This window comes from Oncorhynchus kisutch, linkage group LG21, assembly GCF_002021735.2.
Source record: "Oncorhynchus kisutch isolate 150728-3 linkage group LG21, Okis_V2, whole genome shotgun sequence".
NCBI lineage: Eukaryota > Metazoa > Chordata > Actinopteri > Salmoniformes > Salmonidae > Oncorhynchus > Oncorhynchus kisutch.
The window spans coordinates 22,771,799-22,895,572 of NC_034194.2; the positions used below are offsets into that span (position 1 = coordinate 22,771,799).

The following is a 123,774-nucleotide window of genomic DNA, read 5'->3' on the forward strand; positions in this document are numbered from 1 at the left end:
TGAAACTCGTCAGTCTATTCTTGTTCTGAGAAATTAAGGCTATTGAGATATTGCCAAGAAACTGAAGATGTCGTACAACGTTGTGTACTACTCCCTTCACAGAACAGCGCAAACTGGCTCTAACCAGAATAGAAATAGGAGTGGGAGGTGCACAACCCCGGTGCACAACTGAGCAGTTAGCCTTTTAATATTTTTTTTTAACCTTTATTTAACCAGGCAAGTCAGTTAAGAACAAATTCTTATTTTCAATGACAGCCTAGGAACAGTGGGTTAACTGCCTGTTCAGGGGCAGAACAACAGATTTGTACCTTGTCAGCTCGGGGGTTTGAACTTGCAGCCTTCCGGTTACTAGTCCAACGCGCTAACCACTAGGCTACCCTGCCGCCCCAAAATGCTAAACTTGGATTAGCTAACACAACAATCCATTGGAACACAGGAGTGATGGTTGCTGATAATGGGCCTCTGTACGCCTATGTTGATATTCCATAAAAAATCTGAAGTTTCCAGCTACAATAGTCATTTACAACATTAACAATGTCTACACAGTATTTCTGATCAATTTGATGTTATTTTAACATTTTTAAAATTTGTTTTTCTTTCAAAAACAAGGACATTTATAAGTGACCCCAAACATTTGAACGGTAATGTAGGTTCCGAGACAGCGGATGACAGGATGATTTTTGGTCAATCTGATCATGTATAAGCAATATCTTCTTGGGAAAGACCACCACCTATGAAATCCCTATTTATGACCTGGTTACTACATGTGAACAACTCACTTTGACTAAACACTGAGTCAGTGCACAGTTATTTTTTTATTATTATTTTACCTTTAACTATTTTATTTAACATACATTCTGGGCTAGATTTACTAACCGTTTGCACCATAAGTCATTGTTTTGCATCAGTGCAAAGTGTCTCAACACTTTACCATATGATATCTACATATGGTAGTGAATGCTCAGTAAATAAGTGCCCGTGGCCATAATAATAGGGTTTATATTGTAGGATAGTGTCTCACTCTTTCCAACCCTGTTACCAGGCAGACTAACATAGACTGGGGTTGCGTGAGAAGACTGTTGGGGGTCTATATTAGATGTGTTTTCATGCCCTGAGGTACTCTCCTCATAAAACTGCATGAACAACCAAGAGGCGGTTTGCCAACTTGTCTGCTGCCACTTTGTCTGCCATTCAAGACACACAGCAGGTGGGTCCTCTCTAACACACTTACAATTTCACATACACACACTCTCTCTCTCCCTCTGGCAGAGCTGCCATATCTGTTGGTGCCATCTTACTACCTGTGTCTCTCTCTCTCTTTCTAACACACACACACACACACACACACACACACACACACACACACACACACACACACACACACACACACACACACACACACACACACACACACACACACACACACACACACACACACACACACACACACACACACACACACACACACACACACACAGAGCAAGTGAGAGGTTCTCTCTCACACACACAAAGCAAGGGGCGGTAGCTACAGTGTGAAATGTCAGGGCTGTGAAATGTTAGGGCTGTAGGGGTACGGAAGTCCCTTGGCCCTGCGACGCCTCAACCTCGTCACCCAACCCCTCTCTGAAATGTTGCCCCTCTGACTGAAATAGCAATCGTGACGTTGTTTTGGTGCCAGAAATCTTAGCCTGCTGCTGATGAAGGTATAAATAAAGAAGAGGGGTGTGTGCTGCTGGTTCTCTCTCTCTCTTTTTGTCTCCCTTTTTCTTCCTTTCTCAGCACTTTCATCTCTATCTCATCACTCTCTTTTCCCTCCCTCTCTATTGTACAGTCGTGGCCAAAAGTTTTGAGAATGACACAAATATACATTTTCAAAGTCTGCTGCCTCAGTTTGTATGATGGCAATTTGCATATACTCCAGAATGTTATGAAGAGTGATCAGATGAATTGCAATTAATTGCAAAGTCCCTCTTTGCCATGCAAATGCACTGAATCCCCCAAAAAACAGTTCCACTGCATTTCATCCCTGCCACAAAAGGACCAGCTGACATCATGTCAGTGATTCTCTCATGAACACAGGTGTGAGTGTTGACGAGGACAAGGCTGGAGATCACTCTGTCATTCTGATTGAGTTTGAATAACAGTCTGGAAGCTTCAAAAGGAGGGTGGTGCTTGGAATCGTTGTTCTTCCTCTGTCAGCCATGGTTACCTGCAAGGAAACACGTGCCGTCATCATTGCTTTGCACGAAAGGGCTTCACAGGAAAGGATATTGCTGCCAGTACGATTGCACCTAAATCAACCATTTATCGAATCATCAAGAACTTCAAGGAGAGCGGTTCAATTGTTGTGAAGAAGGCTTCAGGGCACCCAAGAAAGTCCAGAAAGCGCCAGGACCGTCTCCTAAAGTTGATTCAGCTGCGGGATTGGGGCACCACCAGTACAGAGCTTGCTCAGGAATGGCAGCAGGCAGGTGTGAGTGCATCTGCACGCACAGTGAGGCAAAGACTTTTGGAGGATGGCCTGGTGTCAAGAAGGGCAGCAAAACAGCACTTCTCTCCAGGAAAAACATCAGGGACAGACTGATATTCTGCAAAAGGACTGCTGAGGACTGGGGTAAAGTCATTTTCTCTGATGAATCCCCTTTCCGATTGTTTGGGGCATCTGGAAGAAAAGGCTTGTACGGAGAAGACAAGGTGAGCGCTACCATCCGTCCTGTGTCATGCCAACAGTAAAGCATCCTGAGACCATTCATGTCTGGGGTTGCTTCTCAGCCAAGGGAGTGGGCTCACTCACAATTTTGCCTAAGAACACAGCCATGAATAAAGAATGGTACCAACACATCCTCTGAGAGCAACTTCTCCCAACCATCCAGGAACAGTTTGGTGACGAACAATGCCTTTTCCAGCATGATGGAGCACCTTTCCATAAGGCAAAAGTGATAACTAAGTGGCTCGTGAAACAAAACATTGATATTTTGGGTCCATGGCCAGGAAACTCCCCAGACCTTAATCCCAATGAGAACTTGTGGTCAATCCTCAAGAGGCGGGTGGACAAACAAAAAAACACAAATTCTGACCAACTCCAAGCATTGATTATGCAAGAATGGGCTGCCATCATTTTTGTTTGTCCACCCGCCTCTTGAGGATTGACCACAAGTTCTCATTGGGATGTGGGCCAGAAATTAATTGACATCATGCCAGGGAGGATTACAGAGGTCTTGAAAAAGAAGGGTCAACACTGCAAATATTAACTCTTTGCATCAACTTAATTTAATTGTCAATAAAAGCCTTTGACACTTATGAAATGCTTGTAATTATACTTCAGTATTCCATAGTAACATCTGACAAAAAATATCTAAAGACACTGAAGCAGTAAACTTTGTGAAAATTAATATTTGTGTCATTCTCAAAACTTTTGGCCACGACTGTATGTGTACACTTCCCAGTCCCTTTTTAACCCCTCTCTCACATCTCTGTACCAATTCTCCCAGCTTGTTTCTTTTTCTTCGTGTTCACGTAGACCTTTTTTCTCTCTCATCTCTCCATTTTCATTTTCTTTATCTCCTCATGCTAACTCTCTCTCTTATCCCAGCTAGGTATTTATTTATCTCTCTCTCTCTCTCTGCCCCACATTGCCTGTGTGTCTGACTGTGTGTAAATGAGAGGGAAGCTCACAGGTTGGCACCTCCCTGGGTCCACACTGGGATATCTTAACAAGGCATCCCGCCAGCCATCAATCCTGGGTCCTGTTTAGGCCCCCCACCTTTATTTCTTATCTCTACACCTTTCTCTTTCCCTCACTACCTTTCCCTCACAATTCCTCCCTTTTGTCTCCCCCTCACTTCCTAATTCTCTCTATTTCATCTCCCTCTTCCTCTCTGTCTGTCTTTCTCTTCCTTCCTTCCTTTCTTCCTGCCTCTCTCTCTCCCTTTCTGACTACCTCTCTCGCCCTCTTTCCTGGCCCATGGCCTAATGAAGGACAGAAACAGACAGGCTGAGGGCACACTGTGTTCCCTGCTGGGTATTTGTGTGGACGAGCGGGACAAGTAGCGGTGGGCACATGACTAACCCAGAGAAGGAAAAGCTCAGTAAAGGCCTATGGTAGCCATGGTCAGATTGACCTCACCACAGGCCTTTTGGCCACACCAAGTTATCACACTGTAACCCCTGGGTACGTATACCCCATCATAAAAGCCTTTTACATAACCCTGCAAAAGAGCAAGGGTATGCAGATATGCAGGCACACACACACACACACACACACACACACACACACACACACACACACACACACACACACACACACACACACACACACACACACACACACACACACACACACACACACACACACACACAGAGAGAGAGAGAGAGAGACACACACACACACACACACTTACACACACACATTACAGTGAGCTCCAAAAGTATTGGGACAGTGAGTTTTTGTTTTGGCTCTGTACTCCAGCACTTTGGATTTGAAATAATACAATTTCTATAAGATTTAACTGCAGACAGTGAGCTTTAATTGGAGGGTATTTCTATCCATGTCGGGTGAACCGTTATAAATTACAGCACTTTTTGTAAATAGTCCCCCCATTTTAGGGAACCAAATGTACTGTGTCGTGTATTAAAGGAGTATGAAGTTTAGTATTTGTTCCCATATTCATAGCACGCAATGACTACAACAAACTTGTGATTCTACAAATTTGGTGGATGCATTTGCTGTTTGATTTGGTTGTTTTAGATTATTTTGTGCCCAATAGAAATGAAATGTAAATAATGTAGTGTGTCATTTTGGAGTCACTTTTATTATAAATAAGAATATAATATGTTTCTAAACACTTCTACATTAATGTGGATGTTACCATTATTAAGGATATAAAGTTATAGATGCACAAATATCATACCCCCAAGACATGCTAACCGCTCACCATTACAATAACAGGGGAGTTTAGCATTTTTGGGGGGGTATGACATTTGTGCGTCTGTAAATTAAATGAAATGAAATTAAAATTGACAGTCTGCAGTTTAACCTCATAGTCATTGTAAAGTGCTGGAATACAGAGCCAAAACAACAAAAAATGCATCTATATCACTGGGTAGAGGGAAGGGGCAGATGAACACTGATCCATCTATACTCCTCACGTAGGCCGTAGCCAAACACTTGATTTGTCTTAGTACACCAGGGGTTAAGGTTAAAGTTCATAATGATTTGTCTTAGTACACCAGGGGTTAAGGATAAAGTTCATAATGATTTGTCTTCGTACACCAGGGGTTAGTGTAAAGTTCATAATGATTTGTCTTAGTACACCAGGGGTTAAGGTTCAAGTTCATAATGATTTGTCTTAGTACACCAGGGGTTAAGGTTAAAGTTCATAATGATTTGTCTTAGTACACCAGGGGTTAGTGTAAAGTTCATAATGATTTGTCTTTGTACACCAGGGGTTAAGGTTAAAGTTCATAATGATTTGTCTTTGTACACAAGGGGTTAGTGTTAAAGTTCATAATGATTTGTCTTAGTACACCAGGGGTTAGTGTTAAAGTTCATAATGATTTGTCTTTGTACACCGGGGGTTAAGGTTCAAGTTCATAATGATTTGTCTTTGTACACCAGGGGTTAAGGTTCAAGTTCATAATGATTTGTCTTAGTACACCAGGGGTTAAGGTTCAAGTTCATAATGATTTGTCTTAGTACACAAGGGGTTAGTGTTAAAGTTCATAATGATTTGTCTTTGTACACCAGGGGTTAAGGTTCAAGTTCATAATGATTTGTCTTAGTACACCAGGGGTTAGTGTAAAGTTCATAATGATTTGTCTTTGTACACAAGGGGTTAAGGTTCAAGTTCATAATGATTTGTCTTAGTACACCAGGGGTTAGTGTAAAGTTCATAATGATTTGTCTTAGTACACCAGGGGTTAAGGTTAAAGTTCATAATGATTTGTCTTTGTACACAAGGGGTTAGTGTAAAGTTCATAATGATTTGTCTTCGTACACCAGGGGTTAAGGTTAAAGTTCATAATGATTTGTCTTAGTACACCAGGGGTTAGTGTTAAAGTTCATAATGATTTGTCTTAGTACACCAGGGGTTAGTGTTAAAGTTCATAATGATTTGTCTTAGTACACCAGGGGTTAAGGTTCAAGTTCATAATGATTCATTATACAGTATATATACCTTCTGTCCTTTCCTTCCTGAGTTATAGTTAAAGTTGGAAAGTGCGTGTGTGTCTGTTGCTGTTTTGGGAACAGTAATGATATATGAGCACACACAGATTTACTGTGCTGGTAACTGTTCTACTCCTCAAAGTCATAAGAGAAGCTAAACAACAGGAGTGTCTTTATCAAGCTCTTCGGCCGATTTCAAACCAAAACCCATACAACACATTTGCCAATGCTGGGGTGCGGTCAAGTGGGGAGAAATAAGGTGGGTGGGAGAAATATTACACTTTGTTTTCAATTGGTTGACCTTTCCGTGTTAAACCAGCATGCATTGCATCACAAGTTAAAACATCCCCAATTTTCTAACAGACAGTACAACACAAACCAGGGCATCCCAAGAGGAATTACTAAACCATCACGTTCTTGTGAGAACGAGTGTGGACTCCCACTAGCACTCCCCCTACTGTATTATTACCTCATGCTTCACCCCCCCCCCAGCCAGGACAATGGCAACAATAGACAAAACAAGATATACACAAAGCAAACGTTTTACTTCATAACTATCAGCTAGATACAGTGGGGAGAACAAGTATTTGACACACTGCCGATTTTGCAGGTTTTCCTACTTATAAAGCATGTAGAGTTCTGTAATTTTTATCATAGGTACACTTCAACTGTGAGAGACGGAATCTAAAACAAAAATCCAGAAAATCACATTGTATGATATTTAAGTAATTAATTTGCATTTTATTGCATGACATAAGTATTTGATCACCTACCAACCAGTTAGAATTCCGGCTCTCACAGACCTGTTAGTTTTTCTTTAAGTATCCCTCCTGTTCTCCACTCATTACCTGTATTAATTGCACCTGTTTGAACTCGTTACCTGTATAAAAGACACCTGTTGTCACGCCTTGGTCTTAGTGTTTTGTGTTTTCGTTATATATTTGGTCAGGCCAGGGTGTGACAGGGGTTTACGTGTTGTATTTCGTATTGGGGTTTGTTGTATTTGGGATCGCGGCTGATTAGGGGTGTTGTATAGGCTTGGCTGCCTGAGGCGGTTCTCAATCAGCTGTCAGGTGATTCTCGTTGCCTCTGATTGGGAACCGTATTTAGGTAGCCTGAGTTTCGCTTTGTCTTTTGTGGGTGATTGTTCCTGTCTCTGTGTAGTTTCACCAGATAGGCTGTAATTAGGTTTCACGTTCCGTTTGTTGTTTTTGGTATTTATTATAAGTTATTTCATGTATCGTCACTTTTCTTCATTAAAGACATGAGTAACCACCACGCTGCATTTCGGTCCGACTCTCTTTCGACAAACGAAGAACACCGTTACACCTGTCCACACACTCAATCAAACAGACTCCAACCTCTCCACAATGGCCAAGACCAGGGAGCTGTGTAAGGACATCAGGGATAAAATTGTAGACCTGCACAAGGCTCGGATGGGCTACAGGACAATAGGCAAGCAGCTTGGTGAGAAGGCAACAACTATTGGCGCAATTATTAAAAAATTGAAGAAGTTCAAGATGACAGTCAATCACCCTCGGTCTGGGGCTCCATGCAAGATCTCACCTCGTGGGGCATCAATGATCATGAGGAAGGTGAGGGATCAGCCCAGAACTACATGGCAGGACTTGGTCAATGACCTGAAGAGAGCTGGGACGACAGTCTCAAAGAAAACTATTTGTAACACACTACGCCGTCATGGATTAAAATCCTGCAGCGCACGCAAGGTCCCCCTGCTCAAGCCAGCGCATGTCCAGACCCGTCTGAAGTTTGCCAATGACCATCTGGATGATCCAGAGGAGGAATGGGATAAGGTCATGTGGTCTGATGAGACAAAAATAGAGCTTTTTGGTCTAAACTCCACTCGCCGTGTTTGGAGGAAAAAGAAGGATGAGTACCACCCCAAAAACACCATCCCAATCGTGAAGCATGGAGGTGGAAACATCATTATTTGGGGATGCTTTTCTGCAAAGGGGACAGGACAACTGCACCGTATTGAGGATGGATGGATGGGGCCATGTATCGTGAGATCTTGGCCAACAACCTCATTCCCTCAGTAAGAGCATTGAAGATGGGTCGTGGCTGGGTCTTCCAGCATGACAATGACCCGAAACACACAGCCAGGGCAACTAAGGATTGGCTCCGTAAGAAGCATCTCAAGGTCCTGGAGTGGCCCAGTCTCCAGACCTGAACCCAATAGAAAATCTTTGGAGGAATTGAAAGTCCGTATTGCCCAGCGACAGCCCCGAAACCTGAAGGATCTGGAGAAGCTCTGTATGGAGGAGTGGGCCAAAATCCCTGCTGCAGTGTGTGCAAACCTGGTCAAAAACTACAGGAAACGTATGATCTCTGTAATTGCAAACAAACGTTTCTGTATCAAATATTAAGTTCTGCTTTTCTGATGTATCAAATACTTATGGCATGCAATAAAATGCTAATTAATTACTTAAAAATCATACAAAGTGATTTTCTGGATTTTTGTTTTAGATTCCGTCTCTCTCTCTATGATAAATATTACAGAACTCTACATGCTTTATAAGTAGGAAAACCTGCAAAATCGGCAGCGTATCAAATACTTGTTCTCCCCACTGTATGTGAATCGTAATGATGTAGCTAACCAGATAATATAACAGTCAAAAATGACCTAAAACAAATTCTATGCAAGATAGATGTCAATTCTTCGAGGATAGCTAGCTCACAATTCTTTGTGGCTATCTGGCTAGCTTACAGTACTAGTAGCTAGCCAGTTAGCCCTAATGACTTATTACGGGCTTGCTGTCTACAGTACGTAGGCAGGTAAACATGCCAAAATTAACACAGCATGTATTTATTAAAGTATGAAGATTAAATATTGTAGTCAGGCAACATATAAGATGTGAATAGGCAACATTTCATTCCAAAGTTGGAGTGTATTTTCTCTGGCTTCAGCTGAAATAATGCTACCATTGATTTCCAGACATTTTGCGTAGTTTTTTACGTGGTTGCATCATATTTTTTTACATACTTTCTGTCGAAGTTTGCATTGATCCATGCTTCAAAATATACACAAATGGATTATGCATTTGAGAAGTGCCCTCCATCCTCCATTTAACATACTCCTACACTCCCATGCTCCAATTTGCGGTTGAATGCATTTTGACACCCTGTGTTTTTGGCACATCAGAGATAAGCCCTGGGGGAACAGAGGTGACAATGAAGGTACTGGTGGTGTCTGAGGGGCATGTGTGTAATGCTCCAGCCCTGTCCTCTCTCCCTCCCTCCCTCCCTAGCTCTCTCTGTAACTCTCCCCCACTCTCTCCCTCCTTCGCTCCTTAGCTCTCTCTCACTCCCTAGCGCTCTGTCCCCTCTCCCACTCTCTCTCCCTTCCTCCCTCCCTCGCTCCCTAGCTCTCTCTGTCCCCTCTCCCTCTCTCTCTCTCTCTCTCCTTCCCTCCCTACCTCTCTCTCCTCACTCATAGGACCTCTGCAGAAGCCCGTGGTGACAGCCACAGCATGTCAGTCCGCTACTGTGAAAGCCTTGAAATAGACATTTAACTGCCACTTAAACATTTGTGTGTATGTATGTGTGTGTGTGTGCCCATGCGTGTGTGCGTTCACATGTGAATAGGAGAGTGATAGGACCACCCTGGTAATAGGTTAACAGTAAAGACTAAAGTACTGAACTTGAGAACTCATACCGGTTCGCGGTATTCACAGGTGCAGGCCTTACTGGGAATGTTTTCATTTGTAAAAGTTTAACAGTCTGCGGGTGTTTGCATGTTGAAGACATCAGGCATGTCAGGGACACTTTCAGTTATACAGTGTTTGCAATTCTCGGTAAGATGTCCCTTTTTGGCATCCATACTTATGCAGGACACGTACTGTCATTGAATTACATTATGCTTGAAGTTGATCAACATGTCATAAGGGTTGAAGGCAGACCACATTAGGTTATTACTGCAACTGTGATACTACGAATGTGATGTGGTTGTCTCACCTTGCGATCTTAAGATGAACGCACTAATTGTAAGTCACCCTGGATAAAATGTCAATGTAAAGGGGTCATTCCATGAAAATAGTCCCTTTTTTGGAAATAGAAATTGTGCACCAATATTGACTTTTAAAAACCTGTTACATAAAATAAGGTGACCTTTAACATAGAGCACATAGAGAATTCAACAAATCAGGTTCATTTGTATGAATAAAGACTTGCTAAAGTTCCAAAATACAGCATTTTGACATGTCCTTCCTTGCACCCTTTGTGACTTCTAGGAAGATTTTAACCCACTTAAGCACAAAAACCTCAGTCTTCGTCATCATTGTAAAGCCCTCGTTATTTTGTTGCTTTGACAAAGTAATTTCTGAAGATTATTATGTATTTTATGTGATCAGTGATTCATTTACATCTGTCCTTCATTTTAAGGTCAACCCTGTTACGTGAACTCTCATTTTAATATGGTGAAACTATTCCTTTTCAAATATTATCTTCAAAAGAAAATTGAACATCTAATAGCTAATCACAATGTCACGAACAGGCTCGTAGCCCGTAACAAAAAGGGAGACAACATGGAGATCAAGGAATAACAAAAATATATTTATTAACTAAAGTAAACTATAAACACTGGTGTGTGTAGTCAGTAGTGTAAGTAAGTGGTTGCATGCAAGATGTGATAGTGAGGGGTGTTGAAAGGTGCAAAGCAAACAAACAAAACAGACACAAAAATGCCACAACCAAAATCCAACAGTGTGTCTGTGTAACAGTATAGCTTACGTCCCTCTCCTCACCCCTACCTGGGCTCGAACCAGGGACCCTCTGCACACATAGACAACAGCCACACTCGAAGCATCGTTACCCATCGCTCCACAAAAGCCGCAGCCCTTGTAGAACAAGGGGAACAACTACTTCAAGGTCTCAGAGGGAGTGAAGTCACAGATTGAAACGCTATTAGCGCGCACCCCGCTAACTAGCTAGCCATTTCACATCAGTTACATCTGCATGCAGAGTCTCCCCAATAAATGGGAGAAAGGCGTATTTATCTCCAGGACACACCCAGGCTCAGGTGTGTCCCATTTCGCTGACGACCCTCCTGGCTCCACCCACCGACATCCTAATAAGGAAAACAAGAGTGTAGTTGCAATTCAACGGCTGTATGTGGCAGAGTCTACACACAATCACGGATTACAAAAAGAAAACCATCGTGGACATCAACGTCTTGAACCCCGTTCCGCTAGCGGAACCCCTCGCCAACAGCCAATGAAATTGCAGGGCGCCAAATACAAATCAACAGAAATCTCATAAATCTAATTTCTCAAACATACAAGTATTACAAAATACAAGCTCACGAGAGCGCGCATTTTGGAGAGACGTTCCTTTGTTCCAGATTGCCTGAGAAGAGGCATGTTTCTCCAATAGATTAGATAATTGTTTTGTACGTTTAGAACATCCTAAAGCTTGATTCTGCACTTAGTTTGACCAGTTTAGTCGTCATATAATATGTAATTTTGAAGTTTTGATGCGCAACTGTTCGGGACCAGAAATAATTTTGGACACATTTCAGCTGGAACTCATAGCATATGCTACTATAAAGGCACACGAACTGAAACCAAACGTTATATTAGGTAAGTATGACTCCTTCCACTACATTCTGATCGAAGACCATCAAAGGTAAGGGAATATTTATGTTGTAATTTTGTATTTCTGTTGACTCCAACATAGCGGAGAAATATTGCTTACGTCTGAGCGCCGTCTCAGATTATTAGATAGTGAACTAATTCTGTAACGTTAAAAATAAATGTAACACAGCGGTTGCATTAAGAAGCAGTGTATCTTTCTAACTATATGTAGAACATGTATATTTAGTCAAAGTTTATGATGTCTATTTATGTTATCTGGCCGCACTATGTATAATTTCTCCGGACATTTTTGAGTATTTTCTGAACATGTAGTCAATATAAATGGAGATTTATGGATATAAATGGCATATTATTGAAAAAAACATAAATGTACTGTGTAACATGTCCTATTACTGTCATCTGATGAAGATTTTCAAAAGGTTAGTGAATGATTTATTTTTTAATCCTGCTTTTATAATTTTATATTTTCTGGGACAAAATGGCTGCTTCTTGTCTTTGTTTCGGTGGTGGTCTAATATAAATATGTGGTGTGTTTTCGCCGTAAAACATTTTAGAAATCTGGCTCGCTGGGTAGATGAACAAGGTGTTTATCTTCCATTTGAGCTATTGGACTTGTTAATGTGTGGAGGTTAAATATTTCTAAGAATATTTTTGCATTCTGTGGGCCATCTTTTGAGTTGAGCGTGGGGGGGAGGGTGCCCTTGGGGAACGTTTAGCGTGAACACGATAAAATGAATCACTAACCTTTGATGATCTTCATCAGATGACACTCATAGGACTTCATGTTACACAATACATGTATGTTTTGTTCGATAAAGTGCATATTTATATCAAAAAATCTTATTTTACATTGGCGTATTACGTTCAGTAGTTCTAAAACATGCGATGATTATGCCGAGAGCCACATGAATTCACAGAAATACTCATTCTAAATGTTGATGAAAATTCTAGTGTTATGCATGGAACTTTAGATACACTTCTCCTTAATGCAACCGCTGTGTCAGATTTTAAAAAACATTACGTAAATGCATAATCTGAGAACGGCGCTCAGACCCCAAACCAGCCAGAGAAATATCCACCATGTTGGGTAGTCAACATTATTCATAAATAGCCTTATAAATATTCACTTACCTTTGATGATCTTCATCAGAATGCTCTCCCAGGAATCGCAATTCCACAATAAATGCTTGTTTTGTTCGATAATGTCCATCATTTATGTTCATTTATGTCCAATAGGTTCTTTTGTTAGGGCGTTTGGTAAACAAATCCAAAAGCGCGATCTGGTCCAGTCGGACGAAAAGTTCAAAAGGTCATATTACAGGTCGAAGAAAATATCTTTAGGATGTTTTTATCATAAATGTTCAATAACGTTCCAACCGGAGGATTCCATTGTCTGTAGAAAAGCAATGGAACGAGAGATACCTCTCATGTGAAAGCGCGTGACTGAGATTGAGGCTGCAGGCAGACCCCTTAGTCAAACAGCTCCCATCCGGCCCCACTTCACGAGAAGCCTGAAACAAAGTTCTAAAGACGGTTGACATCTAGTGGAAGCCGTAGGAATTGCAAAATAACCCATATCCCACTGTGTATTCGATAGGGGGGAGTTCAAAAATGACAAACCTCAGATTTCCCACTTCCTGTTTGGATATTTTCTCAGGTTTTTGCCTGCCATATGGTTCTGTTATACTCACAGACATCATTCAAACAGTTTTAGAAACTTCAGAATGTTTTCTATCCAATACTTATAATGATATGCATATATTAGCATCTGGGACTGAGTAGGAGGCAGTTCACCCTGGGCACGCTATTCATCCAAAAGTGAAAATGCTGCACCCTATCCCAAAGATTAACCATCGCAAGGCTGCCGGCCCAGACGGCATACCTAGCCGCATGCTGAGAGCATACGCAGACCAGCTGACTGTGTGTTTACGGACATATTCAATCAATCCCTATCCCAGTCTGCTGTCCCAACATGCTTCAAGATGGCCACCACTGTTCCTGTAACCAAGAAAGTAAAGGTAAGTGAACTAAATGACTATCGCCCCGTTTCACTCACTTCTGTCATAATGAAGTGCTTTGAGAGACTAGTCAAGGATCATATCACCTCCACTCTACCTGTTACCCTAGACGCACTTTTTTGCTTTTGCTTACCGCCCCAATAGGTCCACAGACGATGCAATCGCCATCACACTGCACACTGCCCTATCTCACCTGGACTAAAAGGAACACCTATGTGAGAATGCTATTCATTGACTACAGCTCAGCGTTCAACACCATAGTGCCCTAAAAGCTCATCAATGAGCTAAGGACCCTGGGACTAAACACCTCCCTCTGCAACTGGATCCTGGACTTCCTGACGGGCCACCCCCAGATGATAAGGGTAGGTAACAACACATCCGCCACGCTGATCCTCAACACAGGGGCCCCTCAGGGGTGCGTGCTCAGTCCCCTCCTGTACTCCCTTTTTACTCATGACTACACGGCCATGCACGACTCCAACACCATCATTAAGTTTGCCGATGACACAACAGTGGTAGGCCTGATCACCAACAACGACGAAACAGCCTATAGGGAGGAGATCAGAGACTTGGCCTTGTGGTGTCAGGACAACAACCACTCCGCAACGTGATCAAGACAAAGGAGATGATTGTAGACTACAGGAAAAAGAGGACCGAGCACACCCCCATTCTCATCGACGGGGCTGTAGTGGAGCAGGTTGATAGCTACTTGGTGTCCACATCACCAACAAACTAACATGGTCCAAGCACACCAAGGCAGTCGTGAAGAGGGCACGACAAAGCCTATTCCCCCTCAGGAGACTGAAAAGATTTGTCATGGGTCCTCAGATCCTCAAAAGGTTCTACAGCTGCAACATCGAGAGCACTGGTTGCATCACTGCCTGGTATGGCAACTGCTCGGCCTCCGACCACAGGTCACTACAGAGGGTAGTGCATACGGCCCAGTACATCACTGGGGCCAAGCTTCCTGCCATCCAGGACCTCTATACCAGGCAGTGTCAGAGGAAGGCCCTAAAAATTGTCAAAGACTCCAGGCACCCTAACCATAGACTGTTTTCTCTGCTACCGCATGGCAAGAGGTACTGGAGCGCCAAGTCTAGGTCCAAGAGGCTTCTAAACAGCTTCTACCCCCAAGCCATAAAACTCCTAAACATTTAATCAAACGGCCACCCAGACTATTTGCATTGCCCCCTCCCCCTTTATACCGCTGCTACTCTCTGTTGTTATCATCTATGCATAGTCACTTTAAAAACTCTACCTACATGTACATATTACCTCAACTAACTGGTGACCCCGCACATTGACTGTGTACCGGTACCCCCCTGTATATAGTCTCGCTATTGTTATTTTACTGCTCCTCTTTAATTACTTGTTACTTTTATTTCTTCTTCTTTTTTTTAACTGCATTGTTGGTTAAGGGCTCGCAAGTAAAGCATTTCACTGTAAGGTTGTATTCGACGCATGTGACTAATAAAATTAGATATCAAGGCACAAGGCGAGACCCAAATGCAGACACAGGAGGAAGATGGATGGAGTCCTACAATGTTTATTAATCCAAAGGGGTAGGCAAGAGAATGGCCGAGGAAAGTCAAAAAGGTCAAAACCAGATCAAAGTCCAGGAGATAAAGAGTGGCAGACAGGCTCGTGGTCACGGCAGGCAGAATGGTCAGGCAGGCAGGTACAAAGTACAGAAACTGGCAAGGGTCAAAACCGGGAGGACGAGAAAAAGGAGATTGCAAAAAGCAGGAGAACGGGGAAAACACTGGTTGACTTGGAAACATACAAGACGAACTGGCATATAGAGACAGTAAACACAGGGATAAATACATTGGGGCAAATAAGAGACACCTGGAAGGGGTGGAGACAATCACAAGGACAGGTGAAACAGATCAGGGCGTGACATTAGATTTGATTTGATCACATCGAGAGCAAAAAGCCATTGACATAAAAAACATGCATCTCGTTGTGTTGTTGTCCTCCGGTGGCTAGCTAGCTAGCTAGCAAAAAATGGCCCTTTTCTAAATTAGCCATGGATGGAGATAGGGATTTGGACTTGTGGTTTTACTTAATTCTCGGTACCGGTCAATGATTATAATGGCGATTCTATGTAGCTAGATGTAGTAGGCTAATGTTAACTAGCTGGCTCAGTGTTGCCCATGAAAGAAAGTTGGGTTAGAGTGCAAGCATTTTAGCCAGGTAGCTTAGAACAACAAAAACTAAAAGTGTGTACTGTATGACAGAGTTATAGACCGTTTCGTCAACATGAAATAGAGGAGGATGGCATTGGCGTTTCTCTACAAGTACGGTGAGTCAACATGTTTTTTCTACTTGCACAAAACACACACACACACAGACAGACACAGACACAGACACACACACACACAGATATCAGAACCATGGACAGCCACATCATATTTAGCTTGCGTTGATTGGACTAAATTGTTGTCATTGTATTAGACTAAGCATTGGTGATTTGATGATGTTGGAATGTTGAAATTGAAGTGGTGCTGGAATAGTGGAGGCAGCCCATTTTTTTTCTTTGTGACTTGCGGTAACTCTGTGATTCTATATCAATAGTTGTTTAGTAGTCCGAAAATGGCGGAAACGTTAACTTGCTTGACCATGTAACTGTTTGTTACAAGCAATATTCTTTGTGGACTTCACTGGACAGAGGCAGCTCTCCAGTTTTGTGATGAAACAAAGGTGTGGTTTAATTTATTCTGCCACTGTGTCTTCTTTTTTGTCTCTGCCTTAGGCCTATATATCATGGTCGCAAGGCATATGAACTAACAAGTTATAGAGCAAACAATGTATAGGTATGCAATATGGCTTTGTTTGTGATTTTACCCACGCACCGCTACAGAATGTTCAAATTAAGTGAAATCAAAAGTTTTATTGAGCAAGTTACACTTCCCCAAAGGCACCAAAATGGTGGAACGACCCAAAATGTATTTTGTCCAATCCCACAAACACTATTCCCTCCTGCAGGACGTCTACAGTATCTTAGAAATTTAAAAAAATGAACATTTTCAAATCTACTCTGACTTAGGCATAATAAACTACAGTGTACGAAGCCACCACTCCAAACCTCCTTGTTTAACCCACTTTCTGTCGTTGACACCTGGTCCCAGCCGCCAAAGAAGACCAATATCACGGTCTAACTCTTTCTTATCACCGTCGGTCTGTCCAAGTTGTCAGTGCCCACGTCGGCCCAATTGAGGTGTCCAGCTCAAATACCCGATCAAGGAAAACTGGGAGGACCACTAAGGGTCTTTCAGAATCTCAGCCACCCCATGAAAATAGAACGGGGCCCAAAAACATCCCTTTGAAAGGAGATCCGGGCTAGGGGCTCGGCTTTCAAAACAAGCAATGGGAGCTCTCGTGGGATTAGTGAGTGTGTTGCCTGGCAGAGGGGACTATAATCGACCACTTTACGCGTGATGAATGACGATCCAATTTGGTTTCTGTGGAGGGGGTCTGGGTGTGTCATCGTGCCCGGTTGTCCAAAGTGGAGCGGGTACTCTGTCTGGACACACACGCACACCACAGGCAGCCGGTGGCAACTTAACTGGGGAGGACGGCTCATAGTAATGGCTGAATCAGACACCAAATCTCCATGTGTTTGATAACATTCCATTCACTACATTACAGACATTATTATGAGCCACACACACACACACACACACACACACACACACAGACAGACACACGCACCGACTCACCCATACACACACACACACACACATACACACACAAGCACCCTGCTGTGACTGGCTCATCTTGTCGTGTCCATTACGAGTGAGTGATGGAGGGATGAAGAGGGGGGTAGCTAGAATGAGGGAGAGCTGGAGTACAGAAAGAGTTGGATTCTCTAGGCAATGGGATAAAGGCAGATATGATGTCAGCGCTTCAGTCTTTTAGGGAGACTGACAGGTTGGAATGAGACAAGAATAACGGGTTCAAAACTGAATCAACTCATCCTTTCACTGAATCTGGGCTCTTAGTATGTATAATGTACTAAATGGGCTTTTACTATGAGATAAACTTGCTCTAAATTCTAAATCTTAGAAACAAACTTCTCTAATCCTGTCAGTATATCTATAGATTAAAACATTCTAACTTCATGGCACTTGATTCATAGTAGACTACAGAGTACTGTATAAATGACAATTGGAGGTGTTTATCTGTCGAAGTCAAAGGCCTTTGATACACTAAATATTTTATTTATTTTGCAAATATGGAACAGTCTGACCCTTGAATACAAAACAAAGTGGACACAGAATAGAAGTACACTGAGTGTACTAAACATTAGGAACACTTTCCTAATATTGAGCTGCAACATCAAGTGGTAAATACTTAAATACTTATAAATACTTATTTTCCACCATAATTTGCAAATAAATTCATAAAAAATCCTACAATGTGATTTTCTGGATTTTTTTTACTTCTCATTTTGTCTGTCATAGTTGAAGTGTACCTATGATGAAAATGACTGGCCTCTCTCATCTTTTTAAGTGGAAGAACTTGCACAATTGGTGGCTGACTAAATACTTTTTTACCCCACTGTACATACTACTTCAATCAGCCTGACTAACCGGTGTCTGTATGTAGCCTCGCTACTTTTAAAGCCTCACTACTGTATATAGCCTGTCTTTTTACTGATGTTTTTTTTCTTTACCTACCTATTGGTCACCTAATACCTTTTTTGCACTATTGGTTAGAGCCTGTAAGTAAGCATTTTACTGTAAGGTCTACTACACCTGTTGTATTCAGCGCATGTGACAAACTTTTATTTTGAGTTGCACCCCTTTCACCCTCAGAACAGACTCAATTCGGCGGGGCATGGACTCTTCAAGGATTTGAAAGCGTTCCACAGGGATATTGGCCCATGTTGATTCTAACAGTTGTGTCAACTTGGCTGGATGTCCTTTGGGTGGTGGACCATTCTTTATACACACGGGAAACTGTTGAGCATGAAAATCCAACCACCATTGCAGTTCTTGACACCCTCCAAACGGTGCACCTGGCACCTACTACCAAACCCCGTTCAAAGGCACTTAAATCTTCTGTCTTGCCCATTCACCCTCTAAATGGCACAGATACACAATCCATGTCTCAATTGTCCCCAGGCTTAAAAATCCTTCTTTAACATGTCTCCTTCCCTTCATCTACACTGATTGAAGTGGTTTTAACAGGTGACATCAATAAGGGATCAGCTGTCAGCTGGATTCACCTGGTCAGACGATGTCATGGAAAGAGCAGGTGTTCCTAATGTTTTCTACACTCAGTGTATATAATATCAGCATAGTTTTGTGACCACCACATGCTGTATAATATCCCAATTTGTAGTAGAGGCTTACTATGGTAGAACCAGGGAGAACACCAGATCTGCCATTGGCTCAGAGCCAGAGATCAATCTGAATGTTCCCCAGAGACAGGTCAACCTGAGAAGGCTTAGCAGAGGTTAGCTGAGGTGGCAAAATCATTCACTACTGTCTGACTATACACATCTGACACATATCAACACATCTAGAATACATCACACCTCTGAGATATATCATTTACACATCTAACATATACAGTTGAAGTCGGAAGTTTACATACACCTTCGCCAAATACATTTAACTCAATTTTTCACAATTCCAGACATTTAATCCTAGTAAAAATTCGCTGTCTTAGGTCATTTAGGATCACCACTTTATTTTAAGAAGGTGAAATGTCAGAATAATAGTAGAGAGAATGATTTATTCAGCTTTGATTTCTTTCATCACATTCCCAGTGGGTCAGAAGTTTACATACACTCAATTAGTATTTGGTAGCATTGCCTTTAAATTGTTTAACTTGGGTCAAATGTTTCGGGTAGCCTTCCACAAGCTTCCAACAATAAGTTGGGTGAATTTTGGCCCATTCCTCCTGACAGAGCTGGTGTTACTGAGTCAGGTTTGTAGACCTCCTTGCTCGCACACGCTTTTTCAGTTCTGCCCACAAATGTTCTATGAGATTGAGGTCAGGGCTTTGTGATGGCTCTCCAATACCTTGACTTTGTTTTTGTATTTCTGGGGTCTTGGCTGATTTCTTTTGATATTCCCATGATGTCAAGCAAAGAGGCACTGCGTTTGAAGGTAGGCCTTGAAATACATCCACAAGTACACTTCCAATTGACTCAAATGATGTCAATTAGCCTATCAGAAGCTTCTAAAGCCATGACATAATTTTCTGGAATTTTCCAAGCTGTTTAAAGGCACAGTCAACATAGTGTATGTAAACTTCTGACCAACTGGAATTGTGATACAGGGAATTATAAGTGAAATAATCTGTCTGTAAACAATTGTTGGAAAAATGACTTGTCATGCACAAAGTAGATGTCCTAACCGACTTGCCAAAACTATAGTTTGTTAACAAGAAATTTGTGGAGTGGTTGAAAAACTAGTTTTAATGACTTCAACCTAAGTGTATGTAAACTTCCAATTTCAACTGTATCACATAATAAAACCTATATGGAAATAGCAGCCATAGCAACAGTAAGCTAATGGTTTTTGCACAGACAACTACTGAGCTTTGGTGACACCCCTGCCCAGGGCAAAGTCCATTTAAACTATACAGTATGTACCATTAGGGAATATTCATAGTACTGTATCTGGTGGCTCTTAAAAAAATGACTTAGAGTTGAGAGAAGTGAACATGCAACTATTTAAATGTAAAAAAAACAAGTGAACTTGACTTTGGCCAAGCGAGAAGCTAACTCTCTCACAGTGAGCTAGCAACAGTCCCAATGCAGCATGTGCGGTGTACAGTATGATGCTATGTGAGTTATGAGGGAATGTGTTCAGACAGGCTGTCTTGTTGGCTTCCTGACCTGTAGGATTCTAAGTAGAGCTGCAGGGTTTGAATCTGACCCTGTCAGTCTGTGTGCAACAGGCTGAAGGGACAGCTGACCCTGTTCAGGCAATTACCACGTAGGAAGATGAGACCCCTACAACCAGCAGGAGGCCTGACAACAGATTGGTCATGGTGGCCCAACACCTTATTAAGACACTTTATGTTGGTGTTTCCTTTCTTTTGGCCAGTTACCTGTTTCTCCCTCACACTTTCTCTCTGTCCTCTCTTCTATCCTTCATCAGACTAGCTCCATTTATTTCTGTCATACTCAATCACACACTCAAATCTCTATTAATCCATTCTGTCATTGTTTTCTCTGTTTATGCTTCCATGTTACCACTGCTACAGTGCCTTGGTTAATGTCACATGCATGGTGGACGATAAACTAGAAATAATTATATGATGTACGAGTCCAGAACTGTGTCATAGGTCGAGATATTTATGAGCATGGGAAAGTGATAATTTAAAAAATAAATAAAAAATTAACCTTTTAATTTAACCAGGAAGAGCTCATTTAGGTTTGAAATCACTTTTTCAAGAGCATCCTGGATAGGCAGCACCAACTCATTACACAACTACAGACAGACAACATGAAAAACTACTCTAGTAATCTAGTAAAAATCATAAAATTCACAAGAGTATAACAAAATCATAAGAGCAAATTAAAAACATTGACAGGTCAGGGAATCAGGTCAGGGAATCAGGTCAGGGAATCAGGTCAGGGAATCAGGTCAGGGAATCAGGTCAGGGAATCAGGTCAGGGAATCAGCCTCAAAATCCTTCATCAGTGATTTAAAATCACCAATCGGGACAAGTTCTTCCAGTTTTAAAGTATTTTGTAAGGCGTTCCAAGCCGATGGCACAGAGTACATAAAAGCCTTTTTACCAAATTCAGTTCGGACATTTGGAACAGTTAGCAGGATAAAGTCCTGCGAACGAAGAGAGTACCCACCACATTTCTGAACAATAAAAATGCCAAAATAAAATGGTAGTAAACCCAAAATGGCTTTGTAAATAAAAGTATATCAATTGACACCCTGGTATACAAAGTGCAGTGGTGCGTAAGGGTTTTGCAGTTTAAAATGAATCTCAATGTGCCATGGTAAAGGGTGTCAATTGATCTCAAACACTGAGTGGAAGCATAAAAATTAAATATCCCCATAGTCTAGTAAAGGCATAAATGTAGCTGATACGAGCCTCCTGGCTTCAAAAGAAAAACAGGCCTTATTCCTAAAATAAAATCATAGCCGGGGTTTGACATCTGAGAGGTATTAATGTTCGTGGTGGCACTGTTTTCACAGTGGGATGCCATCGGAGTATTAATGGTTTAAAGCAGATGATGGTTACAGTAGAATGAGGTCATGCTGGTTCCTATTGGGCCGAGACTACAGACACGTCTGTGAATCTGACCGCATCCATGTCTGTTCTACCACTGGAAATAGGCTACCAACAACCACACACATGCACACACACAAACGAATGCATGCATGCACACACACGTACGCAAACTTACAGGCACGCAAACTTAACTCTTACCTAATGGAAATTTGGTTTTAATAGATGGAATAGATAAATCGACCAACATAGAATGGATTAGTTCAAACATGTCTCAACGTATCAACAGAACATAACTCACAATATAAGGAATACACAGCCCCTAAGCATTAAACAAGAAATAACAGTCCCATCCCAAGCAAAACAAGGTTGCAAAGAATAACACACACAAAAACAATTGTGCTCTTGAATTACAGGGTGGTGGGAGTCAGACAAGAACAATCCAACTATTCCCGTAGGACTGGGGGTTTTATCCCAGTGTATTGCATGCAGAGAGAGGGGGGACATGATAGGGTGTAGACTACATGGGTTATGGGAGAGTTAAATTACTTTTGCCTGTCTTCCCTCTCTCTCTGTCTCCCATCTGTCTCTCCGTCTGTCCGTCTGTCCGTCTGTCTGTCTGTATTCAGGGCTATGTCTGGCCTAGTGCATTACGTACCTAAGATTAACTCTTTTACCATGTTCTCTTTCATCATCCCTATTTTTTTCCATCCCTTCCTCTCTCCCACTGATTGTTCACTCACATTCTTATTCCATCATCCTTCTTTCACTCTACCTCTTTCTCCACCCCCCCTCTCATCTTCCTGTCTCCTTCTCTCACTCCCTCCCACCCCAACCACCTCCCTTTCTCCCTCTATCGGTCTTCCTCTTTCCTCCTCCATCATCACTCTCTCTTTTTCTCTCCCCATGTATCTTTCACATTGGCATCATAAGACCCCAAGTGTGTTGAATTTCTATATTTATCACCCGGTGACCATAATAACATCTATATACAGTATGTCTTTCACATAGCTCTCATCTAAAATGTCTAATTGTATTACATACCACGGCTGGAAATGCATTGTTTTTTTATAAAATCTTGAAAAAATTGTTTTATATGTTCATCCATTAGAGGTCAGAGTTGCCTCTTACTTGCCCTAAAAAACAATTGTTGGCATATGAGAACAACAATAACTACAACAATGACAGTGTCTATCATAAATGAAAGCTAAATAAATACAAGTACAAACTGAATGTCTGAGAACACACTATGTGAGAATGCTATTCATTGACTACAGCTCAGCGTTCAACACCATAGTACCCTCAAAGCTCATCACTAAGCTAAGGAACCTGGGACTAAACACCTCCCTCTGCAACTGGATCCTGGACTTCCTGACGGGCCGCCCCCAGGTGGTGAGGGTAGGTAGCAACACATCTGCCACGCTGATCCTCAACACTGGAGCTCCCCAGGAGTGCGTGCTCAGTGCCCTCCTGTACTCCCTGTTCACCCACGACTGCATGGCCAGGCACGACTCCAACACCATCATTAAGTTTGCTGACGACACAACAGTGGTAGGCCTGATCACCGACAACGATGAATCAGCCTATAGGGAGGAGGTCAGAGACCTGGCCGGGTGGTGCCAGAATAACAACCTATCCCTCAACGTAACCAAGACCAAGGAGATGATTGTGGACTACAGGAAAAGGACCACCGAGCACGTCCCCATTCTCATCGACGGGGCTGTAGTGGAGCAGGTTGAGAGCTTCAAATTCCATGGTGTCCACATCAACAACAAACTAGAATGGTCCAAACACACCAAGACAGTCGTGAAGACGGCAATACAAAGCCTATTCCCCCTCAGGAAACTAAAAAGATTTGGCATGGGTCCTGAGATCCTCAAAAGGTTCTGCAGCTGCAACATCGAGAGCATCCTGGCCTGGTACGGCAGTGATGCAACCTCGAACGGCAAGGCACTTCAGAGGGTAGTGCGTACGGCCCAGTACATCACTGGGGCAAAGCTGCCTGCCATCCAGGACCTCTACACCAGGCTGTGTCAGAGGAAGGTCCTGAAAATTGTCAAAGACCCCAGCCACCCCAGTCATACACTGTTCTCTCTACTACCGCATTGCAAGCGGTATCGGAGTGCCAAGTCTAGGACAAAAAGGCTTCTCAACAGTTTTTGCCCCCAAGCCATAAGACTCCTGAACAGGTAACCAATGGTTACCCGGACTATTTGCATTGTGTGCCCCCCCCAAACACTCTTTTACGCTGCTGCTACTCTCTGTTAATCATATATGCATTGTCACTTTAACTATACATTCATGTACATACTACATCAATTGGCCCGACCAACCAGTGCTCCCACACATTGGCTAACCAGGCTATCTGCATTGTGTCCCACCACCCGCCAACCCCTCTTTTTACGCTACTGCTACTCTCTGTTCATCATATGTGCATAGTCACTTTAACCATACCCACATGTACATACCACCTCAATAAGCCTGACTAACTGGTGTCTGTATAAAGTCTTGCTGCTCTTATTTTCAAATGTATTTTAACTGTTGTTTTATTTCTTTACTTACCTACACACACACCTTTTTCCCCTCCACACTATTGGTTAGAACCTGTAAGTAAGAATACACCTGTTGTATTCGGCACACGTGACAAATAAACTTTGATTTGAACACAAAGTACATCATGGTGTGTGATTTATACAGGTGTACTGGGGATTTATGGCATATACAGTGCACACGGAAACTATTCAGACCACTTGACTTTTTCCACATTTTGTTACATTACAGCATTATTCAGACCGTTTACTCAGTACTTTGTTGAAGCACCTTTGGCAGCGATTACAGCCTTTAGTCATCTTGGGTATGACGCTACAAGCTTGGCACACCAGTATTTGGAGAGATTCTTCTATTCTTCTCTGCAGATCCTCTCAAGCTCTGTCAGGTTGGATGTGGAGCGTCGCAGCACAGCTATTTTCAGGTCTCCAGAGATGTTCGATTGGGTTCAAGTCCAGGCTCTGGCTGGGTCACTCAAAGACATTCAGAGACTTGTCCTGAAGCCACTCCTGCGTTGTCTTGGCTCTGTGCTCAGGGTCGTTTTCCTGTTGGATGGTGAACCTTTGCCAAAGTCCGAGGTCCTGGGCGCTCTGGAGCATGTTTTCATCAAGGATCTCTCTGTACTTTGCTCTGTTCATCTTTCCCTCGATCCTGACAAGTCTCATTGTCCCTGCTCCTGAAAAACATCCCCACAGCATGATGCTGCCACCACCATGCTTCACTGTAGGAATGGTGCCAGGTTTCTTTCAGACGTGACGCTTGGCATTCAGGCCAAAGGGTTCAATCTTGGTTTCATCAGACCAGAGATTCTGAGAGTCTTTAGGTGCCTTTTGTGAAACTCCAAGCGGGCTGTCATGTGCCTTTTACTGAGAAGTGGCTTCCGTCTGGCCACTCTACCATAAAGGCCTGATTGGTGGTGTGCTGCAGAGATGGTTGTCCTTCTGGAAGATTCTCCCATCTCCACGGAGGTATTTTGGAGCTCTGTCAGAGGGACCATCGGGCTCTTGGTCACCTCCCTGACCAAGGTCCTTCTCCCCCGATTGCTCAGTTTGGCCGAGCAGCCAGCTCTAGGAAGAGACTTGGTGGTTCCAAACTTCTTCCATTTAAGAATGATGGAGGCCACTGTGTTTTTTGGGACCTTCAATGCTGCAAACATTTTTGGGTACCCTTCCCCAGATCTGTGACTCAACACAATCCTATGTCTGAACTTAACAGACTATTCCTTCGAACTCATGGCTTTGCTTTTGCTCTGACATGCACTGTTAACTGTGGGACCTTATATAGACAGGTGTGCCTTTCCAAATCATGTCCAATCAATTGCATTTACCACAGCTGGAAACATCCCAAGGATGATCAATGGAAACAGGAGGCACCTGAGCTCAATTTCAAGTTTCATAGCAAAAAGTCTGAATACTTATGCAAATAAGGTATTTGTTTTTTTTATATACATTTGAAAAAAATGATGGGGTATTTTGTGTAGATTGATGAGGAACAGGTTAAATTTAATTAATTTTAGAACAAGGTTGTAACATAACAGAATGTGGAAAAAGGCAAGGGGTCTGAATACTTTCCGAAATTACTGTATGTTCTGTTGCTGGAGGCGTCTATCATTACGCAGCTGTCACAAATAGCGATTTGACCACACAGGCCATAGCCACGGAAGCACCCACCTACATCACCACAGACTCTGGTGGTTATCTTTGAGCAGGGCAAAGCTGCTGAGATGACTGCAGGAGAACACCGTGTGGGTGGAGTTAGACATCACATACACAGATTTGCAGATGTTATTGCAGGTGCAGCGAAATGCTTGTGTTTCTAGCCCCAACAGTGCAGTAATACCAAGCAATAAAATAAAAAACAATACACACATAATCCATAAATAAATATTAAATAAATTATATAGGATTAGACATGACTGGAACACAGTATATACATAAAACACTATTAAAGTGACCAGTGTTCAATGACTATGTACAGTTGAAATCAGAAGTTTACATACACTTAGGTTGGAGTCATTAAAACTAGTTTTTCAACCACTCCACAGATTTCTTGTTAACAAATTATTGTTTTGGCAAGTCGGTTAGGACATCTACTTTGTGCATGACACAAGTCATTTTTCCAACAATTGTTTAGACAGATTATTTCACTTATAATTCACTGTATCACAATTCCAGTGGATCAGAAGTTTACATACACTAATTTGACATTGCCTTTAAACAGCTTGGAAAATTCCAGAAAAGGATGTTCTGGTAGGCTAATTTACATCATTTGAGTCAATTGGAGGTGTACTTGTGGATGTATTTCAAGGCCTACCTTCAAACCCAGTGCCTCTTTGCTTGACATCATGGGAATATCAAAAGAAACCAGCCAAGACCTCAGAAAAAAAAATTGTAGACCTCCACAAGTCTGTTTCATCCTTGGGAGCAATTTCCAAACGCCTGAAGGTACCACTTTCACCAGTACAAACAATAATATGCAAGTATTAACACCATGGGACCACGCAGCCATCATACCGCTCAGGAAGGAGACGCGTTCCTAATTTTCCTGCTGCTTAGTCATTCTGTATGGTCAGAGGCAGGAGGAATAGAGTAACTCACATGTTTCAATCCAAACTAGTGTCTTTGTCATGCAAAGGTTTCTGCTTTATACTTGATGAAAAGACGAGTCATTGACTTTGTCTCATGCCTCCAAGTCACCACAGGTTAACCATCTTTTTCCATCAACATCCGTTTCATTTTGTCATTTTTCATCTGAGTGAGGAAGTTTCCTGATATAGCATTTCCCATCAATTACACCTACTGAGCTGATGTTAGAATTTGGTCTTAATTGACCTGCCTGGTCAAAAATGTTTCATAAAAAAACCTTGCGGGTGTAAATTCACAATGCTGAGTCACAACACTCATGCACACTGAGCATATTGTATCACCCAAAGTCATGTGCATATGTAATAGCTATCACCTTCCAATAATTGTCATATTCCCATTAAGTTACCAATAAAATTGAACTCATGACTTTTCAATTAATGTCAAAGACAAACTTTATTGTTTTTGAGAAGACACAGTTAAAGAGACCACACACATGTTAAATCATATTAAATAAGTCAAAAATACTTTGTTGACAGAAGAGTTCAAATAATAGGTTCAAACTTCAAAACAGACTCATTAACACTCACAATACATCTCCCATCCAAACTGTTTCCATAAAATACTAGAACAAGTAATAGAAATCGTCACTCGTCTCTACACTCAAGACCTCTCTACCAGTAGGCTCTCATCACCTTTCACACACAACACAAGCACACACTTTTTATATTAAGTTGGAATATGACCTCAATACACAGACAAAAGAGCACGCACACATACACACACTCAATAGAGATGAGAAAATACATTTCTTACAACAAAACAATAATTATTTTTTGCCTCCAGTTAGAGATGGGATGCTACATTTAAAAGGTTAAGTCCCCTCCAAATCTCAAACCGTTATCAGTTCACCATTTCTCTTCAAATATTTAGTACCAACGCATGGTTAACATGGGCTCAAATGGCTACAGTGGCAGACAGTGGAGCAGTATGGGCTATTTCATTGTGTGCAATGTTGCATAATCTTGCTGGCTGACATATTATTATAAACTATTGATTAGCATATGTGCGTGACTGAACTGTATATGTAATGGAAATGGCTGATCTGCTATCTTCCCCTGGGTTCTTCATTACCACCATGGGCATGAAGTGAACACGTTTTTTTGCTGAGCCGGGATGAGTGCAGAGACAGTGGTCCAGTTGTGGTCACACCTCAGTGACACTGCACTGACCGTCAGGGCTGCGTGAGCGCACAGTAAGGCCTCCGCTAGAGGACCCACCACCAGGTGGCAGTCTGTCAGGCTGGACCTCCCTGAGCCACCGCTGTAGGAGTCTGTATCTGGTCCTCCGTTGAACTCCTACTTCTCGTCCCCTCCTCTCCCTGTCCCACCCCTGGCCTACCTCATCACCACCACCATCCTCATCCTCACTGCTACCAGATGCTGACTCGTACGCCTGGCTCATGCTTGAAGCTACCTCTTCATCCTCCTCTTCTTCCCCCTCTGGTTGGCTGATGAGGAGCTGGGACAGAGAGTCTTCCAGGGAGATGAAGGCTGGGGTGGCAGGGTGGGCCCCCAGGACTGTAGGGGGTCTGACAGGAGGAGCTGGGATGAGAACCCCTGAGCGACCTGCCTGTGACCGTCCAGTCACATCCTCCCCGTCAGCAGTGCTTGACCGCTCCACTGTCGCTGTTGTGACCAGAACAGCTGCCATGGCAACTACTGGCGGGGCGGGGTCAGGGTCCAGTCTGAGTCCGGCTACACCCTTTTTGGGAATGTCCACCATGTCACGCTTCATGCGGCGGCGGCGACCGTGCTCGTTGCGGCGGTACTGCACCATGTTCTCCAGGTCAGCCACGTACAGGAAGCCAGCAATCAGCATCTCGGCACGCTTCCTGCCCTTGGCCAAGGCGTCCTCCAGCTCACGGCTGGTCCTCTCATCATACTGCCACCATCCATTCCTCCCCTCGTAGTACCAGGCATTGTCTCCCCCAGCGTTCCTCGGCCCGGCTCCTCCTCGCCCACCTGCAGCTGCTGCCTTCAGCTCCTCTGGGGACAGCAGGGTGGGATGCTCCAGGAAGTCCTCAGGTACTTCCTGTCTGCAGAGAGCACAGCGCTTGCTGTGCCAGGAGGCTCCTTTAACGCACAGGAAGCAGAAGACGTGGCAGCAGGGCAGGCGAACCGGGTAGACACAGGTCTGGAGGCAGATGGCACACTCCGGCAAGGGGTTGGCCGAAGGTTTAGGGGAGGTGGGGGAGTCACCAGTACAGGCGTCCCCTCCATCTTCCACCTTAGAGGACACAGAGTCCACAGTGTGGTCTACCTCACCACAGCTCGCCATGCTGAGGGGGGAGACAGATCATTAAGCTAATGCTGAGACACAGAAAAAGACAGATCATTAAGCTAATGCTGAGACACAGAAAAAGACAGATCGTTAAGCTAATGCTGAGACACAGAAAAAGACAGATTGTTAAGCTAATGCTGAGACACAGAAAAAGACAGATTGTTAAGCTAATGCTGAGACACAGAAAAAGACAGATTGTTAAGCTAATGCTGAGACACAGAAAAAGACAGATTGTTAAGCTAATGCTGAGACACAGAAAAAGACAGATCGTTAAGCTAATGCTGAGACACAGAAAAAGACAGATCGTTAAGCTAATGCTGAGACACAGAAAAAGACAGATCGTTAAGCTAATGCTGAGACACAGAAAAAGACAGATCGTTAAGCTAATGCTGAGACACAGAAAAAGACAGATCATTAAGCTAATGCTGAGACACAGAAAAAGACAGATCGTTAAGCTAATGCTGAGACACAGAAAAATACAGATCGTTAAGCTAATGCTGAGACACAGAAAAATACATTGTTAAACTAATGCTGAGACACAGAAAAAGACAGATCGTTAAGTTAATGCTGAGAGACAGAAAAAGACACAGTCCTGCGGACTAATTTTAAGCAATATTCTCAGCTCACAGTTGAACAAAATCACATACAAGCTGTCACGAGAGACTCAATTAGCAATATGCCTAAATATCTAAAATGTGAATTTCAGATGATTTAGCTGGCTAGAATATTTTGTGTCAATCATATTGCCCTAATTACTATGATGGAAAAAATGAACTACTTACTCTCTCAAGCGCAGTTACTGGGATGACATCAGGGTCAATTCTGTATTCTCTCAAAGTTCCTCTCTATGGAAAAAAATATTGTTGAAAAGAGACAAGACTCAGGAGTCGGTTTAATCCCACCTTTCCCAGAGAGATAAAAACACGAGTTAGCTATAATTAGAGAGGGTATGTTGCTATAACGTTAGCCATCTTGCTAATCTAAAGCGAACAGGACAATCACCATAAAGAACATAGCTAGCTACTAAATACAGACATCAATAGTATGATGTCGCCATCAAACTAGTTAGCTTCTGTACAGTAGCCATTTCTTGTTGACAAGTTTTGCTTTCAAATTACTGTTAGCTTCGGAGGCCACAGTTGTCAGTGACACACCGCTTGACTGTCTTCTACCTCGAGCGTATTTCCTCCACACTCACCTGTCATGAATAGCGTTTGACCATCGCTGTTTTTAGATCATTCGCAAATTATTGATCGCTTTCGACCTATAAACGCTAGCTAATCACTAAAATATCTTCTACCAAAACAAAGCAAAATACTGACGTTCCTCCTCCTTCCGTGTATTCATACACGTACCGGGATGACGTTGCGTGGTCTGTCTGCCACCTCAAGCGTCGGAGGAGGTTGATCATACAGAATAACGTGTGGGTGGTTTTATTTGTCAGCTTCTCCTCGTGGCTGTGACCACATCACAACCATGATAAAATTGGCATTAACACATGGCCTCATGTATTATTGCTTGCGTATAACATGTGGGTGCTTATATTTGTCCTGTTTCACACATGTACAAGTGTGTCAGCTATTATATGCATGCGTGAAATGGAAATGTGTTTTTTGATATCCCAACTCCCTGAGACACCCTCGGAGAATAGGGTCTCGGCCAGCCATTATCAGAAACGAACTTGGAGCAATCAAGTTTAAGTGCCTTGCTCAAGGGCACATCGAGCTATTGAAAACTATAGGCAGCATTATGCGTTCTCCTTACAGTTCTCAGGCATTAGCTTTGCCCACAACTGCCTCATGTGAACTACAATCCCGACACTGTTTTAACGTTTTCATCGCTTGCAGTACCGCTTTTGAAACATATGGCCCTTATCTTTCATCAGCGAGAAAGTATCCTTCAACTAAAAAAGTTACACTTACAGTAGCAGTTTTGCACAGATCCATACAGCTATGGGTGTCTCCAACCGAAAAAAACTACACTTCCCGAGTTGCACATGTACATTACACACAGGTGTTCGGAGCATGCTAGATAGCTGTCTGTTTTCCATAAACAAGCGCTGTAACATGGAGATATGGTGGTATGAGAACACTAACCCTAACTCTACCAATGTGTGTATCAATTTAACCTTGTATTTTTTTCTGCTATGGAAGATAAGGTCCTTATGCTGCCAATAACGTACAGCAAGCGACGCTTGTTACTGTTCAAATTGAGCATCCCCGTACAGAACACGCCTTCATCAAATTACTCTTATGTGTAATGTAACGGAACTGAGTCATGATCAAGGGCTAGGGCACATCGACAGATTTTTCACTTTTGTCGGTTTAGGGATTTGAACGCTCCAACCGCTAGGCTACCTGCCGCCTTAATGTAGGAGAAATTGTATAGAACATATTGTATAGAATTTGTTTTATTTAGCTAGCTATAGACATCTTTGGAGTAGGCTTTCCACCTAACAACGTTTTTTGGTTAATTCTTTAAATTCAGTCATGTTTGTGAAGACAATATACTGTAATTTACTATAAAATCTCCTACACAAACATTTTATGTAGGTCTATAACAATGATTGCAATCATGAAAAGGAATCAATAGTTTCAATTTGACTTGCTATACAGAGAAATGCTACACATGTAGAACAAGTGGGCAAGCCACCATCATGATAGAAACAAAAAAAACTCATTAGAATAACACACTTTGCTTTTTGAACACTGCTCAATTCAGTCCATATCAAGTTAGTGACCTTTTCCTGGAATGGATCGTGAGGGTGACAAAATTCTAGAGCTGATGATAATGTTATCTTCTCCAAGGTCTCTCAACCAACGCAGGTCAACAGCTGGTCACAAACATAGAGGAATACATTGTTGCTTACTGTTCCTGACTACAGAAACGACTGATGTTCAGGCAGTGAAGGTCTCTCTTTCAAACCAGTTAATCCAGTCCTCCTGTCCTTCCATCCTGTTTTGGATCACATCTGCCACTTGCTATTACTTTGCTCCCACCAATGATCTTGCATCAATGTTCTGTTGGCCTAATGCCTTTGCCATCTGATCTTCCTGTGGAAAGGGAGAGGACAATGCAAGATGTGTGAAAACTGAAATAAGTCAAACATTTCACTTTGATCACCAGTATACCTGGACTCGGTCTCCTTTCGATGACACATTTCCTCCACTCTTTGACTTTGGGGCAGGGGTCGCCGTACAGGGTGGGGTGCCGTAGGACCTCTCGTCTTCGTACCTCCACAAAATTCCTGTAGTCCCTCCCTCTCCGAAAGCAGAGGCCCCAGTCTCCCCATTCTCCCACCTGACAGTGTACTGAGAGAGAGATGGGGGGCATGACATTGTAGGGTAGATAGATACACAAAATGTACACTCAAATTTGCATTGTAGAGTGATCGATCAATGATCTATTGGGATGGCTGGAATGGCATGTACAGAGATGGGGGAACACAGAGAGTCACTAACCTTGAGAAATGCACTCCATGAGCTGTCTATCAGGCTCAAACCCCCCTGGGCAGGTATGATGGCACTGGCCATGCAGGAGGTACAGTCCTGCTCTACACCTGGTGCAGGTGTTCCTCGTCACACACACCTCACAGCCCACTAGACAATCTGGGACGGAGGGACATAGACGTTAGAGACACATTTCTAAATAGATCTCTCTCCCTACTGTAAATATGTACTTTATATGTCTTCTTCCACAATGTGTGATTTTGATGCATCCAAACCCAGATTATTGGCCGACCAATACGGGATCTTATTAGTTTTAACCAGACTTTGAACACATTATGACTATGAAGGAAGATCACAGTTCAGCTGTAGTGTAATAGATTTACCATTGCACTCTCTTAGTGCAGCGTTTGGGGTCAGGCCCTCGGGGCAGCTGTTCTCACACCTCCCTCTGTACAGGTAGTGGCCCTGGTGACAGTGAGTGCAGAAGTTCCTGTTGAAGCAGGAAACACAGTCCTCCCTGCACTCTGAGACACAGACAGGGACCATGGTTAGAGTGGATACATGATCAGGGCATTACACTGTGTATGACATTATTATCACAGCACTCCATAAGAGTGTCGGTGTTGTTCATCCATCACATGACTCACTGGTGCAGGTGTTGACATGTGGGGAGCGTGTCCCATAGTGACCTCTGGGGCAGGATAGCAGACAGGTCCCCCTCTCCCGCATCCCATCATGCTTCAAGTGGAAGAAGAGGCGGGGCTTACAGGACAGGCAGCCGTTTAACGCTGAGCATGTCAGGCAGCCAGCATGACACAACCTGCTCACCACTAAGCTACCTGGAGAGAAGAGCTGGTGTTATGGCTGTGTGTGTCTGTCTCTCTCGCTCTTTCACTCACACACGTGTGTATGTGTTCCGGCATAAGAGAGGATGCAGTTACATGTCTTGAGCATGTGCATGTGAAATTTGGTCAAACTTGAATCCCATACAACTTCAGTCTTTTTTTGGAAGAACTACATTATCACAAATCATTATGCTCTCTACTCAATGTATACAGCCAATCTCATAAACCTGAGTAGTGACTTATTATACCTGGCACATTAATGTTCCAAGAATAGGAACAGGAGGTTTATCAAACCCTCAGCCAAACTTTACAATGTGTTGTATCGTTCACATAGTAAGCCAACGCGTATAAACCATGAAAATATATGACCGCATTGTTCCCCGAAAGTCAAATTTACTGCACCCACATAGTAATGTCCATGCTTTTACACATGTATGAAGAGGAGTTGAATGTGCGTATAATTACGCAGAACAGGTGTCCGCATTTCAATCAGGTCACATCAAAATGTGTCGGTTGACTACTTACGTCTGTGTCGTGGATGTCTTGAGAAATATTGTCCGTTAATAAGATCCATGAAGTGCAGAATCCAAATCAGAAATGGTAACCAAATTAGCATTTTTACCCTCTTTGTCCAACAGCTAAGTCACCTTTTGATGTAAATAAAATACCAGAAAAATATTTTTCCCCCAGAATTGTGTTAAAATAACATCATCCACAATGGTCCCAACCCCAGTATGCACGCTAGAGAACAAATCTGTTTTCCAGAAGAAAAATCAAAGAAAAATTCCATGAAATCACCCATGCCGTCAGAATCCATAAGGAATGAAAACATCTCAGAACATCATGATAGTCGCACCTCAAACCTAATGCAAGGTTTTGGGTTAGCAGCGAGTTTGCTTTCTCCCCCTCTCTCGGTCTCACTCACAAACTCATTTTCTCACACACATACACCTGTTCTCAATGCAAAAGTTGTCATATTCAAGTAAGCACTTCAAGTAGACCTATTAACTTGTATTGTCCTGTTGAGTCTGCTTCACCTACTTGGGATTCTCCTCATCTGCATAGATACCTTCATCATTCCACAGCCACATGTCTTCCCCCATTCTAATGAAAAGAGGATGACTGGGTGACTATGTGTAAGAAATATGTCAGTGCATTTGGTTTCATTTAAAACAGAGGAGCATAAGTGCACTTGTGAGTCACCTCACAGATTTTACACCGGGCACTCTGTCAATGTCACCCTGGCAGCTTGGATTGAGTGAAAAAATATAAACTTCAAAAAGAAGCCGGATTCCCCTTGTATCTACATTTCCGACAATACATTGCTGACTGAAAGCTTGACGACTTTTCCCTGAAGTTTATGTCCCAAAACTATGCTGTGACTGTGTGTTTCAGATTAACTCAGAAGTGAATGTTACCAGAAAACTAAAACCAAACTCTCAAATACAGAGCGACTTTCTAACGTCCGACAAGAAAACAAAACAAAGCTGAAGAACAGATAGGACAGGAAGGTGTCAGAAAGCATCAACCATTGCCACTTCTGTTCGCTATGGATAACAGGCAAAAGCCACACACACTTCCAAAGGGATAATTGTTTGGAATCCCAGTTTACATTATGGCCTGGGAACCACAAACCGATGCAAAAACCACCGACAGACTTTCCTTTGTCTTTTACATAGAAGTGTTCTCTCGCTCAGAAACTCTGAATTTTTTTTATGACTATCAGCTAATATCCTGTTTACTTCACCTAGAGCTCATCTGACCAACACAATGTATTTATTGTCTGTTGTTAGCTAGATGGACACCATAGTGCTTTTTTTGAATGTGCATTTCAGCAGGGGAGGGGGAGATTAATAACATCTCATCTAAAGTTCTACTTCTGGTTTCTGGGAAAATGTAAAAAATGGTATCAGAGGGAGCATTCATGGGGTTGACGTTGCAGCGGATTTATCTGTTGAGACAAAAGCCAAAGACGCTGCTAGACTGGAGCTGGATGAGTCTAAGACCAAATTGAAAACAGGTTCTCCTATACACACACACATTTTTACATTAAAGAAAATTACTACTTTATTTCGCCAGTGAAATTACAGAAATGTTCACATGTTGTTCCCTCAAGGACAAGATAACACTGATATTAAGACAAAACAGAACAGAGCTCCCTCTTCTAGCTGTATAAATATGCTTTCATGCAGTGTTGGGAAAATCATGTTTTTGCCTTTCCAGTTCCCACTGAATATCACATTTTTTGTTTTTTTTTACCCTACATCTGCATCTGGACCCTGAACATGAGCTGCTCTGCTGTAAGTGTCTTACTGGAGCAGCGTGCAGGAGCTGATGACAGTAAGGGGAGCCATGTGAATCTGTGGGTCAGTGACTAAGGCTAGGTAGCCCACGGGTGGGTGGGCTGTCACAGGCAGACAATGTGACTGTCGGGGTCAGAGGGGTGGGGTTCCACACCCAGAAACCCCCCTACATCACTGGAACGCCAGATCAGATTCAGAGGAAAACAAATCGCTAGAGAGGGAGGCAAATCAACCCAGCTGTGGGGGGGGGGGACATTTTGAAAACGATGTTATGAAAATGTTTTGGTCACATTTTTTTATTTTTTTATAGCTACTTTTAAATTACACCATGGCATATCCCTTTCTGGGGGGGGGGGGGGGGGGGTGTCTGTGTGCTTGGTGAGAGAGAGGGCTGCAGCATGCAGCAAGCTGAGTCACAAGTGAGAGGAGAGCAGCACGTGCACACACATCATGGCAAGTAAGAAAGACAGTACTAGCTAGATAATATGGAGCCACATATTGGATAAATGTGGCAACTCTTGCTGGAGCAACATCTTTTGGGCCTAGTTTTCAGTTGTCATTGGGCTAGACATTTTAACTAAACCTGGCAACAGTCACTATGGAAAGCTCTTAGACCTCATTCTTATTGGTATATTGGCGATCACACAATTGAATGTGGATCCCGTCACCTACTATGCAGGATGGAAACAGGATTCCACCAAAAAACTGAACTGCCAGATAATAAATACATCAGCCAACTTTGTTAAAAATAAATCAAACAGATCCCTACATAGGCTCAAGGGGAACCTGGGAGGGCGTGTCTTCCGGCGCCAGTACCCCTTGCAAGTCTTTCGATGTAAAATCTTTCCTGCTGCAGCCACAATGTCTAGTTTCTTCAACTTCTTTGAGACTTGTGCAGTACAGATTATAACTGTGGCAATGAATGCAACAAAATCCACCTTTCGTCTGGCAGTAAACATTTACTACAGGCTGTGTTGTATCCAATACCATCTCTTCACTAGCACCACTTGTTTTCTCAATTCTTTGAAAAATCGCCGCCACATAGGAGTTTCGATTGACCGCTAACTTTTGCCGCCTCAATTTCTTCACCCTTACAGGGCACTCAGGATCCCACCACAATTGCAACACCATCATCCTTTTACACCTTTCTTCACTATACTCTGTTTGTCTGCACACACTTGAAACATGGCCCAATCCTTTACAATTCTTACACTACAATACAAAAGATCTTACAGTATAACTTACATAACCAAGCTTCACATGCGCTTTGCCGCGATTTACTTGTATATGGTGGACATGTACAAATGAATGTGATATGAGGCGCTCCTCCCAGATTGATAGGATAATGTACACACATATTTAAAGTTTGTGAGTGTGTGATATGGGACTTGGAGACATGTTTATTTCGAAAAACTTTAATAAACAATGGCAACGTTACCATGTTTTGCCAGCAGCAGAAGCAAGCCAGCAGTGGGATGCAGGGTGGTATGAAGTTAAGCAGTGTTGGTCCTGGTCAGTCCCTGGATGGGAGACCAGATGCTGCTGGAATTGGTGTTGGAGGGCAAGTAGAAGGCATCCTTTCCTCTGTTCTAAAAAAATATCCCATTGCCCCAGGGCAGTGATTGGGGACATTGCCCTGTGTAGGGTGCCGTCTTTTGGATGGGACTGACTCTGTGGTCACTAAAGATTCCATGGCACTTGTGAGAGTAGGGGTGTTAACCCTGGTGTCCTGGCTAAATTCCCAATCTGGCTTTCATACCATCATGGCCACCTAATCATCCCCAGTTCACAATGGGCTCATTCATCCCCCCTCCCCTCCCCTGTAACTATTCCCCAGGAATATATCCTTAAAAACACATGGAAAGAGGGTGATAGCGTGGCAGGCACAGCTTGTCCCATTAATTAATCACAAAAATGTAGGATTAGCTGATAATAAAACAAACAAACATTATGGAAAATAAAGAGAATCTGTACCAATTTATTGATCAGCATTTTGATATGTTCGGAAAAGAAACTGATACATCGAAGCAAACGAGAATACCTTTCCTCGAGTTCTGCGAGCGAAACAGGAGGAAAGCCACCTTCTAAAATTCATCATTTAACATTGGAGTGGGATGTTTTTATGACTATGTCTCCAGAAGACAGAGCATTTCTTACAAGCATGAGCGAGCAGATAAAAAAAACTGGATATACAGTGGGGAGAACAATTATTTGATACACTGCCGATTTTGCAGGTTTCCTTACTTACAAAGCATGTAGAGGTCTGTAATTTTTATCATAGGTACACTTCATCTGTGAGAGACGGAATCTAAAACAAAGATCCAGAAAATCACATTGTATGATTTTTAAGTAATTAAGTTGCATTTTATTGCATGACATAAGTATTTGATACATCAGAAAAGCAAAACTTTATATTTGGTACAGAAACGTTTGTTTGCAATTACAGAGATCATACGTTTCCTGTAGTTCTTGACCAGGTTTGCACACACTGCAGCAGGGATTTTGGCCCACTCCTCCATACAGACCTTCTCCAGATCCTTCAGGTTTCGGGGCTGTCGCTGGGCAATACGGACTTTCAGCTCCCTCCAAAGATTTTCTATTGGGTTCAGGTCTGGAGACTGTCTAGGCCACTCCAGGACCTTGAGATGCTTCTTATGGAGCCACTCCTTAGTTGCCCTGGCTGTGTGTTTCGGGTCGTTGTCATGCTGGATGACCCAGCCACGACCCATCTTCAATGCTCTCACTGAGGGAAGGAGGTTGTCAAGATCTTGGAATACATGGCCCCATCCATCCTCCCCTCTATTGAGGGTGCAGTCGTCCTGTCCCCTTTGCAGAAAAACATCCCCAAAGAATGATGTTAATGGTGGTGTTAATTATACCGTTAACTTTAATCCCTTTATCCCAGTGTTAACCAGCCCGCCACACACTAGAGACAGCAAACCTGTTGACATGGATTAGGTATTGATTAGGTATTGTCAACAGGTATGTTGTCTCTAGTGCCATGTGTCCTCCGAAACACAACCCAACCAAGCCACACTTCTTAAAACAGCGCGCATCCAACCCGGAAGCCAGCCGCACCAATGTGTCAGAGGAAACACCGTGCACCTGGCGACCTTGGTTAGTGTCCACTGCGCCCGGCCCGCCACAGGAGTCGGCGCGATGAGACAAGGATATCCCTACCGGCCAAACCCTCCCTAACCCGGACGACGCTAGGCCAATTGTGCGTCGCCCCACGGACGTCCCGGGCGCGGCCGGCTGCAACAGAGCCTGGTCGCGAACCCAGAGTCTCTGGTGGCACTGCGATGCAGTGCCCTAGACCACTGCGCCACCCGGGAGGCCCCGAAACAGACCCTTTACAATGAACATCTGTGAAGTTATTTGGATTTTAACTAATTATCTTTGAAAGACAAGGTCCTGAAAAAGGGATGTTTCTTTTTTTGCTGAGTTTATATGGACACTTAACCATCATGGTGCTTTTTAATGGTAAGTTTACAAACATTGGTTGTGGTAAGTATAACTGAAACTTGGTAAGTGTAGAAATAAGTATAGCAAGTTATAATTGTAATGGCTTAGCAGATCATAAAAAAAGACGATACATTTTTACACAACTAAAAGAGAAAGAATATAAAATCTATTGTTTATAGGAAACTCTTTCTACAAATATAGATGAAGTTGGGTGGAAAAAGGACTGGGAGGGAGAAATATATTTTTTTGTCATGGGCAAAGAAACTCAAAAGGGGTGATTATACTAATTAATACAAATTTTGATCCAATTGTGCAAACAGATCTGCAAGGAAGATGGAAAATTTCAAATATGCTATTGGACCAAAAACAGATTTTGCCTATTAAATCTATATGGGCCAAATAATGATGATCCACACTTTTTTGAATATATATATATACAGTGGGGCAAAAAAGTATTTAGTCAGCCACCAATTGTGCAAGTACTCCCACTTAAAAAGATGAGAGAGGCCTGTAATTTTCATCACAGGTACACTTCAACTATTACAGACAAAATCAATATAATCACTGTACTATAGAGGCACAACATAGGAAATAGAGGAAGTAACAGCAGGGAGATGGTATTGGAAACTGTACTATAGAGGCACAACATAGGAAATAGAGGAAGTAACAGCAGGGAGGTGGTATTGGAAACTGTACTATAGAGGCACAACATAGGAAATAGAGGAAGTAACAGCAGGGAGATGGTATTGGAAACTGTACTATAGAGGCACAACATAGGAAATAGAGGAAGTAACAGCGCAGGGAGATGGTATTGGAAACTGTACTATAGAGGCACAACATAGGAAATAGAGGAAGCAACAGCAGGGAGATGGTATTGGAAACTGTACTATAGAGGCACAACATAGGTTAGAGGAAAACAAGAAGAAATGGAGGTACTTATTCAAGAATGATCAGGTGTAATTTATTACCAAAATAATGTGAATTGACGGAAAATTGTGAAAAATGCAACAAAAAATCTTGAATCTTCAACAGAAATTCTGCCAAAAATAATTTACAGAAACTCGTTACAAATGATGCATCAAATTATATTTTGAACGAGGAAGCTAAATATTTTAAGCATATGTTGTTTTCTTTTGTCTCCTCCATTTCCACTGAATGATGTTAAAACTGTAAGGATTTCTTTCCTAATAATAATGTAAAATAACAAATTTATCGAAAGATCTGCGTGAAGGCCAATTTACAGCAGAGGATCTTTTTGAGGGAATAAAGTACTATCAGTGTGAAAAAACACCAGGGCTTGACGGTATATCAGACCTTTTTTTGATGTACTCAAATATCCATTATTAGCATGTTTTAATTACTCTAATACAAATGGTGCGATTTCATTACTACTAAAACAGGACCCAGGTGGTAAGTATAAAGATCCAGTCCATTAAAAAACTGGAGGCCTCTAACACTTCAATGTTGCAATGTGAAAATGCTGGTGAAATGCATAGCACATTGAATAAAAAAGGTTTTACCAGATGTTGTTCATCCTGATCAGACAGGTTTTTTTACATGGACGATATATTGGAGATATGAAAATTACTTGAAACAATTGAATATTATGAAACAAAGATACCAGGCCTGGTCTTCATAGCAGATTTTGAAAAGGCGTTTGATGAAGTATGACTATAATTGATATAAATGCCTGGATTACTTACATTTTGGTGAATCTCTTATACAATGGGTTAAAGTTATGTACAGCAACCCAAAATGTAAAATAATAAATAATGGTTACTTCTCAGAAAGTATTGAGATTAAGAGGAGTCAAACAAGGCTGTCCGTTGTCTCCATATCTACTTATTATTGCTAGCAATTAATATTAGATCGAACAAGAACATCAAGGGGTTAGAAATCCAGGGGATAAAAACAAAAGTGTCATTGTATGCCGATGATTCTAGTTTTTTCTTAAATCTGCAATCTGGATCCCGGTCTCATTGAAGATCTTGGTCACTTTTCTAGCCTCTCTGGATTAAAACCGAATTATGACAAGTGTACCATATTACATATTGGATTGTTAACAAATACAGTGTTTACATTACCGTGTAGTTTACCAATAAAATGGGCGGATGGTGAAGTAGACATACTTGGTATTTACATCTAAAAAAAAATTAACAATTAATTTCAATAGAAAGTTAGCAAAAATAGATAAGATTCTGCAACCATGATGAGGTAAATACTTGTCTATTTATGGAAAAATCACATTGATTAACTCTTTGGTCCTATCACAGTTTACTTACTTACTAATGGCACTGCCTACACCAGATGACTCGTTTTTTAAATCATATGAGCAAAAAACTATTTCATTTTATTTGAAATAGTAAGCCAGACAACTAAACATACCTATTTATATAATTAATATGAGTTTGGGGGGCTAAAATTATTCAATATTGAAGCTCTAAACCTCTCATTAAAAGCTTCCCTCATATATAAAGTATACTTAACCCCAAAATGGTTCTCTAGTAGATTCTTAAGGCTCATCCTTTGTTCAAAAATTGCCATTTTGTTTCAAGTATCGCCCTTTCTTAAACAAGTCATACAAAGCTGGTTACAATTTCAGCTTTATCCTCCAGAAAAGATAGAACAAATGTTCTGGTTAAATTCAAGTATACTGATTAATTAAAAAAACATTCTTTATGGAAAAAGTTAAATTTTTTAATTATATTTGTTACTGATATTATGAATAGAAACGGAGTAGTTATCGAATATATTTGGGAATATCTGCTCAATCCAAATGTACAACCAATTGATTGCAGCACTACCACAAAAATGGAGGGGGCAAGTGGAAAAGGGAGAAGGCAGGGAATTGTTTGATATTAAAGATACAAATAGAAAAATATACCAGTTTCATCTGAGGACAAAATGTTGACAGCTGTGCCATACAAGGTGCAAAATAAATGGGAGGAGCTTTTTGATGTACCAATTCCATGGCAAATGGTTTATGAACTGGTGCAAAAAAACTACACTTGATTCAACACTTAGAGTTTTTCAATTTAAATTATATAAAATTCTTGCCAACAACAGAATGCTATATATATGGGGCATACAACAATCTCAGCTCTGTAGATTTTGCTGCGAAGAGACAGAATCAATAGATAATTTATTCTGGTATTGCCCCGATGTAGCTTGTTTCTGGTCACAGGTTCAGGAATGGTTACAAAATCACAACCTGCAATTAAAATTAACCTTACAAGTAACAGTGTTGGGCGATTTGGAAAGCATTGGTCAGTCAATACATAACCTTTCCTATGAGTATTATCTTAACTCACAATCTGTGGATAAAATACGATTAGAAAGGTTAAAACATTTTGTAAAACAGCACAATTTATAAAATATATGGCACATGAAAACCAAACCAGGGTGATCTATGGTGATAGGTGGGATGGGCTGAGAGTGGCTGAGGGTTGGGTTTAAAGAGTTTGTTTGGTAATGTATTGTTATGGGATTGCTTTATATAAAAGTACCATGTATGTAACATATGTAACGTGTATGTATATGTAGCAAAAAAGCTGTAAAAAAACCAAAACAAAGATATTTGTCCTCTGAAACGGGGTGGTGGAGGGGTTAATAAAAACAAATCTTCCCCAGGTCGTTGCTGTAAATGAGAATGTGTTCAGTCAATTTACCTGGTAAAAATTTAAAATAAAAACATTAAAATTAAATAAATGTTGCACTGAGCCATGCATTCGGAAAACCACATCAGTGTTCGACTTTTGGCTGTAGCAGATGCACCTCCCCCGACTTCACACCTCGACTTTCGCCTTTAGTCGGTTGGTTCAGATATAGCAGTCAAACAAATCCAGACACGTCACAGGGGCTATAAAACTGAAGCACCCGTTTAGAACGTTTGCTCACCACCATATATGGTAGTGAGATGAAGTCCTGTCGTGGGTATTGGAAAAGGATGGAACTCGGTGAAACTGGGCCGACATCCTGCTCATTTTGTAAATCGATGAAACATCTGATCTCAATACATTTCTGTTCCCAAAACTAGAATCTGTTGGAACACAGTGTATTAAGTTGTATAAACTTGACTTTTTCTTAAGTGGTTTATAAGAAGTGCAAGACCAAATTGAGTTTGTGCACACGCGCACTTCAGAGGGTTTCCTAACGGAAATATGCAAATACATGCTATTGGATCTGCTTAGGTCGTACTTGGCTTCCCTACCTCGTTGCTTGTTCTGCCTCATTTGCTCCCACTGTAAACGACAGAGATTAACTATCTTGGCTTAGTTATAAATATCTTTGGCATAATCAATGCCATATTGACTTCTTGATGGGGCACAATGTATTATGCATTTCCAATGTTCTGACATCTACAAGGCCATTCTTTGGTAATCATAGGGCTATGACGCCCCCATGTGGCCAAAATAATTGGAGTCAACGCACAAGGACGGCAGACACTGGCTTACTTACCGTGTACATGATAATGAAAAAAAAGTAAGAGCAAAATGCCGAGGATTAGCGTGTTATATAATTCGTCTTTATCATCAAAACTATTGTTCATCATTAGACTGTCTGCAATTATACCCACATTGGTAATAATATGTAACAAGGCATAGAAATAACCCCAAAGTAATATATAGCACAACATACCTACTAGTGCAGGGATAGGGAACAAGATGTTTTCTCCACCTAGAAAAACGATCAAATCTGAGCACAAAAGGCCCTTTAATGTTATTTCCTTTGTTGCTCTCTGAAAGAAGAGAGAAAGTTTTGTTCCACATTAAAGAGTGAGTGTGTGTCAGTGGGCCACACACATTTCTCTTAAATTTGGTGCACACATTTCTTTACTTCCCTGTAGTGAGCATTTCTCCTTTGCCAAGATAATCCAGCAACCTGAAAGGCGTGGCATATCAAGAAGCTGATTAAACAACAGGTGCACCTTGTACTGGGGACAATAAAAGGCCACTCTAAAATGTGCAGTTTTGTCACAACCCAATGCCATAGATGTCTCTAGTTTTGAGGGAGCGTGCAATTGGCATGCTGTCTGCACTAATGCCCACCAAAGCTGTTGCCTGAGAATTTAATGTTAATTTCTTTACCATAAGCCACTTCCGTTGTTTTAGAGAATTAGGCAGTACATCCAACCGGCCTCACAACTGCACACCACATGTAGCCATGCCAGTCCAGGACCAGTGCATTTTAAAATAGCAATAATTTCATCAAAAAGAAAGGAGGACCAAGGCACTCTTCATATAATTGATTAAAATGCCTTTATTAGTATGGCATGTTCAATAGAAACGTGTTTTTTTATTTTTATTTTTTACCGACGCGTTTCGGCTGCATGGCCTTTGTCAGGGAGTACAACAAAAGGAATACAAGGTCCCCTTTTTAACAGCTTTACAATTAGCCCAAATTGGAAAAAGTGGTTACACAATTGATTGGACACACCTAGTAAGCAATACTATACACATTAAAAGGTGAAATACTGTAGCAATGTTATCATAAAAAGACAACTCCAAACTAGAAGTATCAGAACACTAAAAGGTAGTTCTAACCTGAAATGTGACTGGGAGAAGTGTCAAGAATAAGAAAGCTATATATTCCATAGTACACTAGAACACAGCAAAACCTGAACAACAGTCTAACCATAGCTGAGGGCAATAGAGCAAAATGTCCACTAGATGACAGCAAATGGACCCATGACGACCCTACAGGAAGGGTGAGAAATCCATATATTCATTTAAACCAGGGTATTTAGTGGCCTGTAGTTTGCAAATCCAAAAACGTTCCCTTTGGTTTAACTGTTTAAGACGGTCCCCTTTTCTAATAGAGGCCGGAATATGATCAATACCCATAGCTTGTAGGGAGGCAGGGTTGCCATGGTGTAAGGACTTGTAGTGCCTTGCCATGGGGTAGTCTTCATTGCCTACCCGTATGGCGTACTTGTGTTCCGCTAAGCGGTCTTGAAGGCGTCTCTTTGTCCGTCCAATGTAGAACACCTTGCACTGTGGACATTCCGATCTATAGATGACATGAGTGGTTTTGCCGTTAATGAAATGCTTGACGTAATACTCCATTTAGGAAGCTGTGTCAACAAAATACTTCTGTGCAATATTACTGCAATGGTTGCAATGGTTACATTTAAAAGAGCCCTTGGGTTTGTGGTCAAGCCAAGTGTTTTGAGTCACCCGGAAGATAACTGTGGACTAATTTGTCATTTAGGGGAGGACATTTCTTAAAGCTTATGACTGGTGGCTCAGGAAAGACTTGGCGTAGTAGCGTATCACTTTGAATGATTCTGGTGGCGTATCACTTTGGATGATTATTTTAATGCTCTCTGCTTCAGTGCTGTATTTTGTGACAAAATATACTCTCTCCGATGTATCACGAGGCACTCCCCTTCGCAACAAGTTCTCTCTGTCAAGTAATCCAGCCCTTATACCGGAATCTTTCAGGACCTGAATGCTGTAGCCCCGATTCAAGAAGCGATTCTCCAATTCAGCAGATTTGACACTGTAGTCTGTTTCCTGATCGCAAATTCTGCGGACTCTTTGGAATTGGCCATATGGAATGTTTTCTTTTAGCCTTTTGGGGTGAAAGCTGTCTGCCCTTCAGAATGGTATTCCCATCTGTAGGCTTCCTAAAGATTGATGTGTGCAAACAACTTTTGTCATTTTTACCAATTTCGAGGTCCAAAAAAATTAACGTTATCCTTGCTGTACTCCATAGTTAGTTTGATGTTAGGTTTAATGTTGTTAAGGTATTGGTGGAAGGAAATAAGTTCATCTTCTGAGCCGGACCAAAACAGACAAGCATCATCAATATAGCGTCCCCATCATATAATCCGGTCAAAGAAATGGTTATTAGAAGGATCCAAAATGAAGTCATTTTCCCATTTACCCAAGTACAAGCCAGCGTAGGAAGGGCTGTAGCTCCCATGGCACACCCTTAACCTGTTTAAAGATACGGTCCTGAAAGATAAAGATGCCATGATTAAGAGTCTATTCAGTCAGTGAGACAATTAATTCTGTAGGAGGCATCTTAGTTTCAGGTCTGGTACTCAAGAAATGGTGCATAGCTGCCAAACCTTGTTCATGCTCAATGGTGGTGTATAGAGACCCCACATCCATGGTGACTAAAAAGGAAGCTGTACCTATATTGTTAAATCCCTTAATGTTGTTCAACACATCTGTGTTGGGGGATTTTCAAGATGTTTGTGGACCTTTGGAAGAAGGTTAAAAGAAGCCATACTGCCATTGAAAATACATTTGAACTCATTGTCTGAAATGTAGCCATTCTCCTTAGCTTCTGTGAGGATCCCTTTCAATTCAGTTTAGGTCCTCTGTTGGGTTGAAGGTAAGAGATTGGTAGAATTCATCATTGTCTAATTGACGGTAGGCTTCTGTCACATATTTGTCTTTACTCCACACTACTGTAGCGCCACCTTTGTCTGCTTTTTTAACCACAATCTGTTCATTTTTGGACAATGATTCAACTGCATCTTGCTCTGTCTTAGAAAGATTATGTCATGTTTGGTTGGAGTCAATTTTACCCTTAAACAGATTCTCCACATCAAAGTGAACTTTCTTAGCAAATTTATTTAGTGTGGCATTCTGGACGATGGGACAAAAAGTGGACTTGGGCTTAAAAGGTGTTTTAGAGGGAACAGAAACTGCCTGACCTGAGACACTGGCATCTGTAGTTGGAGAGATGTTTTGCTTGTACCAGGCCTTCAGATGTAGATTCCTGTAGAAACTAAATAGGTCAAACTTTGTATTAAATTCATTAGTTGAATATGTGGGGGCAAAGGACAGTCCTTTAGACAATACCCTTATGTGATCATTAGAAAGGGGTTCTCCAGAAATGTTGATCACAGCCTTGTTCTGGTCCTGCTCTGTGTGGTTGGATAGTCTTGATTTCTTCCTCCCCCTCCATGTTGGCCTCTTCCGCGTCCTCTCCTGTTGTGGAACCTGTGTGACGACTACCTGATCTAAAAAATCTTGGGAGGAGCTGGCCTCTGAGCGTCTGGGGTGATCCTCGTCATCACTGCTTATAAAGTTGAAAGAAACAGATCTAGGCTTCCTTCTCTGCAGATGTGAGTCTGAATTTTTGCGTGTTGATTTTCTCCAGGCAAAGACCTTGCCATCTATATAGTCTGCTTCACCTCTTCTAAATCTTCTTAGCTTGTCTTGTTTCAATATCAGAGTGAATGTGTCTACTTTCTCTTTCAAGATCTCATCACATTGTGCTTTGTGAGAATTGTCACGGTGCTCTGATTTTCCTTTTTACTTCTTCAATTTCTGTTTGGACTTGTCTGTCCTCTTTAGATTCTTCTATTAGAAGTACCATTAGGTCAAAAGAACACTTGTTGAGAATTGCCTCCCATTTATCTCTAAGCAATAATTTCATACCTTAAATTACATTGAGACACGATCACATCTTTTATTTTTTGCAGAATTCCTGGTGATTTTACTGTGTTTTTTAACCAAAAACAAAACAAATATTTTTGCAAGCCAGTCCTTCAGGTTAGTGGATGTTAAGTATAGGGAGGGAATGCAGTCAACCATGTAAGAGTTGTTGACCAGTGCTGTTGTTTCCTGCTAAACCAGGTGTATTCTTATTTGACCTGGTTCTGGGTCCTTAACTGCTGGAGCACTTTGTCTACCTACAATAGAGCACAAACAAATTATTTCACACACAGAGATCTGAATATTGTAAACATGAAACAAACATGAAGGACCACCCATAGTGAAATGGTATAGGTTGCTGCTCCACTCACAGTGATGAACCAATAGGATTGTGGCCCATAGTTCCTGAGTGACCTGATGCTCATCTGACTGGCAGGAGCAATGACGTGGAGATGGAGGTGAGGGATAGAGGAGAAAGGGGGCATGTGGAACCCCATCCTATGGAAGACAAAAACAAGGGAACAAGTTAGGATCCTCAGAAATTGCAACACAGATAGCCTTAATAATACATTAGAGTACAGGCCCGAGGTCAATGTGATCTGTCTCAATGACATGGCTAATCATAATGTAGACCTTTACCTTATGTCATCCAGGTCAGTCACCTTTTTCTTCTGCAGTACACTCCTTCCCATCTCCTCCATCTTCTCCACTGCAAAAATTAAAGAGCCTATCAATACTCTCCATTCAGACACCATGTGATTATGTACACAACATTTCAGAGGATAATATATGGGCTAGGCCTGTCTATTTCCAATTCATTTGTGCTGCTCTATTTGTATTTTATACATTTGTCAATTTTTTAAAATACAAAAATAACAATATAATAAGTAGAAAACATTTTCAATACAAATATAAAACTAATGTAAGTGTCCAAAACCAGCTTACTTATTGGTCTAACACAGGAAGCTACAATTTGACAGACAGCACGACTCCTTATACATACAATCAAATGTATTTATAAAGCCCTTTTTACATCAGCCGAAGTGCTATACAGAAACCCAGCCTTACAACCCCAAACAGCAAGCAATGCAGATGTCTCAGCCTCCAGTATTTATGCTGCAGTAATTTGTGTTTCGGGGGGCTAGGGTCAGTTTGTTATATCTGGAGTACTTCTCCTGTCCTAGTCGGTGTCCTGTGTGAATTTAAGTGTGCTCTCTCTAATTCTCTCTCGGAGGACCTGAGCCCTAGGACCATGCCTCAGGACTACCTGACATGATGACTCCTTGCTGTCCCCAGTCCACCTGGCCGTGCTGCTGCTCCAGTTTCAACTGTTCTGCCTTATTGGACCATGCTGGTCATTTATGAACATTTGAACATCTTGGCCATGTTCTGTTATAATCTCCACCCGGCACAGTCAGAAGAGGACTGGCCACCCCACATAGCCTGGTTCCTCTCTAGGTTTCTTCCTAGGTTTTGGCCTTTCTAGGGAGTTTTTCCTAGCCACCGTGCTTCTACACCTGCATTGCTTGCTGTTTGGGGTTTTAGGCTGGGTTTCTGTACAGCACTTTGAGATATCAGCTGATGTACGAAGGGCTATATAAATAAATTTGATTTGATGTAGTAGCACAGGGGCAAGGGAAAACCTAGATGAACCAGGCTCTGAGGGGTGGCCAGTCATCTTCTGGCTATACCGGGTTGAGATAACAGTACATGGCCAAGATGTTCAAGCGTTCATAGATGACCAACAGGGTCAAGTAGTAGTAAAAAAAAAAGTGGTTGTAGAGGGTGCAACAGGTCAGCACCCCAGAAGTAAATACTTTACCTTACCCAAAGGTATGTGCTCCTTCCGGAGTGATTTGCAGTTCCCGACGTGTGTCCTAGGTACAACCAGGTAATGATGCCGTGCCCCGGGTTTCAGGTCACGAAAGCAGACCAGTTCATCATCCTTACGCATTTGAGAATAAAACAGTTGGTTTCTTATGTTGGCATGATGTAAGACACACAATATCAGTAGCTAGTAGTAGTAGCCTACTATCTAGCACATTTTATGCTGCGTTTGCGTGCTAGTTGAAACAAGGAAACACTGAAATGTTCGACTTGCTAACCGGTTGAACGCGGCACGTGTATAATGTGGAAGGACCACCAGAGGGCAGGCTGGGCTCATGGATAGTAGCCCAACAAGGCATGGGAGACAAGGTAACCAGAGGCAATTAAGCACAGCTGACGGTACTAATGACATACTCTCCTTCCCCTATAAGAGAGAGAATGGAACCAGCAGAGTGGAGGGGGAAACTATCTCTGGAAGATGGCCACCGAGAGAGAGGAGCTATCCATGAAGAACCACTAAGACGGTGACAATCCCGTGACTTTTTGTTGTAGTTTAAAGATAATCCTATTGTGTTCCCGTTTCATCTGGAGAAGAAGATGTATGTTTTTTTCCTTAGAAGATTTTCATTGATTATGTTGGAGTGTTTGTGTTGACCAAATGCCCTCAATAGAGAACTGTGTTCAATCAAGAAAACCTACTCCTGACTCGTTTATTCCACCTTCCCGCTTTAGAGTGACACCCAATTACTTGGTCCGCTCACATTGGTGGAGGATGCGGGCATTAGGTGGACGAGTGACACAAGGATAAGTGAGTAAATCAAGATTCTTCCAGTAGACCCGGAGGAACCATTCAAGAACGATGGATAACGCCCTACTACAACAGTTGATCACGGCACAGCAGACAACCATAGAACTCCTGCAACAACAGCTGAGCCGACGAGAAGAACCTAGAGTTAAGCCAAGAGCGGCTGCTCACGCCATCTTACCTCGTCTCTCCAAGGAGGATGATATTGAGGCCTTCCTCATGACCTTCGAAAGGACGGCCACCTTGGAAGAGTGGTCGCCCACAGAATGGGCGAGCGCATTAGCCCCTCTTTTGACCGGGGTGGCTCAGGAAGCCTATTTTGACCTGGATTCCAGCGAAGCTGAGGACTATGGGCGACTAAAAACCGAGATCCTGTCCCGGTACCAGCTGACTGCCAGAGATAGGGCTGTAAAGTTCCATCAATGGACCTATACAGCTGATCAACCCGTCCGTGCCCAGATCTTCGCATTAATACGACTGACGAAACAGTGGCTAGAACCTGGAAAGGGAGTAGGACATGTGATAGAGACTCTCGTAGTGGACAAGATATTGAGAGAATTGCCCAGTGACTTAAAAAGGGTTGTGGGGCAAGCCAACCCGTTGTCAGCCGACGACATAGCCCAGGCGGTGGAAACATATCGGTCTACAGGGGAGTTGTTAAAAAGTGACAAGGAGGAACGGAAGGAGTCTTCCAATCCCGTACCACGACTCACCCCGGCGCGCCCGCCACCGAAACGTCCAAGCCCCCCCCGGAGGTGGGAGAAGTCAGCCACCACACAGCAGGGTCGGTGTTATAAATGTCAGTCTCCCAACCATTATGCCCCACAATGTCCTAGCAAGGATGAGCCCATGGTCACGGAGTCATCACTGCCTACCCCCACACATCCCGTTTTGAGGGGGCAGGATCAACACTGTTGGTTATCAGAGATAGCCCCAGCCTCAGAGATTCCGGTGCGAGTCGAAGGACAAGATGTGGTAGCTATTCTCGACTCGGGAAGCATGGTTACGTTAGTAGAGGAGCGGATGGTGACCTCCGCAACACTGTTACCAGACAAAGTAGCCGTATCCTGTATCCATGGAGACACCCACTATTACCCCACTGTGAATCTGCCTATTCTCACTCCAAAAGGAAGGTGTACAGTCAGGGCAGGGAAAGTGCCCCAGCTGAAGGTGCCATTATTGATCGGGAGAGACTGTCCCCTATATAAGGAGCTTCGGCAGATGACGTTATGCACGGGAAGAAGGGGAACAGGAAAGAAGAGAAAATCCAAGCCCGAGGTAGTAGTCCTACAAGGAGACGTAGCCGCGTCCTCGTCCTCTGCAGCAGAGGAAGAAATAGCGACCCAGCGTTTACGACAGATATTCCAGGAAACCACTGATGAAGACACATGTGAAGGGTTATACACAACGCAGGAAGGAAGGAGCAACCAGGCGCTAAGGGATATATTTGAAGCTCCATCCGAGGAGGGAACCTGGAAGGGATTCTCCTCGGTCACCCCTGATGGGGATATGGAACATCCTCCACATCCCTCTACCGAGGTCGACCTGCACCAGGAATTAAAGGGACAGTTCGGCACCTCGCAGCATAGAGACCCAGACCTAAAGGAGGCCATGAGGAAGGTGAAGGTGATCGACAGGAGGAACGTCGACGGATCAGGTGAGCCCCCTCTTCCTTACTATGCAATCAGGCGGGGTCTCTTATACTGGGTCGTACGACGAAGGGGGGAAAACCAGGAATTACTAATGGTGCCTAGGCCATACAGGGATACAGTTCTACAGTTAGCCCATTCCCACGTCCTAGGAGGACACCTGGCACGAGACAAGACTATTGACAGAATCATGCAGAGATTCTATTGGCCCCGGGTCACCCGGGATGTGGCCAGGTATTGTAGGACGTGTGATCAATGTCAACGTACAGCCCCACGGCCACACCTGCGTAACCCTTTGATTCCTCTCCCCATCATAGAGACTCCCTTTGAACGCATAGCTATGGACCTCGTAGGGCCCCTCCCAAAATCCGCCAGAGGACACGAGTACATCCTAGTGGTTATAGATTACGCTACCAAGTTCCCGGAGGCCATACCCCTGCGTAACATGTCGTCAAAGGGAATTGCCAAGGAGCTATTCCTGATGTTCTCTCGTGTGGGCCTCCCCAAGACTATCTTAACCGATCAAGGAACCCCGTTCATGTCCCGGTTGATGAAGGACTTGTGTCGGTTATATCAGGTTCAACAGATACGTACAAGCATATTCCACCCTCAAACAGACGGGTTGTGTGAACGCTTGAACAAAACGATTAAAAGCATGTTGAGAAGAGTGGTGTCCCGAGACGGGAAAAACTGGGACATGCTTCTCCCACACTTAATGTTTGCCCTGCGAGAAGTACCCCAGGCATCCACTGGATTCTCTCCGTTTGAATTGCTCTATGGCAGACCCTGTCGAGGAATCCTCGACTTAGCCAAGGAGACCTGGGAGACCCAACCATGTCCCTTTCGATCCACAATAGAACACGTTACCCTGATGAGAGACCGCCTGTCAGCAGTGTGGCCCATAGTCAAGGAGCATATGGAGAAGGCCCAAAGGACCCAAGGCCAGGCCTATGATAAGTCCGCGACCCCCCGTGAGTTCACCGTGGGAGAGAAAGTGATGGTGCTTGTGCCCACGGCCGAACATCGCTTGCTGGCGCAGTGGAGGGGGCCCTACGAGGTAATGAAAAGGGTCTCACCGGTCAATTACCTCATCAAGCAACCTGACAGGAGGAAGAAGGTCCAACTCTATCACATAAACCTGCTGAAGACGTACCATGGACGAGAGGAGGAGGTGGCTTTGATGGCCCTGGAGGGCAAAGGAAAAGAGGAGACTCTACCACAGGTGCGCCGTGGCCAAACTCTCCTACCGGAGCAGTCAAGACAGCTAGACAAGCTGATTATGAACTTCGGTCGAATATTCTCTCCATTCCCAGGACAAACAGATGTCCTGTTCCACCATATCCACACGGAACCCGGCAAGAAGGTGCATATCCGCCCTTACAGGATTCCTGAGGCTCGCCGAGTCATCGCTAAGAAAGAGGTGAGGGAGATGTTGAGGATGGGCGTGATCGAGCCCTCGACGAGTGAGTGGTCCAGTCCCATAGTCCTGGTCCCCAAGTCCGATGGTAGTATGAGACTCTGCAACGACTTTAGGGGCGTGAATGCCATCTCTACATTCGATGCGTATCCCATGCCCCGTGTGGATGAACTCTTGGAGCGCTTAGGAAAGGCCAAGTTCATCACTACCCTGGATTTGACAAAGGGATATTGGCAAGTGCCGGTGGCTCCGGAGGATCGCCCAAAGACTGCCTTCGCCACCCCAGAGGGGCTTTTCCAGTATGTGAGGATGCCCTTCGGACTGCACGGTGCCGCTGCAACTTTCCAACGCCTCATGGATGCCATTCTACGGCCCCATCAAGAGTATGCAGCGGCGTACATAGACGATGTGGTCATCCACAGCGAGGACTGGGATAGTCACCTCCTGCGATTACGGGCGGTGCTCGTGAGTTTGGAAGCCACCGGGTTGACAGCCAATCCAAATAAATGCTGCCTGGGCCTGTCCGAAGCGGAATACCTGGGGTACACCGTGGGGAATGGGAAAATACGCCCACAGGCAGAGAAGACCAGGGCAATTCGTGACTGGCCTCGACCCCGGACCAAGCGAGACGTTCGGGCCTTCTTAGGGATAACAGGATATTATCGCCGTTTTATCCCGGGATATGCAACCATTGCCAACCCCCTCACAAACCTCATCAGGAAAAACCTGCCAAACCAGGTAGAGTGGAAAGACGAGACGGAAGAGGCCTTTCAATTGCTAAAAGATGGCCTGTGTTCTGATCCCGTTCTACAGGCTCCGGACTTCTCACAAGAGTTCATTGTGCAGGTCGACGCCTCGGATACAGGGCTCGGGGCCGTACTAGCTCAGGGTAAAGGTGAAGCAGAGAAGCCGATTCTCTTCATTAGTAGGAAGCTCAGCGATCGGGAACAGAGGTATGCGACCGTAGAGAAAGAGGCCTTAGCCATCAAGTGGGCCCTCGATTATCTCCGGTACTACCTACTGGGTCGGAGGTTTGCATTAGTTACTGACCATGCGCCCCTCACGTGGATGGCTGGTAAGAGAAACAATAACAACAGAATAGCCAGATGGTTTGTCTTTACAACCGTTCTCTTTCCATGTCATCCACAGGGCCGGATCGAGGAACGGGAATGCAGACGCGCTGTCCCGACGCGACCAAGACGGTGCGTCTGGCGCCCGACCCTCCGGTTCGGTCCTGGGGGGGAAGGTATGTGGAAGGACCACCAGAGGGCAGGCTGGGCTCATGGATAGTAGCCCAACAAGGCATGGGAGACAAGGTAACCAGAGGCAATTAAGCACAGCTGACGGTACTAATGACATACTCTCCTTCCCCTATAAGAGAGAGAATGGAACCAGCAGAGTGGAGGGGGAAACTATCTCTGGAAGATGGCCACCGAGAGAGAGGAGCTATCCATGAAGAACCACTAAGACGGTGACAATCCCGTGACTTTTTGTTGTAGTTTAAAGATAATCCTATTGTGTTCCCGTTTCATCTGGAGAAGAAGATGTATGTTTTTTTCCTTAGAAGATTTTCATTGATTATGTTGGAGTGTTTGTGTTGACCAAATGCCCTCAATAGAGAACTGTGTTCAATCAAGAAAACCTACTCCTGACTCGTTTATTCCACCTTCCCGCTTTAGAGTGACACCCAATTACTTGGTCCGCTCACAATAACTACAAGTTAGTAAATTGGACATTTGAGTTTCCAAGTTCCAGCTAGCACTTGAACGCAGCATTAGACTTTCACCTCATTGGCTAGCTATTTTGTTCGATTCTGTCAAATGACGAAACTTACAAAAAGCTGCATTTCTGTGTCCGACCCCGACTGTTCCTTGGCAATATTACAGAAACAGCAAGTTTTGTCATTCTTGTTTGGAGATGTGGTGTCCTTTGCTTCATTAGTGCTTTCATAAGTTGCCATTTCACTGTGATGGGTCGTTTGTGACCTAGCTGCTCTTTTTTTTAATGAACCGAATCGCATGAGTGAAAGAGCCATTCATTAGGCTCCCTGATTTACATACAAGTACACGGTTTGTTGTTGTTTTTTTTGTCTCAAAACAATGATTACCTGCAGATACGTTACAAAATAGTCTAAAGAGGGTGAATCCTCACTGCAGAAACAAGAAAGCTGTCATTCTGGTCCACGCTCATTTTTGCAGTGTTTAAAGAGGTGTAGGTGAATAATTCATCCAGGTAAATGTATTTAAACGTGCATTTTACGATCTGACAAAGGTAGTGTCGTGGAAGATTCAGAATTTGTTGGTAACATTTGTACTATGTTTTATATTCATCAAATGTGTGTAAGTTACTTCTCATCAGAATGGTATTTTTGTATAATACTGTGGCGGGGTTGCAGTTATCTGTTCTATGTCGAGACTAAGTTGCATGGGCCGCAGAGAGGGGAGAGGTCAAAGTGTCATCATGTGTAAACATATCTTTTACTCCCTACCTTTTTCTAGTGGGGAAAGGAGGGTGGCAGTGTCTGGAATCATTTTCATGCTCCCTTTTATCTTAACCTATAGCCTCACTCTCCTCTCTGTGAGCTTGTCCAGGTTTGGTTGTATTTAGAGTTGGTTGTATCTAAATGACAATTTGATATATGCCTGTTGATTTGGAGGATTGGTTTATGGTTCTGAGTTTGAGAGAGGAGACAAAGCTGAACAATGAATTATGCTGTTTTATCCTGTGTATCTTTGCTATAAAGGATCCCATTTTGCCGTTGTGGGGGGACTCAACGTTTCATTAGATATACTGAACTGTTGAAAGTCAAAATGCTATAGAGCTTATATAATTAAAGATGGACTTTGATAACTAACTCTGGTGTGTGGTTTGCTCCCATGATTTGGTAAATAGAGGAAATTTCCACGACATTAGCTAATTAGTAGTTAATTCCTGGGCTTTACAACGGCGATTTGCAATTTTCCCTTGGTTCTTGATCGAGTTTTAAAGTATTTTGAACGAGGATCCAGTTGGGAGCTCACTGAAATGACTCAGAATGACCTTCACTACATTGCCAAAGATTTGTATAGATAGAACATTGTTCTATATGTGACTGTACACCTGAGATATAACTTGCTAAAACACCAGCCTCTCTACTTCCTCGTCGTGTTGACACGTGGGTCGCGCGTCAGCAAGGCTAGCGCGAAGCCAGAGATGTTTGAAAAAAATGAACACACATACCGGGAGGCCTCGCATCTCATTCATTCCCATCTGCTGCAGGTCGGTCGCAAGATATTCTATTTTATCGGAGTGGTGAAAAGGAGGTCTGACGAAGGGAAGCTTTTTGTGGGTGGCCTCAGCTTTGACACTAACGAACAGTCATTAGAAAATGTATTCTCCAAATATGGGCAAATATCTGAAGTTGATTTTTTATTTATTTCACCTTTATTTAACCAGGTAGGCTAGTTGAGAACAAGTTCTCATTTGCAACTGCGACCTGGCCAAGATAAAGGATAGCAGTGTGAGCATACAACAAAGAGTTACACATGGAGTAAACAATTAACAAGTCAATAACACAGTAGAAAACAAAGGGGGGGTCTATATACAATGTGTGCAAAAGGCATGAGGAGGTAGGCAAATAATTACAATTTTGCAGATTAACACTGGAGTGATAAAAGATCAGATGGTCATGTACAGGTAGAGATATTGGTGTGCAGAAGAGCAGAAAAGTAAATAAATAAAAACAGTATGGGGATGAGGTAGGTGAAAAGGGTGGGCTATTTACCAATAGACTATGTACAGCTGCAGCGATCAGTTAGCTGCTCAGATAGCTGATGTTTGAAGTTGGTGAGGGAGATAAAAGTCTCCAACTTCAGCGATTTTTGCAATTCGTTCCAGTCACAGGCAGCAGAGTACTGGAACGAAAGGCGGCCAAATGAGGTGTTGGCTTTAGGGATGATCAGTGAGATACACCTGCTGGAGCGCGTGCTACGGATGGGTGTTGCCATCGTGACCAGTGAGCTGAGATAAGGCGGAGCTTTACCTAGCATAGACTTGTAGATGACCTGGAGCCAGTGGGTCTGGCGACGAATATGTAGCGAGGGCCAGCCGACTAGAGCATACAAGTCGCAGTGGTGGGTGGTATAAGGTGCTTTAGTGACAAAACGGATGGCACTGTGATAGACTGCATCCAGTTTGCTGAGTAGAGTGTTGGAAGCCATTTTGTAGATGACATCGCCGAAGTCGAGGATCGGTAGGATAGTCAGTTTTACTAGGGTAAGCTTGGCGGCTTGAGTGAAGGAGGCTTTGTTGCGGAATAGAAAGCCGACTCTTGATTTGATTTTCGATTGGAGATGTTTGATATGAGTCTGGAAGGAGAGTTTGCAGTCTAGCCAGACACCTAGGTACTTATAGACGTCCACATATTCTAGGTCGGAACCATCCAGGGTGGTGATGCTAGTCGGGCATGCAGGTGCAGGCAGCGACCGGTTGAAAAGCATGCATTTGGTTTTACTAGCGTTTAAGAGCAGTTGGAGGCCACGGAAGGAGTGTTGTATGGCATTGAAGCTTGTTTGGAGGTTAGATAGCACAGTGTCCAAAGACGGGCCGAAAGTATATAGAATGGTGTCGTCTGCGTAGAGCTGATGAAATTAAAGACAGAGACACTCAAGGTCCAGGGGCTTTGGTTTCGTCACCTTCGAGAACCCAGATGAGGCAGAGGATGCTATGCTGGCAATGAACGGCAAGTCTCCTGATGGCAGACAGATCCGTGTCAACCAGGCGGGCAAATCTGGCGGTGGTGGCAGGTCCGGAGGCAGATTCCGAGGGGGCTCTTCAGGCGGTGGAGGAGGATACTTCCGTGGAGGCAGAGGTGGTGGAGACCGGGGATATGGTGGTGGACGTTACGACAACAGAAGTGGAGGCTCATATGGATCAGAAAGAGGCTATGACAACAAAGACAGAGCACAAGGAGGAGGATATGGAGATCGTTCAGGTGACGAGGGTGGCTGGTAGGACAGTGGCGTCCGGATGCCTGTCGTCTGGGCTCGGCCCCTCACCCCGAACCAGCGGCCCCATCTCGATGACAGCGGGCCTGGTCTGGTCCTCGCTGTGGGTTCTGGTAAATGAAGAGGGCCTACTCAATTGTTTTCTGGATCACTGATCTGTTGTTTGACTGACCTACCTATCTTGTCTAATTTATTTTAGTTTCTACTGAGAACGTTTTTTATTTTATTAGCTGCACATTGAATAAGGAACTGTCACATGACAGTTGAGTACACAGCGGTGAATTAATGTGAAGCGGGCCAGTTCTTAAAGGTAACTGCTACATATGAGCTGTTTTCAACAAACCTACTTTTTATGAGGGTACAAATGGAGTGATTTAACAACTGTTCTCATCATAGCATCAGATTGGTTTTGTATTTGATTTTTTTTTGTTTAAGCATTCTGTATCTTCATGGTTGTATTTCCCCCCCCCCCCCAAAAAAAGAGTCCCAGCACGAAATGTATAGAGAACTTAACGCTTCGCCCTGTCGACTGTCGACCAATCGCGTTCACGTTATCATGCTGCGTAATGTGGTTGTTTAGCTATTCGTAACTAAATCAATTCTGTAAATCAGGGTATGAGTCGAGAAACCTGCCTATTTTCCTTGAAAGTACACGGGTCACTCCCACATCTTACTGACATAATCCAAAACATTTTTAGGGGTGCTACTGGGTGTAGGAGATAAGATATGCTCCTTCAACACTTTCAGCGGACACCGTGGGGTGTGTCCAAACACAAGGTCAGCAGGGCTGAACCCTAAGGACTCTTGTATCGTTTCCCTTATAGCAAATAGGACAAAGGGCACCCCCTCATCCCAATCGGTACTGGTATCCATGCAATACTTGCGTAGCATTGCCTTCAGCGTCTGATGCCAGCGTTCGAGAGCCCCTCGACTCTGGATGATACGGACTGGAGACCTGATGGGAAATACACAATGTCTTTAACACATTTGAGAACAGTTTTGACATGAAGTTGGATCCCTGATCAGTTTGGATTACTTTAGGGAGTCCAAACGTAGAGAAGAACTTCACTAGTGCCTTCACCACAGTCTTAGCCGTTATAGTACGGAGAGGAATAGCCTCTGGGTATCGAGTAGCACTGCACATTATTGTTAGTAGGAACTGGTTACCTGACCTGGTTTTCGGCAATGAACCTACACAATCAATTATCACTCTTTCAAAACAGCTCCCCCACCACAGGAATCGGGCAGAGCGGCGCTCGAGGAACTGTTTGATTCACTTTCCCAGTGAGTTGACATATGCGACATGTTCTACAAAATTGGACCACGTCAGATTTCAAACCTGGCCAGAAAAAATGCAGAAGGACCCGGTTATATGTCTTTGTGATCCCCAAATGTCTGGACCACGCCTGGTCATGGGCGAGTGACAGCACCTGCTGTCGGACCGATGTAGGAACAACCACTTGACACACTTCACTCCAGTCATTAACGGTGTAGTGAGCTGCCCATTTCCACATCAAAACTCCTGCTTCCATAAAGTAGGCGGTCTCTCTAGTGTCAGCTTCCTCAATGGAAATTACCAAAGCAAAACACTTGCGAAGACTGGTGTCTCCTTTTTGACATTCAATCACCTTCTCGGGGGTGACATACAAAATAATTATGTAATTGGGGCGCAATTTCGCTTTCCCCTGCCTTAGTTTTTACAGGAGTAAAAACTGTTGGCATTGCAGAAGGCCTACTCGGCGCATTGTCTTCTACCTCAACATTCTCAGAAATGGAACTAGCCAAATCCACATCTCCTACTTTGCGAGATTGTGCCCTCGTTAACACACAAGCAGGAAAAACATGTGGAGATGCTTGAACCAATTTCTCATCTGCAATTCTGATTTATGGGTTGTCTACTACCTCTAACACAGGAGTGACGTTACCACCAGCAATATCATTTCCTAGTAGCAATGTGACTCCTTTTTGCTGGCAGTGTAGACACTACACCAACACGGAAACGTCCTGATACCAAGTCTGACACTAAGTGGACCCAGTGTAATGGTACAGGTACGGTCTCTATCCCCTGTAATATGACGTACGAGCCACAATACGTTTCAGGAGACCAGGGTAAAGCATCAGTAATGATTACTGACTGCGCAGCCCCGGTGTCTCGTAAGATTTGGATAGGCTTTTTATCAGCTTGTTCTCCAGTTAAGGAAACACAACCAGCAGAGAAACGGAGCATAGACCGGATCCGGTTTCTCAAATGCTGCATCAATACCTCGGGCCAACGGACGAGCCAAAGACTTGACTAAACCCAAACTTTTCATTTTATTTTCGGTTTATTTTTAAAAGCCGGGCAGTCTGGAATCCCATGACCCTTTTGGTGACAGTAAAAACATTCACGGATCTCATGAAAAGGCTTAGGGTTGTCAGAGGAGAAGCGACCTGAACAAGGAACTGATGACGTAATCGTCCGGCCTGCAAAATGAGGTGCACCAAAGACAGTCTTGTGTGTCAAGGTGTACTCATCGGCCAACACTGCTGCCTGGGCCAATGTCGCCACTTTCTATCTGGGAGGTTGCTTTTAAAGTCTTCCAACAGCATTAACTCACAATTATCAGCAAAGGTGTTAGCTTTGCTGGCTGAACACCAGCGATTAAACAGAGACTTTGTCTCTAGCAAACTCAACAAACGTCCGGTGAGATGTTTTCTTGTGGTTCCTGAAGCGCTGCCTATAAGCTTCAGGCACCAACTCATAAGCCCGCAACACGGTAGTTTTAACTGTATCGTAGTGTAAACCGTCTTCCAGGGAGAGAGCAGCTACTACTTCCTGGGCTTTCCCAGACAAGTTACATTGTAACAGGAGCGGCCAAACCTCGAGTGGCCAATGCAGCACAGCGGCCACATGCTCAAACGCATAGAAATAGGCATCAACTTCCGACTCTCGAAATGGAGGGACTAAAGCAATAGTTCTACTTACATCAAAGTGGACTTGATGATAAGCAGTTTGTAGAGTCGCACTGGAGCCAGCATCTAGCTCTAGTTGTCGCATCCTCACCTCCTTCCTCACCACCTTCCTTCCTCACCTCCTCAGCTTCTATTTTCCTAATTTCAAAATTCATCAGTCTCTCTCTTTTTGCTCCATTTCTAAACGCACCAGCATCACCTTCAGCCTAGCGGTCCCGTCTGAACGACCTGAAGCAGAAGATAAAGGGTCAAATCTGGGCAAGGAAAAGGGGGTACGAGCAACCCCTTCCTCCGCCCTGTCCTCTGACTTGGCGTCGGAAGGTCTACCCGTCTCCTCTCCTTGCAATGAGAGAATTCGTTATCTCACTAAACCCTCCCTGACTAGCACCACAAGCTCAGCCTTTAGGGCTTTCTCAGGGATAACAAATCCATAATGGTCAGCTATAGCTATAAGGTCTACTTTACGAAACCTACCCAAACAATCAATAGAGGGCGCTTCAAAAAACTTGGATGGCTGAGGCAGCCATCTTGTACACAGCAATCTACTGGACACACATAAACTAAACAAATCATCCAAACTCACAACCTACCGTCACACCTCAATTACTAACCAGAGAGCTCAGAGCAGCAGGGTCCGGTGGGTTTAATGATCCCGGATGAGCCCTCATTATGTTACGCACGCCTCTATGAAGAGGGAACACAACACCCTGCTACAACACAACTCCCTGTGAAGTGAAAGAGGTATGGACTGTAGGTGCGAGTAAGGATGACAAAAAGGTAGAATGTGGTACCGTTTACAAGGAATTTATTCCGTCACACTGTAATATGGAGAAAAGGGGCTGGACGGAACCAAAGCAAAGAAAGTTAATGTCAAAGCCCCCCCCCCCTCCTTCTCCTATATAACCTGCCTACCCATCTAACTTAGTACCACCTGGCGCGCTAACCAAAATACAAGGGGGTGGTCCGCCCAGGTCTTACCTTGTGTGCCTAGACAGTGAATATACTACGGGTATATGTATGCCCACGGGCCTCTTGCCTAAGCAGTCCCTAGGTGCCTTCCCCCCTGGGAACAAATGAAACAGAATAACACAAACAATTTCAATAACCAAAACACTGTGTCCTATTGACACACAGACATAACCAATCAGCTCTCTCACTCAACCAATACAGGACACACTAATCATCTCCCTCTGAGAACAACCAACACAGTATATCACCCTCAGCCTCCTCTCTCAGCAATGATCTTTCTGCAATCTCCTCTCTCAGCAATGATCTTTCTGCAATCTCCTCTCTCAGCAATGATCTCTCTTCTGAACAGAATACTGGCTTTTATATAGCCTCAGAAGGAATGGGTAATTGGAGACAGCTGCGTCTTCACGAGGGGGCGGGGTCAGCTCTCCAATTAGCCATGGAGTTGACCAATCAGCTGCTTGGGAAGAATTCAGGAAGCCATCTCCTGAAACACACACTCCAATACACAAGCTATAACACAGAAACTGGGGAATGTAACAATCAGTTGGAGATGAGATTCATATGGGCTAGTAATTTATTCCAGACCTTAATGAATGCAGCTGTTTGATGGGTTTTTGAAATTGTGATTTGTTCCATGTGTACATATTCAACAATCAGTTGGTGCCAATGCTGTATGAAGTTGCTTTGTTTTTTTCTTCCTGTTTTAAAAGATGCAATGCTTCCCCAGAGCAAAATCCAGAGAAGTCCAGAGAAGTTTGTTTTGGTGGGGTACAAGGTCAGGGTGGCCCAGGTCGCCCTGTATACAGTATATATAAAATATATATATTTGGTTTATGAACATAGTCTGGCAGTAATATATATATATTTTTATGAAATTGTCCAAAATTAACTAGCTAGCATTGATTAAACAGTAATGACAATTCCCTTTTAGCTCACTAGCTAAATTATAAAAGCATTTTGTATATATTGATGCTGTTACATTAACCAAACAAAAGGCTATTTTATATGGAAATCAGGATGTCTGTCCGGGAACTTTAACCTACCTGGTATTTTGTCAACCTGTGTAGATAAACTGGTTGGTGCAGTCAACTCTAGTGGCCCTATCCTTAAAGGTCTAATGCCGCTGTTTTTATCTCAATATCAAATCAGTTAAGCACCTCTAGTACTGCCTAGGAGTGTTCTGATCGGAAAGGGGAAAACTGAATATTAGCTATTATTGGAAGAGAGGTTTGGAACTCTTTTTCTTATTGGGCTTTTAACTAATTTACCACCAGGCAGGCCAAAAATCCATGTCACCAAAACAGGCTGACATTTCAGGGGGTCTTTTCAAACAGCTCTTACACTAAAATGGCATTATCATAATTTTCGCAATTACACAGTATTATTCCAACCTCATAGTGTGGAAATATATAAAACACAGGAAAATCCCATTTTCGACTGCACTGGGGCTTTAACTTGTATAAATCACAGTATTCATTATGAAGTGAACTGATCAGGTTTATTAATTATTTAGTGAACTTCAGAGTAAAAAAATTAATGGAGCAGATGTCTTAATATACAAATGTATTGATATTCTTTGATAGACTATACTATGTTTTCATAATTGTGAGTTTAGGACCCTAAATAACTCAACTTATCCATAAAAAAAAGTATGGTTTTAGCCCTTTTCGCTAAATTCTCCCATTCTCACATCTCTGACGCCGCAGACAGGCTGCCCCTCATTCAGAGAGCCCTCTCCCACTGTTGCATGTAAGCATCAGATAATGATCTGGATCCACTCCACTGACCAGGGTCCTGCGCAATAAATCCTCCTGCAGGAAATTGACATTTTACACTAATTGAAGACACATTATGTATGTGTACCTGGATATGAAAGTGTGTTCTGCAACTATACTGAACAAAAATATAAACACAACATGTGTTGGTCCCATGTTTTCATGAGCTGAAATAAAAGATCCCAGAAATATTCCATACGCACAAAAAGCTTGTTCATTTCTCTATCATAAGCTTCCTCCAATGTTGTTTTAGAGAATTTGGCAGTACGTCCAACCAGCCTCACAACTGCAAACAACTTGTAACCATGCCAACCTAGGAACTCCATATCCGGCTTTGTTACTTGCGGGATCGTCTGAGATCTGACACCCGGACATCTAATGAAACTGAGGAGTACTTCTGTCTGTAATAACGCCCTTTTGTTGGGAAAGACTCGTTCAGATTGGCTGGGCCTGGTTCACCAATGGGTGTGCCTGGCTCCCAAGTGGGTGAGCCTATGCACTGCCAGGGCCACCCATGGCTGCGCCCCTGCTCAGTCATGTGAAACCCATTGATTAGTGCCTAATGAATTTATTTTAATTGACTGATTTCCTTATATGAACTGTAACTCAGTAAAATTGTTGAAATTATTGCATGTTGCGTCTATATATTTGTTCAGTATATACTGTATGTCACTGTGTGTGTATATCCTACTGTATCTGCTCTGAGTGTGTCAAAATTTGCACTCACTGTGGCGAACCTCATTGTGCCTGGTGTGAACTTGTGTGCCATGTCGTCAGTGATCTCACTTGTCGGTGCGAGGACATGGAGGTGGAGGTGAGGTACAGAGATATATGGAGGTCTGTGGAACCCCATCCTGTAGATGGACAGACAAGATCACTGAACCTACCAGACCAGCGACATACAAATACAAGCATGAACATACATGTTGACATGATTGGTCTCTCTCTTTCACACACACATACAAACACAGGATACTTTATACCTGATGTCATTTGGATTGGCAATGCCATTTTCCTGCAACACAGCCCTCCCCATCTCAGCCATCCTCTCAACTGCCACATAAACAAATAAATAATCAATTAACATTCAACTGTGTATATGCATATCAGAAATGAACAGTATTTCATGTAACGTTAGTTATTGGATGAATCATTCCTCACCTAGCTTTACGTGCTCCTTAAAGAGAGAAAAGCAGCTCACTATATGTTTTTTTGGCACAACCAGGTAGTGATGTGGTGCAGCGGGGTTAATGTCCCGAAAGCAGACTAGTTCAGAATCCTGTAAAGAAGATTAACAAAAGAAATGGAGACCTTCAATGGAGTAGGAAGAAGTTACCACTAAACACTGTTCTAAATTTTGGGTCAGGTTTTCCGTTAGCCAGGTAATAGCTTTTGCCCCTCCCCCCAAAAATGAAAAGCCAATAAATACAATTGGTAGCGGAGAATTGTCAGCGAGAAGGAAAAAAATTCCCGATGCAAAATAATGCTTTTTAGCCTCTTCATTGATGTAAATACCAGTCAATATAAATGCATTTGACCGGTCATGCTTATCGGTCTACAGGTTATTTTGCATAATTTAGGGGAATTAAATTGTGCACACAGCATACAGATAGAGCCTACTTTGAGCAGAAGATCTACCAGACAGCACAAGAGCTGCTGCTACATCTCCTCAAAAAGCTTATTTGTTGCTTCTGGATTGAAACATATTATTTTATAATCCTAATCATTGCACAACAATTCTAAACGCAATCGTTTCATTTATCAAAAACAGTCTTGATGGCCACGATTAAAATAACTACTATTTTTATTTCTCAAATGGTAATTGAAGCGCCCTTCCCATTCGCCAAGTGCACAGGCAACGGTAGACAGGCATCAGCACATCACACACCACTTTTCAATGAACAGGAGGCAGTATGCATTTATACAACATATAGGCCTACGTAACTGTTGAAATCTGAACGTTTTACATCATATGATGAGGCAATCAGTCGTATATTGCACAAATCTGGCCTTTATGGAAGAGTGGCAAGAAGAAAGCCATTTCTTCAAGATATCCATAAAAAGTGTCGTTTAAAGTTTGCCACAAGCCACCTGGGAGACACACCAAACATGTGGAAGAAGGTGCTCTGGTCAGATGAAACCAAAATGGAACTTTTTGGCAACAATGCAAAATGTTATGTTTGGCGTAAAAGCAACACAGCTCATCACCCTGAACACACCATCCCCACTGTCAAACATGGTGGTGGCAGCATCATGGTTTGGGCCTGCTTTTCATCAGGACAGGGAAGATGGTTAAAATTGATGGGAAGATGGATGGAGCCAAATACAGGACCATTCTGGAAGAAAACCTGATGGAGTCTGCAAAAGACCTGAGACTGGGACGGAGATTTGTCTTCCAACAAGACAATGATCCAAAACATAAAGCAAAATCTACAATGGAATGGTTCAAAAATAAACATATCCAGGTGTTAGAATGGCCAAGTCAAAGTCCAGACCTGAATCCAATCGAGAATCTGTGGAAAGAACTGAAAACTGCTGTTCACAAATGCTCTCCATCCAACCTCACTGAGCTCGAGCTGTTTTGCAAGGAGGAATGGGAAAAAATGTCAGTCTCTCGATGTGCAAAACTGATAGAGACATACCCCAAGCGACTTACAGCTGTAATCGCAGCAAAAGGTGGCGCTACAAAGTATTAACTTAAGGGGGCTGAATAATTTTGCACGCCCAATTTTCAGTTTTTGATTTGTTAAAAAAGTTTGAAATATCCAATAAATGTCGTTCCACTTCATGATTGTGTCCCACTTGTTGTTGATTCTTCACAAAAAAATACAGTTTTATATCTTTATGTTTGAAGCCTGAAATGTGGCAAAAGGTCGCAATGTTCAAGGGGGCCGAATACTTTCGCATGGCACTGTAATTACAACATAACATTGAAGGTTGTGCAATGTAACAGCAATATTTTGACTTAGGGGTGCCACCCGTTTGATAAAATACGGAACGGTTCCGTATTTCACTGAAAGAATAAACGTTTTGTTTTCTAAATGATCGTTTCCAGATTTTACCAAATTAATGACCAAAGGCTTATAATAAACACAGAAATACATTAGAATTAAGTATACGATTTCATATTTGATAGAGCAGTCTGACTGAGCGGTGGTAGGCGGCAACAGGCTTGTAAGCATTCATTCAAACTTTACTGCGTTTGCCAGCAGCTCTTAGCAATGCTTGATTCACAGCACTGGTTATGATTTCAAGCCTATCAACTCCTGAGATTAAGCTGGCAATACTAAAGTGCCTACTAGAACATCCAATAGTCAAAGGTATATGAAATACAAATGGTGTACAGAGAAATAGTTGACGCGTCATAATTCCTATAATAACTACAACTGGGAATATTGAAGAACTGGGAATATTGAACCACCAGCTTTCATATGTTCTCATGTTCTGAGCAAGGAACTTAAACGTTAGCTTTTTTTAATGGCACATATTGCACTTTTACTTTATTCTCCAAAACTGTGTTTTTGCATTATTTAAACCAAATTGAGCATGTTTCATTTGTTATAAGAGACTAAATAGATTTTATTTATGTATTATATTAAAATAAGTGTTCATTGTTCATTCAGTATTGTTGTAATTGTCATTATTACAAATAAATAAATAAATATATATATATATATATATATATATATATACAGTTGAAGTCGGAAGTTTACATACACTTAGGTTGAAGTCATTAAAACTAGTTTTTCAACCACTCCACAAATTTCTTGTGAACAAACTATAGTTTTGGCAAGTCGGTTAAGACATCTACTTTGTGCATGACACAATTCATTTTTCTAACAATTGTTTACAGACAGATTATTTCACTGTATCACAATTCCAATGGGTCAGAAGTTTACATATACTAAATTGACTGTGCCTTTAAACAGCTTGGAAAATTCCAGAAAATTATGTCATAGCTTTAGAAGCTTCTGATAGGCTAATTTACATAATTTGAGTCAATTGGAGGTGTACATGTGGATGTATTTCAAGGCCTACTTTCAAACTCAGTGCCTCTTTGCTTGACATCATGGGAAAATCAAAAGAAATCAGCCAAGACCTCAGAAAAAGAGTTGTAGACCTCCACAAGTCTGGTTCATCCTTGGGAGCAATTTCCAAATGCCTGAATGTACCACGTTCATCTGTACAAACAACAGAACGCAAGTATAAACACCATGGGACCACGCAGCCGTTATACTGCTCAGGAAGGAGACGCGTTCTGTCTCCTAGTGATGAACGTATTTTGGTACGAAAAGTGCAAATCAATCCCAGAACAGCAGCATAAGACCTTGTGAAGATGCTGGAGGAAACAGATACAAAAGTATCTATATCCACAGTAAAACGAGTCCTATGTCGACATAACCTGAAAGGCCGCTCAGCAAGGAAGAAGCCACTGCTCCAAAACCGCCATAAAAACCCAGACTACGGTTTGCAACTGCACATGGGGACAAAGATCGTACTTCTTGGAGAAATGTCCTCTGGTCTGATTAAACAAAAATAGAACTGTTTGGCCAATATGACCATCCTTATGTTTGGAGGAAAAAGGGGGAGGCTTGCAAGCCGAAGAACACCATCCCAACTGTGAAGCACGGGCGTGGCAACATCATGTTGTGGGGGTGCTTTGCTGCAGGAGGGATTGGTGCACTACACAGAAATAGAGGAAAATTATGTGGATATATTGAAGCAACATCTCAAGACATCAGTCAGGAAGTTAAAGCTGGGTCGCAAATGGGTCTTCCAAATGGACAATGACCCCAAGCATACTTCCAAAGTTGTGGCAAAATGGCTTAAGGACAACAAAGTCAAGGTATTGGAATGGCCATCACAAAGCCCTGACCTCAATCCCATAGAAAATTTGTGGGCAGAACTGAAAAAGTGTGTGTGAGCAAGGAGGCCTACAAACCTGATTCAAGTTAAACAATTTAAAGGCAATGCTACCAAATACTAATTGAGTGTATGTAAACATAACGATGGTCATTATGGCCAAACAGTTCTATTTTTGTTTAATCAGACCAGAGGACATTTCTCCAAGAAGTACGATCTTTGTCCCCATGTGCAGTTGCAAACCGTAGTCTGGCTTTTTATGGCGGTTTTGGAGCAGTGGCTTCTTCCTTGCAGCTTTGTCAGGAGGAATGGGACAAATTTCACCCAACTTATTGTGGGAAGCTTGTGGAAGGCTACCCGAAACATTTGACCCAAGTTAAACAATTTAAAGGCAATGCTACCAAATAGTAATTGAGTGTATTTAAACTTCTGACCCACTGGGAATGTGATGAAAGAAATAAAAGCTGAATTAAATCATTCTCTAATATTATTCTGACATTTCACATTCTTTAAAAAAACATGGTGATCCTAAATGACCTAAGACAGGGAATTTGTACTAGGATTAAATGTCAGGAATTGTGAAAAACTGAGTTTAAATGCATTTGGCTAAGGTGTATGTAAACATTCAACTTCAACTGATAAATAAATATATATGTCGATTAATCTTTTTTTTTTTTATCGTTATATTAATCGGCTTTTTTTGGTCCTCCAATAATCGGTATCGGCGTTGAAAGATCATAATCGGTCGACCTCTAGTATAGACAGGAGTAAGCTATTTAGGCTATATCATTTTGGCAATTTAATTCAATTCACTTCCGGGGAAAGCTTCCCCGAGCCTTATGGACGCGCCGCCTATGTATTCTAACATCTTCAAATTGCTCATCTGAATTCAGTAAGAATGACGAATGCTGTTACATCAGAGTTGCATGTTCTGTTAAGATAAATTACCATAAACTAAATGTGATTTCTGCCATTCTGAGCACAGTGGGCCACATTTTCCTAACGGTCACTCTGATACTGACCAACATCCCACAGGGTTCAGTGACAATCTCATCACGTCATCCAAAAACATGGCACCTCCACTCATAATAGCCACAAAACATAGCAGTCAGACAGATAAACGGTTACAATTGTTCTTTCCATCATTTTAAAACGAGGTCTGTGGGGAAAATGAATGGTGGAGAATCAATGGGAACCTTTTCCTTGTTTAACCTCTAAGTTTAATGGGTATTGTAATGAAACAGCAGGGAGCAGGGCTCGAACCCTCGATCTTCGAGCCGAGATACGGCGCGCTATCGACTGTGCCGCAAAAGCATGCTGGTGCGGCAGAGTCGTTTTCCGCGATTATAAACCCAGGGTCGTTACAGTATTATGACTCCTACTGTAGTACTCTGTTGGATGTATATAAAATATAAATTGTTATTATCTTCGGCTATGTGTGATAACGTTTTTATTTGAAGAATTAAATTAATGTTTTGTGCACAAAGATATCTAGTGTGTCGTATTAAGAACTTTCACATCTCTATGTGGACGTTTATGGAAATTGCGTCAGATAACTACAGTACCGAAGCAAAACTGTAGCAGCAGCCGAAACAGTGCTTTTAGACCCGAACCCTGACTTGACCGCGAAATGATTGCGTACGAGCCCATCCCCACGATATATTATTACCTGTTTAACAATTTCTGTGTCCTTGTCTTGGTTTTCAGCAATCATACAGAACACGCAGATGTCTTCCATGTCGCTGGATAAATTACTTTGTGTATCATCGTGGCGTTGTTGTACAGTGTCCCCTGCGCTGTTCTCCATTTAGCCGGTCCGGTTCCCGAGATCTATTTCCTGATGGCAGCCGTTTTCGATTTACCGCTTCCGTAACAGGTATGTCAGATAGAACAATGATATATATATTTTACCTGATGTATAAATGTGAAGCATCCGCTTGGCGTTTCTGTTCACTACCAAATTTAGTATTGAGAAGAAGCCCAGTGGCCAGCAGTGGGAGAAGATAGATTTTGGACGAAATTCTGCTAATTTTCTCATCGATGAAACATTTGATCTCAATACAGTTTTCTGTTCCCAAAACTAAAATCTGTTAACAGAGTGGACAGAGTTTTGTAGACTTTGCCAGTTGCCAAAATATTTAAAAAATCACGTTCAGGAGTGAAAATGCGAATTCACGGAAATATGGAGATGAATGCTCGAACAGGCAAATATGATCTTGCTAGCTCGTGCTTGACTCTGCCCACCTCCTTACTTGTTCTGCACACTATGACACATTTGTTCGCATTGGAAACGAAAGGATGTGGTCTATCTTGGTTTAGTTATACAAATCTGTGGATATGTTGACGTAGTAGCTCTAACGGTCCGTCTGCTTTGTATAGCTCCCATATATCATGGTGATACTGTAGTGTATACAGTTGCGCTTTCAAGAAAACTTGGAACTCGGGGGGAAAAACGAGATCTGTGTTCGTATACTCATACTAACGTACATTGAGTATTTAGTATGCTTATTGGTCACAGTATGTATATAGTTAGTATGCCAAAAATTCCCGGATGTCGTATTACCTTAGCCAAAATACGGGCTGCATTCCAAACACCTAAAAGACACAGCGTCTCCCCTCAGCCCTCAAATTAAGTTCTGATGACGTATAAAGACGTCTGACGAGTTGACAATTGCAGGCAAGGGGACGAAACCTAGCTTACTAATTACAACATGTTGTAGTACCACATAACATTACTATTGTTTGGCAAGGCAATGAAGAATAACTGAACCAGTCAAAAGTTTGGACACACCTACTCATTCCAGGGCATTTCTTTATTTTTACTATTTTCTACATTGTAGAATAATAGTGAAGACATCAAAACTATGAAATAACACAGGGAATCATGTAGTAACCAAAAAAGTGTTAAACAAATCAAAATATATTTTATATTTGAGATTCTTCAGATTCTAGTATCTGCAGAGCTATACTCATGTCAAAATTATAGGTTGAGTTCACAACTAACCATCACAGTTTACCCGTAACTAAGGCAGGAAATGTACATTTAATGAAATATTGTGACTAACAAAATTATTCTACTTGTTTTTTATCTTATAGGAAGCATGTTGTTCACCTCGAGCACTCACAGAATCCGCCCCTGCAGATACGCGGTAGCTCCGCATGGCTGTCCACTGCTTATGTACAGCCTTCCACAGCTGTATGGGGCCAGGGATCACCTGAAAGGACTCTCTCAACAACAAATACAGGCTTGTAGAGAGGAATGTTTTCAGAGATCCATACCATTGTCATGAGACTGTTTTTGACATTTCATGCCTTGCAATGGCAGAGAACAAATCTGCCTCTACCCACTACTCCCAATGAAGCTATCGAATTGTATTTGTTCTTACGGGTTTACATGCTAGCTCATCTGTAACACAGAGGACTAGAGATTAACTCTGTTATCCTGACGCTGAAGGGGACAGACCGAGGTGGCTGCCCTGCTGATTGAGAGGGGCGCCAACCTGGAGGAGGTCAATAATGAGGGATACACCCCACTCATAGAGGCTGCATGAGAGGGGCAAGAGGACATGGTGGCGCTATTTTTGGCACAAGGTATGGGCTCTCTCTCTCTCTCTGGGTTTAAATTAAACTAGTTATTCTGTTTAGAGATTTCACAATCATATTGACCGCCCAAGCTCATTGTTGAGGCAAAATACGAAACCCCTCTTTTGAAAACAAAATTATCAAGTGATTATATTCAGTTTTAAGCTCATTATCTTACTGAGTTGATGCAATAGGAACAAGCTGGCTGTTCCAAAACAAATTGAAATCATTTTTCAATAGCCAACAGTGTGAATAAATTAGTAGCCCTTTAGTGTGTTTCCAGCCAAGCCATCTTCAATTCTTCCTCTGTACACTCTTAGAAAAAAGGATTCTGAAAGAGTTCCAAGTAGAACCCTTTTGCATTCCATGTAAAACCCTCTGTGGAAAGGGTTCTACATGGAACCAAAAAAGGATATTCAAAGTAGAGGTCAACCGATTATGATTTTTCAACGCCGATTATTGGCGGACCAAAAAAGCTGATACCGATTAAATCGGCCGATTTATTTATTTGTTTGTAATAATGACAATTACAACAATACTGAATGAACACTTATTTTAACTTAATATAATACATCAATAAAATCAATTTAACCTCAAGTAAATAATGAAACATGTTCAATTTGGTTTAAATAATGCAAAAACAAAGTGTTGGCGAAATAAAAGTGCAATATGTGCTATGTAAGAAAGCTAATGTTTCAGTTCCTTGCTAAGAACATGAGAACATATGAAAGCTGGTGGTTCCTTTTAACATGAGTCTTCAATATTCCCAGGTAAGAAGTTTTCAGTTGTAGTTATTATAGAAATTATAGGACTATTTCCCTCTATACCATTTGTATTTCATTTGGATGTTCTTATAGGCACTTTAGTATTGCCAGTGTAACAGTATAGCTTCCGTCCCTCTCCTCGCTCCTCCCTGGGCTCGAACCAGCAACACATCGACAACGGCCACCATCAAAGCAGCATTACCCATGCAGAGCAAGGGGAACAACTACTAGAAGGCTCAGAGCGAGTGACGTTTGAAATGCTATTAGCGCGAGCTAACTAGCTAGCCATTTCACTTTGGTTAAACCAGCCTCATCTCGGGAGTTATTAGGCTTGAAGTCATAAACAGCGCAATGCTTGACGCACAACGAAGAGCTGCTGGCAAAACGCACGAAGGTGCTGTTTGAATGAATGTTTACGTGCCTGCTTCTGCTTACCACCGCTCAGTCAGATACTTAGATACTTGTATGCTTGTATGCTCAGTCAGATTATATGCAACGCAGGACACGCTAGATAATATCTAGTAATATCATCATCCATGTGTAGTTAACTAGTGATTATGATTGATTGTTTTATGCTAGCTAGCAACTTACCTTGGCTTACTGCATTCGCATAACCGGCAGTCTCCTTGTGGAGTGCAATTAGGGAGAGGCAGGTCGTTAATGCATTGGACTAGTTAACTGTAAGGTTGCAAGATTGGATCCCCCGAGCTGACAATATGAAAACCTGTCGTTCTGCCCCTGAACGAGGCAGTAAACCCACCGTTCCTAGGCCGTCATTGAAAATAAGAATGTGTTCTTTAATAACTGACTTGCCTAGTTAAATAAAGGTTCAAATAAATACATTTAAAAAATAGGCAAATCGGAGCCCAAAAATACAGATTTCCGATTGTTATGAAAACTTGAAATCGGCCCTAATTAATCAGCCATTCCGATTAAATCGGTCGAACTCTAATTCAAAGGGTTCTCCTATGGGAACAACCAAATAACCCTTTTAGGTTCTAGATAGCACCTTTTTTACTAAGAATACTAGTCTGTTGTCTGCAGGTACCAACATCAACACTCAAGAGGGGATCCAGGAGACGGCCCTGTGGGGCCAACTTCAAGCTGGGCTGCTCAACACTTCTCACAGAGGGACACTTGGAGCTAGTCAAATACCTGCTGGCTGCAGGTGAGCAGAAACTCTCCTAACTGGACAGCCTCTCTGTTTGGTTCTCCCAAACCAAACTCTACCAACCTCTATTTGAGATTGGCTCATCCTCGCTTCATACATTATGGAAATTCACTTGGCTATCACCAAAACCAACAGTTCCTCAAGTTGTTTATTTTTTATCCAGATCACACACAGACACAACACTCGGGGTGGAATTTACACCTGTGTTCTTGTACTCCGGAGCCAACGGGCGCTGACCTGGTGAGACCTCTAACCTTTTGGCCTGGCCTCATCTCTGCGAAACACAGTTCATGTCAATACAGTCTTATTTTTTGCACGAGTTGTTCACACAATGTGGGTGTGCTTCCTGAATGGCACCACATTCCCTTTATATTACATAATTGTTTTACCAGGGCCCATCGGGTTTATTTTACAAATATTATATATGTTTTGGTTTTTGCCCTGTCATACATGTTATAGCCAAGGGAAATGTAAATATGCATGTTTTTTTACTAATACAGTCTTCTCACAATTGGTCAAATGTTTTGCTGAATGCACATGCCTTTAGATATTTTTGTGTGTTGTTTTTTTTTGTCACACAGTGGCAAAAGTGGAAGTGAACATGGACAGCGTCTCTAAGCCCGAGTTCTCATCAAGGAAAGAGAAGGATGGCTCACTAAGGGAGCTCTACACTCACAATTCCACTTAGTTCAGGAACTGAATGGGCATTCTTATGGAGAACTCAAATGTCTTATTTAACTGAATTGAGATACAATTGATCTGGCTAATCCCCGGGTTGGATGTTATTTTCTCAAAATCAAGGTGGTCCCTGACAGTTGGAAGATAGACATGAGCAAGATCTTAGAATCGGAAGCAGCGACGAGTAGGAGAAGGAAGGAAAGGAGAGCGAAGAGGAACTAAGGATGGTCACACCATCGTGGTGTCCTACCTCCTTGACTACCCCATCCTTATGGTCCCTGTGCCAAACCTACTGCATCTCAGCTCTCATCCCCCTCCCATGACACCTCAGGTAGGGACTGCTGGTTTACCAATAAACAAACAACTACTGTACTACTAGAGATATGTATTTGTATTAACATCACATTTTTATAAGTTGATACCAAATACTTTTGTAATATCTGCCCTAACCCAAACAGGCTCCACAACTTCCATTCCAAACCCTGGCCATGGTAGTGCCCCCACAAGAGACAGACAGAGTACCCTCCAACATCACAACACCTCCATCTGTCATCACCCACCTGGAGCACGCGCTCCAGCAGGTATATCTCTCTGGTCACCCCCAAAACCAATTCTTCCTTTGGCCGCCTCTCCTTCCAGTTCACTGCTGCCAATGACTGGAACGAACTACAAAAATCTCTGAAACTGGAAACACTTATCTCCCTCACTAGCTTTAAGCACCAGCTGTCAGAGCAGCTCACAGATTAATGCACCGGTACATAGCCCATCTATAATGTAGCCCAAACATCTACCTCTCCCCCTACTGTATTTATTTTGCTCCTATGCACCCCATTATTTCTCTCTACCTTGCACATTCTTCCACTGCAAATCTACCATTCCAGTCTTTTACTTGCTATATTGTATTTACTTCGCCACCATGGCCTTTTTTTCTTGTTGCCTTTACCTCTCTTATCTCACCTCATTTGCTGACATTGTATATAGACTTATTTTTCTACTGTATTATTGACTGTATGTTTATTTTACACCATGTGTAACTCTGTGTTGTTGTATGTGTCGAACTGCTTTGCTTTATCTTGGCCAGGTCGCAATTGTGAATGAGAACTTGTTCTCAAATTGCCTACCTGGTTAAATAAAGGTGAAAAAAAAAAAATTAATTCACAAAATGTCAGTCCAATAGTAAATACAGGTCTAACTTTGTTAATTCCCTGACCAAGAAGACAACTAGACAATAGTTGAGTGCTCAAGGCATCAAAGCATTATAATGATTGCTGTAATATTGTATGGTACAACCTTGTAGCTAACTGGTTGTGTTGTCTTGTCTAGCTGTCTCAGACGGCTTCAAGCAGAGGCTGAGCCCCTTCCAGGGTATCCCACTTGCTGCAGACAGTCCAGACACAGATCTGCTGCCCCTCTTCTACTTGTACCAGCCACTGGAGTGCATTGTGGAAGAGACAGAGAGCAAACTGAATGAGTTCAGCCAAAAGTATCTCAGCCATAGAGAAGGCTGAGCTGCAGAAGAAGAAGATCCTCAAGAAGAAGTTCACCAAAGAGTGCATGAAGGCCGAAGGCTTGAAGGGTGACCCGGGGCAGCCACCTACCTCTGTAGACCAGCTTCTTACCTTGGCCACTCAGCATTCTAGACTTTAGTACAGCAGACTACCCCAACATCACTTGCCCTGCCCTACAGAGGCTGATGGTGAGCCAGCAGTAGATGTTGGGACAATAGTTGACAGGCCTGGGACCCGGGCCTTCTCACTCAGGCCCCTGACAGACTCATAGTGGCCTTCCCCACACAGACCGTCACTGACACGCTGGTAGACATCATGGCAGTTATGTGAGCAGTTACTGTAGAAGCTGGTTCTTCACTTTCTTTCTTCTTCTAATAACAAGTAGTAAGGTGAGTGTTCTGTCCCCCATCCTTTTCCTTAATGCTGAACATGGTTTCAATACATTCAACATAATTCCTAACTGCTTCTAAACTAAATCTAATTTGATTTAGTTATAGGTTGAACGCTCTTTTATTAATTGTTCTCTCTCCCTCTGTTACAGTAGCAGTGAGCAGTAGAGTGTCTATATTGAACACTACAACCTCGCCCATACCCAGGCACAGATGCCCATCAATTCACTGCCCCCTCCCCCTCTGGACATCTACGTCACACCACCTAGCTAGATTCTTATATTTATATGTACATTTTTTCTGGGAAATGTATAGTTTCTGTGTAGAAGTGGGAGTCTGTGTATGTAGGTGTTGGAGAGTAATCTCTCTGTCCCCTGCTTTCACTCCTCTAATCCTGACTGCTACAGCGGATCACATTGCCGTGGTGGAGATCCTACTGGATAAAGGAGAGGACATCGAAGCCCAGTCTGAGAGAATCAAAAACACACCTCTCTCCCTGGCCTGCTCTGTAGGAAGACAAGAGGTGTTGGGATTCACTAAAACACATTCTTCCCTGAACATTACATTAGTTAACTGTTACCTTTTTGATAAAACACTAGTGGAAATTACCCAATTATAACCTGTGGTCCATTCCTTCCAGGTGACAAAACTGTTGCTGCTGCGTGGGGCCCAACAAGGAGCAGTGTAGCATTTCAGATTACTCCTCTCAGCCTGGCCGCCTCAGGGGGCTGCATCAATATCAAGATCCTCATGAATGCTGGTGCTGAAATCAACTCCAGATACGACAGTTTATCAACCTCTGAAACACACAACCATCCCTGTCAGTCAAAGATTTTTCCCACTTTGAACTGTGTGTAATATCATCTCTGTCCACATGTTTCCACCTCTCCCTGTCTGTTCCTCTCTCACTGTGTGTTTGTTTCCTGTCAGGACTAGAAGTACATTAGGTAGCTCTCTGCTGATGCTGGCTGCCATGAATGGTCACGTCCTTGTGGTCAAGCTGCTGCTGGACATGGGCTCAGACATCCACACTCCCATCGAGACCAAGCGCAACGCAGCACTGACCCTGGACTGCCAACATGGAGCACCGCTCCAAGTTGAGAGCAGCCACCATCAGCTGAACTTGGCAGGTCATGTTATCTGGGCTAGAGTCAAAGACATCAGAAATGAGGTTTGGTGTTAGACAGTGTGGTGTCTGTGTGTTGCAGTATGTCACTGACCCATATGTCCTCTCTTTTTAGACAGGTCTGACTCCTCTCATGGGGGCTGCATCGGGTGGCTAAGCTGTGGTGGGGCTGGTGCTGCAGGACAAGCACTATAGTGTGTGTGACATGGCGTCTCAAATCAAATGTATTTATTTATATAGCCCTTCGTACATCAGCTGATATCTCAAAGTGCTGTACAGAAACCCAGCCTAAAACCCCAAACAGCAAGCAATGCAGGTGTAGAAGCACGGTGGCTAGGAAAAACTCCCTAGAAAGGCCAAAACCTAGGAAGAAACCTAGAGAGGAACCAGGCTATGTGGGGTGGCCAGTCCTCTTCTGGCTGTGCCGGGTGGAGATTATAACAGAACATGGCCAAGATGTTCAAATGTTCATAAATGACCAGCATGGTCCAATAATAATAAGGCAGAACAGTTGAAACTGGAGCAGCAGCACGGCCAGGTGGACTGGGGACAGCAAGGAGTCATCATGTCAGGTAGTCCTGGGGCATGGTCCTAGGGCTCAGGTCCTCCGAGAGAGAGAAAGAAAGAGAGGAGGAGAGAATTAGAGAATACACACTTAGATTCACACAGGACACCGAATAGGACAGGAGAAGTACTCCAGATAACAAACTGACCCTAGCCCCCTGACACAAACTACTGCAGCATAAATACTGGAGGCTGAGACAGGAGGGGTCAGGAGACACTGTGGCCCCATCCAAGGACACCCCCGGACAGGGCCAAACAGGAAGGATATAACCCCACCCACTTTGCCAAAGCACAGCCCCCACACCACTAGAGGGATATCTTCAACCACCAACTTAACATCCTGAGACAAGGCCGAGTATAGCCCACAAAGTTCTCCACCACGGCACAACCCAAGGGGTCTCAACAGACCATCCTCAGTGGTGGACTTTTACCTCTGACACATTACATCAGCACCCGTCATGAATCTCATTATCTTCCTGAGTCCAATCTAGTCCAACCCTCTGATATATAGCTGGAAATATCGGAAATTCTGAATCTCTGCCTGATTTTGTGGGGATGCCTGCAGTAACTTCAAAAGTTTTCTAGGTGCCGGCTTATCCTTTTTCCTCTAGAGTGTTTGTGACAGCACTTCTCTTGCAGCATCCAACACATTATCATATTATTGTGGTATGAACTTCAATGTCCGGAGGGGTTGTGGAATGAACTCTGATGTTTGGAGCGGATGTGGTGTGAAATCTAACATCCGGAAGGGTTGTAGAGTGACTTCTGACATCTGGAGGGGTTTGTGATGTGACTTCGGTCTTCTGCAGGGCATGTGGTGTGACATCTTTTGTCTGGAGGAGTATCAATTATAAAAGCGATCAGTTACTGTAAGGGGTCTAGGTTGTGTAGCTCATTCTGTTGGCTATATACAAATACCAGTATGTCATCCAGCTGATACGGAAGGGGTTCTCCAATGTGTAGCACAAACTATCTTTGATACAGTTGAAGTCAGAAGATTACATACATTTAACTCAGTTTTTCACAATTCCTGACATTTAATCCTAGTAAAAAAATCCCTGTTTTAGGTCAGTTAGGATCACCACTTTATTTTAAGAATGTGAAATGTCAGAATAATAGTGGAATGATTTCAGCTTTTATTTCTTTCATCACATTCCCAGTGGGTCAGAAGTTTACATACACTCAATTAGTATTTGGTAGCATTGCCTTTAAATTGTTTCACTTGGGTCAAACATTTTGGGTAGTCTTCCACGAGCTTCCAACAATAAGTTGGGCGAATTTTGGCACATTCCTCCTGACAGAGCTGGTGTAACTGAGTCAGGTTTGTAGGCCTACTTTCTTGCACACGCTTTTTCAGTTCTGCCCACACATTGTCTATGGGATTGAGGTCAGGGCTTTGTGATGGCCACTCCAATATCTTGACTTTGTTGTCTTTAAGCCATTTTGCCACAACTTTAGAAGTATGTTTTGGGGTCATTGTCCATTTGCGACCAACAACACTACATATTTTTGGGTTCTGAGAATATGAAAATATACTTGTGCATGTCACTGATGGAGTGCTGAGGTTTAGAGGGTCTATACCAGAAGTTAATGGTTATAGGAGGAAGGTATATAGTGCGTGCAATTAAGGTTGGAATGTGTAGGGGAGCGATTACACGTGGCAGGCATTGATAAGAGGAGAGAGCCATGGATTAGTGATTGAGGGGGGGTTGAGGTCAGGTCAGGGTCACCTTAACCTCTCTGGGATCATTCGGGACGCTAGCGTCCCACCTCGCCAAAAGCCAATGAAATTGCAGGCGGCCAAATTCAAAACAGAAGTCTCAATTAAAATTCCTCAACCATACAAGTATTTTACACCATTTTAAAGATATACTTCTCGTTAATCCAACCAGTGTCCAATTTCAAAAAGGCTTTTCGGCGAAAGCAGAACATATCATTATGTTAGGTCAGAAACTAGTCACAGAAAGCATTCAGCCATTTTCCAACCAAAGAGAGGTGTCACAAAAAGCAGAAATATAGATCAAATTAATCACTAACCTTTGACGATCTTCATCAGATGACACTCCCAGGACTCAATGTTACACAATACATGCATGTTTTGTTCGATCAAGTTCATATTTATATCCAAAAACCTCAGTTTACATTGGCGCCATGTTCAGAAATGCCTCCAAAACATCCAGAGAAATTGCAGAGCGCCACAGCAAATAACATAAATACTCATCATAAACTTTGATGAAAAATATGTTTTACATAGACTTAAATATAAACTTGTTCTTAATGCAACCGCTGTGTCAGATTTCTAGAAAAGCTTTACGGCAAAAGCACAATATTCAATAATCTGAGAACAGCGTTCAGCCACAAAAGTCATAGTTACCCACCAAATTGCGGAGTCAACAAAAGTCATAAATAGCATTATAAATCTTCACTTACCTTTGCTGATCTTCGTCGGAATGCACTCCCAGGACTCCCACAAGAAATGTTAGTTTTGTTCGATTACGTCCATATTTATGTCCAAATACCTGTTTTGTTCCCTATTCCAAAAAGGCACAATGTGCGAGTGCAAAATCCAGACGAAAAGTCAAGAGAGTTTCATTACAGTTTGTAGAAACATGTCAAACAATGTTTACAATCAATCCTTAGGGTCTTTTTATAATAAATCTTCAATAATATTCCAACCGGACAATAGCGTATTCATTACAGAGGAAAAAGAAGGAACGGCGTGACCGCGCAGTAAACAACTGATTGGCCTCAGCCTAGTCCATTTGTTGAAACAGCTCTTATATGACACTCTTTCACAATAGAAGCCTCAAGCAACTTTCTAAAGACTGTTGACATCTGCTGGAAGCCTTGGGAAGTGCAACCTGGCCCCATAGACACAGCATATTGGATAGGCAATCACTTAAATGAAACTACAAACCTCAGATTTCCCACTTCCTGGTTGGATTTGTCTCAGGTTTTTGCCTGCCATATGAGTTTTGTTATACTCACGGACATCATTCAAACAGTTTTAGAAACATCAGTGTTTTCTATCCAATACTACTAATAATATGCATATATTAGCATCTGGGACAGAGTAGCAGGCAGTTTACTCTGGGCACGTTATTCATCCAAGCTACTCAATACTGCCCCCGTGTCACCAAGAAGTTAAGGGAGAAATAAAAGTTTATGGCCCGTATCACTAGTGTCCTGCCTAGCAGTAAAGAACAATGTTTGTACAGATGTGTAGGAGGAGACTCAGCCTATGAGGAAGGGTTAAATATCAGTGCTTGTAAAGATGTGTAGGAGGAGACTCAGCCTAGGAGGAAGGGTTAAATATCAGTGCTTGTGTGAAAATGTGTTTGTCTAATGCAGCTGTATTGATCCTCTGGGAAGAATAAACTTGGTTCAGCTTTCATAATGTCCATTGAGTTTTTACTCTGCGAAATTAGAACCTAACAGTATTATATATACACAGTACACATTTCCTTCTGTGATTATTTTTTCTTCACACTGGCCTAGGCCCAGTGGCTTCAGCCCCGGTAAACGCCTGCATTAATTCGTCCCTGGCCGCAAGTTGAGCGCAAATGCCCTGGTCATGGCTAGAAGGGATGCATCTTTTGTCAAATTAATGTCAGATTTTAATTTTCGTAGCAGGTTAGGATAATTAGGTTAAGGTCAGGAAAAGGGTTAGCTAAAATGCTAAATGTTTCTACTTCTGATGTTAACTTGCCAAATGCTGGATCCCTTCTAGTCATGACCGTAGATGTTGAGCAATTTACTCAGTTAAATCCTAAACTACTTGTCAAAATTGAGTCAGCTTTACTTACTAGCCTATGGGATAAATACACAAGTTGCATTTGCCTATGTAGCCCACATAAGACAGTAAGTAAGCAAGCCAACCTTGGACAAGTAAGCAAGTGGGGGGGGGGAAACAATTCTCAGCATGTAACGCTATTATTTGTTTATTTCGTTTTAAACGTGGCAACAATAGAATAAATACATCCTTGGTGGTATTCACATATGATACTATGGTTTTTGGATTCACAGGAAATAAAACACTGGAAACATTCACAATGAGAAGAACACGCAACATCTATATGACAAAATACATAAAACAAAGCCATACCTGTAAGGATTGTGGATAGTGGGAACGCAGGAACAGGTTCAACAGTTACAGTAGTCATATCATGCAGTAGGCCTAGTCATCTTACAGTAACTAGAGACAGAAATTAACACTCCCTTTATCGACATCGGTTTGGAAAATAAAAAGGAACCCTCAGTTGCACGAGATCAACAGAACGTGTTGAGAAATAAAAAGGTATATCCCTTTCTTTCCCAAATAAAATACAAGTGGTGACCCATCCTTCCCTGTCGTAGTGGTAGAAAGTGACAATAGTGATTGATGTTAATTCCACAGACAAGACCAATCACCTCGAGTTATTGAACTGTCCCACAAGCCTGCAGCGCAAAACGACATCCCTCCCTACTTCCCTTGTCTCAATGGACTAAACCCTCACACTCTGTAGCAAATCACCCTACTTACCGAAACGCATACAAAACCAAGAGAAGGTACAGTTGGTCAGAGATGTGACAGACTAATACTGCCTTGAGAACCTTCAATCTATTTCCTGCTTGGAATTTATCAACCTTGTGGCCGATGACGGGACTTCCTTTAAAACAAAACAGAAAATTGAAATGCAAAACAAAAAAACATACAATTCTATATGATGAAACAAACAAAACAGATCAAGTATAATAAAACATTTGTTCATTACAAAAACGTCCTCTTTACAGTACATTCTGAAAGTATTTCAGACCTCTTCCCTTTTTCCACATTTAGTTGCATTACAGCCTTACTCTAAAATTGATTCAATTAATGTTTTTCCTCACTACACCCCCCCCCCCCCCCCCCAATAATAAAGATTCAGAAATGTTTGCAAATGTATTACAAATAAAAAAAACTTAAATACCTTAAGCATTCAGACCCTTTGGAAAGCACACACCTGTCTATATAAGGTCCCACAGATAACCGTGCATGTCAGAGCAAAAACAAAGCCATGAGGTTGAAGGAATTGTCCGTAGAGCTCCGAGACAGGATTGTGTTGAGGCACAAATCTGAGGAAGGGTAACAAAACATTTCTGCAGCATTGAAGGTCCCCAAGAACACTATAGCCTCCATCATTCTTAAATAGAAGAAGATTGGAACCACCAATACTCTTCCTAGAGCTGGCTGCCCAGCGAAACTGTAGGGCCTTGGTCAGGGAGGTGACCAAGAATGTGATGGTCACTAACAGAGCTCTGGAGTTCCTCTATGGAGATGGGAGAACCATCAACCATCTCTGCAGCACAATCAGGCCTTTATGGTAGAGTGGCCAGACGGAAGCACATGACAGCCCGCTTGAAATCTGCCAAAAGGCACCCAAAGGATTCTCAGACCATGAGAAACAAGATTCTCTGGTCTGGTGAAACCAAGATTGACCTGAAAATAGCTATGCAGCGACCCTGTGCTTCAACACAGTACTGAGTAAAGGGTCTGAATACTTACATAAATGCCATAGTTCAGTTTTTTTATATATATATATATATATATATATACACATACATACACACATACACACACACACACACACACACACACACACACACACACACACACACACACACACACACACACACACACACACACACACACACACACACACACACACACACACACACACACACATTTGCAAAAATGTCTAAATCAGTTTTTGCCTTTTCATTATGGGGTATTGAGTGTAGATTGATGGGGAATAAAAACAATTTTTTAATCCATTTTAGAACAAGGCTGTAACATAACAAAATGTGGAAAAAGAGAAGGGGACGGAATACTTTCCGAATGCACTGTATGTTCCCTTAGTGGGCAGTTGTTTTGGAAAGCGAGGGTCATGAAATGCAACATTCTCATTCAGTCTATATAGGACTGGAGACATGAGAACAATACAACCTTCAGTGAATGCAAACCTCTTCTCTTTGTAAACAATTACTCCTATATTTAAAGTGGGTTTGGGGCAAATGTGTGTGTTAGAGAAATGAGTCTCAAAAGCACTACCTAAAACTTCTTCCCTTTCACATCAGTTCCTAATATCTCAGGGAAATCAGATTATTCTGGTTGATAACAAAAAGGAGCAATCTGATTGGCGAGAATTGATGGTTGTTTATTCAATTCACCAGATGCCTTATTCCCTTTTGATGGGCATTGTACCCACTATTAGACACTTCCCTAATACAAAAATCTCACAATGAATTGTTTTAATATTGTGGTTTACAGTCACCTATGACGGATTTCATTAGAAAGGACAATTGCATCAGAATCGCCTCTGATCCTCCAGGAACTTGAGTCACTCTACTTCTCCCCTTCCGAGTGGGTAGAAGTTGAGTTCTGCAGGCAGGCTGCATGCTGGGATAGCTGTGGCGTGGTAGGTATAAAAAGGTGCCTGCATACTAGATTCGGTCTGCTCCTAGCAGAACTCAGCTAGACGCACATCTGTGCCTCACATACTCCCTTAAATGACTGCTTGAAAATGAAGAAAAAAAGCGGCAATATTATGTTTTGTCCCTCTTGAGACGCCGTAGCAACATAGTCAATAAACACTTCCTCAAAATAGTTTAAATAAATCAGAAAAATTAACAAATGTGTAGTTATTTTTAGTTTTTGCCGAGGTCTTCGTCACGCAATTTTACATCTAGCTAAGATGTTTGGTGCAGTATTTTAAGTGAATAAATGTGCATGAAAAGTTGTCTCTCGTTGAATGACACACTTCATTGAAGAATCCCTACTTTTGACCAATCACTGACAAAGGCGAGTAGACTTCAGCTAGTGAACTTAAACTTGTCTCAAGAAAACAAATGTGTGTGAACAACTGGAAAAAACCCTGCCAAACACCACAAAATCTTGTCATAATAAATGCGTAAACCAGCGCGCCACATTTCGACTAGGAAGCATGCGAGAACCTTAGGGCAGCAAATAGAGAAAAAGGGAAATACACCAGCCACAGCTGTTCACACCTCCGCCACACTCAGGACAAACCAGGTTCCAACCACATCAAACCCGGCTGGCATAAACCATGACATACACCATCTGAAATCGTCAGCTCCGCATTCTGATAAAGGGGTGGGCGTTGAAGCTAGGTCTAGGTTCCCACAAGTGTGGGTGTGGTTTGGCGGAGACTGGAGGTGGAGGGAGGCTACTCGAAGGCCCAGACCTCCACACTGTGGATGGTGAAGTCCTTCTGGGTGGCGAGGGGCTGGTTGTGGAAGGTGGCACAGCTGGAGGTGGTGCCGTGGTACAGGTCAGCGTCCACCCACAGCCCTATCTGACCTCTAGGGAGCGAGACAGGAAAAAAGGTCAGACAAACTCACAACGACATGGAAACTACAAGTTGACTTCAACAGAGAGCAGGTCACACAAAGATGCTTACATGGCTTTTTGTCAAGCAAAGCATGACAGCAAGGGCACAACGCTGCGTACAGAAATATGAGGCAGAAATGGGCTACATCATCATGGTTCAGAAGAGGGTGAGTAAAGAGGGAAACGTAAAGGGAGGTGGAGTGTGAGCAGTAGCTACATAGTGTGCATAAAATAACATGCGCAGAACATGATCTGGATCCTTAGCTTTCAGAAAGAGGTTTCCGTAGGGGCGGGGGCTAAAACTTAGTAGCCACAGCCTATAATTTAATAGGCTAGCTATTTCAGGTGATACACAGACATCAAAATACCTGTCCTGCCATTTCCTAACCTGATCACCAGAGCTTTTGTGTATATAAGCTGCCATTTGTTGTCATTCTTATAAGGCCCAGTGCAGTCAAAAACGAGTTTTGTATGAACAAAAATAAACGCAACAATTCCAAAGATTTTACTGAATTACAATTCATATAAGGAAATCAGTCAATTGAAATAAATTGATTAGGCCCTAATCGATGGATTGCACATAACTGGGAAAACATATGTATCTGTTAGTCACAGATGCATTTTTTTGTTTCTAAAAAGGTAGGGGCGTGGATCAGAACACCAGTCAGTATCTGGTATGACCCCCATTTGCCTCACGCAGCATCTCCTTCACATAGAGTTGATCAGGCTGTTGATTGTGGCCTGAGGAATGTTGTCCCACTCCTCTTCAATGGCTGTGCGAAGTTTCTGGATATTGACAGGAACTGGAACACGCTGTTGTTTACGTCAAAATATGTGATGGCAGCGGATGAACGGCATGACAATGGGCCTCAGGATCTCGTCATGGTATCTCTGTGCATTCAAATTGCAATTGTGTTCGTTTACTGTAGCTTACTCCTGCCCATACCGTAACCCCACCGCTACCATGGGTCACTGCAGACCGCTCGCCCACATGAAGCCAAACATGTGGTCTGCAGTTGTGAGGCCGGTTGGACGTACTGCCAAATTCTCAAAAACAAATGAGGTGGCTTATGGTAATGAAATGAACATTGAATTATCTGCCAACAGTCTGGTGGACATTTCTGCATGCCAGTTGCACGCTTCCTCACATTGCTCAATCACATATATTCAAATACACTCACCCTCCTCCTCCCATCTGAAGAGAATCTATGTTGCCTTTAACAAAGTAGGAGTTCTCCCCAGTCCAGCGGTACATCTGAGCAAAGGAAAAGCAACACATTGGAAGTCAGGGAGCAAAGCAATGGCATTCAGCTCATATAAAGCATTACACTTGAACATGGCTAGAAGGATAACACACAGAGTATAATATGACTATGTCTGACCTTGATCTCAGGGCAGAAGCTGAAGAGGAAGGTCTCTCCCGTGCCATAGCAATGCTCACTTACTCTGAAAGGATGGGTAGAGTATCCCCCAAACAACTAATGGGGGGGAGAGAATTTTTTTAAACTCAAGGTTCCAATACAAATTGGGCACCATTGTCAGTGTTTGTGTACCTGGTTGTCCATGTCTTTGATGACCAGTAGCACAGGGCTGTCCACATCCAATAGGCTCCTGTACAGGGTCTTTAAGCTGGTCCCGTGTTCTGCCGTACTGTAAGCCAGTCTCCATGGATACCCCTGCACCCGCGCCGGCAGCCGACACGCAAGCTGTGGGGAGAGAGAAAAACAAATTCTGGGAAGTGTGTGTCGATGTGCATTTCTGCATAGGTTGTGTAGGTGAAGTCACATGTTTGTTTTCTTGATTGAAAGTGTTGTTGAGTCATGGCGTGTGTGTACCTTCTCTATGTGTGTGTCCTGTAACAGAGTGCTAGGGTCACTGAGCATGGGCAGTAGATCCCCCGAAGGCTCCTCCCCTTCGTAACTACCAAAAGTCTGCCTGCGCGTCGCCTCGTTGATGGTGATGATCTACGAACACAACCATGTACTGTTAGATACCTTAACCATACAGTCAAAACATACTTAACCAATAAAACTCATAGTCCAAACATTGAAGACAGCTTGGTCCACACACAACCACAAAATACTTGACCACAATGTTAACATAACATCCCAGTCAAAATGCACTCATCCGAGGGATCATGCCGTTTGAACTCACCTCCCAGCTGTGAGGGGTCACGGGGTCACTGAAGAAGTTATCGATCATGTTGAGCTCGTCCTTCTCCACGACCACGAAGCCCTGCTCCCTGGCCACCTTACCGTACACGTCAGGAGACCATTGGACAAAAAACGCATATAGGTGGTCCACCCTGAAACACACCACACTTTTATGTTTCAGAATATTTATTGAAAGTTTATAAAATTGTGAACACACACCAGTTGTCATCGAGGTTCTGGCCGTGGTCTCATTGGTTGACCTCTCACCTCTCCTGGGGCACAGCAAACCAGTATTCCGGCTGCTTTCCTCTCGTGTGAGCGGGGCTGGATGACCGGCTAAAGACGAAGGACTTCCTCATGGGCTTGCCCACCTTGAGGCAAAGGAACATGGGAGGGGTCTTACTCTTCCTCTCCGTGGACAGAAGCGTGTCTGCAGAGATTTTTGACAAATTTGAAACAATGCAATACAAGAAACGACACAAAATGCTTGAAGTGTTTGTGAACACTCACTTTGGATGGGCGCCTGCATCCGCTCCAGCAGCCAGGACTTCACTTCCGCTTTGTTGCTCCTCTTCCGCTTCTCTTCTTCACTCAGCCCCTCTATCATTGGTCCGTTCTGCAGCTCGCCTGCAGGGCTGGGTTCCCAAGAAATACATTTTCCTGGAGACTCAGCAGTCTCACTGAAGCTCAGCTTCCTGTTTTGGTCCATTGCGGATTCTGATTGTTCTCTAATGCTAACACTGTTCACTAGTTGCCCTGTAGAGTTGTCGTCTTGGCCTTGGCCTGTGGCTAGGCTAGCAGGCTTCTCCTTCAAGAGTTCACCGTCTTTCTCAGTCTCTGATGAGACGGGCAGTGATTCTGTCATGTCCTCAATGGATCTGTTCTGTACCAGTCCTTCATCCTCCTCCTCCCCTCTCTGCGAGGTCAGTGGGACTGAGTCAGAGGGGGACTGGTCCTGGGACTTTGCCCGTTTAGGGGTATTAGATCCTGGAGGCTCTCCTTGCTGGTCCGAGCTTGTAGCACTGGCAGGTGGTCTGGATCCGCTCTTCAGTTCCTCTGCGCTCCATTTCAATGGAAGCTCCAGCTCTGTGAAACACTCATCTGATGGAGACTTGTCCGCTGGATCACACTCTGCTCTCGCTATGACTGAGATATAAAGAAACCATGCTGTTTTATTAAATTGACCACATGGATCAAAATACTGCTAAATTATTATTATGCACAAGCTAATTTGTTTTGAACTTGACGTGTATAATGATTCATTTTGATTTGCCATGATTCACCCTGATCCAATACAAGTCATTATGTGTTATCTCCCAGTCATACCAGTCTCTGACAGGGCAGAGTTGATGTCGTCCAGGACGATGGGTCGTTTGGGGTCCAGCGCCTCGTAGCGGCTAAAGGGGTTAAGGTCGCGCTCTGAGGGCAGCTCCTCCCACTCCCCGGGCCTGTACAGAGGACACAGATCCTGGGGTGGGTCTCTGTATAGTGTCAGGGGGCACACCACAAAGCAGGATGGGAAAATAAAAATAATTAAATAAACATGCAACTGAAAAACAGAACAGAAATAAAAAGGGATTTCAAAAGGCAAAATAATACTACAATAGACAATGAACTAGTTCAAAATAAAATAGATTATTCAAAAACTAAAGACAAAAACGAATCCGAGTCGACTGCCCTTAGAATCTGGTACCGGAAATCAGTTTCCACCTCAGAGAGGGAGGAGAGAGAACAAGTGAGAGAGAGAGGAGTGCAGAAAGAGGTAGAAATAACAAGAAGAAAAAGTGTGACGCTTGAAGAGTCAGTAAGAAAAGCAAGGTTAAGATAAGACCAAGAAAGAGCTAAAAGGGCTAGTTTAAATAGGGAAAGATGGACAGTGTGAAAGAGCTTCTCAAGATGGCAGGGTGGGTTCTTACAACGGCAACGCGTCCTTGAGCTTCATGTGGGAGATGTCGTCGTAGAGGGCCACAGACACCACCTCCTCCATGGGGCAGAGCAGGCCGTACTCCTCACAGCCGTGCTCAATCACCAGGGGGTCAGACTTGTGAGGGTCAAACATGATGTTGTTGGGCGTCACGATCATCACCCCTCCCACCACACCCTGGGAGACAATAAAATACATCAGTTTGAGTCTGCTGTGGTGGTCTTTAATGCAAAATGGCCTACGGTTTGGCCACTTACCATTCCATCAGTAAAGTACTTGCAGCTCATCTTAATGAACTTGACCGTGGCGGGGCTCTCGTCCTCGGACGGGGGCGATAGCCCCCGTCGTAATGGTCTTACTGACCTGCCGCTGGAGTCTCCATCCTGAAACATATCGCCAGGCAGCAGGGACAAGCACAGAACCAGGATCAAAGATTACTTTAGTATGGGTCATCTTAAAAAGGAGAACTGACTTACCTGTAACACCTTCTCTGATAGGCCGCTGGGGAAGGCGGGGTCAGAAGAACGCACAGACTGAGAGTCGGCACCCGATTGGCCCACGTCAGGAACAAACAGCTTCTGCAAGGGTGAAATACAGGCATGTTAGCCAGGATTTACAGCATGAAGTGGTGTGTAATGTGCTAAAACCTCACCTGTCCAGGATAGATACTACGGCAGAAGAGACGGTTGAGCTGCACCAGTTTGTTCGGGGTGATGTTAAACTTCAGAGCAATGCTGCTTAGAGATTCCTGGAGTCCCACCTGTAACATGAAGTTAAATCCTTGGTTATTTTTGATTACCAAAAGTATCAACCTACCCAAAGCAAAATGGAGCATGAGACTAAATCTACAGAAATCTTGCAAAGCATACAACTGGGGTGTCTTCATTAGCCGATTTTGTCGCAAAACATTTTGCAACAGAAACTGTTTACTCCAAAACGGAAAACATTTTGCCATGAAAATTAGTTTCTATTGTACAAATTCAGGTAGGTCCCTCTGTTCGTTCACTCAGTTTGCTTCCATTTGGCTCTTTAAAAAAATGGAAAACGGTTTCCATTGCTAGACGTAATGAATACACCCCTGTATTTTCTGAAGAAAATGTTTGAGGTTTATTGTCCACATTGCTTTCCTAAGCTAGAGTCTTTGAAGTCAGAACCCCATGGGTTTATGGGAGTTGTAGTGTGAGAGAGTGGAGTTAGTGAGGCATCACGGAGGCAGCCTGTACTAACGGTATACTCCACTGTCCCGGGGGGCCTCTTCTCTCTCTTGGCCTGGCTGCTCCTGTTGCCATCTGAAAGACAGCCACAGGTCACTGACACTGTATAGAGATGACCGCCTTAGAGCAGCTCAATCAGAAACAAAAGCATGTATGCACAAACACAATAGTGCTTTAAAATTGAGCTATATTGGAATCTCTCACTAATTGCCAGAGACAGTTTATTAAAAACACCCTCCCACTATGTCCTCTACTCCAGCTCCTACAGAAACAGTGGAGGGATGACTCAGCATTGTACAGCTGTGAGGAGTCCAGCCGTGGGTCACTGTACAGCTCTGTACAGAGCTGTCACTTATTCACTACTGCATAGTGACTGGTAGCTTTATCAGATCAAGAAATAGTCATAAGATATGTTTGTTTTCTTTCTGTGTCCTGTTGTAGCTCTGAGTGAATGCCGTATAGGACTGAATAGACTCATTGGTCAGTAACTGCATACCTAGGATTATGGGGATATCTGTTCTGATTGAATTTCATTGTTTGTAAAGCCAATATGCAACAACCTTCTAAATTAAAAGGCTGCACACGGTAAAAGGCCTTAGCTTGAATCCTTTATAACCAGGCTTGGAGAAGACAGACAGACACAGCAATAACACAGATATCCGTCTGTCCTTCAGTGAGTTGTCTGTCAGGGTTATGTGGGTTCTTTTGTCTAGATGACCACACTGGGCTGGAGAGAAAAATTACCGGGTTTAATTAGATTACTGACAGCAGTTTACACAGCTGGCCTGGTACTGACAGTACTGTGGCTAGTAGATTAACACGGGGTTAATGAAAGGTCTCTAAGCTTTACAGACTACAGGCCTCGACAACAACGCTCATCTGGGACAAGAAAAAAAATTGTTCTGACAAAAATAGATTTACAGTAAATTGTCCGAAAAACTATATCAAACCATTACTCCAATCAGAATTGGATCAACATTGGCGTAACATTAAAATCTATTTTTCATGTACACAAATAAAAAAGTCCTACATGTCAAAGTGTAGGTGATATGCATATTGGCTACAGCCTCATGTCCAAACAGATGACATGACATGAGGAAGGTGAAGTATATGTAGTCAAACTTTAATGAGACTTTTAATTACATCAATATAGTGCATTTGGAAAGTATTCAGCCTTCACTTTTTCCACTTTGTTACATTACAACCGTATTTAAAATTGACTACACCCCCCACACACTAAAACAGCAAATTTATTCAACAAAAAAAATATCTAAAATATGACATTTACATATGCATTCAGACCATTTACTTAGTACTTTGTTGAACCACCTTTGGCAGCGATTAGCCTGGAGTCTTCTTGCGTTTGACGCTGCAAGCGTGGCACACCTGTATTTGGGGGGTTTCTCCCATTCTTCTCTGTAGATCGACTCAAGCTCTGTCAGGTTGGATGGGAAGCGTCGCTGCAAAGCCATCTTCAGGTCTCTCCAGATATGTTCGATTGGGTTCAAGTTCTGGCTGGGCCACTCAAGGTGCCTTTCGGCAAACTCCAAGCGGGCTGCCATGTGCCTTTTACTTTAGAGTGGCTTCAGTCTGGCCACTACCATAAAGGCCTGATTGGTGGAGTGCTGCAGAGATGGGAGAACCTTCCAGAAGGACAACCATCTCCACAGAGGAACCCTGGAGCTCTGTCAGAGTGATCTTAGGATTCTTGGTCACCTCCCTGACCCTGGCCCTTCTCACCAGAGTGCTCAGTTTGGCCGGGCGGCCAGCTCTAGGAAGAGTCGTCCAAACTTCTTCCATTTAAGAATGATGGAGGCCACTGTTCTTTGGGACCTTCCATGCTGCAGAAATGTTTTGGTACCCTTCCCCAGATCTGTGCCACGACAGAATCCTATCTCGGAGCTCTACAGACAATTCTGTCGACCTCGTGGCTTAGTTATTGCTCTGACAATCTCTGTCAACTGTGGGACCTTATAGAGACAGGTGTGTGCCTTTCCAAATAATGTCCAATCAATTGAATTTACAACAGGTGGACTCCAATCAAGTTGTAGAATTAACAAGGATGATCAATGGAAACAGGATGCACTTGAGCTCAATTTCGAGTCCCATAGCAAAGAGATTGAATACTTATGTAAATATGTTTTAGTTTTAATAAAATGTGCAAACATTTTCAAAACCTGTTTGCAATTCGTCATTATGGGGTATTGTGTGTAGATTGATGAAGACATGTTTTTATTTAATCCATTTTAGAATAAGGCTGTAACGTAACAAAGTGTGGGAAAAGTGAAGGGGTCTGAATACTTTCAAATTGTCACAAGACCGGACAGGACAGTGCCTGTTGCGCACCGCACATCACTAGAGGTCGACGAATATGATTTTTCAACGCCGATACCGATTGGAGGACCAAAAAGAGCCGATACCGATGAAACGGCTGATTTAAAAAAAAAAGTATTTGTAATAATGACAATTACAACAATACTGAATGAACACTTATTTTAACTTAATATAATACATCAATAAAAATCCATTTAGCCTCAAATAAATAATCAAACATGTTCAATTTGGTTTAAATAATGCAAAAACAAAGTAAAAGTGCAATATGTGCCATGTAAAAAAAAGCTAACGTTTAAGTTCCTTGCTCAGAACATATGAAAGTTGGTTCCTTTTAACATGAGACTTCAATATTCCAAGGTAAAAGGTTTTAGGTTGTAGTTAACATAGTCCTATAAATCTCTCTATACCATTTGTATTTCATATAACTTTGACTATTGGATGTTCTTATAGGCACTTTAGTATTGCCAGTGTAACAGTATAGCATCCGTCCCTCTCCTCGCTCCTACCTGGGCTCGAACCAGGAACACGTCGACAACAGCTACCCTCGAAGCAGCGTTACCCATGCAGAGCAAGGGGAACAACTACTCCAAGTCTCAGAGCAAGTGATGTTTGAAACGCTTATTATTTCAGTGAAATACGGAACCGTTCCGTATTTTATCTAACGGGTGGCATCCATAACTCTACATATTCCCGTTACGTTGCACAACTGACTTGCCTAGTTAAATAAAAGGTGTAAAAAATAAAAAAAATAAAAAGCCAAATCGGTGTTCAAAAATACTGATTTCAGATTGTTATGAAAACTTGATATCGTCCCTAATTAAATCGGGCCAGTCCCATTAAATCGGTCGACACATCACCCACCTTGAATCTGAGCAGAGATGGTCAGCAGTAACAAAATTGTTTAACCATAAACAAAAACAAAAAAAAAACTGAATGTCTTACATTTTTCAAAGTATCCTAGCCAAAATACAACCATAGAAATGTTTAGGGAATTTTTTATAAGCCTTTCATATGCCATTAAAACCAGCATTATCCTCATGTTCTTTTAGTTTTCAAATCAACTTTGTCATCTAGAAGCCATAGACACAATCCTAGTCATATTAGTATCCCATGCTAGTTGATATATCTTCAGATCTCCCCCTTTCTTAAATTTCTAAAGGATATTTTCATCTCTGTCATGTGAAACCACTTGCACAAGTGGTGCGCTTTTGAGAACAGTGTTTAACCGCTAATTGCATTTTGGAAAATTAGCATGTAGCTAAAAAGGTCTGATCGGTTGCATCAGACTCACTGCTTATACAATATATACAGTTGAAGTTTACATACACCTTAGCCAAATACATTTCAACTCTGGTTTCACAATTCCTGACATTGAATCCTAGTAAAAATTCCCTGTCTTAGGTCAGTTAGAATCAACAACTTATTTTAAGAATGTGAAATGTCAAACAAAAGGAGAGAGAATGATTTCAGCTTTTATTTCTTTCATCACATACCAGGTGGGTCAGAAGTTTAAATTGCCTTAAATTGTTTAACTTGGATCAAACTTTTTGGGTAGCCTTCCACAAGCTTCCCACAACAAGTTGGACTTTCCTCCTGACAGAGCTGGTGTAACTGAATCAGGTTTGTAGGCCTACTTGCTCACACACGCTTTCTCAGTTCTGCCCACAAATTTTCTATAGGATTGAGGTCAGGGCTTTGTGATGGCCACTCCAATACCTTGACTGTAGTCCTTAAGCCATTTTGCCACAAGTTTGGAAGTATGCTTGGGGTCAGTGTCCATTTGGAAGACTCCATTTGCGACCAAGACTGATGTCTTGAGATGTTGCTTCAATATATCCACATAATTTTCCATCCTCATGAAGCCATCTATTTTGTGATGTGCACCAGTCCCTCCTGCAGCAAAGCACCCCCACAAAATGATGCTGCCAGCCCTGTGCTTCACAGTTGGGATGGTGTTATTCTGCTTGCAAGCCCCCCCCCTTTTCCTCCAAACATAACGATGGTCATAATGGGTAAACAGTTTCATTTTTGTTTCATCAGACCAAAGGACTTATCGCCAAAAAAGTACAATCTTTGTCCCCATGTGCAGCTGCAAACCGTTGTCTGGCTTTATTATGGCGGTTTTGGAGCAGTGGCTTCTTTCTTGCTGAACAGCCTTTCAGGTTGTGTCGATACAGGACTCGTTATACTGTGGATATAGATACTTTTGTACCTGTTTCCTCCAGCATCTTCACAAGGTCCTATGCTGTTGTTCTGGGATGGATTTGCACTTTTCGCACCAAAGTATGTTCATCTCTAGGAGACAGAACGAGTCTCCTTCCTGAGCGGTATGACGGCTACGTGGTCCCATGGTGTTTATACTTGCGTACTATTGTTTGTACAGATGAACGTGGTACATTCAGGCATTTGGAAATTGCTCCCAAGGATGAACCAGACCTGTGGAGGTCTACATTTCCCTGTCAAAGTACACCAGAAACAAAATTGTAGACCTGCACCAGGCTGGGAAGACTTAATCTGCAATAGGTAAGCAGCTTGGTTTGAAGAAATCAACTGTGGGAGCAATTATTAGGAAATGGAAGACATACAAGACCACTGATAATCTCCCTCGATCTGGGGCTCCACGCAAGATCTCACCCCGTGGGCTCAAAATGATCACAAGAACGGTGGGCAAAAATCCCAGAACCACACGGAGGGACCTAGTGAATGACCTGCAGAGAGCTGGAACCAAAGTAACAAAGCCTACCATCAGTAACACACTACACCACCAGGGACTCAAATCCTGCAGTGCCAGACGTGTCCCCCTGCTTAAGCCAGTACATGTCCAGGCCCGTCTGAAGTTTGCTAGAGAGCATTTGGATGATCCAGAAGAAGATTGGGAGAATGTCATATGGTCAGATGAAACCAAAATAGAACCTTTTGGTAAAAACTCAACTCGTAGTGTTTGAAGGACAAAGAATGCTGAGTTGCATCCAAAGAACACCATACCTACTGTGAAGCATGGGGGTGGAACCATCATGCTTTGGGGCTGTTTTTCTGCAAAGGGACCAGGACGACTGATCCGTGTAAAGGAAAGAATTTATGGGGCCATGTATCTTGAGATTTTGAGCGAAAACCTCCTTCCATCAGCAAGGGCATTGAAGATGAAACGTGGCTGGGTCTTTGAGCATTTTAATGATCCCAAACACACCGCCCGAGCAACGAAGGAGTGGCTTCGTAAGAAGCATTTCAAGGTCCTGGAGTGGCCTAGCCACTCTCCAGATCTCAACCCCATAAAAAATCTTTGGAGGGAGTTGAAAGTCCGTGTTGCCCAGCAACAGCCCCAAAACATCACTGCTCTAGAGGAGATCTGCATGGAGGAATGGGCCAAAATACCAGCAACAGTGTGTGAAAACAATGTGAAGACTTACAGAAAACATTTGACCTCTGTCATTGCCAACAAAGGGTATATAACAAAGTATTGAGAAACTTTTGTTATTGACCAAATACTTATTTTCCACCATAATTTGCAAATAAATGAATTAAAAATCCTACAATGTGATTTTCTGGAGAGAAAAAAATGCTCAGTTTGTCTGGCATAGTTGAAGTGTACCTATGATGAAAATTACAGGCCTCTCATCTTTTTAAGTGGGAGAACTTGCACAATTGGTGGCTGACTAAATACTTTTTTGCCCCACTGTATATGCAGTCTATGAATTTTGACTGTCGTCACAGTCCCAGAGTGTTTTGAACCGTCCTAGATATTTTTTACGCCCTTCATTATTTTATAAAAATACAAAAAAAGTATTTGGTTGTAATTGTAATATTTTACAGGCTACCAAGGGTGACCAGCCATCCTTCAGGATAGCTTTAAAGGGGCAGTGTTATATTTTGAGACAGGCTTGAATATGCAAAGAGTGGAGCCTACATGTTGGTCTGATTCTCTATGGTAAAAATGATCGTAATGCATTGTAAAGTGGTTTCTTGCATCATACAATGATTTATTTATTTTTTGACTAGTGACTTGAGCTTTCAGAGTTTGTTTTTTTTACGCTTTTTTTAAAATGTGACTAACAAGTTACAGGTCAAGGCCTAGACTAGCTATAGAAGACCTGTTGGCCATTGAAGGAGACTGCCATTTTAGTTCAAAAACAACACTGACAGAAATACTGTTAGATTAAAACAACATTCGATTAGATATATTAGTGTTGAATAAAGACACTAATTAGGCTACTTGTGACAGTAATATAGGTTCAAAAATGATTGATGTATATTAGTTACTCCTTCTTATGCAGCACACTTCTAATGTTATCATGATAATGTGGTATGCAATATTGCAAAACATGGAAAATTACACCTGCCAACTGGCTATTCCTCCATCCAACCACAGGCATCTGAAGGGAGAGCTGAGGATATTCATCCCATTGTCCTAAAAGCTGCCAAAAACAACTGCCAAAACTAAAAACAGAAGAGAATCTAGTCAGTTATGAAACTTCCTTGATAAGATGATCATTCTGACCCTCTGTTCATAACAGGGGGTCATGTGCCTCAGTGCCTAGGGAAAGTTCCTGTGTGTGACTGAGTTTTACCTGAGACTCCAGGCAGGTTAGGTTTAATCCTCTCCAGGGGTTCAGAAAAAGCAGGGTCTGGGCAGGAGATGACGGGCATCTTTGCGGACAAATCCAACCGGTTCTGCTCAGCCACTGCCTTCCCTGATTGGCTCTGCTTGAGCTGTCTCCGCCTCTTCAGCCTGAGGTTATGGACAAAGAGGGCAATTTGTTTACTCAGGCTTATAAACATTTGATTTATTTTGCTTGCTCACTCTCTCTACCTCCCTCTCTGCTCCCCTTTTCCCTGATTAACCATTGATAGGTCAGGCGATGACGTCATGGCATCTTCCACCCCCGCCTAGGTTCATTAACAGGTGAAGCTAGAACAAAGCTAGTCACCCAGTGTACACAGGGATAGTGCTAGGCCTATGGGACTGACTGAAACAGGTTGTAAACAAGGCCCAGGCAGTATAGGCACAGTATAGAAAGTTGGAAAGAGAGAGATGAGATAGGGAAGTCAACATTCAAGGAAAACCAATGCTGTACAGACAAAGGATGTGTGCAAATGAAGAAGCTGAGAGATAGAGAGCATCTCTAATGGAGGAGCACTGGGCAGTGGATCAATACATTTGGAGACACGAGACAAAAGGATACAGCGCTGATCTTTTATTAATAGCTTCTCTGCAATTACGGATACTGCAGAGCAACCGACATCTAGTAAACGTTTCAGGATTTCACCAGCAAAATGCCAGACCACCATCCTGTTTCACACAGAGACATTTCCACAAGCGGAATGTATAGATTTCCTTCGGCGCTCTACCATTTTGTCCCACTCTTCCTTTTTCTCTATCCTGGTTACAGAGAAATGTTTGGCCTGCCGGTGTACCCACTCAAGCACAACCACAGATAATGCAAAACAACTCTTCCAAAAACAATAGCGACAGGACAGACAGAGCCAGGCTCTCGTGCATCCATTACTACTACCGGGTTCCTCGCGCTTCCATTATTACTACCGGGTTCCTCGCGCTTCCATTATTACTACCGGGTTCCTCGCGCTTCCATTATTACTACCGGGTTCCTCGCGCTTCCATTACTACTACCGGGTTCCTCGCGCTTCCATTACTACTACCGGGTTCCTCGCGCTTCCATTATTACTACCGGGTTCCTCGCGCTTCCATTATTACTACCGGGTTCCTCGCGCTTCCATTATTACTACCGGGTTCCTCGCGCTTCCATTATTACTACCGGGTTCCTCGCGCTTCCATTATTACTACCGGGTTCCTCGCGCTTCCATTATTACTACCGGGTTCCTCGCGCTTCCATTATTACTACCGGGTTCCTCGCGCTTCCATTATTACTACTGGGTTTCTCGTGCTTCCATTATTACTACTGGGTTCCTCATGCTTCCATTATTACTACTGGGATCCTCATGCTTCAGCTACTTACAGGGATTTTTAAAAAAACACGTTATAAACAATAGTAATAATGTCAAATCAACCAGGACCGGCTTTTGGGCCATCATGTGACTGTCCAAGTCCTGGAGGCCATATGACAAAATTTGGTGACATAACAGGCAGCCATTTCACAGTGCCTCTTACGATCGCAAGCACTCCACAATCCTGAATGGCCTTTGCACCCTGCTCATTGGACAGGAAGAGAGGGAGAGCAGGAGATGCTAGCTGAGGCGGTGTGGTCAAAAGAAACAAGAGGTCCTTCCTCCCTCCATGTTCCCGCTCCTCAGGCTATACAGTCTCCTCTCCATGCAATACTGAGGTTATTAGCCTAGCTCTAGTCTAAAAGGTATGGGATGCATCTCGGAGACACAGCAGAGGGATGTAACGAGTGCACCTATCAACGTGTTGTCAGACTGCACTTGAGACTATGTACAGTTGAAGTCAGAAGTATATATACACACACATCCCTTAGCCAAATACATTTAAACCTAGTTTCACAATTCCTGACGTTTAATCGGAGTAAAAATTCCCCGTCTTAGGTCAGTTAGGATCACCACTTTATTTCAAGAATGTGAAATGTCAGAATAATAGTAGAGAGAATAATTTATTTCAGCTTTTAATTCTTTCATCACATTCCCAGTGGGTCAGATGTTTACATTAGAGGTCGACCGATTATGATTTTTCAACGCCGATACGGATTATTGAAGGGCCAAAAAAAGCCGATACCGATTAATCAGCCGATTTTTTTAATGTATTTATTTGTAATAATGACAATTACAACAATACTGAATGAACACTTATAGTTTAACATAATACATCAATAAAATAAATGTAGCCTCAAATAAATAATCAAACATGTTCAATTTGGTTTAAATATTGCAAAAACAAAGTGTTGGAGAAGTAAAAGTGCAATATGTGCCATGTAAAATAGCTAACGTTTAAGTTCCTTGCTCAGAACATCAGAAAGCTGGTGGTTCCTTTTAACATGAGTCTTCAATATTCCCAGGTAAGAAGTTTTAGGTTGTAGTTATTTTAGGAATTATAGTACTATTTCTCTCTATACCATTTGTATTTCATATACCTTTGACTATTCTTATAGGCACTTTAGTATTGCCAGCGTAACAGTATCGCTTCCGTCCCTCACCTCGCCCCTACCTGGGCTCAAACCAGGAACACATCGACAACAGCCACCCTCGAAGCATCGTCATCCATCGCTCCACAAAAGCAGCGGCCATTGCAGAGCAAGGGGAACAACTACTTCAAGGTCTCAGAACGAGTGACGTCACCGATTGAAACGCTTTTAGTGCGCACCCCGCTAACTAGCTCGGGAGTTGATAGGCTTGAAGTCAAACAGCTCAATGCACAGCGAAGAGACGCTGGCAAACGCACGAAAGTGCAGTTTGATTGAATGCTTAAGAGCCTGTTGCTGCCTACCACCGCTCAGTCAGACTGCTCTATCGAATATCAAATCATATACTTACTTATAATATAACACAGAAATACGAGCCTTAGGTCATTAATATGGTCAAATCCGGAAACTATCATTTCAAAAACAAAATGTTTATTCTTTCAGTGAAATACAGAACCGTTCCGTATTTTATCTAACGGGTGGCATACATAAGTCTAAATATTCCTGTTACATTGCACAACCTTCAATGTTATAATTACGTAAAATTCTGGCAAATTAGTTCACAACGAGCCAGGCGGCCCAAACTGTTGCATATACCCTGACTCTGCATGCAATGAACGCAAGAGAAGTGACAATTTCCCCAGTTTAATATTGCCTGCTAACCTGGATTTCTTTTAACTAAATATGCAGGTTTAATAATATATACAGTATATCACAAAAGTGAGTACATCCCTCACATTTTTGTAAATATTTGAGTATATCTTTTCATGTGACAACACTGAAGAAATGACACTTTGCTACATTGTAAAGTAGTGCGTGTACAGCTTGTATAACAGTGTAAATTTGCTGTCCCCTCAAAATAACTCAACACAGCCATTAATGTCTAAACCGCTTGCAACAAAAGTGAGAACACCCCTAAGTGAAAATAGAGCAGTCGGTCTGTAAACAATTGTTGGGAAAATTACTTGTATCATGCACAAAGTAGATGTCCTAACCGACTTGCCAAAACTATAGTTTGTTAACAAGAAATTTGTGGAGGGGTTGAAAAACCGAGTTAATGACTCCAACCTAAGTGTATGTAAACCTCCGACTTCAACTGTGTGTATGGGTGTCATATTTCACCATGATGCAGAAATCCAATTTGAATGTGCACAGCATCCCAGTCCGCTTGTCTGTGTGTGAGCATTGACGGATGACTCCACTGCATCAGTGCAAGTATCAGGTGTACCCAGTATAATGAGGACCAGATGACTACAGAGCACTACTCCGTGTTCACAACGTCAGTCAGAGTACGCAGACAGAGAACAAGTAGACAGTGCGCAAGATAAGGAGAGGTCTGATTTCCGATTGTTATGAAAACTTGAAATCGGCCCTAATTATTCTGCCATTCCGAGTAATCGGTTGACCTCTAGTGTGTATACAGTACCAGTCAAAGGTTTGGACACACACTCATTCACTCATTCTTTATTTTTACTATTTTCTACATTGTAGAATAATAGTGAAGACATCAACACTATGAAATAACACATATGGAATCATGTAGTAACCAAAAATAGTGTTAAACACATCCAAATATATTTTAGGTTTTTCAAAGTAGCCACCCTTCACCTTGACAGCTTTGCACACTCTTGGCATTCGCTCAACCAGATTCATGAGGTAGTCACCTGGAATACATGTCAATTAACAGGTGTGCCTTGTTAAAAGTTCATTTGTGGAATTTCTTTCCTTCAAAATGCGTTTGAGCCAATCAGTTGTGTTGTGACAAGTTAGAGGTGGAATACAGAAAATATCCCCATTTGGTAAAATACCAAGTCCATATAATGGCAAGAACAGCTCAAATAAGCAAAGAGAAACGACAGTCCATCATTACTTTAAGACAATCCGGAACAAAAACCATCAAGCGCTATGATGAAACTGGCTCTCATGAGGACCGCCACAGGATAGGAAGACCCAGAGTTACCTCTGCTGCAGAGGATAAGTTCATTAGTTACCAGCTTCAGAAATTGCAGCCCAAATAAATTCTTCAGAGTTCAAATAACAGACATCTCAACATCAACTGTTCAGAGGAGACTGCGTCAATCAGGCCTTCATGGTCGAATTGCTACAAAGAAACCGCTACTAAAGGACACCGATAAAAATAAACTTGCTTGGGCCAAGAAACACAAGCAATGGACATTAGACCGGTGTTAATCTGTCTTTTGGTCTGTCTTTTTGGTACAAATTAGATGTTTGGTTCGCTCTGTCTTTGTGAGATGAAGAGCAGGTGAACGGATGATCTCCGCATGTGTGGTTCCCACCGTGAAGCATGGAGGAGGTGTGATGGTGCTTTGCCCGTGACACTGCTGGTGATTGATTTAGAATTCAAGGCACACTTAACCAGCATTGTAACCACAGCATTCTGCAGCGATATGCCATTCCACCTGGTTTGCGCTTAGTGGGACTATCATTTGTTTTACAACAGGAACATGACCCAACACACCTCCAGGCTATGTAAGGGCTATTTGACCAAGAATGAAAGTGATGAAGTGCTGCATTAGATGACCTGGCCTCCATAATCACCAGACCTCAACCCAATTGAGATGGTTTGGGATGCGTTGGACCGCAGAGTGAAGGAAAAGCAGCCAACAAGTGCTCAGCATATGTTGAAACTCCTTTAAGACTGTTGGAAAAGCATTCCAGGTGAAGCTGGTTGAGAGAATGCCAAGAGTGTGCAAAGCTGTCATCAAGGCAAAGGGTGGCTACTTCAAATAATCAAAAATATATTCTGATTTGTTTAACACGGTCTATTTCATAGTGTTGCTGTCATCACTATTATTCTACAACGTAGAAAATAGTACAAATAAAGAAAAACGCTTAAATGTGTAGGTGTCCAAACATTTGACTGGTACTGTGTGTAATAATATATATAATACACACACAATTCTATCCTATGTATTCTACAGATATACTGCCCTATGTACATAGATATGGAACTCGGGTCACTTTAATAATGCTTACACTGTTTTACCCATTTCATATTTATATACTGTATTATAGGCCTATCCTAATCAACTATTTCTGTACATATACTATTCTATCCTACATATTTTTAAGATATACATATTCTATCCACATACTGTCTATACCTACCATTAAATACATACAGTTATACTCCAGACTCCGACATTGCTCATCCTAATATTTATATATTCCTTAATTCAATTATTTTACTTTTAGGTGTGTGTACTGTTATGAATTGCTAGATATAACTGCACTGTTGGAGCTAGGAACACAAACATTTCTCTACACCCGCAAAAACATCTGCTAAATGTGTTTGCGACTAATACAAATGTAATTGAACACAACGTGACAAACAATGGCATAATGGGAGGTCAGTCAGTGCTGTCACGCTGTGCACACAGTGAAGGAAAACATAGTTGCCGCATCCTGGTAACACAGGCCGTCTCGGAAAACACAACACTAAAACAATTTGGCCTAAACACAGAAACAACTTTCATTTACCTGGAAAAGTATCCAGGCTTCCTCTCCCTCTTCTCCATCAGTGCAGTGGTCTACAGCTTCATGCACCCCAACACATACACACTGAGCAGAACTTGAAGACTATCCCTTCTCCGCTCCTTTCCTCTTCGCACGGCACTCTTCCTTATCCTAAGGGAGGAGAGAAATGAATGAAGAGAATTATCTGAGTAACTGCGTTGGCTGCAGCAGTGTACCAAATAGCAAGCAAATGACTCCACCAGACTGTTAGAACAAGCTGAGTGATAGCTAATGCCACAAGCCCATCAGCTTAAGTGTAGAGCTGAAAGCATATCGAATGAGCATTTGGCAAATGAGCGCATGTGCCAATTGAATCTCTGATTACGTAGGCCTACATATCCAAATACTTATAAAGTATGGATTTCAGCAGACAAAAAGCGTACAAACAAGTACACGATAAGGGTTTAAGAATTTTCGAAGCATCGCCTGCGTAGTGACTTGGAGTCAGAGGTTTATTTCAAAAACGGGTCTGCGCTTTATTCCATGGAGGAGTTTAGGTACGGGCAGCAGGTAGCCTAGTGGTTCGAGCGTTGGACTAGTAACCGAAATGTTGCAAGATCGAATCCCCGAGCTGACAAGGTAAAACATCTGTCGTTCTGCTCCTGAACAGGCAGTTAACCCACTGTTCCTAGGCCATCATTGAAAATAAGAATTTGTTCTTAACTGACTTGTCAAGTAAAATAAAAAATAAAATAACTTGACTAGGGTGAATCACTGCAACAGCTCACAATTACAACCTTGGCAAATGGCTTGTAGTAACTCTGAGCAACTGCATTTCTAAAACGGGCTTCTCTGAATTATTCTTTAACCAGCAATCCACTCCTTATGTCAAAGGTAAGGAGTGGCATGTAACGTTAACAGAATAGCAACTGAGAAAATCAGGTTGAGGGGTTGATGGAAAATGGCATCCCTTGAGAGGGCAAGAACAAGATGCAAGTCAGTAGAATTGTAGCATTATCATAAGGAGACATGTACTTGGATTACGGAGGAGGAATGGAGGGAGAAAGACAGGAGGTCAGAGGGTGAGCTTGAATCTGTAAAAAAATGGCAGAAAAAAAGGGAGATTGTGTAATAAATAAGAAATGTCTGAAAGTATAAGCAGAGTGAGCTGTACACCGGCTCAAAGACAGGAGGAAACATTTGAGTGAGTGAGGGCAAAGTATCAGAGGTGGTAGGTGTAGTGAAGTTCTCGAAGCCCAAGGCTTGCACCGAGCATTGGTCACAAGCATTTCGCTACACTTGCATTAACATTGCTATGTGAACAATAAAATTTGATTTGAGATAAAAATGAGTCTGTGACAAGTAAAGTGGACTCTTGCCTTTTGGCTGATCCATTTGAGGTTTCAGTGTGGGTGACACCAGAGTTGGGTGCTGTGGAATCAGTGAGGGGAACCAGAAGTGGTCTTGTGATAATTGTTTGTGTTTCTGCTGGTCAGATGGAGCAGGTTCTCCGTGTTAAAACAAATGGGGACAAGAGATGTGAATTGTTTTGCTCTCAAGAAGTGATTACTGGGGTAGCAGTAAATGTGAAAGTTGACCAACTGAAGGGGAAGATTCTCTGTTTGTGATGCTCGTCATTTGGTGTGACGCAGACAGGGTGGCGTGAGCGGTGAAACAGAAGAGTCATTGTCTGTTCTTTTGAGTTTTGATGTTGAGTCTTTGCCTGACAAAAGTGATGTTTTGACTGCAAAGCTGTCATCAAGGCAAAGGGTGGCTACTTTGAAGAATCTCAAATATAAGATATATTTAGATTTGTTTAACACTTTGTTGGTTACTACATGATGATTCCATGTGTTATTTCATAGTTTGATGTCTTCACTTTTATTCCACAAATAGAGAAAAACCCTGGAATGAGTAGGAGTGTCCAAACTTTGACTGGTACTGTATATGTTATCCCATACAAGCTTTTGTGCAGAATACATTTCATTGTTACAGGTGTCAAGCACATGGGCATGTGGCAGCAGTGTGTATGGGGGAGGTTCCTAGGTGTGAGAAGTGTGCAGAAGGGCATGAGACAAAGGAATGTGTAGCATTGGGGAAAGTAGTGGTATGTGTTAATTGTAGGCTTGCCCATGGCGTCCGTACGAGAGAGGCAGGTTGGGGTTTCCAGGGTTAGAGTAGTGCAGAAGTTGTCGTATGCTACAGTAAGATGGGATTTTTAGTGTTTATAGCAATGGTTATCAACTGTACTGCAGGGATGGAACTTAGGTCGCAGAAAATTGAGGTTGTGGTGGCAACTGCAGAGAGGTATTTGGGTGTAGGAGAGTTGAGGTCAAAAGAGTTATAGGGTGTGCTGAGTGGGTGTGTCTATCCTTTCAGGCTTTTGGACTGAGGTAGGACTAGACCGATTGAAATAGTAGAGTAGGGTGGTGGAGTTAAGTAAGTGTAGGGTTAGGTGATGGGGTGTTTGTTTATTTACTCTTTTTTTTTGAGGGGGGAGAAAGTATAAGGGAGGTATACTCCAGTCTAGTAGGTGGCAGTAATGCAACATTTATGCCAACTGCCGTTAAACCTCATCAACTGGGTACTGGACTTCCTGACGGGCCGCCCCCAGGTGGTGAGGGTAGGTAACAACATCTCCAACCCGCTGATCCTCAACACTGGGGGCCCCACAAGGGTGGCATTTCTAGTTGTGGAATTACTCGTTAGATTACTCGTTGGTTATTACTGCATTGTCGGAACTAGAAGCACAAGCATTTCGGTACACTCGCATTAACACCTGCTAACCATGTGTATGTGACAAATAAAATTTGATTTGAAGAACAGATTCGATTAACAGAGAAGGCAACCAGGGAATCTCTGAAAACCTTGAACTTTTATGTTATTTAACTAGGCAAGTCAGTTAAGAACAAATAACTATAATAAATAATATAATTTACGACGACGGTCAACACCGGCCAAAACTAGTTAACGTTATGGACTTTACAATAACTGCATATCGATGTCTGTAACAGGTGCAGCAGAAATTAAACAGCCAACATTGAGCCTTTCGATATCGGTAGACAAAAGAGATCTAACGTAAGACAAAGTTAAACAGTGTTGATGAATAGATACATGATATGTTATTACAACAGCAACACAACAACAAAAAATTGCTAGCTAATTTAGCTCTAATCTACCTTTCAATTAACCGTTAGCTAGCTTGTTGGGTTTATAATGAGAGCTAGTTATGTAGCTAGTCAATATATTTCGTAGTTAGTTCAGTCATGCTAAAGCTAGCTACTTAACGTTACCCACTTTTCTGAATCCTTCTTTTCTTGCTTAACGTGTTCCTGGCAGTGATGCAGCAAAACTGAGATTTCCCGATGACTATGGATGCAACCGGAGTCTGTTGTCTGTCTGCATGAATTTATGCTGTCTGCAAAACTGGAGTTATCTACGCTGACGGGACAAGGTCCACACAAGACAACACTAACAGCTGATGTCATTACAGACAGACTGTTTATAGTGACAAAGGCGGAGAAAAAAAAGGGTGGATTCAGTAGCGTGGTTGACAATGTTTACTTTTTTATTAACGTTAGTTACGACTTGCAAATAGTGGACATGCATAACACCATTACAATATATTATCTAAGCTAGCTATGTGCAACCATGCATTTTCATAATTCTAAATAACGCAAATACGACCAGTCCTGACAAATATGTTCTATAACAAAGGAAACGCACGTCCTCAGATGGGAGGCAGGTGAGCCCATGCTAGCCAATAAGACAGTAGATGTGTGTTACAACTTCGACTTAGTCGTTTCTTTTCCTTCTCCATATTTGCCGAAATGCCACGTGCATCCACTTATGTCAGCGCATTAGTAACAACCTAACCAAATGAGGCCCACATAGAAAATTTGCAATTACATTTTTGGGTACAAACCCTCTTCGATGAAGTTTAACCGCGGTTGGCATCCAAAACATGTTGTATTATCGCCACCTACTAGACTGGAGTATAACTCCCTTATACTTGGCTTTTTTATCAACAAAAAAAACCCACAGCCATTACCCAATCATCTAACACTACACTACAAATTATAATACATATCATACTCCACTATTTTAATCTATTTAGGCCTACTTCAGGCCAGCAGCCTGAAAGGATGGGACACCACTACTTTTTTACATGTATTTATTTATTATTTATTGAATATTCGAAAAACATACAATATACTTGCAGTGAAGCCGCTCTCAATAACTACATCATACCAGTCATCCAACAGATTCCCATTCAGAGCGACACACAGAAGCATCCAGGGTCAATGCCCTGCTCAAGGGCATGTTGACCGATCTACCACCAGGCCAAAACCCGTGAACCAATAGCTGTCCCTCAATCATTCGAGATCTTTCAACTATGCTGTGAAGTTTAACATACATCTATCTAATCGAATAGAATCCACAGATTGCGAGTTGAAGATAAATACTTTTACTAAAAGTATTAGTATATTAGTAATTGACTGACCCGGTCTCTTCAGATCTCCTAACAGTACTATTCCTAGGGTCAATTTTAGATCATTGCTATGCATTTTCAGCCCTTCCTGAACCTGAGACCAGAAACAGGCTACCTGAGGGCAATACCAAAATAAATGGTCTATTGATTCTGTATCCTCACAACAAAATCTGCAGAGCTTTGATGATTTTATGCCCCAAATATTCAACATTTTGTTGGTGGCAAGAATTCTATATAATAATTTTTGCTGAAAAGTACAAAGTCTTGAATCTTGTGTTTTATTTATCAACTCATACACCCTCTGCCATGGAATCGGTACATCAAAAATATCAATGTTAAACTGGTATACTTTCCTATTTATGCTATCTTCATTCCTCTGACAGTTTTGATCCTTTATATTGGGCAGACAGACCAGTTCCCTACCTCCTCCCGCTACCACCTGCCTCCTCCAGTCATGATCCTTTATATTGGGCAGACAGACCAGTTCCCTACCTCCTCCCGCTGCCACCTGCCTCCTCCAGTCATGATCCTTTATATTGGGCAGACAGACCAGTTCCCTACCTCCTCCCGCTGCCACCTGCCTCCTCCAGTCATGATCCTTTATATTGGGCAGACAGACCAGTTCCCTACCTCCTCCCGCTGCCACCTGCCTCCTCCAGTCATGATCCTTTATATTGGGCAGACAGACCAGTTCCCTACCTCCTCCCGCTGCCACCTGCCTCCTCCAGTCATGATCCTTTATATTGGGCAGACAGACCAGTTCCCTACCTCCTCCCGCTACCACCTGCCTCCTCCAGTCATGATCCTTTATATTGGGCAGACAGACCAGTTCCCTACCTCCTCCCGCTACCACCTGCCTCCTCCAGTCATGATCCTTTATATTGGGCAGACAGACCAGTTCCCTACCTCCTCCCGCTGCCACCTGCCTCCTCCAGTTTTGATCCTTTATATTGGGCAGACAGACCAGTTCCCTACCTCCTCCCGCTGCCTCCTCCAGTTTTGATCCTTTATATTGGGCAGACAGACCAGTTCCCTACCTCCTCCCGCTGCCACCTGCCTCCTCCAGTTTTGATCCTTTATATTGGGCAGACAGACCAGTTCCCTACCTCCTCCTGCTACCACCTGCCTCCTCCAGTCATGATCCTTTATATTGGGCAGGCAGACCAGTTCCCTACCTCCTCCCGCTGCCTCCTCCAGTTTTGATCCTTTATATTGGGCAGACAGACCAGTTCCCTACCTCCTCCCACTGCCACCTGTCTCCTCCAGTTTTGATCCTTTATATTGGGCAGGCAGACCAGTTCCCAACCTCCTCCCGCTGCCACCTGTCTCCTCCAGTTTTGATCCTTTATATTGGGCAGGCAGACCAGTTCCCAACCTCCTCCCGCTGCCACCTGTCTCCTCCAGTTTTGATCCTTTATATTGGGCAGGCAGACCAGTTCCCAACCTCCTCCCGCTGCCACCTGCCTCCACCAGTTTTGATCCTTTATATTGGGCAGGCAGACCAGTTCCCTACCTCCTCCTGCTACCACCTGCCTCCTCCAGTCATGATCCTTTATATTGGGCAGGCAGACCAGTTCCCTACCTCCTCCCGCTGCCTCCTCCAGTTTTGATCCTTTATATTGGGCAGACAGACCAGTTCCCTACCTCCTCCCGCTGCCTCCTCCAGTTTTGATCCTTTATATTGGGCAGACAGACCAGTTCCCTACCTCCTCCTGCTACCACCTGCCTCCTCCAGTCATGATCCTTTATATTGGGCAGGCAGACCAGTTCCCTACCTCCTCCCGCTGCCTCCTCCAGTTTTGATCCTTTATATTGGGCAGACAGACCAGTTCCCTACCTCCTCCCGCTGCCTCCTCCAGTTTTGATCCTTTATATTGGGCAGACAGACCAGTTCCCTACCTCCTCCCACTGCCACCTGTCTCCTCCAGTTTTGATCCTTTATATTGGGCAGGCAGACCAGTTCCCAACCTCCTCCCGCTGCCACCTGTCTCCTCCAGTTTTGATCCTTTATATTGGGCAGACAGACCATTTCCCTACCTCCTCCCACTACCACCTGCCTCCTCCAGTTTTGATCCTTTATATTGGGCAGGCAGACCAGTTCCCTACCTCCTCCCACTGCCACCTGTCTCCTCCAGTTTTGATCCTTTATATTGGGCAGACAGACCAGTTCCCAACCTCCTCCCGCTGCCACCTGCCTCCTCTATTTTGGGGTAATGCTGTAATCAATTGGTTGTACTCTTGGATTGAGCAGACCTTCCCGTACAATTCTGATAACTCCATGAAGGACATAACTCTACCATGCCAATTTACAGTATAATTTAAGAACAAAATACCCTTTTCAAACATCTTTCCCATAAATACAGGTATTTTATCAACCTGCACATTTGAGTTCAGCCATAATATTTGTTCTATCTTTTCAGGGGGATGAAATTGAAATTGTAGCCAGCTCTGCAATGCTTGCTTGAAAAAGAGAGTATCAAAGTATCATTTTCAATTAATCGAAAATGAGAAGTGGCAATCTGCACAAAGGCAAAAAGGCAATTTTTAAACAATGGATGAGCTTTTCTTAGTAATCTACTTGAGAACCATTTAGGGTTCAAATTAAACTTTTGAATGAATGAAGCTTTTAGAGAGAGGTTTAGTGCTTATATATTTAATCATCTCAACCCTCCCAATTCATATTCATTATATAGATAGGCACGTTTTATTTTGTCTGGTTTAAGCGTCCCAGATAAAGCTAAATATTTTTTGCTCAAATAATTTGAAAAACGAATCATCAGGAGTTGTGATTTTGTGATATGAATACCAGGTATTTCTACGTCACCATCAGCCCATTTTATAGGTTAACTGTAGGGTAATGTAAAAGTTGTATTGATCAAGGATATTGTACACTTATAATAATTATTAACACCACTATTTAAGTAATCTAAAGTTGCAGTTGTAAATATCTTTCCCTGGTGGTCTAGTGGTTAGGATTCGGCGCTCTCACCGCCGCGGCCCGGGTTCGATTCCCGGTCAGGGAATATACGTTTTGGTAGTGCTGCTTATTTATTGTAGAATTTCTCATCTTATCTTTTGACAGTGCTAGTACCATAACTAACACATACATTGAAAAACGCGTACGATCCCCTTTACCCAGCGATGGATTTGGGTTCATTTTTTTGTCTCCTTTTCAGATTTCACCGTTAGATGGCGGTCTAATCACAGCAATTGCTACTCGGCTGAAATCAAAAGGCGTGGCGCTTGATGAGCTCATGAATTCAGTCATTATAAATGTCCCCTTGCTGTTATTCACAAACAGAAAGTTGCACAGTTGATATAATATGAAGTATGACCCAGCTTTTGATGACAATGAGCGCCATGCTTTTACATTGGATTGTTGATTTTAAAGCCCTTGAATATCTAGGCCAGGGATGGGCAACATTTAAGGCCGAATGATCAATCGCCCCCGACCCCAATTTTCTTTTTCATAATAATACATATATAGTACCAGCCAGAAGTTTGGACACACCTCCTCATTCCAGGGTTTTCCTTTATTTGGACTATTTTATACAGTGTAGAATAATAGTTAAGACATCACAACTATGAAATAACCCATATGGATTCATGTTGTAACCAAAAAAGTGTTAAACACATCAAAATATATTTTATATTTGAGATTCTTCAAAGTAGCCATCCTTTGCCTTGATGACAGCTTTGCACGCTCTTGGAATTCTCTCAACAAGCTGCACCTTGAATGCTTTTCCAACAGTCTTGAAGGAGTTGCCACATATTCTAAGCACTTGATGGCTGCTTTTCCTTCAATCTGCGGTTCATCTCATCCCAATCCATCTCAATTCGGTTTAGGTCAGGTGCTTATGGAGGCCAGCAAACCAGATGGGATGGCGTATTGCTGCAGAATGCTGTGGTAGCCATGCTGGTTAAGTGTTCCTTGAATTCTAAATAAATCACTGACAGTGTCAGGAAGTGAACCAAAGCTCGACAGAATCAATCCATATAAAGTGTGCAGGTTAATTGACCAGGATGACGAACTGAAAAAGACTGATCTAACTGGTTTAGCGTCTGGATTTACACTGCTATGCTGCCCAAATGACAAAGATGGAAGATGGAGTGGTCCTGTGGATGCGGATGGGCCATCATCAATAATACATGCCAAATTACAAGCAAAGCACCCCCACACCATTACACCTCCTCCTCCATGTTTCACAGTGGAAACCACACATGCGTAGATCATCCGTTCACCCTACAGTTCTCTGCGTCTCACAAAGACATGGCAGTTGGAACCAAAAATCTCAAATTTGGACTCATCAGACCAAAGGACAGATTTACACCGGTCTAATGTCCATTGCTTGTGTTTCTTGGCTCATGCAAGTCTCTTATTCTTATTGGTGTCCTTTAGTAGTGGTTTCTTGACAGCAATTCGACCATGAAGGCCTGATTCACGCAGTCTCCTCTGAACAGTTGATGTTGAGATTTGTCTGTTACCTGTGAAGCATTCATTTGGGCTGCAATTTCTGAGGCTGGTAACTCTAATGAACTTATCCTCTGCAGCAGAGGTAACTCTGGGTCTTCCTAGAGTTTCATCGTAGCGCTTGATGGTTTTTGCGACAACACTTGATGAAACTTTCAAAGTTCTTGACATTTGGTAATGATGGACTGTTGTATCTCTTTGCTTATTTGAGTTGCTCTTACCATAATATGGGCTTGGTCTATATTCTGTATACCACCCATACCTTTTCACAACACCACTGACTGGCTCAAATGCATTAACCTTTAACAAGGCACACCTGTTAATTGAAAGGTGACTACCTCATGAAGCTGGTTGAGAGAATTTCAACAGTGTACAAAGCTGTCATCAAGGCAAAGGGTGGATTTGATTTGTTTAACACTTTTTTGGTTACTACATGATTCCATATGTGTTATTTCGTAGTTGTGATGTCTTAACTATTACAGTTTTTCTCAATTGCTAAAACACTAAAACCCATTGGCTGAACAAAGTTCTCAGTTGCCTGGACTCATTTAGCTAATTATGCAGTCTGTTGTCAATACCTTAAACCATTTCACATGATAAAACACAATTTGCAGATCTCACTTAGACTTTTTAGCAAAACTCTAAACACATTCTCAAAACACATTCTGCACTCTAATGCACATGTCATCCATACTGGTAAACACATTCTGCACTCTAATGCACATGTCATCCATACTGGTAAACACATTCTGCACTCTAATGCACATGTCATCCATACTGGTAAACACAAGTGGCAACAATCAAATACAAATAGAGAACATATGTCATTGATTGAACACAAGCACTCAAAATTGATTTAACCTGTTTCAAATGATGCAACACAACCAATATAAGCCAGTTCAGAGAGCAAACAGGTTGTTGAAGGTGGGAAGGAGAAAGTCTGAGAATGGATACTGTAGTACAGTGCATTGTAGGCTGTATACTGTACAATGGATGAATTGTATGGCCCTGAACATTGTGCTTTCCATTTATTAACAGTACTGACTGCTCAATAGATTTTGACTGGTTGCAGGTTCATATCAACAAAGAACAAGAATGACAGTGTCACAGAGACAAAGGACACGTTTGTGAGATGTAGGGTACAGTACTGTAAAAATAGGGGTACAAGGAGGAGGAAGAACAAAAAACAAAATTGCAGAGAGCAAAGCAGAGTAGTAATTTCTGATCAATTTTGAGCTACTATGATAGAACATGTTTTCGTTCATCAAAGGACAATGAGGGAAAAATATGAATATTTTTTTAGATTAAAAATGTACTTCTCCCTGAGAATTGTATGTTTTGAACAATGTGTTTTCTATTTTTCGGTGTATTGTTTACTGACTGCTTGAGAGTGTATATCATTTTGATCACTTTGTTTATGATTTGAGAGCAGTGCTTGATTTTGAACACAGGTTAAACTGTCAGTCAGAGGTTATGTAAATAGTGCTTGAAGATGAGGTTTTGTGTTTAATGTTTTCAGGAAATGGAGCAAGGTTTCAGAAATTGTGTTTTAGCAATTGAGAAAAACTGTAATCTACTATGTAGAAAATAGTACAAATAAAGAAAAACCTTTGAATGAGTAGGTGTGTCCAAACTTTTGATTGGTAAATGTATATTGTCATTTTTTGGGGAACTTAGTTGGTGTCTCAACTTACTGTTGAGAGTTACAAAAGTACAATACAAAAGGTGTGATTTCAAAATGTGTTTGTGCATCAGCAGTTTTTATCTTGTTTACGTCAGTCACTGCCAGTCACACAATTAGCCCATGTCAGCTACATTTTTTTAGATTGGTAAATTAGTCTAGCCAGCTATCTAAACTTGTATCATGGTCGAATTACCGAACTTTGTGGGGTCCACTGAATTTGTTAGTCACTCTCAGCAAGATAAAATGGGGCTGACAGAGAGGGCTGACAGAGAGGGCTGACAGAGAGGGCCGACAGAGAGGGCTGACAGAGAGGGCTGACAGAGAGGGCTGACAGAGAGGGCTGACAGAGAGGGCTGACAGAGAGGGCTGACAGAGAGGGCTGACAGAGAGGGCTGACAGAGAGGGCCGACAGAGAGGGCTGACAGAGAGGGCTGACAGAGAGGGCTGACAGAGAGGGCCGACAGAGAGGGCTGACAGAGAGGGCTGACAGAGAGGGCTGACAGAGAGGGCTGACAGAGAGGGCTGACAGAGAGGGCTGACAGAGAGGGCCGACAGAGAGGGCTGACAGAGAGGGCTGACAGAGAGGGCCGACAGAGAGGGCTGACAGAGAGGGCTGACAGAGAGGGCCGACAGAGAGGGCTGACAGAGAGGGCTGACAGAGAGGGCTGCCTCGCTTCTAGTCCTTAGGAAACTATGCAGTATTTTGTTTTTTAGTGTATTATTTATTACATTGTTGTCCCAGAAAATCTTAAGTGTTATTACATACACATACACAGTAAAGACTATTGGATATCAGAGCGGTGTCAATTTACCAGCGCTACGACCAGTATAGAGCAGCTGGTAGCCTAGCAGTTAACAGCATTGGGTCAGTAATTTAAAAAACTTCAAATATTTCTCTCCACCCTTTGGCAAGATTTGTAGAAGTGCAGGAAAAAAGCTGTACAACTTGACATTTTTCTCTCCGCCCCATGGCAAAATGATTAGAATTGCATGAAATTAGTTAAAAAGTCAAACAATGACAAACTCCTAAATCACTTCAATCTCTGAGTTTGAAATCATTGCCACAGCAGCAGTGTCTTCATTAGAGAGAGAGACCTAGGCCACAGTCAGTGAGAGAGTAGCCTTGAGACAGAGATTCCCTGTGTTTGTGGAACTTGGGTCTCAGAGCCCTCAGATTCTGGAGAGAGACGGAGACAGACAGTCGGCTGGCCATGCAGGTTTTAACCAGTTCCTGACTGCTATGTATCTTGGCAGTTATTTTGACAGCACTATCACAGAGGGGGGTGGGGGGGAGATAAGCTGTCTAAGGAATCGCCATGGCGCCGGTGTGTCCCTTCCCCTTGCCGCTCAGACGGCCATCCCCCTGACTGCAGTGGAGGATTGTCGGGGATCGTGGTAGGGAGCAGGGTTTGTGTTGCCAAGACCCTAGGGCTCTGGGACTTTCTCTTCAAAAATCATACCATACACCCCTACCTCCCTTGCCTGTCCACACCCTACAATAACCCCACCCCCGCCACCCGCCACCCACACACACCACACCCCCAAAACCTCTCTCTCCCTGCCACCTTGTCAAGATTTAAATAATTAAGTAACTCTTGAAATGATCTCTCTCTTGCTGTTTGTCTCATGGATCCAAACATTTGAGCACCTTAGGGGCAATTGAACCATAGTTTGTCTGCATGGAGATAAAGATGAGAAGTAGGGAGAAAGAGAGAGCGAAAGCCAGACCAGAACATAGCCCAACTGCATTGTAAGCAAACAGTACTAAAAAGACAAGGATGAGCTCCTGTAAACTTTTGACTCTTTGTTGAGTAATGCCTTCAAGATGTGGCCCCTACAGATGTAGGATTTTAATTTGACCCAATTTGCTAAAGCATGAAAGAATCCTGCAACAACAGGAAATGTTAATCATTATGTGGACTATAATGAATGGATATGATACATTTTAGCTTAGGGCAAATCAAGTCTGACATTTTTAAGTGGAAATTACAAACTTACAAGCCTTTTTAAACCTTGAATGCACTACAATTTTTTATTTCCTGCTGAGCAGAAAAATTCTCATCAACAAAAGAGTGATCAAATTAAGATCCTACATCTGTATTCCGTTCAATAGTCCAAGCCCATCTCCCCTATAATCTCTCTCTGCCTCCCTAGTCTACACATGTCCACACACGGGTCATAAGAACAGTATACATACAGCTGGTCCTGTTGTGGGCTCTGATATTTGAATTTTATGGTACCATCCCACCAGGGCTCACAAACAGCTTGGTACCATTACAGAGCTAGCGTTTTAGGATTATTGCTTCGCAGGGAATACAGTATGAGATCAAAGCCATACATACACACACAGGAATTTATGTTGCAGGAGAGGAGTGGAGTTGAGTAAGGGGAGACAGGGGGACAAAAGGGCAAACGTAGCATCTTTTTAGAACTGAAAACAACGTTCTTTTATCATCTGGAATGATAGTTGATTGATAGAGGCATGTGATAATATAAAGGCACATTATGTTCTTTGGGGATTTTATTATGAAGCCATCACATTTCTTCAATAAAGGATAGACAGTGAGAGATAAATGATGGAGAGGATGGGAAAAGAGGAAGACTTCAAAGCTTCTGTGCTGCTGTACATGGTTTTGAGACAGTGGAAAACTACCCCTGACATCTAAGTCTCAATTCTGAAAATGACCTTTATGCGAAGCATTATGTTATAGACACCAAGGTCTGACCCAGGAAAGACAGACAGAAATGTTAACCTTGACAATCTTTAAAATAATTTTCCTCAGACGTCACACTCACAGAGCTTAGACTACAGCCACTGATAACTTCAAGTACATTGTGGCAACAAGAGGCCAAAAAAACCTAAACAGACCAAAAAGACATGTCACAAAGAGGACTCAGGTCACAATGTTACCATAATCATTCATACTCATAACCTCATTGCCAGTAGAGATTGTAGTAAAATGATTTAGTCTATGCATATTTCATAATATGCTTACAATCAGTATGTTGTGAATTGCTGTGAAATTATGTTTGTGTGAAATAAATCTATGAAAAAATTGCGTACTGATATGTATAATTTGTGTACTTTGTTTCTTGTACTTCTCCTAGGTAACACGCTACCCTAGTCAAGAGGGGATCAGGGAGAACCAATGACAAGGGTTTCTATTAAGACTATTTGTGTGGCCCCACTTATCAACATAAACATACAACTGTGACAGATTTACTAGCGGTGTGTTCAGAGGTAATGAGATGTGATAGAGAGAGATGGAGTGAGATAAGAAGTCAAATACACAGTATTGTAGACCCTCAGTGAGAAAGAGAGAACACACTGCTAGTAAATATGGCATTAGAGCTAGAAAGAGAGGGAGGGATAAATGGCTTGAATAGATCAGATAAAACATAGTGGAAGCACAGGCCTGAGTGACACATGTGGAAGCCCTCAAGGTGGGTGGTGGGCCTTAGTGGTCTGTAGGGAGCCACAGTGGTTTGTGGTGGGTCAGAGTAGTGTGAGAGGTAGTCTGTGTTTGACCATAGTGGTCTTTTTCCCCCGGTGGTCTGGGAGTGTCCTGTCTGATATGCCTCTGACTGATAAAGAGGGGCATCTCCTGGGTCAGCAGGGGGTCAATGACCCCCCCCCCCTCCCACCAGACAGTTAGACTACCCACATAGATGTATAGAGAGAGAAGAACAAGGTGGGGAATATAGGCGGGTAAAGAGAGGGATGGCATAGACGGAGTGCATGGTAAAAGATAGAGATAGATAGAGAGATACCTAATCATAACAGATACAGATACAAGCCTACTGTATCCTGACATGTGACACGAACCCAAACGTCAATCTGCCAATCAGCTGAAGCATTGCAGCATGTGACCTTTGACCCAGGAAGTAAACAATATGAATATATTAAATGTATATTGAATTCTACGCTATACAGATTCCTTCCAGAGTGTAGTTCTTTGAAGTCTACCACAGGTGAGTGAGACATATTGTAAGAACTGTTGTGATGGTTCCCCCCCCTCTCAAATGCAAAACATCAATATGAGGCGGAATTGTGGACTGTTGTATTTAACTCTGGGTTCCGCTTCTAGTATTATTTGCTGAGTCATGTCTTGTATTTGTCTTGTATGATAACTGGCAATTCCCCGCCTGCACTTGAAAATATCCAGCCAAACACAGAGACAAAATAGGCACCCATAGGTAGACACACACACTCTCACACACCCATTGTCTCTGTATGTGTGTCAAGGCGTCTCGACGTGTCCCTCTGTGTTCTTGGTCACATGACGGTGGTGAAGCAATCAGAGCCATGCTGTTTACCCGGCTTATCAATGGTGTTGTAACAAGCATATGACACACAGACTCTGACCCCAGGATACACACACACACACATACTTACCACAGTGCACGCAAGCGCATAGGCATGTACACAGACCTGTGGTGTTGTTCGGTTTGTTTCATATTTGACTGGACTAAGTTGCCTACAGGTCAATGATTTTTTTTTCAGTAGCTGGTTATGAAAAGACCATATTTTCCAGTGTGACAAATGAAGCCTGTAAACTCTGATGGCCCTAACCGTACAGACATCCTCAGGATCACGCTAGCTATCTGGCTAATGTGAATGATCTAAAGCTACCAGACCTCCGCATGTCACTAATGATGCGTAACCTCATCCCCCATTAAAAAAGGACCCAGTTCCACGTTCACTTTCCAGGAGAAAAAGTCCTGTACATCTGAATTCAGGTGTAAAACTACAGACTTGTCAACCTCTGGCTAGTAAATCACAGTCATAAATCCCTGGAGAGAAAATGAATTATCACTGTGTTTTGAATTTACTGCAGTACAATAATTAGTCTTTCCATGTAATGTAAAAGTAGTAGTTCAGGATTTGCAGGTAACATATATGTGTACTTACTGTTTGTCTGAGTGTCTACATGTGTGTATACGTGCGTATGTCTGTCAACTCCTTGTGTTTGTGTGTCTGTGTTTGTGTGTACCCCCCACTCACACACTCAGACTCTGGCTAGTCAATCCTAGCGCCACATCACTCCATCATCACAGATATGCTTTGTGGGTAGATAGCAGGTCTGCCGGCTTACAATATGTTTTGTCCAGCCTGTCATGTTTACTTACAATGATAAGCTATGATGGATCCCCCGCAAGCTATAGACGCCACAGCCCCACAGGCACACACGGACCGCTAAAACACACACACACACACACACATTACATATTGCAAGTCACCTCGTAGCCCAGAAGACACATTCAGAGAAGAATATCTTTGACAATGTTACATAATCCACTATACATTTCAGAGAGACACCATGCACCGCACACACTCGCACACACACCTTTGTTATAGTGGTTATGATGTTTGGATGTTGTACTCTGTGATCTGTTAGTTGGCCTGCGTAATGTCAGTTGACTTTAGATTGGCGTGAGGCCAGGCGGGTCCGGGATCTGACCACAGACAGTCCATTCTAAATAAACCGACCAATTAAAAAGCCTAATGAGGCCCCTGCTTATCCTATCACACAGAGTGCATTGAGGGGGCACTTCAACAGGCCGAAAGAGGGTCTTAGAGGGTGGTGGATTCAGAGGTGACTAATCTTTATTCTTGTAATGCACAGGTATGCCACGGATACCAAGTCGAGTTTATAAACATCTACTTGAGGATTTTGGGCAAAAGGAGACAAAAGGAGACAAAAGCAATGCACGTGTAAATACAATACCATGTAAGCCCTGTCAAATCTAAACGGATCCTTTAGATGTCTGTTGCTAGTCATCGCAACAGATACAGTAGAAATTGAGGCCCAACGCCTAGAAAAATGTCAGAAACAGAACAAGAGAAGAAAAGGAGGCTATTCTGCTCCTCCAGTTCACCTCTTCTCTCCTCCCTTGCTTCCTCTCCTATGGTTCCCTCCTCTCTTTCTCTCACTTCTTCTACAATTATTTACACCCAAGGCCGCGGTGGCCGCTGACAAAGAGAGTGAGAGAGAACAAGGTGGAGGTGGAGAAGAGGAAATGAGCAGCTCTGAGACACAACTCCTTCCCTCTCTCCCCCTCTCTTTCTCTACCTCCCTGTTACCTCTTTCCACCTCCACCCCCTTTCTGTTTCTTTATCAATTGCTGCCTTTCCTCTCTTTTACTCTGTATTTTGACCTTCCCTCCCTCCTTCTGCCTCCCCCTCTGTATATTCTCTCCCTCTCTCCGGCTAGCTGTTCAAGGCCACACTTCTCTTCCTCCTCCCTGTTTGTCTGAAAAGGTCACAGGGACTGATACAGTACCAGGGCAACCGTTACAAATCTTCCCCCTTATCGAGGACAACACACAGATAACATTGTCTCCGTTCGCTCATCCGACAGATCCATCTCCGAAAACATCTCCCGGACCCGAAGACCCGGACGGAGCTGGGCCTGAACATATGGAGAGACTGAGAGATTGATGTTCTCACTCCTTTCACTGAGGAGAAAGGAGTGTAATGATGGGAGACAGAAAATACTGTGAGGCTTTGTAGAAGACTGTTTCAGTGTTCAGGTGATTAGGACTTGTGAGATAGTCACTGAAAAGATTAAGGACAGTGCATAAGTTGTTAATTGCAAGCACCTCCTTGTGTGAAAATGTGTATTTGGGGAGGATTGCACCTGCAAGTAATGACATGAGATTTTGCCACTTTCACCTTAACCTCCCACTACCCGTCTCTCTTTGCAACTTGCACCTGTTAACCCCCCTCCCAACAAACACACACACAGTCTCTCTCCGTTCTTCAACATTTCTAACGTGACAATAGCCATACCCCAGCTCAGGGCTAAGTACCTCCTTAACCCAGCAGTCTCCAGCGATTTATATCCCAGTATAATTTATGTGTGTATAACGACACAAGGCGAGACCCAGATGCAGACACGGGAGGCAGTTGGCTTGAGCTCTGATATTTATTATAGTCCAAGGGGTAGGCAAAAGACAGGTCGGGGACAGGCAAGAGTTCATAACGAAGTCAGAGTCCAAAACGGTACAGGGCGGCAGGCAGGCTCGAGGGCAGGGGCAGGCAGAATGGTCAGGCAGGCGGGCTCAGAGTCAGGACAGGCAAGTGTCAGAACCAGGAGGATGAGAAAAAGAGAGACGGCAAAAAAACAGGGCCAGGAGAAAACCTCTGGTTGACTTGGCAACAAGACGAACTGGCACAGACAGACAGAAAACACAGGTATAAATACCCAGGGGATAATGGGGAAGATGGGCGACACCTGGAGGGGGGTGGAGACAAGCACAAGGACAGGTATGTGACAGTATGTCTGTGCTGTCAGGGTAGATAGGCTAGATAGCTAGCCCTAGAACTGCACAGGCAGAACTGCACCTCCACGGCCACACAGGCTTTTACGGAGATGCATGGGCTGAGCCCTGACAGAATAAGTACCCTTTCTTTTTATCACTCTAAATGATGACGTGTTTAATAGTTAAGACATTGCTAGTTATGTAATAAAAGTATTCATCATTGCTTTTTGTTTTCGTGTGTGTGTGATTTTGATAACACTGCAGAGAGTGTGTGTTGAGAGGTTCAGACGGAGAGCATAGAACTCGAAGTTCAAAGGATTTTGCTATGCAGGGAGCTTGTATATTTTTGTATGTGATTAGTTCAGTAATGTTCAAAGGTCCTAACTTGGAAAATGACAGTCATAAGAATTTCTATCATTATCTGGATTCTGTCGCTGGTTTTAGGATGCACAGGCACACACACACACACACACACACACACACACACACACACACACACACACACACACACACACACACACACACACACACACACACACACACACAAGCAAATGGGATATGTCTAAGTCTGGAGCTGGCATTACTCCTGAACACAGACAAAAACACACACCAATATGCTCTGGTACTGGCTCTATTGACAGACATACTGGACCAGCCCATACCCTGGTACTGGCTCTATTGACAGACACACTGGTCCAGCCCATACCCTGGTACTGGCTCTATTGACAGACACACTGGACCAGCCCATACCCTGGTACTGGCTCTATTGACAGACACACTGGTCCAGCCCATACCCTGGTACTGGCTCTATTGACAGACACACTGGACCAGCCCATACCCTGGTACTGGCTCTACTGACAGACATACATTGGGCCAGCCCATACTCTGGTACTGGTGTGTGTGTTGTATGTGGTGGACGTGCAGGGTCAGTGGGTCGGGGAGGGCCCAGCCTCCTGGTTCCCACAGCCCAGAGGAGGCTGTCTCTCTCCCACTATCAGGGTCCGTCTCCGGCCCCCCCTGTCTCCCCTGCTCCCCCTGTCCCCCCCCATCCCCCTTGCTCCCTAGCCCCTGCCTGACGTCAGCCCTGGCCTGATAAGGGTGTCCAGTGGCCCGCAAGGAGAGGGGGATGGAGGGAGGTTACACTAACAGAGCCAGCCCTCTGGATAAGGCCCCAGACAGATAAGAAAGAGCAGTATGGAGCCCTATTGTTTCCACTGCTCCTCCTGTGGCTTCCATCTCTTCTCTCCTACTCCGTCTCTGTGCCTCACCTTCTCTATCGCTCTCTATTGCTTTCTATCACTCAATGTCTATCTC

General features: G+C 42.8%; 4 protein-coding genes, 1 long non-coding RNA gene and 1 other non-coding gene across 11 annotated transcripts; 2 read left to right on the forward strand and 4 right to left on the reverse strand.

The window, feature by feature from the left end:
- Positions 1-27,576: 27,576 nt before the first annotated feature.
- On the reverse strand, positions 27,577-30,892 carry LOC109866605 (E3 ubiquitin-protein ligase rnf146). Of its 2 annotated transcripts, none has more exons than XM_020455358.2 (3): positions 30,681-30,892; positions 30,265-30,327; positions 27,577-29,480 (listed from the first exon to the last, which is right to left on the reverse strand). In XM_020455358.2, the coding sequence occupies exon 3, from the start codon at positions 29,477-29,479 to the stop codon at positions 28,346-28,348; it is 1,134 nt and encodes a 377-aa protein (XP_020310947.1). In that variant the 5' UTR covers position 29,480; positions 30,265-30,327; positions 30,681-30,892; the 3' UTR covers positions 27,577-28,345. The 2 variants fall into 2 exon arrangements, with proteins under 2 accessions (XP_020310947.1, XP_031656420.1); XM_031800560.1 differs by having other exon boundaries at positions 30,838-30,882.
- On the reverse strand, positions 29,573-33,891 carry LOC109866219 (R-spondin-3-like). The gene is made up of 6 exons (XM_031800160.1): positions 33,873-33,891; positions 33,579-33,770; positions 33,315-33,455; positions 32,944-33,090; positions 32,614-32,793; positions 29,573-29,583 (listed from the first exon to the last, which is right to left on the reverse strand). The coding sequence occupies exons 1-6, from the start codon at positions 33,889-33,891 to the stop codon at positions 29,573-29,575; spliced, it is 690 nt and encodes a 229-aa protein (XP_031656020.1).
- A 10,894-nt stretch (positions 33,892-44,785) lies between these two features.
- On the reverse strand, positions 44,786-71,034 carry LOC109866665 (histidine triad nucleotide-binding protein 3). The gene is made up of 8 exons (XM_031800561.1): positions 70,855-71,034; positions 65,484-65,601; positions 65,306-65,375; positions 65,050-65,176; positions 49,768-49,885; positions 48,580-48,649; positions 48,312-48,438; positions 44,786-48,197 (listed from the first exon to the last, which is right to left on the reverse strand). Exons 1-8 carry the CDS (start codon positions 70,990-70,992, stop codon positions 48,150-48,152), a joined length of 816 nt encoding a protein of 271 aa, XP_031656421.1. The 5' UTR covers positions 70,993-71,034; the 3' UTR covers positions 44,786-48,149.
- LOC109866666 (uncharacterized) lies at positions 70,751-82,359 on the forward strand. Of its 4 annotated transcripts, none has more exons than XR_002251715.2 (10): positions 70,751-71,061; positions 72,282-72,776; positions 74,576-74,699; positions 74,866-74,942; positions 75,284-75,711; positions 75,839-75,961; positions 76,704-77,277; positions 77,430-77,800; positions 77,918-78,097; positions 78,208-82,359. It is a non-coding gene; the product is annotated as an uncharacterized LOC109866666 (long non-coding RNA). The 4 variants fall into 4 exon arrangements; XR_002251716.2 differs by having other exon boundaries at positions 77,433-77,800; positions 78,214-78,713; XR_002251714.2 differs by having other exon boundaries at positions 70,752-71,061; positions 77,433-77,800.
- A 533-nt stretch (positions 82,360-82,892) lies between these two features.
- Positions 82,893-108,180, reverse strand: LOC109866653 (nuclear receptor coactivator 7). 2 transcript variants are annotated; one of them, XM_020455432.2, is made up of 17 exons: positions 107,845-108,180; positions 104,572-104,718; positions 98,527-98,687; positions 91,641-91,702; positions 91,066-91,173; positions 90,890-90,991; positions 90,671-90,796; positions 90,406-90,590; positions 89,816-89,937; positions 89,000-89,635; positions 88,757-88,919; positions 88,491-88,641; positions 88,172-88,300; positions 87,890-88,042; positions 87,719-87,814; positions 87,518-87,591; positions 82,893-86,308 (listed from the first exon to the last, which is right to left on the reverse strand). In XM_020455432.2, the coding sequence occupies exons 2-17, from the start codon at positions 104,607-104,609 to the stop codon at positions 86,173-86,175; spliced, it is 2,442 nt and encodes an 813-aa protein (XP_020311021.1). In that variant the 5' UTR covers positions 104,610-104,718; positions 107,845-108,180; the 3' UTR covers positions 82,893-86,172. The 2 variants fall into 2 exon arrangements, with proteins under 2 accessions (XP_020311021.1, XP_020311020.1); XM_020455431.2 differs by having other exon boundaries at positions 89,816-89,970.
- Positions 108,181-111,990: 3,810 nt separating this feature from the next.
- trnae-cuc (transfer RNA glutamic acid (anticodon CUC)) lies at positions 111,991-112,062 on the forward strand. The gene has a single exon. It is a non-coding gene; the product is annotated as a tRNA-Glu (tRNA).
- Positions 112,063-123,774: the final 11,712 nt, after the last annotated feature.

Bases quoted from the DNA above. Each gene is read 5' to 3' on its own strand.
- LOC109866665 (XM_031800561.1), bottom strand. From the start codon at position 70,992: ATGGAGAACAGCGCAGGGGACACTGTACAACAACGCCACGATGATACA. The intron at 65,376-65,483 runs GTGAGGAATGAT...TTTATGTGGCAG, and splicing joins TAAGGAGCACGTAAAGCTAG to TTGAGAGGATGGCTGAGATG. The intron at 49,886-65,049 runs GTGAGTGCAAAT...CAAATGCGTAAG, and splicing joins GCACAATGAGGTTCGCCACA to GATGATGAACTGGTCTGCTT.
- LOC109866653 (XM_020455431.2), bottom strand. From the start codon at position 104,609: ATGGAGAAGAGGGAGAGGAAGCCTGGATACTTTTCCAG. The intron at 98,688-104,571 runs GTAAATGAAAGT...CCATAACCTCAG, and splicing joins AAGCCTGGATACTTTTCCAG to GCTGAAGAGGCGGAGACAGC. The intron at 90,992-91,065 runs GTGAGGTTTTAG...TCACCCTTGCAG, and splicing joins GTAGTATCTATCCTGGACAG to AAGCTGTTTGTTCCTGACGT.
- LOC109866219 (XM_031800160.1), bottom strand. The intron at 33,456-33,578 runs GTGAGTCATGTG...TCTGTGTCTCAG, and splicing joins ACATGTCAACACCTGCACCA to AGTGCAGGGAGGACTGTGTT. The intron at 32,794-32,943 runs GTTAGTGACTCT...TCTCTCTCTCAG, and splicing joins CATGGAGTGCATTTCTCAAG to TACACTGTCAGGTGGGAGAA.
- LOC109866605 (XM_020455358.2), bottom strand. From the start codon at position 29,479: ATGGCGAGCTGTGGTGAGGTAGACCACACTGTGGACTCTGTGTCCTCT.